The sequence below is a fragment of the Coregonus lavaretus genome (genome assembly GCF_964263955.1).
Source record: "Coregonus lavaretus genome assembly, chromosome: 12".
NCBI lineage: Eukaryota > Metazoa > Chordata > Actinopteri > Salmoniformes > Salmonidae > Coregonus > Coregonus lavaretus.
In genome coordinates this window covers 48,970,179-49,114,357 of record NC_139999.1, presented here as the reverse complement: position 1 = coordinate 49,114,357, position 144,179 = coordinate 48,970,179, and the positions used below count along the sequence as shown (strand labels likewise).

The 144,179-nt window shown below is 43.3% G+C and overlaps 3 protein-coding genes across 5 annotated transcripts; 2 read left to right on the top strand and 1 right to left on the bottom strand.

Moving 5' to 3' along the window:
* Window positions 1-23,384: 23,384 nt before the first annotated feature.
* On the top strand, window positions 23,385-83,867 carry LOC311138225 (disks large-associated protein 4-like; the record flags this gene model as incomplete). The annotated part of the gene is made up of 11 exons (XM_084172901.1): window positions 23,385-24,743; window positions 36,413-36,636; window positions 39,473-39,568; window positions 44,617-44,770; window positions 46,726-46,990; window positions 70,709-71,151; window positions 72,242-72,339; window positions 73,752-74,266; window positions 76,342-76,433; window positions 81,908-82,072; window positions 83,370-83,867. The coding sequence occupies 11 exons, from the start codon at window positions 23,385-23,387 to the stop codon at window positions 83,607-83,609; spliced, it is 3,651 nt and encodes a 1,216-aa protein (XP_084029027.1). The 3' UTR covers window positions 83,610-83,867.
* A 13,915-nt stretch (window positions 83,868-97,782) lies between these two features.
* Window positions 97,783-108,762, top strand: LOC311137991 (homeobox protein TGIF1-like). Of its 2 annotated transcripts, XM_084172637.1 has the most exons (4): window positions 97,783-98,038; window positions 100,413-100,459; window positions 102,938-103,191; window positions 106,606-108,762. In XM_084172637.1, exons 2-4 carry the CDS (start codon window positions 100,450-100,452, stop codon window positions 107,788-107,790), a joined length of 1,449 nt encoding a protein of 482 aa, XP_084028763.1. In that variant the 5' UTR covers window positions 97,783-98,038; window positions 100,413-100,449; the 3' UTR covers window positions 107,791-108,762. The 2 variants fall into 2 exon arrangements, with proteins under 2 accessions (XP_084028763.1, XP_084028762.1); XM_084172636.1 differs by lacking the exon at window positions 100,413-100,459.
* A 7,595-nt stretch (window positions 108,763-116,357) lies between these two features.
* On the bottom strand, window positions 116,358-140,245 carry LOC311138268 (myosin regulatory light polypeptide 9-like). Of its 2 annotated transcripts, XM_084172950.1 has the most exons (5): window positions 140,161-140,236; window positions 135,685-135,777; window positions 129,598-129,799; window positions 128,595-128,756; window positions 116,358-117,435 (listed from the first exon to the last, which is right to left on the bottom strand). In XM_084172950.1, exons 3-5 carry the CDS (start codon window positions 129,779-129,781, stop codon window positions 117,260-117,262), a joined length of 522 nt encoding a protein of 173 aa, XP_084029076.1. In that variant the 5' UTR covers window positions 129,782-129,799; window positions 135,685-135,777; window positions 140,161-140,236; the 3' UTR covers window positions 116,358-117,259. The 2 variants fall into 2 exon arrangements, with proteins under 2 accessions (XP_084029076.1, XP_084029077.1); XM_084172951.1 differs by lacking the exon at window positions 135,685-135,777 and having other exon boundaries at window positions 140,161-140,245.
* Window positions 140,246-144,179: the final 3,934 nt, after the last annotated feature.

Below are 144,179 nucleotides of genomic sequence, written 5' to 3'. Positions count from 1 at the left end.
TACATTAGAGTGTCTAGTTTGAGAAACCGATGCCTAACAGGTCCTCAACTGGCAGGTTCATTAAATAGTACCCGCAAAACCCCAGTCTCAACGTCAACAGTGAAGAGGAGACTCCGGGATGTTGACCTTCTAGGCAGAGTTGCAAAGAAAAAGCCATATCTCAGACTGGCCAATAAAAAGAAAATATTATGATGGGCAAAAGAACACAGACACCGGACAGAGGAAGATTGGAAAAAAGTGTTATGGACAGACGAATCGAAGTTTGAGGTGTTCGGATCACAAAGAAGAACATTTGTGAGACACAGACCAAATGAAAAGATGCTGTAGGAGTGCTTGATGCCATCTGCCAAGCATGGTGGAGGCAATGTGAGGGTCTGGGGGTGCTTTGGTGGTGGTAAAGTGGGAGATTTGTACAGGTTAAAAGGGATCTTGAAGAAGGAAGGCTATCACTCCATTTTTCAAAGCCATGCCATACCCTGTGTACGGCACTTGATTGGAGCCAATTTCCTCCTACAACAGGACAATGACCCAAATCACAGCTCCAAACTATGCAATAACTATTTAGGGAAGAAGCAGTCAGCTGGTATTCTGTCTATAATGGAGTGGCCAGCACAGTCACTGGATCTCAACCCTATTGAGCTGTTGTGGGAGCAGCTTGACCGTATGGTACGTAAGAAGTGCCCATCAAGCCAATCCAACTTGTGGGAGGTGCTTCAGGAAGCATGGGGTGAAATCTCTTCAGATGACCTCAACAAATTGACAACTAGAATGCCAAAGGTCTGCAAGGCTGTAATTGCTGCAAATGGAGGATTCTTTGACGAAAGCAAAGTTTGAAGGACACAATTACTATTTCAATTAAAAATAATTATTTCTAACCTTGTCAATGACTGTATGTTTTCATGGAAAACAAGGAAATGTCTAAGTGACCCCCAACATTTGAGCGGTAGTGTATGTTGTGTGTGTTTCCTTGTAGGTAAGCAGACACAATGTTGGAAGACTAGACTACAGCACTGAATTACGGATTATTCAAGTGTACACAATATTTTCAGATGTCTCAATCTGTCAAATGTTATTTTTATAGCACTTGTACATTTAGCCTTCTGAGTGGGGACCTTAATGATATTAGTTGGTATGGAAGCATGCGGCTGCCAATATTCATGTTCAAATGATAATTGGGTAATGACAAATCAATAACACAGGTTTTTGACAGATATATGCTTCCATAATTTGAGATGTGGGTATTATGTCTCCTGTGGGTAATTATTGCTCCTTATAGGCCAATGTGTAGGAGACAACTGAGACTAAAGGAGACACCAATGCCAACTGGATCCTTGAACAAAATGAATATTTCCCCACAAGGCTTATTAGATCCAACAGCTTTCATCTGAGAGACTCTTCGAGGCTTTTAACCCTGGAGTTTATCACCTCTAAAAACAAAGCAGTAAAACAACCATGTCCAGATGGCCATTGTGAACAAAGCAGTCCCACTACAGAGCAGATAAAACAATAATGATGCATTTTACACGTTATTGTATTAAAACACCACATTGCCAGGCAATCATTGTAAATAAGAATGTGTTCTTAATTGACTCGCCTGGATAACTGTAAAATAAAAAATGTAATGAATTGTAATGGATTCACCATTTTAAAACTGTGTATTATGATTGGCCCCCGGGTAGAAGTTGCCCTACAGTACAGATCTAGAATCAGTTTACCCACGGCAAATTCTAACCTTATCCAATAGAAAGAAAAAAAACACAAATGCAAAACCTGACCTTAGAGCAGTTTCTATGGGAAAATTCATCTTACTCCACATGAATGCAGGGAGTCAGTGTTTTTTGTATTGGATAATGGCACCCCCTAATGGTTAGAAGGGCACATTGTTTCTATGGTTGTGGATGGAAATGTGGTCAGGTCAGGGATTGGACACCATGCCAAACTCGCCCTTTCCATTGGACTATGAGCAGATGGTGCCTCCCCTGTGCACGAGGCAGGGAGAATCTCCTCCCATAAGCCGGTAGCAGGGCATGTCTTTGAAGCAGTTACCGGTAACTGCATAATGATGTTTCCTGCTCTACCCTCTTTTATCTATTCTCTCCTCCTCTTGAATCGCCTCTTCTTTCTCTCTCTTGTTAAAGAGATGTTATGGCTATAATGGTAGTGGGGTAATATCTATACCATTGTGCTGTGAACCAGGGTACTATAAGTTTGCAGAAATAGACTGGTGTAATAGGGCATTATTTCCAACCACAAGTTTCTTCATAATGAAAATGTTCTCGACACCTCACATTCACCTCGCTGCTTTATGAATCATTACAGTGTGAAGCAGCTAGACCCAACTCAATACTTTCACTAAATAGAGAAATAGCTGAATCAATTGTCTCCTACCTCCGCCTCTGCTTTAATCTTTTCAACCACATGGATAATATTATGTCATTTATTACAGTAACAGAAAATACTGCATACAACAAATAAAAGGAGAGTGCAAGAAATTGTTGTCTCAGCCCAGCCATTCTCAAAAGAGGGATAAGTACATCCTCATCCTCACACAGTGTGTATGTCACGATTCTCTAAAGCAGAACCCAGAAGCAGACCAGGACAAGGTGATTTGAGTTGAATGAAGGTGAGTATTTATTTAAAGACTTAAATGTGGAAGCAGGAGAATCCAGGTGACGGAGCTGGCAGTGGAGGTGAGTTGGTGGAAGTGAATGGGCAGATCCAATGATGTCTCTGAAGCCACAGACGACCAGGCAGCGGTGGAGTGAATGTTCCGGGAGAGTAACTGTAGACAGAGTAAACGAAGGTGAGTTCACAGCAAGCAAAAAGTAACAGAACAGCAAAACTAACTCTTAGTAATCTGAGGCTGATACGCAGGCACAACATACTGTTTATGGCTAACGATCTGGCAGGGAATGGATGTCAGGTCAGAGCTTATGAAGTGGAGAGGTGATGATCAGAACCAGGTGTGCAGATAGCTGATGAGATGCAGGTGCGGGTAATGGAGAGCTCTCCCGCCTTGCTTCGTCGCCCGGCAACCAGACAGGGTGCGTTCAAGAAACTCAGGAAAAAACAACTCCAGGACAAAAAACAGGCAACTCAGACAGAAACCGACTCAGGAAGCGGGATTCATGACAGTGTATCAATCAATCAATCACAATTTATTTGTATAGTGCTTTTAAACAAATAAATGTTTCACCAGGACTCGATCAGCCCATCCTCTACTGGCTTTCTGGGTTGTTCAGAGTATATCGTCATCACCATCTAGGCCAATGCAAGGCAGAGCAATAAGCAAGCCAAATTCCTTAAAAATACCTAACCCAAGTCTATTCCAAAAAGAGGGCTACTCAGAGTAGACTAACTAGGCTAATGATGCAGTGAGTGAAGTTATATTGGAAGTGACCTAAATATAATTCAAATGCGTCTTTCTAATCACGTACTGCATATTGACTCTGTTGACACTATTTGGGCCTAATCTGTGGTGTAGAGCTGCCTGGAGAAGTGGGTGTAGTCTAAAGAAAAACACATTCATCAGTAATACGGTCCTCAATCAGCTTTCAGAATTGCCCTAAAGGCACTAAAACATCAAATGTAAGAACATTTTGAAGATTGTTACACAAATAAGGTGCAAGAAAACTAAAAGCTGATTTACCTAACTCAGTAGAGACCAAAGGAATTTCCACAGTTGTCAATCCCTGAGACCGGGTGTGGTAACTCGTATGTCTAAAGTTTAGTAATGATGTTGGGTACAGTGGGACTTTTTGTAAAAGGGCTTTATAAATGAAAACAGCATTGTTTCAACCTATGTGACATCAAAGAGGGCCAACCAACTTTCTGGTAGAGAATGCAGTGATGAGTACTAAAACTGTCGCCCGTAATAAAGTGCAGTGCCCTATGATAAACTGCATCTAATGACTTTAATGAAGTGGCAGCTGCATTCATATAGATGTTGTCGCTATAGTCTAGGACCGATAGGAACGTCGACTGAATAATCTGCTTTCTACTATGTAGCGAGAGGCAGGACCTATTTCTATAAAAGAGCCCATTTTTACTCTCAGCTTCTTAACAAACTCATTAATATGCTTTTTAAAAGACAGCTTTTCATCTATACAGATGCCCAGATATTTGTAAGCAGGGACACAATCAATGTGGACACCATCCAAAGTACATATGCTTAAATCATCAGAGTCTAGAGAACAACATATATTTAGTTTTACCTGCATTCAATACTAATTTCAGGTCAATAAAGTTTTTTCTGTAATACAATGAAGGCAGACTGTAGTTCAGATAGAGCCTGGTCAACCGTGGGTGCAAAAGCATACACAACAGTATCATTGGCATACAGTGCAGGTTCCAATTTTTTACAGACAAGTCGATATTGTATTGTATATCCGCTCTCCTGTTCTATTGGTTTTCAAATCAACTTTCTTTCATTGTCTAGCAGCCAAAGGCATTATCATTTACATTTACATTTACGTCATTTAGCAGACGCTCTTATCCAGAGCGACTTACAAATTGGTGCATTCACCCTATAGCCAGTGGGATAACCACATCCTTGTCATGTTAGCAACCCATGATAGTTGTTGCATCTTTAGATCTCTCCTCTTTCTAAATTTCTATCAGATATTTCTATCTCTGTCCAGGAAACCGCTTGCATGTGCGGTGTGAATTTTAGAAAAGTGTTTTCCTGCTAATCCCATTTTGGAACATTTGCACTTAGACCAACTGCCATGTGCACATTGCTGCGCTTAAATTGTGAAGAAATAATAGTTTATCAACATTTTAAGCTAAACATTCTGATCTGTTCCATCAGCCCTAGTAATTGATACAGCGTATACCTCCACTATACTACTTTGATATGCATAGTGGGCAATGTTCCCTCTAAGCTGTGTGCGTGTGCAAGGCACGCAGCTCCCCCAGGACTGCCATGCAGAAGAAATATCAACCCGTGCAGAGAAGCACGAGATTGAACTTCACTCTAATTTCTAGAGTTTTCCCCCTTAGTTAACACTATCAACATTTCCCTTTACTGTGGGAATTGTGATCGAATCAACGCAATATTAGTCACTTTCAATGCAACATACCGAAACAAAATGAACTATGCAAGACTTAGTATTCAACACTAACTATGCAACAGATTTTGTTGTAGGCAGAACGCATTGGAGTAGGATTCAATTGCATTGACAGGCACGACTCAGCCCATACTCTACACAGACCGGTGCTGCATAACCAATCAGAGCTGCAGTAGGCCTATATGCAAATAGACCATTGCCATATATGGATCTGTGCTATTCACTTTGAACTGGACTGTGTTTGCAGCATGAGCGGTCGTGAGTAGATGAGCTTGTTTTGAGATCAAAGTGAGAGCTGCGTGTAGCCAAGTGTGCACATTTGTTTATATCCTTTACTAGTTAATGAGTTATTAGCCCAGTTATATATAATTTGTAGTCAGCAATGGGGGAGTGATTGCTTCCTACAAGAGCACAAAACGTGTACATTGCTAGACATCTTTCAAAAGCAAGTCACGTAAATAACTTTGTTTGTCTTAAAGGGGCAGTGTTGTATTCTGAGACAGGCTTGAATAAGCTAAGTAGCCAATAGGCAGAGGGTAGCATAATTTGTCTGATTCTCTGTAATAATGGTATAGGAATAATAATGCATTCTATTTGTAAAACAACACAACAACATTTGTGTTGCATCAAACAACACAACAACATTTTCAGTCACCTCCTTGTCTGAAGGACAAGTGAATAAACAGGTTAATGTCAAGCCCTGCATGTTTTTTTCAAAAGTATAATGGAATGTAGGCCTACATTGAAGACCACACACTGGCTGCTACTGTAGGCTAAGTGATAGAACAGCTATTTCCATGTTAAAATGTTATGGGATACATTTTCTCCATTGTTTTGATGGTAGGCCATTCTGGTAGACCTACATTATGATCAAATAGCCACAGTAGCCTACTTGACCATTGTCAGAAACTGTAACTTAAACCGGGTACAACCTCAGTGTTCACAATAAACACGTGCTAGAAGTTTCGCAGAATTTTCACAAAGTTAAAGTTTTCGCTCAGCAGAAGAAAATGGGTATATGGTGTATACAGTGAGGGGAAAAAGTATTTGATCCCCTGCTGATTTTGTATGTTTGTCCACTGACAAATAAATGATCAGTCTGTAATTTTAATGGTAGGTTTATTTGAACAGTTAGAGACAGAATAACAACAACAAAAATCCAGAAAAACGCATGTCAAAAATGTTATGAATTGATTTGTATTTTAATGGGGGAAATAAGTATTTGACCCCTCCGCAAAACATGACTTAGTACTTGGTGGCAAAACCCTTGTTGGCAATCACAGAGGTCAGACGTTTCTTGTAGTTGGCCACCAGGTTTGCACACATCTCAGGAGGGATTTTGTACCACTCCTTTTTGCAGCTCTTCTCCAAGTCATTTAGGTTTCAAGGCTGACGTTTGGCAACTCGAACCTTCAGCTCCCTCCACAGATTTTCTATGGGATTAAGGTCTGGAGACTGGCTAGGCCACTCCAGGACCTTAATGTGCTTCTTCTTGAGCCACTCCTTTGTTGACTTGGCCGTGTGTTTTGGGTCATTGTCATGCTGGAATACCCATCCACGACCCATTTTCAATGCCCTGGCTGAGGGAAGGAGGTTCTCACCCAATATTTGACGGTACATGGTCCCATCCATCGTCCCTTTGATGCGGTGAAGTTGTCCTGTCCCCTTAGCAGAAAAACACCCCCAAAGCATAATGTTTCCACCTCCATGTTTGATGGTGGGGATGGTGTTCTTGGGGTCATAGGTGCATTCCTCCTCCTCCAAACATGGTGAGATGAGTTGATGCCAAAGAGCTCCATTTTGGTCTCATCTGACCACAACACTTTCACCCAGTTCTCTGAAACATTCAGATGTTCATTGGCAAACTTCAGACGGCCCTTTATATGTGCTTTCTTGAGCAGGGGGACCTTGCGGGCGCTGCAGGATTTCAGTCCTTCACGGCGCAGTGTGTTACCAATTGTTTTATTGGTGACTATGGTCCCAGCTGCCTTGAGATCATTGACAAGATCCTCCCATGTAGTTCTGGGCTGATTCCTCACCGTTCCCATGATCATTGCAACTCCACGAGGTGAGATCTTGCATGGAGCCCCAGGCCAAGGGAGATTGACAGTTATTTTGTGTTTCTTCCATTTGCGAATAATCGCACCAACTGTTGTCACCTTCTCACCAAGCTGCTTGGCGATGATCTTGTAGCCCATTCCAGCCTTGTGTAGGTCTACAATCTTGTCCCTGACATCCTTGGAGAGCTCTTTGGTCTTGGCCATGGTGGAGAGTTTGGAATCTGATTGATTGATTGCTTCTGTGGACAGGTGTCTTTTATACAGGTAACAAGCTGAGATTAGGAGCACTCCCTTTAAGAGTGTGCTCCTAATCTCAGCTCGTTACCTGTGTAAAAGACACCTGGGAGCCAGAAATCTTTCTGATTCAGAGGCGGTCAATTACTTATTTCCCTCATTAAAAGGCAATTCAATTTATAACATTTTTGACATGCGTTTTTCTGGATATTTTTGTTGTTATTCTGTCTCTCACTGTTCAAATAAACCTACCATTAAAATTATAGACTGATAATTTCTTTGTCAGTGGGCAAACGTACAAAATCAGCAGGGGATCAAATACTTTTTTCCCTCACTGTACCTGCGTATACCCTCCACTACACCACTAGGCCTTATGCTTGTCACAGAGGGCAACACTGATTAGCATTCAGGAGGCTACGCTAGGCTACGCTAAGCCAAGCCGTGTGGCAGGATGCAAAATAAGACAGTCAGCTAAATGTGCTGTGAATTGATAGTGAGGAGTTGACCCTCTGGGCTATCTATTAGCAGAAAGATTGTATTTAAACAGTTCTCTGATAATGACGTTAAATGAGTGTGCGTCTGTCGCATGCTAATAGCGGTGGGATAGAAGTGGCAGTCGGTTGTGTGGGGAGAGATGCGCTACGCTAATCTCTGTAGCTCAGCTGGTAGAGCACGGCGCTTGTAACGCCAAGGTAGTGGGTTCGATCCCTGGGACCACCCATACACAAAAATGTATGCACGCATGACTGTAAGTCGCTTTGGATAAAAGCGTCTGCTAAATGGCATATTATTATTATTATAATCGTTAGCGTATACGAATGAGTTAGGCTACTCTCTGGGAGCTGGGTTATCGAGCGTGTGTGTGTGTGTGTGTGTGTGTGTGTGTGTGTATGCATTCTTTCCTGTTTGTGAATGCGTGCATGTGCGCCTGTGTGTATGTGTGCGTGCATTCTAGCTGCATCATCTTCAGAATCATTAATCTCATTTGCCTGCTAGTAAATCACACTCCATTTACATGGGGCTGTAAATTAATTGAGATATAATGTGTGATTTATTTGTCTGTTGCTATCATTTTCAGTCAGCGTGGTAGAACTGAGCTGTGTACAATGATCCTATTTTCTGCTTCCCTCTTTATGGGGGTCAAGATTGTTAGCATCAGATTATTTAATGGAGAGTAACAAAATGTATAACCAATATTATTTCCGCCCTACTTACATTGAATAAATGAAGCAATTTTGTCAGCCAAATTAGCTCTTTCTGCATGGAATGTTTTGCTCTTTTCCAGTAATCCCCTGAACGTTTATTAGTGGGTCAGAGCTATCAACTTGATACTTCATAACATTTTGATATAATATAATAATATAAGCCATTTAACAGACACTTTTATCCAAAGCAACTTAGTCATGCGTGCATAAATGTTATGCCCACTAAAATACCTTTGGCCTACACCTGCTGCATTCAGAAAGAGGGAAATGTAGCAAACGTTTATGTAAACAGAACATTGAGGAGCATTGTAATTCTTGCTGTTGATTGGGTGATTGTGTATAGTGCGCTCCGCTTCAGCAGGAGTTTTAAGCAAGCCAGGAATTAGTTGCCTCCAGTCCACACCCCTTCATACCCATCGAACCGGAGCAAACGTATCTCAGTTGTAAGAAAACATGTGTTTCAGTATACTGTCGCAAAACATAGCAAAACGTTTAACCAACAATTCTATAGTGACTCATCAGAGCACAGGAGGTTGGTGGCACCTTAATTGGGGAGGACGGGCTCGTGGTAATGGCTGGAGAGGAATGAATGGAATGTTATCAAATACATCTAACACATGGTTTCAATGTGTTTGATGCCATTGCAGTCGCGCTGTTCCAGCCATTATTATGAGCCGTCCTCCCCTCAGCAGCCTCCACTGCATCAGAACATTTTCTACCATTCTACCCCTATTTTCTTCTTTCACTGAGAAACACTATTAAAGCCCCTATGTAGTCTTTTTATTTGTATTTTTAAATCATCACTTTGTCTAAGTGTGTTTATTTTTTTGTATATAACTCCGAAATATATTTTTAAAGGCCCAGTGCAGTCCAAAACGTGATTTTCCTGCGTTTTATATATACACTGAGTATACCAAACATTAGGAACACTGTTGAGCGTGAAAACCCAACAGCGTTGCAGTTCTTGAAACAAACTGGTGCTCCTGGCACCTACTACCATACTCCATTCAAAGGCATTCAAATATTTATCCCATTCACCCTCTGAAAAGCACACATGAACAATCCATGTCTCAATTGTCTCAAGGCTTCAAAATCCTTCTTTAACCTGTCTCCACCCCTTCATCTACACTGATTGAATTGGATTTAATAAGTGACATCAAGAAGGGATCATAGCTTTCACCTGGATTCATGTCATGTTTTGTATTCTCAGTGTATTTCCACACTATGAGGTTGGAATAATACTGTGAAATTGTGAAAAGGATGATAATGCCCTTTTAGTGTAAGAGCTGTTTGTAAAGACTGCCTAAAATTCTGCCTGTTTTGGTGGGATGGAGTTTTGGCCTGTCTGGTGACATCACCAGGTGGTGAATTAGCTAATAGACCAATAATAACGAGAGTTCCAAACCTCTTTCAATCAATCAATCAATCAATTTTATTTTATATAGCCCTTCTTACATCAGCTAATATCTCGAAGTGCTGTACAGAAACCCAGCCTAAAACCCCAAACAGCTAGTAATGCAGGTGTAGAAGCACGGTGGCTAGGAAAAACTCCCTAGAAAGGCAAAACCTAGGAAGAAACCTAGAGAGGAACCAGGCTATGAGGGGTGGCCAGTCCTCTTCTGGCTGTGCCGGGTGGAGATTATAACAGAACCATGCCAAGATGTTCAAAAATGTTCATAAGTGACAAGCATGGTCAAATAATAATCAGGAATAAATCTCAGTTGGCTTTTCATAGCCGATCATTAGAGTTTAAAACAGCAGGTCTGGGACAGGTAGGGGTTCCATAACCGCAGGCAGAACAGTTTAAACTGGAATAGCAGCAAGGCCAGGCGGACTGGGGATAGCAAGGAGTCACCACGGCCGGTAGTCCCGACGTATGGTCCTAGGGCTCAGGTCTCTCAGTTGGCTTTTCATAGCATGTAAGTATCTTTGCCAATAACAGTTTGTTTTCAGTTTTCCCCTCCCCACAGAACACTCCCAAATTATTGCTTGAGAAATTGCTCTTGCTTTTTGACCATTTTGATTGAAAACAGTCACAGTAAGGTACTTAATTCACCCAGAAATGATTTGATATTTAGATGAAAACGGCTGCATTGAGCCTTTAATAATTTATTACCCTGAGCCTCCTTGGGCCACTGAAATGCTCAGTCCGACTGTGTGGGCGTGGCGATACAAATTGGAATATATTTACATATACAGCCCTGATTGGCTGATAGAATCGTCTAGAGCCCACCCCCTTACCCTTAAAAAAAGAATACACATGTTATTCAACCTGTCAGCTGGAGCTGGACCCTGAAAGCGACCAACTTCCACAGGTGTGTAGGCTGCTTCTGTTTTGTCATTAAAACAAAGGGCATACATCACGCATCTTAATTTGCTATATCATTGTTGTACTGTTTTCAATAGGTCACCAGAAGATGCAGTAGGTCACCAGAAGATGCAGGACTGGAACTGCCTGTTTGCATGGTGGCCCATCCTGGCCTATACCATGTCTGCCGTCTATTCATTGTAGAATGGCATGATTATCTACAAGGCAGACTATAGGTCTCTGCATCTCAGAGGCCAAACACATTAAGTTATACTTAGCACTACTTGCTGTGTTAGGCCTCTGAGATGCAGAGGCCCATGGTATATAATCTTAAGTATCATCACAGTCTATTTCATTATTTTGAGAAATAGACTTTGGAGATTATAAGTCATTAACATTTTTCAAATGAGTAAATACTAATAAATAATAATAATAATAATAATAATAATAATAATAATAAATAAATGAGTAATACATCAACTAGACGGCAATGAAAGGTTTTTGTCTTCTTCATAAATGCTCTTGTCAGTTATTTACATAACATAATCAATCAATCGTAAACAAGGTTATAATGAAAGCGAAAATCATGGCATGTAAGTATCTTTTCAAGTTGTTTTTTACAACTCAAGCTATGTAAGGTATAACTCACAGTAAAAGGTATTTCTATGATCCTTACAAAATAAGGAACACCTGTTTTAGTGATAGATTGCACTTTTCAAAAATTCCATGGAATTTTCTGTGATCAGACACTTTCATAACCGAATAGTAAATGAAACACATATCTGCACCAAAACAAATTACAGGAAGCATTGAGTCTTACATGATTTTACATGATATGTAAAAACATACACAAGTAATATAATATTAATAAAACAATAACTTTATTGAAAGAATAAGGTTAGGGGAATACATTGTCTCATTCAAAACTGATAACAAAGTGCAAGTTAGGGCCTACATCACTATCATAACCATAACATCATACACTACCCCTTCCCCTAGTATCCAGGTGCCACACAAGCGAAACACGTCATTCTCCTTTCGGTCTTTCCTGTAACAAAGCCAACAATTTCTAGAGTAGTCCTCAAGTACACTGAAGTTTTACTCTTTCTGTTCTGACAATCAGCCAAATGTTAGCTTGGCCTTATATCTGTTTGTACTATATAGCCAACTCCTATGGTAACATGGCATGACAACTATCATACATTAGGAGTTAGCAAGACAGCATAAACAGATCTGGGACCAGGCTAGAGCATTTCTATGACCTGCACCACCAGCTTGGCATGTATAGCAGCCACCTCCACCAGCATCAACCTAAGAGGGTTAGGGGGGAACCAGGTCAGCTGCTTCTCTGCCAGTCGATGTTCACCTGTCTGTCCTGTGTGTGTGTGTGTGTGTGTGTGTGTGTGTGTGTGTGTGTGTGTGTGTGTGTGTGTGTGTGTGTGTGTGTGTGTGTGTGTGTGTGTGTGTGTGTGTGTATGTGTGTGAAAAACAAGTCACAGTGGTTGCCTGCCCTTTACTCAGTATGCTTCCTACCAAACCAAGCACTGGCAATGCAGACACAACAAGATAACTAGCTTGATTTAACAAACATTTAACTTCATAATTAACAGCTAGCTGGATGTGAATGGTATTCAGCTAGCTAGCCACCTAGTTGAATATACAAACAATGACCTAAACAAATTGTGTAACGTTAAAGGGTAGGTAGCATAAACATAACCACATGTAACACATGGATTTGCATTAGTATAAGCATCAAAAGTCTCAATGGAAAGTTACACCTCACTTTTCAATTTTTTTTGTAATTCCAAAGAATGCCGAAGTCATGGCGGAAAATGTTTTTGTGGGGTGTGACATAATATGGAGGACCCGGCAAGCCAGCCTATTCCCTATAATGTAAACTCCAACAAAAACAACTTTCAATGTATAACTTCAAATTAAACCAAATTGTTTGCACTCGTGACTACTGGTTTCAATAAAATGTTCAGCCAACTTACAAGCAAGTACTTTATGAATTTATTGTTACAAATTAACTTGCAAGGTTACTAGCCAACTAGCCTGCTAACGTTACATTAGCACTGCATGAGTCAGCCAGCTGCTATCAACACCTTCAGTTGAAGTCGGAAGTTTACATACACCTTAGCCAAATACATTTATACTCAGTTTTTCACAATTCCTGACATTTAATCCTAGTAAAAATTCCCAGTTTTAGGTCAGTTAGGATCCCCACTTTATTTGAAGAATGTGAAATGTCAGAATAATAGTAGAGAGAATGATTTATTTCAGCTTTTATTTATTTCATCACATTCCCAGTGGGTCAGAAGTTTACATACACTCAATTAGTATTTGGTAGCATTGCCTTTAAATTGTTTAACTTGGGTCAGATGTTTCGGGTAGCCTTTTGGCCCATTCTTCCTGACAGAGCTGGTGTAACTGAGTCAGGTTTGTAGGCCTCCTTGCTCGCACATGCTTTTTCAGTTCTGCCCACACATTTTCTATAGGATTGAGGTCAGGGCTTTGTGATGGCCACAAAATCTGAGGTCTTGGCTGATTTCTTTTGATTTTCCCATGATGTCAAGCAAAGAGGCACTGAGTTTGAAGGTAGGCCTTGAAATACATCCACAGGTACACCTCCAATTGACTCAAATGATGTCAATTAGCCTATCAGAAGCTCCTAAAGCCATGACATCATTTTCTGGAATTTTCCAAGCTGTTTAAAGGCACAGTCAACTTAGTGTATGTAAACTTCTGACCCACTGGAATTGTGATACAGTGCATTATAAGTGAAATAATCTGTCTGTAAACAATTGTTGGAAAAATTACTTGTGTCATGCACAAAGTAGATGTCCTAACCGACTTGCCAAAACTATAGTTTGTTACCAAGAAATTTGTGGAGTGGTTGAAAAACGAGTTTTAATGACTCCAACCTAAGTGCATGTAAACTCTCGACTTCAACTGTAGCTTTCAGCTACATTAAAGTAAACCAATGTTTTGGAAATACATAATGCCATTTAACCAGTTATCAAATAATGTTAGCTGCGGAGCTAACGGGTTCGATTTAGATAACACAGCCAAAAAGTATGTTCCTTGTTTATATCACACTTCCTTGTGATTGGTGGATTGTAGCAACACCTCCAACACTTAGTTTGGAATGTAATTACATGCTAGCATGGCTAGTGGCTAATGTTAGCCAGTTTGAGCTAGCTACCGAGCTAGCATACAAACTCGGTAGCACACAGTATATTCTCCGTATGATGTTGAGAAATAGTGCATTGTGGGAAGTTTGGAAGATAATAACCCAAAAACAGTGCATTCGGAAAGTATTCAGACCCCTCGACCTTATCCAAATTTTATTACGTCACAGCCTTATTCTAAAATTGATTCAATTGTGTTTTTTCCTCATCAATCTACCCACAAAACCCCATAATAACTAAGCAAAAACAGTATTTAAATTTTTTTGTAAATGTATTTCATTTAAATAACTGAAATATCACATTTTATATAAGTATTCAGACCCTTTACTCAGTACTTTGTTGAAGCACCTTTGGCAGTGATTACAGCCTCAAGTCTTCTTGGGTATGACGCTACAAGCTTAGCACACCTGTATTTGGGGAGTTTCTCCCATTCTTCTCTAAAAATCCTCTCAAGTTCTGTCTGGTTGGATGGGGAGCGTCGCTGCACAGCTATTTTCAGGTCTCTCCAGAGATGTTCGATCGGGTTCAGGTCCGGGCTCTGGCTGGGCCTTCAAGGACATTCAGAGACTTGTCCCGAAGCCACTCCTGCGTTGTCTTGGCTGTTTGCTTAGTCATTGTCCTGTTGGAAGGTGAACCTTTGCCCCAGTCTGAGGTCCTTAGCGCTATGGAGCAGGTTTTCATCAAGGATCTCTCTGTACATTGCTCCGTTCATCTTTGCCTCGATCCTGACTAGTCTCCCAGTCCCTGCCACCACCATGCTTCACCGTAGGGATGGTGCCAGGTTTCATCCAGACGTGACGCTTGGCATTCAGGCCAAAGAGTTCAATCTTGGTTTCATCAGACCAGAGAATCTTGTTTCTCATGGTCTGAGAGTCTTTAGGTGCCTTTTGGCAAACTGTCATGTGCCTTTTACTGAGGAGTGGCTTCCGTCTGGCCACTCTACCATAAAGGCCTGATTGGAGGAGTGCTGCAGAGATGGTTGTCCTTCTGGAAGGTTCTCCCATCTCCACAGAGGAACTCTGGAGCTCTGTCAGAATGACAATCGGGTTCTTGGTCACCTCCCTGACCAAGGCCCTTCTCCCCCGATTTCTCAGTTAGGCCAGGCGGCCAGCTCTAGGAAGAGTCTTGGTAGTTCCAGACTTCTTCCCTTTAAGAACGATGGAGGCCCCTGTGTTCTTGGGGACCTTCAATGCTGCATAAATGTTTTGGTACCCTTCCCCAGATCTTTGCCTCGACACAATCCTCTCGGAGCTCTACGGACAATTCCTTCGACCTCATGGCTTGGTTTTTGCTCTGACATGCGTTGTCAACTGTGGGACGTTATATAGACAGGTGTGTGTCTTTCCAAATCAATACTTATGTAAATAAGGAATTTCTGTGTTTTATTGTTAATAAATTAGCAAACATTTCTAAAAACCTTTTTTTGCTTTGTCATTATGGGTATTGTGTGTAGATTTTTTAAAATCAATTTTAGAATAAGGCTGTAACGTAGCAAAATGTGGAAAAAGGGAAGGGCTTTGAATACTTTCTGAAAGCACTGTATGTTTGTAGTTATAGGCAGGGGTGCACATAACTTTTTCAGTGAGTTACTCAGGTGAGTACCAGCAGATGGTGTCTGGTACTCACCCCATATGTAGCGTGGTCTTAATAAGTGCAGTCTTCCTCACTGTCCTCCTCAGTGCCGCCACCACTGTCCTCTTCATTGTCGCCCCCACTGTCCTCTGCTTCAGCTTCCTGCATGGTAGATGATGAAGATGCTGCAGATGCACCTCCCTGTCCTTGGTTGAGCCTCCGATTAGCTGTCTCCATCCACAGGTCAACAGCAGGCTTTGGGTCAAATGTCTCTGTGGTCTGCTTTGACAGGTGAATGTGCATCAGGGCTGAGAGACGAGCATGTGACAGACGAGATCTGTACTTGGTTTTTATTATGTTGAGATGTGAAAATCCCCTCTCACAAGCTGCACTGCTTAAAGGCAGTGTAAGAGACAGCTTAACCACCCTGTTGATGTTGGAGTAAGTATCTGGGTTACTTGTATTTACTATTTGGACCAAGTCATACACAGAAGAGGCTCCCAGGCATTTTCCTGCCTGCTTTAAGCGCATCCATTCTGTCACAGTGGTATCTTTGTCAAGTTGCATGGTGGCCTCATATTTCTTGAGAATGCTGCAAACTGTTGTGTTTCCAAAACTGTGGAGGTCTTGCATTTCCTGAGGCCATGTTGAAGGATCAAATACTAAGAAATGATCACATGACTTGAGGGAGTCATATCTGATTTCAAACTCTTCAATTAACCCCCTGAGTAAGTGTGTCTTGTCTCTGTCAGCATCAGCTTTGGAAACAGTGTGTGCCCTGTGGCTTTCACCATCAAGCAGAAGTGTGAACTGTCCAATGGCCACCATGAGTTCATCCTTACATTCTCCAATGGTCAGCTTTTCCTTCTGAAACCTAATGGATGTGGTCTTCAAAATGTTGCAAATGTCAAGCATGTTTGACAGAAAGCACTGAAAACGCTCTGTGCAGATATGCTGCAAGTCACTGTTATCACTCGTAACCAGTTGCATTTTAATGGCTGGCAATAGTCTTGATATTTTTAACAGTGTTTCATGCCTCCATGCAGACCATCTGATATTATGAAACTTAACCAGTTTCACAAAGGAAATCCCATTTTCTTCACATAGCTTATTCAGTGCAGCAGTTTTTTTTGCTCCACCTTTTTGTGAATAAAACTGCAGCAGCTTGTCCACAGACCGATTAAATGTCTCACAGTAAGGAACGTTGCGATCAGCTGATTTCGCGCAACCGCAGCAAGTTGCCGGAGTTTTGGCACAAGGCCGTTGTAGAGACCTACGTTGACAGCAGCCCCGTCTGTGCACACAGCGACCAACTTTGTTGTCCAGTCATCCAAGCCTGTGTCCTGGAAAAGTCTCACAAGTCCGTCTGTTATGGCCTGCGCGGTTCGGTCAGCACCCAATTCAATCAGTCCAATAAAGTCAGAAGTAAACTCTCCGTTGCTGGACACAGACACAATGTAAACGATTTCCTGCTCAGTTTTTGTGATGTCCTCAGATCCATCAAAAAGCAGCCCCTTAAAATTCAGCAGACTGCAACTTCGCTCGTAACTCCCCGCTGATGGTGTGAGAGATGCTCTGCATCCTCCGACATTTACTCCCAGCCGCTTCAGTAAAGGAACATCCTCAGAATAGGAAGACATGGGACATGCGTGTTTAGCTTTATGGAAGGCGAGGAGAAAAATATTAAACAGAGCTTGCCGCTGTTCTTCATTCAGCTTGTCTCGCCATCTGGCAAGTGGGCGACTGGACATTTCTTCTCGGCTAGCTTGTTTTAGCAATGGCTTGCGCCACATTCGTGTGCTCCTTGCTCTTTTCATGTTTGTCAAATAAAGGATGGTTGAAATTCTTTGAGCCTTTATAAAATACACCTGTTTTGTCTGCTAGATGTGGATTTGAGCGGCAAATCATCATTTCAGTACGCTCATCGTTAGCTTCAAGCCACTGCACATCTTGGAGCCACTTTTCCGAAAAAAGTATTTTCTTCGGCTCTGGCTCCAGTTGGCGTTTCTTTGCTTTTTGGACATCCCTGACAGTAGTTGACAAGCAACATGTCATGTGTAAGGTTAGATGAGAAGATCGGTCAAGTACGCAAAGGCGCGTAGTAACACAAGTGGCATTACGCATTCCTGATTTTTATCGCGCTTGCGTACCTGCGTACCAGTTGTGTGCACCCCTGGTTATAGGTAACCAGATTGTGACTACAACAAAGTTATTAAGTCTTTGATCACACTGTGTTGTTACATTGGAGAGTAAACACTCATGCTTCCTACCCTTTAATCCAAGCTAGCTTGCCAACTTAGCTAGTAGCCAGTTTTTACCACTGAATGTGTTTCGATTAGCATTCAAACTACAGTGAATATTTTCTGTAGTGAACATGAAAAACTGACAATAGAGCTCACCAGCTTGTACAGTGGGGAAAAAAAGTATTTAGTCAGCCACCAATTGTGCAAGTTCTCCCACTTAAAAAGATGAGAGAGGCCTGTAATTTTCATCATAGGTACACGTCAACCATGACAGACAAAATGAGGAAAAAAAATCCAGAAAATCACATTGTAGGATTTTTAATGAATTTATTTGCAAATTATGGTGGAAAATAAGTATTTGGTCAATAACAAAAGTTTCTCAATACTTTGTTATATACCCTTTGTTGGCAATGACACAGGTCAAACGTTTTCTGTACGTCTTCACAAGGTTTTCACACACTGTTGCTGGTATTTTGGCCCATTCCTCCATGCAGATCTCCTCTAGAGCAGTGATGTTTTGGGGCTGTCGCTGGGCAACATGGACTTTCAACTCCCTCCAAAGATTTTCTATGGGGTTGAGATCTGGAGACTGGCTAGGCCACTCCAGGACCTTGAAATGCTTCTTACAAAGCCACTCCTTCCGGGCGGTGTGTTTGGGATCATTGTCATGCTGAAAGACCCAGCCACGTTTCATCTTCAATGCCCTTGCTGATGGAAGGAGGTTTTCACTCAAAATCTCACGATACATGGCCCCATTCATTCTTTCCTTTACACGGATCAGTCGTCCTGGTCCCTTTGCAGAAAAACAGCCCCAAAGCATGATGTTTCCACCCTCATGCTTCACAGTAGGTATGGTGTTCTTTGGATGCAACTCAGCATTCTTTGTCCTCCAAACACGACGAGTTGAGTTTTTACCAAAAAGTTATATTTTGGTTTCATCTGACCATATGACATTCTCCCAATCCTCTTCTGGATCATCCAAATGCACTCTAGCAAACTTCAGACGGGCCTGGACATGCACTGGCTTAAGCAGGGGGACACGTCTGGCACTGCAGGATTTGAGTCCCTGGCTGCGTAGTGTGTTACTGATGGTAGGCTTTGTTACTTTGGTCCCAGCTCTCTGCAGGTCATTCACTAGGTCCCCCCGTGTGGTTCTGGGATTTTTGCTCACCGTTCTTGTGATCATTTTGACCCCACGGGGTGAGATCTTGCGTGGAGCCCCAGATCGAGGGAGATTATCAGTGGTCTTGTATGTCTTCCATTTCCTAATAATTCCTCCCACAGTTGATTTCTTCAAACCAAGCTGCTTACCTATTGCAGATTCAGTCTTCCCAGCCTGGTGCAGGTCTACAATTTTGTTTCTGGTGTCCTTTGACAGCTCTTTGGTCTTGGCCATAGTGGAGTTTGGAGTGTGACTGTTTGAGGTTGTGGACAGGTGTCTTTTATACTGATAACAAGTTCAAACATGTGCCATTAATACAGGTAACGAGTGGAGGACAGAGGAGCCTCTTAAAGAAGAAGTTACAGGTATGTGAGAGCCAGAAATCTTGCTTGTTTGTAGGTGACCAAATACTTATTTTCCACCATAATTTGCAAATAAATTCATAAAAAATCCTACAATGTGATTTTCTGGATTTTCTTTTCTCAATTTGTCTGTCATAGTTGACGTGTACATATGATGAAAATTACAGGCCTCTCTCATCTTTTTAAGTGGGAGAACTTGCACAATTGGTGGCTGACTAAATACTTGTTTTCCCCACTGTAGTCCTAAAACCCGTAAATGAGTTACCTCTGGTTTGTACAGCCATCCCTATGGAAAACATTTATGGGGAAAGAATAGGGTTTTGGAATAAATGCTGAAAATAAGGTCTGAGGTTAACACAGGCTTAGGATATCTTATATGTTTTGTTCTATGAGATAATAGCAGTCAATTAACATGCCCTTTATTAATTATTACGCCTTTATGTGCTTTATGTGCTTTTTTTATGACAAATTCTTCAAAATTCACAAAAAGTGATGTTAGCTGATTAACATTATCTCATAGAACAAAACATGTAAGATCTCCTATGCCTGTGTTTACCGCAGACCTTATTTTCGGCATTTATCCAAAAACCCTATAAAAATGCCATTCATTTTCCCTGATAGGCTTTGTCCAACGAACCATGGTGGAGTTTGTGCCTAGAAAAAGACGCCATTACTATTTCTCTCTATAATGACAGATGATCATCTTAGCTAGCTAACGCATGAGCAATCAACGTAAACATAGCTAGCTAACTAGCATGCAGCTTCCAGTCAGCTAGCTAGCTAGCTAACCAATAATATGCAGAGGCTAGCTAGCTAGCTAACAATATAGCTAGCAAAACAAACAATCTTTATTCAGTTGAACAAAAAATGTATGCTCATGTAGCTAGCCACTGTAACATAATGTTAGTCTCTTAACGTTAGCTGTGTATGGATGAATGATTCATGACAGAAGACTGAAAGTGAAACATCATTCTCACTCGGCATGAACTTTTTTTCTGACTTTCTTGACTGAGCGCTGTGTCGTCGATGAATTCAGGGCAACACATTATTGAAAGTTGTAGCTTTACTTTGCATGTTGTCCGTAATGAAAATATGAGTAATCCAAAGATTTGTCATTATTCAAATATCCTAGGGTAGGACATGTTTTTGACAGAAGAAGCCTCTCTCTCGTTCTAGCATAGGGTACATATTCAAATACCAGATGAATATGCAAATAAAAGATTGACGATCATTGGTCCATTATAATTACATCGCCGTGTGACGCTATGCGATGGCCTAAACCTCCATCCCACCCGAACTGGCTGAAATTCCAGGCGTTTGTTCGAAACAGCTCTTACACAAAAAGGGCATTATCATAATTGTCACAATTTCAGAGTTTTATTTTATGGAAATATCATTTTTTTAAAGGAAAATCACGTTTTTTTTATGCATTTGGCCTTTAAACCAACTGGGTATCAATGCTAATCTTTAAGAACGTGATTATGTTGACTTTTCCAAGAAACAGGACTCTATTATCACAGGACTCTGTTGTTTGACATAGCATTGTGTAGTAAATAGAGACGCAATTGTTTGATTATTTATGCATAAAGACCTGACATGATACCGTCAATAAAACAGTTGCTACAGTTATTCAAATATTGTGGAGTAGATTGTTTAATTTAACAAATTGTATTACTAAGGTAGTTAAATTGAATACTCACTTTTACTGCAGTTAAATTATCTGTGAATTGGTGCCTCCTCTTGTGACTGTGGGAGCTGAAGCAATGTGCTGCACCCTACATCCTGAGTTTTGTTTCCCTTTAACCATACAAGTTTCGTTTTCCCTGTAACTAGTCAGTTCTAGCCAATCAGAAAGTGTTTTTGCAAGTACCACTTCCTCCCGATTCAGTCCATACCTGGCACAAACTCAGGACCTCTGCCTTGCTAGCATGACCGCCTTCAGCGCCACGCGAAAAGCTAGTTATTCGGGGACACTTCAGGCTGAGGAGTAAGTTTCACACATCCCCATGTGCTACATCGGCATCTACATTCCAAGGCACTATTATGTGATATATCAGCAGGGATTTTTATAGATTTATATGGATGTATGGCTTGTCTCCGGCCATATCTTTCTCCTCCTACCTCACCCTTAGCTTAAAACAAAGCAACTTCCTCAGCCTGCCATTCTAGTCAGTATTTCACAGACAATATGATCATGGCTTCAATGGAATCAGCCTTTATCCAACCAACCTTCCTTAAAACTCCATCCCTTCGCATGGCGAGCATTAACCACCTTGCCAGGCAGGGCACTGGCACAGACCGTCTTGGGCTGGGCAGGTGGGCGGGCAGGGCACCAACCAGCCAACCCCCATCTGCTACCAATCCTCTTAACCCTCATCACAATCCCACTGGGCGTGCCAGTCTTGGTGCCCCGTGCTAGGGATGCCTGCTGGAAAAGCTCTCATCTGTTGGAGACTGGCGAGAGAGAGACAGATGGGAAGCTGGGAGGAGGGAGGGGGCTACCCGGAGGTAAGGGCTCTCCTGGTGATAAGGCACTAGGTACCTCCCGACTGTGGAGGATAGTTGGTAGCAGGAGGTGTTTTTATTTTATTTATTATTTTTTATTATTTTTTGGGGGGGTAGATCAGCTTAATATTGTAGATAGATTGTAACTTCCATCAATGTAATTGTCTGCATCACTTCCAATCCCCCATGTTTTTATATATATATATTTATATATATATACATACATACATATACATATATATACATACACATACACATACACATATACAGTACATACACATATACATGTACACACATACACACACACATACACACCCACATACATACATACATACATACATACATACATACATACATACATACATACATACATACATACATACATACATACATACATACATACATACATACATACATACATACATACATACATACATACATACATACATACATACATACATATCCTTTAAAAATATATATATATTCCCCTTTATTACTTTCCAACCCCGCCACCCTTTCCCCACTTGGAGTAAACTAGTGAACAACAATTTCCAGCCCATACCCACTATCTACATTTTATGGACACAGACAATTTTACAATAATTACATTTTGTTTGTTCTTTCTCCTGAACTTCTTCTACTCTCAACCTCTCCGATCATTTTCATGATGTCCATCCGGTTTGCTTCTATATGCCATATCTTTCTAACTGTGCTCCTTCACAAAAGCTCCCAACCTACAACCCATACACTTATTATGGATACAGCGGAGGTGTTGCTATCAGAGTGGAGCAGAAGCGAGGTGGAGGTTTGATGTTAGACGTGTGAGAGGAAAGTAGGGGATGTCTTGATGGGTTTAGCTGGCTACTCATGCTATGCCGAGAGCAATAACAACGACATATCTCCATCCCATCCCCATGCATGCACCCACCAAAAAATGTTTATCTTGTCAAAAAATGTTGATTAGGAGACATGAATTGCCAATAGTCACAATTTTCCTTGTGTTATTTTCTGTGCTCTCGTCAGTTGAAAATATAACTCTACAATACCATGGATGTAGCTGTTTGTGACTGCCAGCAATTGTCAACAAAACAACCAACTGGTTGCAACATTTGAAGACTGATGTTCTCCGTGGGAGGCTGTGGGATGTTGGCTCATTGAGATCAAAATATTTCCTTCACAACCCTCACAGTGCTAGTCTGTCTGTGAGCATAAATGGGTGTGTTTGTTTGCCTGTGCATATGTTAGAAATTGTGTGTCTGTGTGTGTGCAAGCATGCGGGTGCAAACTCGGGTGCATGCGTATAGGAGAGTGTGTGTGCCATGCATTAGTGTGTGTGTGTGTCTCTGTCTGGGCAGAAGCTGACCCAACCCCCTCTCTCTCTCTCTCTCTCTCTGTTTTCCAGGAGTCATCCTCCAGCCCTCTCGTCTCTCCCTGGCTGGGGAGTCTTCTAGAAGGGGGCCCCTCCTGACCACCATGAAAGGGTTAGGAGCCAATCGCAACCGCCACCTGTCCGACTCCTGCGACCCCACCCAGGGCCCCCCGGAGCCCCTGTACCCCCACCAGGCCTCCACCCTGCCTCGGAGCCCCTACCTTCTCAGCCCCACCAGCATGGACCACTACGGCACCATGGACCCGCACCACTACAACCCCTCAGTGGACCCCCACTACAACCAGGGCTCCCTGCCCCCGGACTACTCTCTCCCCCTCAACAACCAGCTGTCCAACAGTAGTACCTTCCCCCGCATCCACTACAACGCCCACTACTACCCGTCCGACCTCTCCCCGCCGCAGGAGGACAGCATCGGGGGCATTAGGACGGGAACCCTGGGCACCTCCATGTCCATGGGCATGGGGATGGGCATGGGGATGCATGGCTCGAGTGGCATGGGGGGCCTGCAGAGCAGCCGTGGGTCCATGATCACCAGTGGTTCGGCCACCATCTCCGGCGGGGCCAAGATGAACCGACAGCTTGCGCCTAACCTGCTGGATCAGTTGGACAAGCAGCTGCCTGGGGGGCCCAGAGATGGCTTCAGCACACTGCAGTTCCACCGGAGCACATCGGCCGCCCTCTCCGCCGCCTCCAAGCAGCGCACCGACAGCCCCGGGCGCATCCGTAACCTGGTGTGCTCCGTCCAGAAGCTCTTCGCCAAGTCACAGTCCATGGACGGCCACAACCTCAAGGGCGTCAACGGGCGATCGGGAGCAGGAAGCGGCAGTGGTGGGACCTCATCCGGGACCGAGGACGGTGGGAAGCGGGAGCAGCGAGCAAAGAGCAAAGACCGGGGCGGGGCTAAGTCAGACAGGGGCGGGACGGGAAAGCGGCGGCCGCGCTCCAACATGTCGGGCTACTGGAGCTCGGACGACCTGGACAGTGCCGACCTCAGTAACTACCGCAACCCCATAGCCATGACACTGGGACGACCCACAGCCCACGCCACCCAGCACGCTACCCACGGTACTACCTATGACTCCCAGCAGGGGGCATTACAGCAGCAGCAGCAGGGGCAGCAGAGCCGCTACGTGGTCCACAGCGGATACAACACCATCAGCTCATCCAAGAGCAACAACGAGGTCATGAAGTACCAGCAGGCACTGCTGGGTCCTGGGGATGGAGGTGGGGGAGGAGGAGGAGGAGGAGGAGGTGGAGGTGGGATCAGCATGGGGGTGAACAGTAATGACTATATGAAGGGGGGTTCATGGTCGACGCTGACCCTGGGACACCCCAGACAGGTGCTGCAGAAGGGCCACTCAGCCACCCTGGACCGGTCCATGCTCAAGTCCAAGTCGTGCCAGCAGGAGCTGGCCTGCCACTACCTGCAAGTGGGCCGACGGGTGAGTAGTATTTAAAAAATGAAGTGCTGGACAGAAATAAATTGTGGGGAGATAGAATAAGGCATAGTGGACACTTAACCCTAAAAGCGGCAACATATTTAGACTCTAAAAGGAATACTTATTTTACCCCAAATTGGAAATTATGGCAAAAAGACACTTTCTTTCAAACAATTACACTTTTTCTTTTGTTAACCTTTTTGTTAACAAATTTGATGTTTCAAATATACATTTTTGTATGTGTTTCATGTTTTGAACAGATATTTTGATCAATTTCATCCATAGCCACTTGTTATTAACATTTGTCGTTACTCATTCAAAGTGTTTTGTTTCTGTGATACTCAGAGGCTGAGAAATTGGTGAAACAGCTAATCTGACCTACTGGTACGACCTAAAATGGCCGGCATTATAGGCGATATGGCCATCAGACTCTTAGCTCTTACTTTGGAACGCTATGGGCTATCAATTCAGTTCCAAATGCATCTAAAAGATGATACTCTCGACTTGGTATAGAGAGACATTGACAGGATGCTAAATATCTATTTGTGTTTTTTAGTTATTTTTTAGTTACAGTGGCTGCCACGCCCCCCAGGGGCCAAATCTGGGGTGGCTCCATAGTCATAATACCCATAAAACCTAGCGGTCAAACAGGGAAATGGTTTTAATCATTTTACCAACATTAATTTTTTCCATAGGGGATTTTAGAAACACTTAAAATAAGGGCTGTGTTTCGTGTAGGCTTACCCTGGCGCCATGTTTCGATAACTGTGTAAATGTCTCTCGGACAAGGTGACTTTTAGCAATATATTCTGCTCTATTTACGCTCAGATTCTAAAATGCTAATTAGCATCAAAGTAGACGTCATGCAAGATTACAAATCCCTGCAAGCTACTGCACGTCATCTCTTGCGGACACCTTTGCTAACAGGTATTGTGTCAGCAAAAAATTGCCCAAGACAGTTCACATAACTGTCAATTTAAAGACATTTAGCCAATTTATTCATGCCTACATTTAGCTAACATTAGATAGTTAATCCAGAGATTCTTCATTTGCCTCAATTCGGCAGTCTCGTCCAGATCATCATGCAGTGGCATGTATTCATGGATGCCAAGGGAGGCTTCCCCAAAAAATGTACTTTAATCTCTCTGTGTTTCATAATTTCCTTCAATTCGCAAGAGGCTGAATATATCTCACAGGAGAAAGCATCTGAGCGAGAAAAACAGCGCCCCTCTGTCTCTCTACGTGTAGGCCATCTATCTGATGCTGTCTGGTCCAAACGAGTATGACATTGTTGCTGCCCGTAGCATTGAAGGCAAGGGAAGCCAGCGAGCATCTTGTCTCCCTTGACAAAAAAAATATTAAAAACATTCCGCTTGAGCTAAACTGAGCGAGCTCAACTGTGAATGGTCCTAGCGCATAAAAAAAAATTGTATAGGAAGCCAGCTTGGATTTTGGCGTCACTCCTATCAAATCCCATTGAGAGGATATGTCATTGACAGAAAAACTTGAATTGTTGCATCTCGTTGTGTTGTTGTCCTCCGTTGGCTAGCTAGCCAGCTAGCTAAAATTGGCCCTTTTCTAAATTAACCATAAATGGAGATAGGGATTTGGACTTGTGGTTTTACTTAATTAACTTAACTCCGTACTAGACATTTATTATAACGGCGATTCTGATCCAACCATAGATTAATACATTGTTGTGCCCCTGGCCTGAGAGGATGGAAGTTCAATATGTAGCTAGATGTAGAAGGCTAATGTTAACTAGCTAACGTTGCCCATGAATGGAAGTTAGGTTAGCAAGCAAGCATTTTAGCCAGGTAGCCTAGGACAACAAAAAATGTAAGCGTGTACTGTATGACAGAGTCATAGACCGTTTCATCACATGAAAGAGAGGATGGCATTGGCGTTTCTCTACAAGTAGGGTGAGTCAACATGTTTTTCTACGCACACGCACAGAAATCAGAACCATGGACAGCCACATCACATTTAGCTTAACTTCATTGGACTAAATTGTTTTTGGAATCTTTTAGTTGTCACTGTATTAGACTGAGCAGAGGTCGTTTCATGATGTTGAAATGTTGAAGTTGAAATGGTGCTGGGATAGTGGAGGCAGCTCCTGTTTGTTTAGTGGTCCGAAAATGTCGGAAACATGAACTTGCTTGACCATGCTGTAGGTCATGAAACTGTCTGTTACTGTACATGCTCAATATGCTTTGTGGACTTCACTGAACAGAGGTTGCTATCCGGTTTTGTGCTAAAACAAAGGTGTGGTTGAATTTATTCTGGCTTTTTTTGGGGGGGGCGGGGGTTCCATACTATTGGAACCATTTCCCTCTTTGACCGCTAAGTTTTATGGGTGTGATGAGTGTGATAGGAGTCAGGCGCAAGAGAGTAATCACCGAATGCAGAGTTTATTCCGTCGTACACAAATAGCGCTGAATAGCGACAAACAAAACAGGCACAGGGGAAAATCTACCCTGGCAATACAAGGTAACGGTAGCTCCAACAATAACAGGAACAGGGGAAATATTTACCCCGGCAATAACAATGTACGAGTAGCTCCACCGAGCTACACTACTCTCGCGAATAAACAATCACCCACAAGGACAAGGGGGGCAGAGGGGATAATGAGGGGATAAGAACCAGGTGTGTATAATTAACAAGACAAGACAAATGGAATGATGATATATGGAGCGGCAGTAGCTAGTAAGCCGGTGACGACAAACGCCGAAGCCTGCCCGAACAAGGAGGGGAGGCGGCCTTGGCGGAAGTCATGACAGTACACCCACCCCCCCCCCCCACCCCCCTTGACGCGCAGCTCCAGCAGCGGCCAGGAGGACGCGGAGCAGGGCGAGCCGGATGGCGACGGTAGAAATCCCGCAACAGGGAGGGATCGAGGTTATCCCTCACCGGGACCCAGCACCGTTCCTCCGGACCGTACCGCTCCCACTCCATGAGGTACTGAAGGCCCCCCACCCGACGCCTCGAATCCAGGATGGAACGGACAGAGTATGCCGGGGCCCCCTTGATGTCTTGAGGAGGTGGAGGAACCTGCAGCACCTCACTCCTGGAGTGGACCAACCACCACCGGCCTGAGGAGAGACACATGAAACGAGGGGTTAATACGGTAATCAGGGGGAAGTAATAACCTAGAAGTGACCTTGTTGATTCTCCTCAGGACTTTGAACGGCCCCACAAACCGCGGGCTCAGCTTCCGGCAGGGCAGGTGGAGGGGCAGATTCTGGGTCGAGAGCCAGACCCAAACCCCCGGTACGAAGACCGGAGCCTCACTGCGGTGGCGGTCAGCGTTGGCCTTCTGACGACGCACGGCGCGCTGGAGGTGAACGTGGGCGGCGTCCCACGTCTCCTCCGCGCGCCGAAACCAGTCATCCACCACAGGAGCCTCGGTCTGGCTCTGGTGCCACGGTGCCAGAACCGGTTGGTAACCTAAAACAAACTGGAATGGTGTTTGGTTAGTAGAGGAGTGGCAGAGAGAGTTTTGGGCATATTCTGCCCATGGCAAGAACACCGACCACCCCCCCCCCCCCCCAGGCCGGTCCTGGCAGTAGGACCGCAGGAACCTATCCACATTTACCCGTTCCACTTGCTCATTTGACTCGGGGTGGAACCCAGAGGTCAGGCTGACCGAGACCCCCAGACGTTCCATGAACGCCTTCCAGACCTTGGACGTGAACTGGGGACCTCGGTCGGACACTATATCCTCTGGTACCCCGTAGTGCCAGAAGACGTGGGTAATCAGGGCCTCCGCAGTTTGCAGGGCCGTGGGGAGACCGGGCAGAGGAAGGAGGCGGCAGGACTTGGAAAAGCGGTCCACAACAACCAGGATGTGTCTTAGGTGAGACCATGGTCGTTGTGGAACTGGTAAAGGTTGTAACTTACCCGCTGGGAGGTACCTAGGTGCCTTACTCTGGGCGCACAACGAGCAGGAGGAGACGTACACCCTCACGTCCTTAGCCAAGGTAGGCCACCAGTACTTTCCAGTCAGGCAGCGCACTGTACGACCGATACCTGGGTGACCAGAGGATGGTGACGTGTATGACCAGTAGATCAGATGATCACGGATAAGAGCAGGCACGTACCACAGCCCAGCTGGACACTGAGGTGGAGATGGATCTGTGCGTAATGCCTGCTCTATATCCACATCCATCGCCCATACTACCGGCACCACAATGCAGGAGGCCGGGAGTATGGGGGTGTTGTCTCTGGGCCTCTCCTCTGTGTCATACAGCCGGGACAGTGAGTCTGCCTTCACGTTCTTCGTACCCAGAATGTATGACTGTGTAAAATCAAACCGGGTGAAGAATAGGGCCCACCTGGCCTGGTGAGGATTCAGCCTCCTCGCTGCCCGGATGTACTCCAGGTTATGGTGGTCTGTCCAGACGAGGAAAGGGTGTTTCGCCCCGTCGAGCCAATGCCTCCACACGGTCAAAGCTCGGACAACATGCCCGAGTGGCGCAGTGGTCTAAGGCACTGCATCGCAGTGCTAGCTGTGCCACTAGAGATCCTGGTTCAAATCCAGGCTCTGTCGTAGCCGGCTGCGACCGGGAGAGCCATGGGGCGGTGCACAATTGGCCCAGGGTAGAGGAGGGAATGGCCGGCAGGGATGTAGCTCAGTTGGTAGAGCATGGCATTTGCAATGCCAGGGTTGTGGGATCGATTACAGTATGAACACAAAAAAAATAATGTATGCACTCACTAACTGTAAGTCGCTCTGGATAAGAGCGTCTGCTAAATGACTAAAATGTCAATGTAACAGCCAACAGCTCCCGATCACCAACGTCGTAGTTCTGCTCCGCTGGGCTGAGCTTCTTTGAGAAGAAGGCACAGGGGCGGAGCTTGGGTGGCGTGCCCGAGCGTTGAGACAGGACAGCGCCTATCCCTACCTCGGACGCATCCACCTCCACTACGAACGGTAGTGATGGATCGGGGTGGGCCAATACCGGGGCTGAGGTGAACAGACCCCGCAGTTTGCTGAAGGCCAGGTCAGCCTCAGCAGACCAGCGGAGCTGGGACGGCCCACCCTTCAATAGGGATGTAATGGGAGCTGCGACCTTGCCAAAGCCCCGGATTAACCTTCGATAGTAGTTGTCGAAGCCAAGGAAGCACTGCACCTCCTTAACCGTGGTTGGAGTCGGCCAATTACGCACGGCTGAAATGCGATCTCCCTCCATCTCCACACCTGAGGTGGAAATGCGGTATCTGTGGAAGGAGACAGACTGCTGGAAAAACATACACTTCTCTGCCTTGGCATAAAGGTCCTTTTCCAACAGTCGGGCCAGCACTTTGCGAACCAAGGACACATGCTTGTCACGCGTAGCAGAATACACCAGGATGTCATCGATGTAGACCACCACACCGCGACCAAGCATTTCCCGAAACACCTCATTCACAAAGGACTGGAAGACGGATGGAGCATTCATCAAACCGTAGGGCATCATCAGATATTCATAATGCCCCGTGGTTGTGCTGAATGCTGTCTTCCACTCATCCCCCTCCCGAACACGCACCAGGTTGTATACACTCCTGAGATCTAATTTGGTGAAGAAGCGCGCCCCATGCCTTGACTCAATCACTGAAGGAATGAGGGGGAGAGGATAACTAAATCTTATAGTCTCCTTTTTCAGTGATCGATAATCAATGCACGGGCGCAGACTGCCGTCTTTCTTCTTCACAAAGAAGAAACTTGAGGAGGCGGGTGAAGTGGAGGGACGTATATACCCCTGGCCCAGGGACTCGTATGTTTCCATAGCCTCCGTTTCAGCCTGCGTCAGGGGGTACACATGACTCCTGGGAGGTACAGCGTCTATCCGAAGGTTTATCGCACAATCCCCCGCCCGATGAGATGGTAATTTTGTCGCCTGTGTCTTAGAAAACGTGTGCGCCAGATCATGGTATTTGGGGGGAATGCGCACAGTGGAGGTACCGTCTAGACTTTCCACCGTGGTTGCACCAACGGAAACACCTAGACACCTACCCTGACACTCGCGACCACCCCGTGAGAACCCTCTGCGGCCGTGAGAAGGTGGGGTTGTGGAGTGCTAGCCAAGGGATACCTAATACCACAGGGAAAGCAGGAGACTCCATAATCGAAAAACCAACCTGCTCACAATGAGTCTCCTGGGTGATCATGGTGACTGGTACAGTGACTTCCTTTACAAACCCGGACCCTAATGGTCGACTATCAAGTGCTCTGATGGGGAGTGGAATGGATAGGGGAACCAATGAAATGCCTTGACGGCGTGAGAATGCCCTGTCCATAAATTCCCAGCTGCGCCTGAATTGACTAGCGCCTTATACTGGGGAACTACCATGTGATCGGGAAAGTGGATAGGTAGGGTACAGTGCGCAGCAGAGGGCTCTGACCGAGTGTGGGTGTTCAATACCTGGGGTGATGCGAGAGTGCCCTTCCTGCCACCTCCAGGCCCAAAAGAGCATTGACTATGACGTGTGGTGTATTGTCCCTTCGCTGTCGTCCTCCGCTCTCTCGGACGGCGGCTCCACCCAGCTCCATCAGCTCGGGATCCGAGTCGTCCGGGGTGGAAACGGGCTGACCCCTACCAGGACGTCCTCTGGCTGCCAACAGGTTGTCCAAACGGATGGCCATGTCCACCAGTTTCGTGAAAGACAACATGATGTCCCGGCAGGCTTGCTCTTGTCAGATGTCCTCCTGCAGATGGCACCGGAAATGGTTGATCAGGGCCCGCTCGTTCCACCCGGACCCCGCTGCCAGAGTCCGAAACTCCAACGCGAAGTCCTGCGCGGTCCTCGTCCCCTGCTTCAGATGGACCAGCCGCTCGCCCGCCTCTCGACCCTCGGGCGGGTGATCGAAGACTGCCCAAAAGAGGCGAGCGAACGTCCCGTAGTCCTCCAACGTGGCTCCTCCTTCGTTCCAAACTGCGTTGGCCACTCCAAGGCTTTCCCCGAGAGGCAGGAAACGAGGACGGACACCTTCTCCCACTCCGATGGCGCCGGCCTGATGCTGGAGAAGTAAAGATCCAGTTGGAGGAAGAATCCTTGGCAGAGCGCCGCCGTCCCGTCGAACGCCCGTGGTCGGGATATCTGGATCCCTCCAGATGCTGGGGTGGAGGTGGCTGGATCCGGTTGGCCAGCTGGTCTCGACAGATCGGGTCCTCTCCTCTCCAGGCGTTGGACGACCTGAAGAACCCGATCCATCGCTTCTCCCAAGCTGGCCAGCATCGTGGAATGCTCCTGGACCCGTGCCATGACTCCAGGCATGCGCTCTTCTCCCGCTGACTCCATAGCGGGTGGGTGATTCTGTGATGAGTGTGATAGGAGTCAGGCACAGGATGGTAATCACCGAATGCAGAGTTCATTCCGTCGTACACAAATAGCGCTGGATAGCGACAAACGAAACAGGCACAGGGGAAAATCTACCCTGGCAATACAAGGTAACGGTAGCTCCAACAATAACAGGCACAGGGGAAATATCTACCCCGGCAATAACAATATCCGAGTAGCTCCACCGAGCTACACTACTCTCACGAATAAACAATCACCCACAAGGACAAGGGGGGGATAAGAACCAGGAGTGTGTAATTAACAAGACAAGACAAATGGAATGATGATATATGGAGCGGCAGTGGCTAGTAAGCCGGTGACGACGAACACCGAAGCCTGCCCGAACAAGGAGGGGAGGCAGCCTCGGCGGAAGTCGTGACAATGGGTATTATTACTCATACTGTGGTATTCTATATCTATATCTTTTCAGGGTACAAACGTGGTGCTTTTATCACAAAGTTTACTATTGAATCTACATTTTCAGTTTAGCCACGCAAAACAAGTACACAAAATAGAGATTATTATGTTAACACAGAAATCATGGTAAATTGTGGCGGGTTTTGTCTGAAATTGACATTTTTGACCACTTGGGGGTCAGAATTGATCCCTTGTTGGCGCTTTTGGGATAAAATACTCCAACACATTTACAGTGCCTTCGGAAAGTATTCAGACTCCTTCCGTTTTTCCACATTTTGTTACGTTACAGTCTTATTCTCTAATGGATGAAATAAAACATTTTCCTCAGCAATCTACACACAATACCCCATTATTTTTATTTTTTTTAAAGACAAACCAGAAATAAAGTATTTACAAAAGTATTCAGACCCTTTGCTATGAGACTCGAAATTGAGCTCAGGTGCATTCTGTTTCAAATGATCATCCTTGAGATGTTACTACAACTTGATTGGAGTCCACCTGTGGTAAATTCAATTGATTGGACATGATTTGGAAAGGCACACACCTGTCTATAAAAGGTCCCACAGTTGACAGTGCATGTCAGAGCAAAAACCAAGCCATGAGGTCGAAGGAATTGTCCGTAGAGCTCCTAGACAGGATTGTGTCGAGGCACAGATCTGGGGAAAGGTACCAAAACATTTCTGTAGCATTGAAGGTCCCCAAGAACACAGGGGCCGCCATCATTCTTAAATGGAAGAAGTTTGGAACCACCAAGACTCTTCCTAGAGCTGGCTGCCCGGCCAAACTGAGCAATCAGGGGAAAAGGTCCTTGGTCAGGGAGGTCACCAAGAAACCAATGGTCACTCTAACAGAGCTCTATAGTTCCTCTGTGGAGATGGGAGAACCTTACAGAAGGACAACCATCTCTGCAGCACTCCACCAATCAGGCCTTTATGGTAGAGTGGCCAGACGGAAGCCACTCCTCAGTAAAAGCCACATGACAGCCCGCTTGGAGTTTGCCAAAAGGCACCTAAAGGACTCTCAGACCATGATAAACAAGAGTCTCTGGTCTGATGAAACCAAGATTGAACTCTTTGACCTGAATGCCAAGCGTCATGTCTGGAGGAAACCAGGCACCATCAACGGTGAATCATGGTGGTGGCAGCATCATGCTGTGGGGATGTTTTTTAGCGGCAGGGACTGGAAGACTAGTCAGGATCGAGGCAAAGATGAACGGAGCAAAGTACAGAGAGATCCTTGATGATAACCTGCTCCAGAGCGCTCAGGACCTCAGACTGGGGTGAAGGTTCACCTTCCAATAGGACAACGACCCTAAGCACACAGCCAAGACAACACAGGAGTGGCTTCTGGACAAGTCTCTGAATGTCCTTGAGCAAGAGCCCAGACTTGAACCCGATCGAAGATCTCTGGAGAGACCTGAAAATTGCTGTGCAGCAACGCTCCCCATCCAATCTGAAAGAGCTTGAGAGGATCTGTAGAGAAGAATACAGGTGTGCCAAGCTTGTAGCGTCATACCCAAGAAGGCTCGAGGCTGTAATCGCTGCCAAAGGTGCTTCAACAAAGTACTGAGTAAAGGGTCTGAATACTTATGTAAATGTGATATTTCAGTTTTTTATGTTTAGTAAATTGGAAAACTTTTCTAAAAACCTGTTTTTGCTTTGTCGTTATGGGATATGATGAGGGAAAAAAAACGATTTAATCAATTTTAGAATAAGGCTGTAACGTAACAAAATGTGGAAAAAGTAAAGGGGTCTGAATACTTTCCTAATACACTGTATTTACTTTCCAGACAGTTTGTCAGGTCTGACAAAGATCTGTTTGGATCGAAAAATAAAACATGTAGTCTTGTCACTACAATAAACCTACTACAGTTGAAGTCGGAAGTTTACATACACTTAGGTTGAAGTCATTAAAACTCGTTTTTCAACCACTCCACAAATGTCTTGTTAACAAACTATAGCTTTGGCAAGTCGGTTAGGACATCTACTTTGTGCATGACACAAGTCATTTTTCCAACAATTGTTTACAGTTTACTTTAGAAGCTTCTGATAGGCTAATTGACATAATTTGAGTCAATTGGAGGTGTACCTGTGGATGTATTTCAAGGCCTACCTTCAAACAGTTCCTCTTTGCTTGACATCATGTGAAAATCAAAAGAAATCAGCCAAGACCTCAGAAAAAGAAAAGTATACCTCCTCAAGTCTCGTTAATCCTTGGGAGCAATTTCCAAACGCCTGAAGGTACCACGTTCATCTGTACAAACAATAGTACGCAAGTATAAACACCATGGGACCACGCAGCTGTCACACCACTCAGGAAGGAGACGCGTTCTGTCTTGTAGAGATTAACGTACTTTGGTGCGAAAAGTGCAAATCAATCCCAGAACAACAGCAACGATGCTGGAGGAAACAGGTACAAAAGTGTCTATATCCACAGTAAAACGAGTCCTATATCGACATAACCTGAAAGGCCGCTGAGCAAGGAAGAAGCCACTGCTCCAAAACCGCCATAAAAAAGCCAGACTACGGTTTGCAACTGCACATGGGAACGAATATTGTACTTTTTGGAGAAATGTCCTCTGGTCTGATGAAACAAAAATAGAACTGTTTGCCCATAATGACCATCGTTATGTTTGGAGGAAAAAGGGTGCCGAAGAACACCATCCCAACTGTGAAGCACGGGGATGGCAGCATCATGCTGTGGGGGTGCTTTGCTGCAGGAGGGACTGGTGCACTTCACAAAATAGATGGCATCATGTGGAAGGGAAATTATGTGCATATATTGAAGCAACATCTCAAGACATCAGTCAGGAAGTTAAAGCTTGGTCGCAAATGGCTCTTCCAAATGAACAATGCAAGCATACTTCCAAAGTTTTGGCAAAATGGCTGAAGGACAACAAAGTCAAGGTTGGAGTGGCCATCACAAAGCCCTGATCTCAATCCTATAGACAATTTGTGTGCAGAACTGAAAAAGTGTGTGCGAGCAAGGAGGCCTACAAACCTGACTCAGTTACACCAGCTCTGTCAGGAGGAATGTGCCAAAATTCACCCAACTAATTGTGGGAAGCTTGTGGAAGGCTACCCGACACATTTGTCCCAAGTCAAACAACGTAAAGGCAATGCTACCAAATACTAATTGAGTGTATGTACATTTCATCACTGGAAATGTGACGAAATAAATAAAAGCTGAAATAAATAATTCTCTCTACTATTCTGACATTTCACATTCTTAAAATAAAGTGCTGATCCTAACTGACCTAAAACAGGGAATTTTTACTAGGATTAAATGTCAGGAATTGTGAAAAACTGAGTTTAAATATATTTGGCGGTGTATGTAAACTTCCGACTTCAACTGTATATGTTTTGGACCGTTTGAGTGTTAGGTTGATTATTCCTCCACTATGTCTGTCAGCTCGTCTCGTTTTTCAGTTTCCTCAGTTTATTTCACTAAGGTATGGCCCTGTCTACCCGTTTGGTACAATTTCTGTGCATCTTTCATTTTATCAGCCTTTCTTTATGACTTTGTGTCTTGACATTTATCCATGTGACATTAACGTGCTTTTTTATAAATATCTACCTATAGAATTGTTTTGATACAAATAGTTTTTACTTGGTTTTCAAGTTTCAAAGTAAAGATATTGAGGGAGGAGTTGGTCAAATGTAACAGCCCTATAGCATTCTTAATGATTTAATTTATTTTGTATTTTAAATGTTTATTTACATGTGTAATCGATAACACCATATCTACTGTCAAGAAAAGTAGAATGTGGGACCCTCACATCAGTTTCTGTAGGTACTTTAGATTACTGAATGAATTCTGTAAAACAAATTATATTATGTGAATAATACAATATACTGTCACAATCATGTCAACATAAATTACATAATTGTAAATTGTCATATATAAGAATATATATGGGCTACTGCTGCTTGTAGGGGGACTGGAGTAACACGCTAGGTCGCAGCGGTGGGGGAGGCGGAGACAATGAGATCCCGTGCAGGCGCATGCGGAGTGGCAGCTACGTGAAGGCCATGGGTGACCTGGAGGACAGCGATGACTCGGACGGCAGCATCAAGCCCTCGCCCAAAATGGCCGCCCGCCGCCAGAGCTACCTCAGGGCCACCCAGCAGTCTCTGAGCGACCAGCTACCGTCACGCAAGTAAGCTCAGCACCAAAGTATCCCACATGGACTTGAATTCTGACAAACATGCATTCATGTGAACATACTAACATGTAGACTTTCAATTGGAAGGAAACCCATGCTAATATCAATTCTGGCATGACAAGTAAGCTCAGTGCTAAAGTTTGATCAACACTGCCTTGCCGAAATACAGACTTTATAACACATTCAAGTTGACGCAAAACCAAACTACACTGAACAAAAATATAAATGCAACATGTAAAGTGTTGGTCCCATGTATCATGAGCTGAAATAAGAGATCCCAAAAATGTTCCATACGCACAAAAAGCTTATTTCTCTAAAATGTTGTGCACAAATTTGTTTACATCCCTGTTAGTGATAATTTCTCATTTGCCAAGATAATCCATCCACCTGACAGGTGTGGCATATCAAGAAACTGATTAAACAGCATGATAATTACACAGGTGCACCTTGTGCTGGGGACAATAAAAGCCCACTTGTGCAACACAATGTCTCAAGTTTTGAGGGAGCACGCAATTGACATGCTGACTGGAGGAATGTCCACCAGAGCTGTTGCCAGATAATTGAATGTTCATTTCTCTACCATTAGCCGCCTCCAATGTCAGTTTTAGAGAATTTGGCAGTATGTCACAACCGCCAACCCAGGAACTCCACATCAGGCTTCTTCACCTGCGGGATCGTCTGAGACCAGCCACCAGGACAGCTGAGGAAACTGTGGGTTTGCACAACCAAATCATTTCTGCACAAACTGTCAGAAACCTTCTCAGGGAAGCTCATCTGTATGCTCGTTGTCCTCACCAAGGTCTTGACCTGACTGCAGTTCGGCATCGTAACCGACTTCAGTGGGCATATGCTCACTTTCGATGGCCATTGGCACGCTGGAGAAGTGTGCTCTTCACGGATGAATCCCGGTTTCAATTGTACCAGGCAGATGGCAGACAGCGTGTATGGCGTCGTGTGGGCTAGTGGTTTGCTGGTTTCAACGTTGTGAACAGAGTGCCCGATGGTGGTGGTCGGGTTATGGTATGGGCAGGCATAAGCTACGGACAATGAACACAATTGCGTTTTATCGATGGCAATTTAATGCACAGAGATACCGTGACGAGATCCTGAGGCCCATTGTCATGCCATTCATCCACCGCCATCACCTCATGGCCTGCATACTCACCAGACATGTCGCCCATTGAGCATGTTTTTGATGCTCTGGATCGTGTACGACAGCGTGTTCCAGTTCCTTCGCACAGCCATTTAAGAGGAGTGGGACAACATTCCACAGGCCACAATCAACAGCCTGATCAACTCTATGCGAAGGAGATGTGTTGCATTGCATGAGGCAAATGGTGGTCACACCAGATACTGACTGGTTTTCTGATCCACGCCCCTACCTTTTTTAAAAAGGTATCTGTGACCAACAGATGCATATCTGTATTCCCAGTCATGTGAAATCCATAGGTTATGGACCTAATTTATTTATTTCAATTGACTGATTTCCTTATATGAACTCTAACTCAGTAAAATCTTTTAAATAGCTGCACGTTGTGTTTATATTTTTATTCAGTGTTGTATCAACTCAGTTACATTATATAGGAGAACGATTAATAAGGCTATGTCACATAGCATACACACACACATCCACATCCTCTCACTCTCTCTTACACGCCCACCACAAGCAGACAGACGCGCACACACACACACACACACACACACACACACACACACACACACACTGAGCCCATGGCACGATTTCAAACAGAGCTGTGACATGCAGGAAGGAGACGGCCATGCTGCCAGCTTTTGGCATGCCAGTAAACAGGCCTTGCATACTATAGAGACGAACACACACAGTCAGGCATGCTGGGCTCACTCACGTGTGGGATTAAGCACCGTCTGACTCCTGCCTCAGACACATGCCAGAGCTCTGATTATGGTTTCCTCACCGTTGATTTACTAACATTTCCGCAGCTTAGGGGCTTGGCCTGAATGGATTGAGTCCTCTTACCGTAACATTTTCGGAACATCACACACACGATGCCGCCTTCAGCTACTGCACCGACAGACAGTGAGTCACCACAAACTAGGGTAAAGTCTCCTCCTCTCCCCCTGACTGACTGACTAGGGTTTCTAGCTCATTGTCTCTAGATTACATGCTTTCTGAAGCAGACAGACACACGCTGTGCTAGACACAGAGGGACACAGTGCATTGGGTATCCTATTCCTTTTCACATAATGACAAACAAATCGAACCCCATTTGGATTAACAGTCTCAGAGAATGGGATCAACAATGAGCAAGCTGCTGTGTTTACTGTTTGCTCTAATGTGTCCTTTGATTTGAAGGACCAAAATATGTTTGTACGGGTTATATGGAATTACATGTGTGCCAATAAAATCCTAAACCTTTGCATGATAGAATTTGGCACAAATGTATTTCCATAGGGACGTGGTGTTGCAGACTGGTCATTATTTGGAAATATTTTTTTAAAAGAGTAACAAGAACAGGAATACAGTAAACGTTTCATCCACAAGAGGGCAGCAAATCAACAAGCTATAAGCATACTGGCCAAGCAATCATCTGATACATTTGTTTCACAAACACAGAGCAAAAGGGAATATATCCTGTTACGTCATTATTGAAGCAGCTTTTTGTTGATAGTGACAACACACACAACATGATAAAGTAGTAGGGGTGTTGCTTTAAAAATGACATGGAATAAAAATACCTACATGATTTCAAACCTGCATGCTAAATGACTAACCCTGCTCCCCCCCACCTTGCCAAACCCAAACGCCAAACCCCTGTTCTCCCTCCGTGGTCTGCTCCACCCTGGTTGGCAGGAGCAGCAGAGCCCTGGATTACGCCATGCTGCAGGGGGAGCTGGAGGCACTGTGGTCTCCTCTGCACAGTGTGTCCTCTCTGCACCAACTGGGCAGGTCAGTGCTAGGCAGCCAGCCAATCACCATTAGGGGGCAGGCATACGCTTGCACTTGATTTGATGCTGCCCCAATCAATCAATCAATCCACCCCTCCCCCTGCCCCCCATGTCTTGCCCACCTCTTCGGTTACCCATGCCACGTGAGTGCCAACGCCATACCAATGTCATGCCACCCACCACACCCACCTTTTCCTCCAAGCTAATTCGCTTCCCCTCTGACCCCTCTGCCCTCACATGAAGTACCCCCACCCAAATAAAGGAGTGCCAATGCCCAGCTTGGCACCTTCAATGCCAGGGGTTATTATTGGCACCCTTGATAAAGATGAGCAAAAAAGACTGTATAAAATAAATAAATAAAATACTGAGCTATATTGTGTGCTCCAAAAAATGGGAAATTAAAAATGTTTATACTAATACATTTGCTCAGAGAAATATATATATAATTGTTTTCTAAAAAAGATAGGGTTCAAAATGTTTGGATCCCCTGTTTTCAATACTCCGGCACCCTCCTCTTGCTAGGATAACGACACTGAGCCTTTTTCTCAAATGTTTTATGAGATTGGAGAACACATTGGGAGGGATCTTAGACCACTCATCCATAGAGAATCTTTCCACATCCTTGATGTCCTTCATCTGCGCTTATGGACTTCCCGCTTCAATTCAAACCACAGGTTTTCAATAGGGTTCAAGTCCGGGGACTGAGATGGCCATTGCAAATTGTTGATTTTGTGGTCAAATAATTTATGAATTTCTTTGTTTGTTGTTATCCTCGCAAAAGGAGGGTGCCGGAGTATTGAAAACCGGAGTGAAAATAATTTTGACCCCTATCCTTTTTAGAGAAAAAAAAAAGTACTTTGTTCCACGAAATGAGTGCCTATTGCTGAGAAATATTTTAACAATAAACATTTTATTGTGAAGCTTGCATTCAATTGCCTCTCCCTGTTGCACACAACATGCTTCCATTACCCCTGTCACAAGGGGATTTATCAAATCCAATCAAATTGTATTTGTCACACTCGCCGAATACAACAGGTGTAGACCTTACCGTGAAATGCTTACTTACAAGCCCTTAACCAACAATGCAGTTCAAGAAATAGAGTTAAGAAAATATTTACTAAATAAACTGAAGTAAAAAATTTAATAATAAGTAACACAATAAAATAACAATAACTAGGCTATATACATGGGTAGGGAGTCAGTGTACGGGGGTACAGGTTAGTTGAGGTAATTTGTACATGAAGGTAAGGGTAAAGTGACTATGCATAGATAATAAACAGCGAGTAGCAGCAGTGTAAATGTAAATAGTCCGGGTGGCCATTTGATTAATTGTTCAGCAGTCTTATGGCTTGGGGGTAGAAGCTGTTAAGGAGCCTTTTGGACCTAGACTTGGCGCTCCGGTACCGCTTGCCGTGCGGTAGCAGAGAGAACAGTCTATGACTTGGGTGACTGGAGTATTTGACAATTTTCTGGGTCTTCCTCTGACACCGCCTAGTATATAGTTCCTGGATGGCAGGAAGCTTGGCCCAAGTGATGTACTGGGCCATATGCACTATCCTCTATAGCGCCTTATGGTCGGATGCCGAGCAGTTTCCGGGAAGATGGTGTTGATGTGAGCCATGACCAGCCTTTCAAAGCACTTCATGGCTTTCGACATGAGTGCAACCGGTCAGGATGCTCTCGATGGTGCAGCTGTAGAACTTTTTGAGGATCTGGGGACCCATGCCAAATCTTTTCAGTCTACTGAGGGGGAAAAGCCATTGTTGTGCCCTCTTCACGACTGTCTTGGTGTGTTTGAACCATGATAGTTTGTTGGTGATGTGGACACCAAAGAACTTTAAACTCTCTACCCGCTCCACTACAGCCCCATCGATGTGAATGGGGGCGTGTTCGGCCTTCCTTTTCCTGTAGTCCACGATCAGCTCCTTTGTCTTGCTTAAGTTGAGGGAGAGGTTGTTGTCCTGACACCACACTGCCAGGTCTCTGACCTCCTCCCTATAGGCTGTCTCATCGTTGTCGGTGATCAGGCCTACCACTATTGTGTCGTCAGCAAACTAAATGATGGTGTTGGAGTCGTGCTTGGCCACGCAGTCGTGGGTGAACAGGGAGTACAGGAGGGGACTAAGCATGCACCCCTAAGGGGCCCCCGTGTTGAGGATCAGCGTGGCAGATGTGTTGTTGCCTACCCTTACCACCTGGGGGCGGCTGTCAGGAAGTCCAGGATCCAGTTGCAGAGGGAGGTGTTTTGTCCTGGGGTCCTTAGCTTAGTGATGAGCTTTGTCTGCACTATGGAGTTGAACGCTGAGTTGTAGTCAATGAACAGCATTCACACATAGTTGTTCCTTTTGTCCTGGTGGGAAAGGGCAATGTGGAGTGTGATTGAGATTGCATCATCTGTGGATCTGTTGGGGCGATATGCAAGTGTTGATGTGAGCCATAACCAGCCTTTCAAAGCACTTCATGGCTTTCGACATGAGTACAACGGAGCGGTAGTCATTTACGCACGTTGCCTTCGCTTTCTTGGGCACAGGGACTATGGTGGTCTGGTTGAAACATGTAGGTATTACAGACTCGGTCAGGGAGAGGTTGAAAATGTCAGTGAAGACACTTGCCAGTTGGTCCGCACATGCTCTGAGCACACGTCCTGGTAATCCGTCTGGCCCCGCGGCTACAGAGAGCGTGATCACACAGTCGTCCGGCTGGGTTTCCCTTTGTAGTCTGTAATAGTTTGCAAGCCCTGCCACATCCGACGAGCATCAGAGCCTGTGTAGTAAGATTCAATCTTAGTCCTGTGTTGACGCTTTGCCTGTTTGATGGTTCGTCTGAGGCCATAGCAGGATTTCTTATAAGCATCCGGATTAGTGTCCCGCTCCTTGAAAGCGGCAGCTCTAGCCTTTAGCTCGGTGCGGATGTTGCCTGTAATCCATGGCTTCTGGTTGGGATATGTTCGTACGGTCACTGTGGGGACGACATCGGCGATGCACTTATTGATGAAGCCGGTGACTGAGGTGGTATACTCCTCAATGCCATTGGATGAATCCCAGAACATATTCCAGTCTGTGCTAGCAAAACAGTCCTGTAGCGTAGCATCCGCGTCATCTGACCACTTCCGTATTGAGCAAGTCACTGGTACTTCCTTCCTTAGTTTTTGCTTGTAAGCAGGAATCAGGAGGATATAATTATGGTAAGATTTGCCAAATGGAGGGCGAGGTAGAGCTTTGTATGCATCTCTGTGTGTGGCGTAAAGGTGGTCTAGAGTTTTTTTCCCTCTGGTTCACATGTGACATGCTGGTAGAAATGAGGTAAAACGGAATTTAAGTTTGCCTGCATTAAAGTCCCCGGCCAGCAGGAGCGCCGCTTCTGGATGAACATTTTCTTGTTTGTTTATGGCCTTATGCAGCTCGTTGAGTGCGGTCTTAGTGCCAGCATCAGTTTGTGGTGGTAAATAGACGGCTATAAAATATATAGACAGTGTGGTCTGCAGCTTATCATGAGGTACTCTACCTCAGGTGAACAATCCCTTGAGACTTCCAAAATATTAGACATCGCGCACCAGCTGCTATTGACAAATACACACACCCCTCATCTTACCAGACGTAGCTGTTCTGTCCTGCCGATGCACAGAAAACCCAGCCAACTGTATATTATCCGTGTTCAACTGTATATTATCCGTGTCGTCGTTCAGCCATGACTCGGTGAAACATCAGATATTACCGTTTTTAATCTCCAGTTGGTAGGATAGTCTCGGACGGAGATCATCCAGTTTATTCTCCAGTGATTGCACGTTGGCCAATAGAACGGATGGTAGAGGCGGGTTACCCACTCGCTGACAAATTCTCACAAGGCACCCCCAACTCCGCCCCCTGTATTTCCGTCTTTTCTTCATGCGAATGACAGGGATTTGGGCCTTGTCTCAGAGAAGCAGTATATCCTTCACGTCGGACACATTAAATAAAACATCTTCGTCCAGTTCGAGGTGAGTAATCGCTGTAAGAGATTGAGATGGTAGCAGCAACATTATGTACATAATATGTCACAAACAATGCGAAAAAACACACAAAATAGCACAGTTGGTTAGGAGCCCGTAAAACGGAAGCCATCCCCTCCGGCGCCATTATAATCCTGATTTATGGCTGGTTTAAGATGAAATCATCAACCCTGTTACTGTCAACCCTGTTACTTTATTTGGCAGTTAATAGGCACTTAATATAGTCCTTTTTTTATTTAACCTCTTGAGATGGGAAAACTTGTTTTTTATTCAATTAAACATGTGCTCTTTATTACAAGTTTTTTTTTGACCAAGTTACACTTCTGAAAAGCATCGAATTGGTGGAACGACCCACTTCTTAAACAAAATCTCTTTCTCTGAGCAATTGTATTAGTATAAAAGAATAGAATTATCCCAATTTTTTTGCATACAATTTTGGTCATGACTGTATGTACCCAAGGATCATCACAATCACATGACAAGTGCAATGTCATGTCACTATCACTGTGGACCAGCAAAGACAAATGAATACTAGGTTATCTTTTGGTAATCACATTCAGTATTGCTAATCTGAGCTGAATTTTGACTGTTTTCCCTACTACTCTTTGATTTTGCCACCATGATGCGTGGAATAAGGCTACATATGCTTGACCTCTGTATCATTGGCTTTGCATTGTTTGGGGGCCACAGTATATGGGTTCAATTATTGTAATGAGATGAGATGGGAGAAACATTATTCACAGGTGTCATGATGGGGGCAATGATGCTGACACGTAATGAAAATGATAATGAAGGGAATCAGGGATGAGAAGTGGCCTAACTTGAATGTATCTTCCTTTCATCTCCTGTCTGCCCCTCCCCTCTACTTCTCTCTTTTCTTACCTTCGTAATCCCTTTACCCACTCCTCTCGGCTTTTTTTCCTTTCTTTGCTCATTCTCTCCTCTCCTCCCCTTCTCTCTGATCTCATCCCCCTGTCTTCTCACATCAACTCTCCTTCCTCGCCTCTCCTCCCATCCTCTCCTCTCCTCTCTTCCCCTCCTCCTCCTCCTGTCCTCTTCAGCTGTCTTCCCTCTCTGAGAGAGCTGTCCACCAACCGTAGCCTGGATAACCTGGACTGTCTGGGGGGTCCGGTGGGGGGCTCCCCGTTCCCCCGCTGGGACGATGAGGACTTCAGCCAGGGTGGCACCCTGGGGAGGAGCAGCTGCTTGGGCCAGGTCAGAGGGGGGGGCGGGGCGGGGGGGGCGGGGGGGTCTTTGGGGTCATACAACTGGTGAGAGGACTTGAACTTACAGTATCTCAGCATTAGACCATTTCTTTTTTTCTTCTTCATCCGATCCCCTGTCGTACTTTAAATTATTTTTGTGACAGAATAGTGTGGATGTACAGAGAAAGGGAGTTAGATATAGGAAGGCGGAGATGGGAGAGTGGATGAGAGTTACCTCCACACCAGACTTCATTGGACACATTTTGATTTTGGAGTGAAGTATCACATTAACTCTCCAATTCTACACCTCAGTTGATTATGTTCTAATGAGGTAGAAGAGAGTATTTATACACCTCTCAAAAATCACCTTGATCATTCCACTCATTCCACTTGAATATCACACAAGTCATTTTCAAGAGGCCCCTCTTTCGCCTCGAAATGAGTTTACCTTGTCAAATGGGCAATTACTCAGATTACAGCCTTCAGTGACATGACTGTAATATAGTATAATATTCCTGTTGAATAGAAAAAACTCAATTTTCATTATGTCTCTCATATGACTGTTCTGAGCCAAAAAAGCTAATTCCTCCATTTACACAGAAAGATCCATTACCCTTCTACTGACAAGGTCATCATGGTTGTGAAGAATGACTCTGGATCCTCTTTGATCTTTTATAAAAGGACTATCAAACTAGGCTTTAAAATCCATTAGTATTAAGCATTTTGACCCCCTCTTGGGGAATTTACAATGTTTTATGAATTCAGAAAATGAGTGTGGATTTAGGCCTACATGTAAATTACTAATCTTCAGAGCTGCAAGGTACAGAAACCTGTGAGTTGACTGTTTATCAACCAAAAACAGCAGAATAACATTTAATTAATATGACACATTGTGCTGTTATTATAAAGGGGACTGCAAAGTACTAACATGACGATGACCCTAGGAGTTGGCAAGACAGCGCAAACTGATCGGGGTTCAGGCTATAGATCTCATGCGCTCACTCATCTCATGCGCTCACTCTTTCTCTCACTTTCTGTCACTCTCCAAATCTCTCTGAGCTGTCGTTACTGCCTGCTCTTTGATTTACTGAAGCATGTGACAGAGCCAACTGCGTAAGTGACAACTCAAACACCATATTCATCACATCCCTGTCACTCCAACACTGTGTTAGGCTCGCCTCGTAGAAAGATTGTTCATGTCCCTCTGTCAAATCTCAAGAGTCCTTAATTTGCACTGCTGCTCCTTTAATCTGGTTTCTCACCAATTTCATGTAAGTCAATCAAATGACTAAGTTTTTATGGGAAGTTAGACATCTTTGATTAATACTTACAAAGTGATACTGAAACTAATTGGCAGTTAAAAATTGCATGGTTGTTAGCTTTACTTAGCTTCTTAACTGCCTTAGACTTTGACAAGTTGCTATAAGGAGTTGATTCAGGAGAAAGTGTCACTGCTGCACTTTCCTGTCCCCTCACCCAGCCTTAATACTGTAATGTGTCATTTTGGGTGCATTTTATTGCATTCCCTCCAAATGTGTCACACAAAACTGGAATTTGCTCACTCCTCTAACAGACGCAGTCAGCTGTGCTCTCAATGGCAGACCTGGTTCATATAGTATTTGATTTCATTCAAAACACTGAGTGTTTGCGTGAGCCTGCTTGAAGTACTACATGGGTGGTGTTGGCACTTTTGTGACTAATTCCATTGGTTCCAATTTGCTAAGTAAGCTGAAAAGGGCACAGAAAAAGTATTTGAAAAATGCTAATACTATTCCAACCCAGATCTAGTCCATGGATCTCTAACAACCATGCCTCTCTGGTCCTGGGACACACCATGCCTTTCTTTCACAGTCCGGACAACTAGCTAGCAGCAGTAGCCATGCAACGCTGTCCCTCTCACTCCACCTCCGCCCCCCCAAGGTGCCAACCTATGCCACCCATGCCAACCTGCCTTTCTCCTTCCAGCTACGAGACCTGGAGATGTTGAGCCAACGCTACGAGGATAGCTGCTCCGAGTCGGCGTTCCGAGATTCCCACACACTCTCGCGCTCCCATTTCCAGGCAGTGGAGCCTCCAGATCTACCCATGCCCACGTGCTTCCGATCTCGTAGCCATAGTTACCTGCGAGCCATCCAGGCCGGATGCTCGCAGGATGACGACACTGCTTCCGTGGACTCTGATTCGCCGCCGCCGACCGCCACTACTGTTCGCACCTACAGCACCAGCACTGGTGAGTAGGCCTATCTTAGAGGCTGATCTTAGGTCAGTTTTGCACTTTTACCTGCGAATGGTTGAGGTTAGCATTAGGGAGAGGGTAAGCTTATCCTAGATCTGTGCCTATGGGTAACTTCACTGAATGGAGTGAAAGAGACTGCTTTGGATTTTGCAATGTACCCGTCCCCTTCGCTGATTAAATTAGTTCCTGAATGATGTTTTGTCTTATTGGTGTGTGGCTGTAATGCTGTGATAAGAGTATTGTGAAAAGTGATGTGTTCTTATGGGTCGATTGACAGAGATTGACATGGTTATTGTTTCATGTTTATGTACTGTATACAATTATTCCTGTTAGCTCTCTTTCTCTCTCTCTCTCTCTCTCTCTCTCTCTCTCTGTTTGAATGAGGTGCAACCAATAAAACTATAAAACAGTAAATTAATATTTTCTTCTTGCTAGTGACACTTATCTGGCAACGAGGTAGAGAAAAGAGGACATTTTGTGGTGGTGGATGGCTGACTGGCCTACTGCCAGACTACTCAACCACCCTGAACACCAACCTGGTCTCAGAGCATTTCGTATTATTCTGTACGTAAATCAGGGAGACTAATTTAGTATGATATGTTACGTTTCATATGGTATGTATTAATTTGTGGATGTCCTTCACCCATTTGGTATTATACAGTATGTTATAAATTACAATTCGTATTATATGTTACGAATTTGCAAAATGTATGATACACTATGAATTCTAGCTAGGTGGCTAGGTGGTTAACGTTAGTTATCTGGCTAAAGTTAGCTAGGCTAGGGGTTAGGGTTAGGGGTTAGGGGTTAAGGTTAGGGTTAGGTTTAGGAGTTAGGTTAAAGGGTTAAGGTTAAAGGGTTACGGTTAGAGTTAGGGGAAGGATTAGCTAAAACGGTTAAGGTTATGGGTAGGGTTAGGGGAAGGGTTAGCTAACATCCTAAGTAGTTGCAAAGTACTGTAGCTAAAAAATAGTAAGTAGTTGAAAAGTTGCTCAAATGCTAAAGTTGTCCATGATGAGTTTTGAACTCGCAACCTTTGGGTTGCTAAACTTTGCGTTATACATCCACCCATCCACCCAAGTAACCATGTGTCTTATGTAACCATACGTCCCCTGTAGCTCAGTTGGTAGAGCATGGCGCTTGCAACGCCAGGGTTGTGAGTTCGTTTCCCACGAGGGGCCAGTATGAAAATGTATGCACTCACTAACTGTAAGTCGCTCTGGATAAGAGCATCTGCTAAATGACTCAAATATAAAATGTAAAAATACAAAATGGAACAGATCATACTAATTATAGCGTCCATGATTTACATTTACTATGTTATGTCTAGTCTATGATACCAGGCTGTGAACACATCCTGTTGTTAGCCCATATCTGACAAGGTCCTGGTCACCCTTCCACACTTGGCTATGGTCCAGGCTTGGCTACCTGTGTAGTTGGTGTTGGTGGAGGCTGAAGCTTGTCTCTCTCTCTCTCAATTCAATTGAAAGGCTTTATTGGCATGGGAAACACATTGCCAAAGCTAGTGAAGTAGATAATAAACAAAAGTGAAATAAACTCTCTCTCGCTCTACTAGGCTTTGAACCACTCATAATACAGAGGATGAGTTTCCTTTCTATTTCGTATCCATTAAATGATTGCCTATTTCCACGTCCAAAGCCTCCACATCGCAGCACTCTTGACCGTCATCACCACGCCTCTTTCCACACCGTTTCCTGGGAACTGGGCAATATAAAATGAGGCATTACCAAAAGCTTGCTTCTATTCATCGTCCTTGACAGAAGCTTTGTTGGCTCGGGTTGTTTCTAAGTAACAGCTCCTGCAATCCTGTTTTTAGCAATTTCTAGGCTTCGTTTTCAGTTTTTATCTTCTGATACGAGGGTAAGTGTTTTTTGCCAATAATGTTTACCTTCGGCTGTGACTTTTATGGAAATATCAATTTATCCAAATCGGCTCTCATTTTGTGTCATGATCAGCTTTGCAAACTATAATGTTAGTGAGTATAATGCAAGGGATACTATATGGACGGATACATTACTGTAGATGTATTTGATTTTGACAGTAAATCTGACATGAGGACAGTTGAGTTTCGTAATATTTGGCAACAGTTTAGCCTATAGATGCGCAATATTCGGGAATCGAGATCAGAGCGCGCGCGGTGTAATGTCATGTCAACCGAGGTAAAATTACTTTTATACTGGATATTCATTGATCAATAGCTAGCTATTAAACTAAGAATGCCATGACTATGAATATGGTATATTCTGAATCAGGGGTGGATGGAGAACAATCCACACACACATATGTATGTTTGTGTGTGTGTGTGTGTGTGTGTGTGTGTGTGTGTGTGTGTGTGTACAGTGAGGGAAAAAAGTATTTGATCCCCTGCTGATTTTGTATGTTTGCCCACTGACAAAGAAATTATCAGTCTATACTTTTTATGGTAGGTTAATTTGAACAGAGAGAGACAGAATAACAATCAAAAAAATCCAGAAAAACGCATATCAAAAATGTTATGACTTCAACTGCATATATGTGTGTGTATATACAGTTGAAGTCGGAAGTTTACATACACTTAGGTTGGAGTCATTAAAACTAGTTTTTCAACCACTCCACAAATTCCTTGTTAACAAACTTTCGTTTTGGCAAGTCGGTAAGGACATCTACTTTGTGCATGACACAAGTAATTTTTCCAACAATTGTTTACAGACAGATTATTTCACTTATAATTCACTGTTTCACAATTCCAGTGGGTCAGAAGTTTACATACACTAAGTAGACTGTGCCTTTAAACAGCTTGGAAAATTCCAGAAAATGATGTCATGGCTTTAGAAGCTTCTGATAGGCTAATTGAAATAATTTGAGTCAATTGGAGGTGTACCTGTGGATGTATTTCAAGGCCTACCTTCAAACTTAGTGCCTCTTTGCTTGACATCATGGGAAAATCAAAAGAAATCAGTGAAGAACTCCGAAAAACAATGTGTAGACCTCCACAAGTCTGGTTCATCCTTGGGAGCAATTTCCAAACGCCTGAAGGTACCACGTTCATCTGTACAAACAATAGTACCCAAGTATAAACACCATGGGACCACACAGCTGTCATACCGCTCAGGAAGGAGACGCGTTCTGTCTCCTAGACATGAACGTACTTTGGTGTGAAAAGTGCAAATCAATCCCAGAACAACAGCAAAGGACCTTGTGAAGATGCTGGAGGAAACAGGTACAAACGTATCTATATCCACAGTAAAACAAGTCCTATATCGACATAACCTGAAAGGCCACTCAGCAAGGAAGAAGCCACTGCTCCAAAACCACCATTAAAAAGCCAGACTACGGTTTGCAACTGCACATGGGGACAAAGATCGTACTTTTTTGAGAAATTTCCTCTGGTTTGATTAAACAAAAATAGAACTGTTTGGCCATAATGACCATCGTTATGTTCAGAGGAAAAGGGGGGTCGCTTGCAAGCCGAGGAACACCATCCCAATCATGAAGCACGGGGGTGGCAGCATCATGCTGTGGGGGTGCTTTGCTGCAGGAGGGACTGGTGCACTTCACAAAATAGATGGCATCATGAGGAAGGAAAACTATGTGGATATATTGAAGCAACATCTCAAGACATCAGTCAGGAAGTTGAAGCTTGGTCGCAAATGGGTCTTCCAAATGAACAATGACCCCAAGCATACTTCCAAAGTTGTGGCAAAATGGCTTAAGGACAACAAAGTCAAGGTATTGGAGTGGCCATCACAAAGACCTGACCCCAATCCTATAGAAAATGTGTGGGCAGAACTGAAAAAGCGTGTGCGAGCAAGGAGGCCTACAAACCTGACTCAGTTACACCAGCTCTGTCAGGAGGAATGGGCCAAAATTTACCCAACTTATTGTGGGAAGCTTGTAGAAGTCTACCCGAAACGTTTGACCCAAGTTAAACAATTTAAAGGCAATGCTTCCAAATACTAATTGAGTGTATGTAAACTTCTGACCCACTGGGAATGTGATGAAATAAATAAAAGCTGAAAGAAGTAATTCTCTTTACTATTATTCTGACATTTCACATTCTTCAAATAAAGTGGTGATCCTAACTGACCTAAAACAGGGAATTTTTACTAGGATTAAATGTCAGGAATTGTGAAAAACTGAGTTTAAATGTATTTGGCTAAGGTGTATGTAAACCTCCGACTTCAACTGTGTGTGTGTGTGTGTGTGTATGTATATATATATATATATATATATATATATATATATATATACACACACACACACTACCGTTCAAATGTTTGGGGTCACTTAGAAATGTCCTTGTTTTCGAAAGAAAAGCAAAAACAATTGTCCATTTAAAATAACATCAAATTGATCAGAAATATACATTTTAGTCATTTAGCAGACGCTCTTATCCAGAGCGACTTACAGTTAGTGAATATATATATATATATATATATATATATATTTTTTTTATACTGGCCCCCCATGGGAATCGAACCCACAACCCTGGCGTTGCAAACGCCATGCTCTATCAACTGAGCTACATCCCTGCCGGCCATTCCCTCCCCTACCCTGGACAACGCTTGGCCAATTGTGCACCGCCCATGAGTATCCCGGTCGCGGCCGGCTGCGACAGAGCCTGGATTCGAACCAGGATCTCTAGTGGCACAGTTAGCACTGCGATGCGCCGCCTTAGACCACTGCGCCACTCAGGAAATGAGGTGTAGTTAATGTTGTAAATGGCTATTGTAGCTGGAAATGGCTGATTTTTCATGGAATATCTACATAAGCATACAGACGCCCATTATCAACAAACATCAGTCCTGTGTTCCAATGGCACGTTGTGTTTGCTAATCCAAGTTTATCATTTTAAAAGGCTAATTGATCATTATAAAACCCTTTTGCAATTATGTTAGCACAGCTGAAAACTGTTGTGCTGATTAAAGAAGTAATAAAACTGGCCTTCTTGAGACTAGTTGAGTATCTGGAGCATCAGCAATTGTGGGTTCGATTACAGGATCAAAATGGCCAGAAACAAATAACTTTCTTCTGAAACTCATCAGTCTATACTTGTTCTGAGAAATGAAGGCTATTCCATGCGAGAAATTGTTAATAAACAGAAGATCTCGTACAATGCTGTGTACTACTCCCTTCACAGAACAGCGCAAACTGGCTCTAACCAGAATAGAAAGAGGAGTGGGAGGCCCAGGTGCACAACTGAGCAAGAGGACAAATACATTATTGTCTAGTTTGAGAAACAGACGCCTCACAGGTCCTCAACTGGCAGCTTCATTAAATAGTACCCGCAAAACACCAGTCTCAACGTCAACAGTGAAGAGGCGACTCCGGGATGCTGACCTTCTAGGCAGAGTTGCAAAGAAAAAGCCATGTCTCAGACTGGCCAATAAAAATGTAATATTAAGATGGGCAAAAGAACACAGACACTGGACAGAGGAAGATTGGAAAAAAGTGTTATGGACATACAAATCGAAGTTTGAGGTGTTCAGATCACAAAGAAGAACATTTGTGAGACGCAGACCAAATGAAAAGATGCTGGAGGAATGCTTGATGCCATCTGTCAAGCATGGTGGAGGCAATGTGATGGTCTGGGGGTGCTTTGGTGGTGGTAAAGTGGGAGATTTGTACAGGGTAAAAGGGATCTTGAAGAAGGAAGGCTATCACTCCATTTTGCAACGCCATCCCATACCCTGAGGATGGCGCTTGATTGGAGCCAATTTCCTCCTACAACAGGACAATGACCCAAATCACAGCTCCAAACTATGCAAGAACTATTTAGGGAAGAAGCAGTCAGCTGGTATTCTGTCTATAATGCAGCACAGTCACTGGATCTCAACCCTATTGAGCTGTTGTGGGAGCAGCTTAACCGTATGGTACGTAAGAAGTGCCCATCAAGCCAATCCATCTTGTGGGAGGTGCTTCAGGAAGCATGGGGTGAAATCTCTTCAGATTACCTCAACAAATTGACAACTAGATTGCCAAAGGTCTGCAAGGCTGTAATTGCTGCAAATGGAGGATTCTTTAACGAAAGCTAAGTTTGAAGGACACAATTATTATTTCTATTAAAAATCATTATTTCTAACCTTGTCAATGACTACATTTCCTATACATTTTGCTATATTTCCTATTCAAACTCATTTCATTTACTGTATATTTTCATGGAAAATAAGGACATTTCTAAGTGACCCCAAACTTTTGAATGGTCGTGAATATATAATAAGACGGAGAACAAAAATATATACTGAACAAAAATATAGACAACAATTTCAATTATTTTACTGAGTTACAGTTCATATAAGGAAATCAGCCAATTGAAATAAATTCATTAGGCCCTAATCTATGGATTTCACATGACTGGGCAGGGGCGCAGCCATGGGTGGGCCTGGGAGGGCATAAGCCCACCAACTTGGGAGCCAATCAGAATTCGTTTTTCCCCACAAAAGGGCTTTATTACAGACAGAAATAATCTTCAGTTTCTTCAGCTGTCCGGGTGGCTGGTCTCAGACGATCCCGCAGGTGAAGAAGCCGGATGTGGAGGTCCTGGGCTGGCGTGGTTACACGTGGTCTGCGGTTGTGAGGCCAGTTGGACGTACTGCCAAATTCTCTAAAACAACATTGGAGGCGGCTTATGGTAGAGAAATGAACATTACATTCTCTGGCAACAGCGCTGTGGGACATTCCTGCAGTCAGCATTCCAATTGCACGCTCCCTCAGCACTTGAGACATCTGTGACATTGTGTTGTGACAAAACTGCAAATTTTAGAGTGGCCTTTTATTGTCCCCAGCACAAGGTGCACCCATGTAATTATCATGCTGTTTAATCAGCTTCTTGTCAGGTGGACGGATTATCTTGGCAAAGGAGAAATTATCACTAACAGGGATGTAAACAAATTTGAGCGTATGGAATATTTCTGGGATCTTTGATTTCAGCTCATGAAACATGTTGCGTTCATATTTTTGTTCAGTATACATCCCAGAAGACAAATAACAAAAACTGTTTGACAAACACTGGATTTTCGGCGTGTAAAGAATGTTTATTCATTATCAAATTATGAAAAATATTAAAAACATTCCACCCATGAGGCCACTAGGTAATTTGACTGCAGGAAAGGGCTACGGCCCTTAAATGGAGTACTCCATTAGGGTTACCGGTTAGCTAACATACTAAGTAGCCTACCCATCCTTCCTGACCAACCTCCTTCCTTTGTTTGCCTAAGTAACCTGTCTTATGTAACCATACCAAACATAAGATATACTAATTTCAGTGTCACATATTTACATTTACTATGTTATGTCTAGTCTGTGAGGCCAGGCAAAAAAATTAAAAAATCACCCTGAACCAGTGAAAGATAATCTGTTAACCTCATCAGCCCCAAAGACCCCAGCGTTTTTTTGACTACTGTCATTTATCTGCATGTCCAGCCCTTATATTTAGTCTCACAATGAAGTGTTTTACCATTTTCTTTTGACAAACAGTTGCATTCATAAGTTTTATTGACAAAGCAAAAACCTGAAAAAGAAAACGCATGTATATGAATGCTGTAAGTACACAAATTGTTTGCTAAGTGGTGGGGTGGGGGGAATTATTTAAGATACTCTTTGAAGAGCAGTGGGAGGCTGCTGAGAGGAGAACCGCTCATAATAATGGCCAGAACGGAGCAAATGGAATGGCATTAAACACCTGCAAACCATGTTTGATACCATTCCACTGGGGGGGGGGGGGAAGTAGTTGAGTGTCATCCACATAGCAATGATAGGAGAGACCATGTGTGGATATGACAGAGCTGAGTGACTTGGTGTATAGAGAGAAGAGGAGAGGGCCTAGAACCGAGCCCTGGGTGACACCAGTAGTGAGTGTATGTGGTGCAGACACACAGATCCTCACCACCTTGTAGGAGCGGCCTGCCAGGTAGGATGCAAGCCAAGAGTGTGCAGAGCCTGAGACGCACAGCCCTGAGAGGGTGGAGAGGAGGATATGATGGTTCATGGTGTCGAAGGCAGTGGATAGATCTAGGAGGATGAGAACAGAGGAGAGAGAGTCAGCTTTAGCAGTGTGGAGAGCCTCCGTGACACAGAGCAGTCTTGGTTGAGTGACCAGTCTTGAGGCCTGACTGGTTAGGGTCAAGAAGATCATTCTGCGAGAGATAACGAGAGAGTTGATCAAGTGTTTTGGAAAGAAAAGAAAGGAGAGATACAGGTCTATAGTTTTTAACATCAGATGAGTCGGGAGCGACTCGGGACGTTTTGAAGTCAGAGGGGATGCAGCCAATGGTCAGGGATGAGTTGATGAGGGAAGTGAGAAGGTCTCCAGAGATCGTCTGGAGGGGGGAAGAGGGGATGGGGTCGAGCGGGCAGGTTGTCAGGCGGCCAGACCTCACTAGTCGCAGGATTTCATCTGGAGAGAGGTCAAGGCGTAGGGTTGTTCTGTGTGAGTTGGACCAGTGGACTAATAGGCTGAGTGAATGAGGAGCGGATTGTCGTCAACCTTTTACAAAGTGGTTGACAAAGTCGTCCGCAGAGAGGGAGGAGAATTAAGGAGGGAGGAGAAGGTGGAAAATAGTTTCCTAGGGTTAGAGGCCGAAGCTTGAAATGTAGAGTGATAGAAAGTGGCTTTAGCAGTTGATACAGAGGAAGAGAAGGTAGAGAGGAGGGAGTGAAAGTATGATAGGTCCTCCGGAAGTTCATTTTTCCTCAGCCCTGTTCTGTAAGCTTGCAATGAGTCACTCAGCAAGAGGGGAGGGCCGAGCCGGCCGGGATGAAAGGGGACAGTGAGTCATAGGATGCGGAAAGGGAGGAGAGTAGGGTCGAAAAGGCAGAATCAGGAGACAGGAGGGAGAACGATTTAGCAGAAGGGAGAGACTATAGGATAGAAGAGGAGAGAGTAGTGGGAGAGAGAGAGCGACGATTGCGACAGCTCATGACCATCTGGGTAGGGGCTGAGTGGCTAGGGTTGGGGGAAAGGGAGACAGAAAAGGTTAACAAAGTGGTGATCAGTAACCTGGATGGGGTTTGCAGTGAGATTAGTAGGTGAACAGCCTCTAGTAAAGATGAGGTCAAGCGTATTGCCTGCCTTGTGAGTTGGAGGGGATTGGGAAAGGGTGAGGTATAAGGAGTGAGGTATAGAAAACACACATAGTTGCCAAAGCTACAAAATAGCAAAATTAGATTATCTCTAGGTAAGATACTCAAGTGAGAGAGTGGTGTGGAGCCTTCCTCTCTTTCCTTCCTCGAACAACAACAGAACGGTCTTTGTTTCAGAGACCGCTGCTGAGAAACCAGGGGAGACTGAAGTACTAACACTAATTGCCTAGCAGAGGTGAAGAGCACGCCTCCCTGTACTAATTGCTGATTGCTTAGGAGAGGAGAAACCACTCCCCCTCCAATACAGACACTGATAACCAAAACAAGTCACAAATTGCCCTGCCCCTTAATCCTGGTTGATGTGTCAACAATCATCTGCAAGTTATGAGCAGTCAGCAGTTCACACACCAAGTAGGCTACTGGGAAGACAGGCAGCACTTACAGTAGATGGCCCTAGCTAGCAAAAAGACAGTACTAGACAGCAGATAAATGATACTTACATTTTAGTCATTTAGCAGACACTCTTATCCAGAGCGACTTACAGTTAGTGAGTGCATACATTTTTCATACTGGCCCCCCATGGGAATCAAACCCACAACCCTGCCGTTGCAAGCGCCATGCTCTACCAACTGAGCTACACGGGACTACCACTCCTGGAGATATCAGGAGTCCTCTAACTATGGAATGAAGCTACTCCTAACTACTCCTGTGTGGCTTGTGAGCGTCATAGAACAATACATTAAATGTACGTGTTAGTGAGAATCTCAGCTTTTCATAGATTGGTCATAATAGTTTTTAGCGAAATCCATTTTAACTTTATAGACGTTTTTGTGAGAAGAATCGCCCCAAGACCTCTTCGGGATCTGCCCTTGTCTCACATACACCGCTCTAGCTCAGCCCCCGTTAATCACACAGACCAATGGCTGGTATCAGTGGATGCAGAAGTCCAATGGTACAACCAAAAGAAGTCCAAAATGTGCCGGTGTCACGTGGGACTGTAGGAGTTAAGCCACAAGGTAAGACTGAGTCAAACTGACAGTGGGAATTGTGTGCCATGTGACGTTTTTATTTTGTTTAGTATCATTGATGCCATAGAGGACTATAAGCACAAAAGCAAGAAACCATCTAAAGCGGTTTACAACTCACTTTCTTTCACATGTTGCGGCAGCTCCTCCACCCAACAATACTGTTCTCCCTCCATCCATCCTTAGTTACAGATCTGATGCCTGAGGGCCATAATGACTGCTATTCGGCCTTCTGCATCTGCGGTGGAAGGTGGCCGAGCTACAGCTGTGTTTGTCAGACCATGAGACATCCCGAAAATCGGTCTTCTCACGGAAAGGTCTGTAGTTTCCAAACAGTTAGGCCTACAAATATGACCACTCTATGGAAAGATGAGACTCTCACGAACACGATGATGTTCTCCATTTTGCTCTAATGGACTCATCTGAAGGTAACCCATACAAATGAATGGAAGTATTTGTGCCAAAATAAATAAGGGGTTAAATATGTATCCAAAAAAATACATATATTTCCTGAGCTTTCTTATATCTCCTAGACACTTCAAAACCTAATTCTTTATGATAAAAATTTTTGACTGTCTATTTTGCCATTTATTAATGTGTTTCTATGGGCTATAGTAGTAAAGCCCAAATTCAATATTTTATCAAATAATAAAAAATTAAAACGATTGATACCTAAAGGGGCCTTAAAATTCCAAATCAAATATATAAATGACCATCTAAACAATTCCATATGTTAGCTTAGTACCAATTTTTCCAACAATTGTTTACAGACAGATTATTTCACTTATAATTCATTCTATCACAATTCCAGTGGGTCAGAAGTTTACATACACTAAGTTGACTGTGCCTTTAAACAGCTTGGAAAATTCCAGAAAATGAGGTCATTGCTTTAGAAGCTTCTATTAGAAGCTTCTGATAGGCTAATTGACATCATTTGAGTCAATTGGAGGTGTACCTGTGGATGTATTTCGAGGCCTACCTTCAAACTCAGTGCCTCTTTGCTTGACATCATGGGAAAATCAAAAGAAATCATCCAAGACCTCAGAAAAACAATTGTAGACCTCCACAAGTCTGGTTCATCCTTGGGAGCAATTTCCAAACGCCTGAAGGTACCACGTTCATCTGTACAAACAATAGTACGCAAGTATAAACACCATGGGACCACGCAGCCATCATACCGCTCAGGAAGGAGACGCCTTCTGTCTACTAGAGATGAGCGTACTTTGGTGCGAAAAATGCAAATCAATCCCAGAACAACAGCAAAGGACCTTGTGAAGATACTGTAGGAAACAGGTACAAAAGTATCTATATCCACAGTAAAACGAGTCCTATATCGACATAACCTGAAAGGCCGCTCAGCAAGGAAGAAGCCACTGCTCCAAAACCGCCATAAAAAAGCCAGACTACGGTTTGCAACTGCACATGGGGACAAAGATGGTACTTTTTGGAGAAATGTCCTCTGGTCTGATGAAACAAAAATAGAACTGTTTGGCCATAACGACCATCGTTATGTTTGGAGGAAAAAGGAGAACGCTTGCAAGCCAAAGAACACCATCCCAACTGTGAAGCACGGGGGTGGCAGAATCATGCTGTGGCTGTGCTTTGCTGCAGGAGGGACTGGTGCACTTCACAAAATAGATGGCATCATGAGGAAGGAAAACTATGTGGATATATTGAAGCAACATCTCAAGACATCAGTCAGGAAGTTAAAGCTTGGTCGCAAATGGGTCTTCCAAATGGACAATGACCCCAAGCATACTTCCAAAGTTGTGGCAAAATGGCTTAAGGACAACAAAGTCAAGGTATTGGAGTGGCCATCACAAAGCCCTGACCTCAATCCTATAGAAAATTTGCGGGCAGAACTGAAAAAGCGTGCGCGAGCAAGGAGGCCTTCAAACCTGACTCAGTTACACCAGCTCTGTCAGGAGGAATGGGCCAAAATTCCAAGTTAAACTATTTAAAGGCAATGCTACCAAATACACTCAATTAGTATGTCAACTTCTGACCCACTGGAAATGTGATGAAATAAATAAAAGCTGAAATAAATAATTCTCTCTTGTATTATTCTGACATTTCACATTCTTAAAATGAAGTGATGATCCTAACTGACCTAAAACAGAGAATGTTTACTAGGATTAAATGTCAGGAATTGTGTGAAAACTGAGTTTAAATGTATTTGGCTAAGGTGTATGTAAACTTCTGACTTCAACTGTATGTACATAATGTTGAGTCTGACAAAGCTTGCTTTCAGAAGCCATCTGCAAAGCAGTTTAAAGCTTTGCAAACAGTCCATCTAAATACCGTTCCTGCTTAATGGCGCTTAATGAATGAAGCTCAGGCTGTACGGGTTGTTGGCTGCCACCACCAAACTGAAATCCTATTAAATAGGAGTAGGTGTTCTGACTTAACCAGAAGGACGACAACAAAAACAACACCAAAAACCCGGAGCTTTGTTCAAAATGTTTGGAATGTGAGTGGACAACGGTCCGGTCTTATCCTGCCATCTGTATTAATGGTCAAGCTATCAACTTGCGGGACTCTAGTTCACCATGAGTTACTTGGAAGTGTAAACTATAATGTATCATGGACAGATGCAAACTAAGCAGGATAGTTGTCATGACAAGTCATTCCATCCCACTGGGCACATACTGGTTGAATCAACGCTGTTTCAACGTAATTTGTCAATGTATTGTGACGTGGAATCAACGTGGAAAATATGTTGGATTTGAAAAAAGTCATCAACCAGTATTGTTTTCATCTAATTTCAACCAGTGTTGTAAACATTGTAATTAGGGTAAAACTTCAACTTAAATACATTGACTTAACCTGACTAACAGGTTGTAACATCAATATAATTTCAACATAATCATTAGAACTAGGCTAATACGTTGAAATTGTGTTGAAAAGTCCACATATATTTTGTTTTTAATTCAATATACTGTATCCTAAGCCCATTCAAACTGGCCCGCAAGGTGGTTGGAGTAAAATGATTATATTATTTTTGGGGGGAGGAGAAAACGATCTCAGTTGACATTGAAATGACTAAAACTAAATGATAATGATAATAGACTTACATTTATAGTCTCTTTACAATGTCCAGCTTGCTAACAATCATCATGAAAGCTAGACAGTCAGGGAAAATGAAATATAAGGAAATATGATAGCAAGGAAATAAAACCAATTTTAAGAGTGGCCCTCTGGACCTCTCTGCTTCAGATTGGTCATATGTGCATTTTATTCTTAACTATTCCCCTTCTACGCTCTCTCAGCAACAGTTTTTTCACAGTGGTTGCCAAGTGGACCAATGCCATACCAGCTGACCTGTGTAGGTAGTTTAATCTAATACCAGCAATGAGAGGCTGGCAAATTCAACTGTGCCCCCATTGCTCTTACACCTCTCCTTGACTGCCAACAATATCACCCCATACAGCCATCTGCCTGGACAGCAAGCCTCCAACACAAAAAGACACTCAAACAATTATGGTACTCCTCAATTCCAGAGTCACTTCGTTGAAACTTTCAGAATAACTTCACACTATTGTATACATGCCACACTGACAAAGAGGTTACGGACATAGGACGAAATTGGTTTGGAGGTCAGATGAGCATGGTCACTCAAATGATTGCTTGGTGAGCAAAGCCAGCAACAGGCTGGAAGAAAACTTCAAAACAAGGACTAGGGAAGCAGCAGGCGTATTTGAATGTTAAATAGTAAAAGGAGTTAAGTGCAAGGAAAATATGGTCGCTTCACATACAGTTGAAGTCGGAAGTTTACATACACCTTAGCCAAATACATTTAAACTCAGTTTTTTCACAATTCCTGACATTTAATCCTAGTAAACATTCCCTGTCTTAGGTCAGTTAGGATCACCACTTTATTTTAAGAATGTGAAATGTCAGAATAATAGTAGAGAATTATTTATTTCAGCTTTTTATTTCTTTCATCACATTCCCAGTGGGTCAGAAGTTGACATACTAATTGAGTGTATTTGGTAGCATTGCCTTTAAATTGTTTAACTTGGATCAAACGTTTCGGGTAGCCTTCCACAAGCTTCCCACAATAAGTTGGGTGAATTTTGGCCCATTCCTCCTGACAGAGCTGGTGTAACTGAGTCAGGTTTGAAGGCCTCCTTGCTTGCACATGCTTTTTCAGTTCTGCCCGCAAATTTTCTATAGGATTGAGGTCGGGGCTTTGTGATGGGCACTCCAATACCTTGACTTTGTTGTCCTTAAGCCATTTTGCCACAACTTTGGAAAGTATGCTTGGGGTCATTGTCCATTTGGAAGACCCATTTGCGACCAAGCTTTAACTTCCTGACTGATGTCTTGAGATGTTGCTTCAATATATCCACATCATTTTCCTTCCTCATGATGTCATCTATTTTGTGAAGTGCACCAGTCCCTTCTGCAGCAAAGCACCCCCACAGCATGATGCTGCCACCCCCGTACTTCACGGTTGGGATGGTGTTCTTCGGCTTGCAAGCGTTCCCCTTTTTCCTCCAAACATAACGATGGTCATTATGGCCAAACAGTTCTATTTTTGTTTCATCAAACCAGAGGACATTTCTCCAAAAAGTACGATCTTTGTCCCCATGTGCAGTTGCAAACCGTAGTCTGGCTTTTTTATGGCGGTTTTGGAGCAGTGGCTTCTTCCTTGCTGAGCGGCCTTTCAGGTTATGTCGATATGGATATAGATACTTTTGTACCTGTTTCCTCCAGCATCTTCACAAGGTCCTTTTCTGTTGTTCTGGGATTGATTTGCACAAAGTACGTTCACCTCTAGGAGACAGAAGGTGTCTCCTTCCTGAGCGGTATGACGGCTGCGTTGTCCCATGGTGTTTATACTTGCGTACTATTGTTTGTACAGATGAACATGGTACCTTCAGACATTTGGAAATTGCTCCCAAGGATGAACCAGATTTGTGGAGGACAAAAAAAAAAATCTGAGGTCTTGGCTGATTTTCTTTTGATTTTCCCATGATGTCAAGCAAAGGGGCACTGAGTTTGAAGGTAGGCCTTGAACTACCTCCACAGGTACACCTCCAATTGACTCAAATGATGTCAATTAGCCTATCAGAAGCTTCTAAAGCCATGACATAATTTTCTGGAATTTTCCAAGCTGTTTAAAGGCACAGTCAACATAGTGTATGTAAACTTCTGACCCACTGGAATTGTGATACAGTGAATTATAAGTGAAATAATCTGTCTGTAAACAATTTTGTTGGAAAAATTACTTGTGTCATGCACAAAGTATGTCCTAACCGACTTGCCAAAACTATAGTTTGTTAACAAGGAATGTGTGGAGTGGTTGAAAAACGAGTTTTAATGACTCCAACCTAAGTGTATGTAAACTTCTGACTTCAACTGTAAGTGGTGAAAAGATTAGTTGGCAGTCTTATGTTGTGTGTGTGTGTGTGAGTGATTTATGCGTAATAGCCAGAAATTGGGAGGGAAATGTACTCTGGAGACAGCTGCACTCTCTTCCCCTGTCGGTAGGAGATCACACATTTCACATTTTAATTGGGTGCATCTCAAAAGTCTCAAGTGGATTCCTCTCCTTGCCTCCTTTCCTTCATCTTGACTGATCTGAAGACACAGGGGAGGATGCCTTCCGGAGAATTGCTTTCACCTGTCAATTTTTTTTATGTCATGTGCAAATGGCTTAATGAAGACATCTAAAGGAAGCTACCACTGAGATGCACCCTTTTTTCCCTTCTCGAGATGTTTCCCTACACCTGTACCCATCTCTTTGTCACAGAGCTAGCCTGATGTAGGTTATATGCTAATCCAAAACCCACGACCTCAATAACCATGTAAACCAACATGAATAATCTCCTGTGTAATCTGAGAAGAGGAGGTCATTTATGATTTTCCATCTGTTAGGGTTTTTTGTAAGAATAGCAGATTTTGTAGGTTTTTCACCCAAGGATAAATTCTGTGCAGACTGTTTGGAATTGTGCACGAATAATATGCCACTTGGAGCCCTATAGGGCAGGGCAAGTATCCAAACTGCTTCTCTCACACACGCACGCACAAACATACAGACTGGAATCTGGAGTGGAGCCAGCATGTCACATAGCTGCCATTGCGACGACAAGCCCCTTCAGCCTTGTCAACGTTTCTGTTATTAGATGTGGCAGACAGGCAGTGGTCACTGGTCCCCCTTCAGCACTATCTTCCCCTGGCATGGATGTCTGTCAGAAGCTTGGGGATACAGTATATGTCAAGTATAGCATTAAACAGCAGGGCAACACTTTGCATAATTTACAAAAGTCTTATTCCTGGGTAGCTATGAGGGAATATTTTCTCATATAGGCCTAGTCTTACATAATTTATGTCATATAATCTTACTTAACTACCTTGCACCAACCTACAAGCAGTTATTGTACATAGTGCTTACCTGTTTTAAATACATTTTCTAAAACGTGTGCAAAAATGGTAAGCATTCCATAAGAGCATTTACTTCTATCCTATTACAGGGTAATTACATAGATTATAATGTATTACCCAGGTATTTACTCTGGTATAGGGTCTTTGCAATATTAAGTGTGACCGACAGACCCATACATATGACAAACACTACCTACCTAACAAAGGAATCAACAACTCACAGCGGTCGATATGGCAGTACATCTTGACGGCATGTGTTGCTTTCCTGTCTCTCTTTAGGAAACTCTTTCCTGGGGCCCAACCACGGTAGTTACTCATTATGGTATCAGTGGTATGTCAATGAGGAGATGGATGACGACATTCGAAATGTGTACTTATACTCGTCCTTACACAAGCTATTTGCCGTTGTTGTACAGTTCTAAAAGCTCTACTGTTGTGGGAAAAAATGTGATGGCACCATTTTGAACTAGATATGTGAGGTGAGGCAACTTGTAGTGGGGAGAGAAAGACGCAACTGCGTATAGTGTTGTTGATGCTAATAGTGATGGAATGGTGAAAGCCAAAGCATTCCGAAGCGCATTCGTCATTCAGGGTTCATGCCATCATGCTGGTAGGTTTCACATTGACAATGAACATACCTATTTCAAACATTCTGTGTGTTGTTGTTGCATTCCAAGTGAAGGCCCCCTCTTGCGCTTGACCTTGCTATAGGGATTCATGTACCATTTGTGCAAGACAATTTTTTTGCTCTGGATACTCTTTTAGCTGTGTTCCTTACATTTACAGTGAGAAGACTTGGAAAGTTTGCAGTTCTTTACACTAAGACTTGTGTAAAGAACTGTCTGTGGTTTTGGAGTGATACAAGGGCGTACAGTTTCTCAGTGCTGCAGCCTGTAGTTTCACCTAGAGACAAGCCTTAGTAGTTCCAGCTCAACCATTGCCTGTACTTTGATGGAGCAACGAAAGGCAGCTTGGTGCTTTACAGCAAGACGCGAGTGAGTTCATGTGAGTGTATCATTAGGTGTAGTGTCACGATACCAGAATTTGGACTTCGATACCAGGTTTACTATCAAGATGCTCGATACCATCACAGTAATTGATACCAAAACGATACCACGGCAAAAGAAAGAAGGCGTATTAGCCAAAGTCCAGAATGGCACTTGATCCATACAGATCTTTTGAGTTCAATATCATTACATTTGACATGTTTTATTTTTTTTATGTATGCATTAATGAATCAATTATACAATCATACAATACATTTGACTTTTGTAAAAAGAAAATCAAGCTACATAACCACATAATTGTAATAATTTAATTGAATGGTAAATCTATATTCTATTGACAACTGGGTAAATTAAGATGTAGCCAAGGCCTATTCACACAATACAGGTGAATGCATATTCAATAGGAGTGTGTGCATGCATTGTTACGGAGCTTGTTTTGGCTGATTTCATGGGGCAACAGATGAAAAATAATCGGCTTCCCTTCCATTTGAGACTTATTTTATTGTACTGATCAACAACATTTGCATAGAACGAGCAATCTCTTCTTTTATAAAAGTGTGCACTGTCTCTTTAAGACCCATGCCATCATTCACACACAGTCAGTTCAAGGATCTAGTGAAGATGATCTTGACTGGGAGAGACATAATGCAGAGGACACAAAGTGAATTCATAAAGTTTTTGCTGACAGTCAGCTTTGAAATCAGCAATATTTTGCGTTATGGTTTGCATATTATCACAAACAAGGTACTAGGGTAGTGAATTGATGTTAGCTTCAGCAGTAAGCTAACAAGGAAAGTTGGCCTACAAAGATGGAAGCTACATGTATCTTCTTGCATTGTAAATTATTCTAGCCTGTAATGGACATTTTGTTTTGCGAACAGTAATTAACAGTTTCAACTTTTCTACATGCTGTGTTGCATTATTCAAGTATGTTAACTTCTTTGCAGCAAGAGTGGGGACTGCAGTGGAGGCTGCTGAGGGGAGGACGGCTCATAATAATGGCTGGAACAGAGCGATTGGAATGGCATCAAACACATGGAAACCATGTGTTTGATGTTGTTGATACCTTTCCACCTATTCCGCTCCAGCCATTACCATGTGCCCGTCCTCCCCAATGAAGGTGCCACCAACCTCCTGTGGTGGGGAGCTAACATGATGCAGCCCAGACTCCCAGTGCAGGCTAAAAGTGGAGCAGGCATGGTGCTCTCGCGCTATCATCAGCTGCGCCGATAGAGAGACTTGATCCTCTCTCAATCAGTAGACGATGTGAGACACATTTGACAGAAGTACCGAAAGTAACAAAAATTCTAGTACCGAACCATTTTTTCATGTACTAGTATCGAAAAAGTACAGAAGTTTTGGTATACATGCAACATTAATTAGGTGAGGTCGCGACACACATTGAGACTAAAGCTGTCTGTGGATCAAGCCACACAACAGATCTTTTGTTTGGAGTGTTTCTGAGCTCCCTCGCATGTTTATGCTGCTGCTAGTGTTTTTAAAAAGCTGCTGCTAGGGTTTTTAAAAAGCTGGCCCCCATAGAGTACTTGAGATGTACAGTCATAGGGAGATATTATTAACATAACAATATTAGGGTTTGAAATACTGTCTCGAAGGAAAGACCAGCCTCATACGGCCTCCTGTAGCTCAGTTGGTAGAGCATGGCGCTTGCAACACCAGGGTTGTGGGTTCGCTTCCCACGGGGGGCCAGTATGAAAAATGTATGCACTCACTAACTGTAAGTTACTCTGGATAAGAGTGTCTGCTAAATGACTATAAATGTAAAATGTACCAAGTTTGAGCTGTTTTGAAAAGAGCTGTCATAGTCCTACATGTTTCCTTTAGGCCAAGGGTAAAACATTTTGGGGAATCGCCTCAGGAAATGTGCTAGAAGGAGGTCATGGCTATTAGCATTGTTGATTGATGACAGTTGGCTCCAGTTTTGCCTAGATGTCCAAAATGTGATGTGCCATGGCATTGGCCTATATGTGTCATGCTAGGTGCTTGTTGTTACAGGTACAGCTAGCCTTTAACTATAACTGCTTGTCATTGAGGAAATTCAACTCATGTAGGTGGATAATTAACATATCTGGGTAGATAGAATTACACCAGCTTAAATCCATCTCCACTTTCAAATATTATTCAAATATGGTCATTCGAGTCTCCACAAGTCATATAGAAATGACACACGACCATATCCATCTTAGGACACACCAAAGGAATTCTCTCTGGAAAGTCCTCATACAAAATCCACTGTCTTGTGGGGTGGTGACGTAAGCACACGCAGTGGTTAAATTCCTGTGGACATAATTTGTTTTTGGTACGCTTGGACCTTTGCCCACCCCAACCCCAAAATTGCTATCTAGCTAGCTCCCCCTGGCTATTACTAAGCCAATGTCCCTACTAATTCTACTCCAAAGGCCTGCTGCGTATCCCCTCCCACTCTGCCTTAAGCTCCATAAAGAGTGGAAAACAAGGAAGCAAAGTTGTGTCAAAGCTATTTTTTGAGCTACAGTAAACATTGGCGTTTTTGTGAAGGAAATGTCCTCTATCAAAGGCAGCTATGCTAATTTTCGAACACTCAAAATAGACCCACCACACAGTCGCCTGTAGCATGATGCTAGCGTAAAATTGTTTGACATTATTTGAGACCAATTTGAGTCAATGTGTGATCTTCATCAACGAATGCATTACATAGAGGGAGGCAATTTTATCTCCATGTTCTCACTTAGCCAGTCAAGCCTCTGCAACAGAGTGACCATTGTTCTATACTGATACACTATGAGACGAGGTTAGAGACAAGAGAGTGACTGCAGTACTGGACTGGCATTGTGTTCTGTGTATGTAGCTAGTCCAACCCAGTATCACAGATTATTGTAAAATAGACACTAATTGCTTATTGGAAATGTTTCCGTGTGCAGTACACGATTTTGTATACAGTGCATTTCAATCACAGATAAAGACAGTGGGTTACTTAAGACAGAAATGATAGGAGGGAAGTAGTTGGGGAGGATGGGTAGGTGTATAATGTGAATGTCTAGCAATCCAAAGGTTGTGTGTTTGAATCTCATCACGGATAACTTTAGCATTTTCACTAATTAGCTACTTTACTACTTACTACTTTTTAGCTACTTTGCAACTACTTAGCATGTTAGCTTATCTTAACCCTTTAACCAAACTCCTAAACCTAACCCTTTAACTACTTAGCTAGCATGTTAACTAACCCTAACCTTAACCCCTAGCCTAGCTAACTTTAGCCACCTAGCTAGCCTAGCTAACGTTAGCCACAACAAATTGGAATTCGTGTAATGTACACGAATACGTTATGAAGAAAGAAATCGTGTAATACACACGAAATGCGTTGTGATGAAAATTGTGTGATGACTTTTTTTGAGTGCCTGTCACGAATTTCGAATAAGTAATTTGTGTCTATTTCACAATAAGCTGTGGTACTCCCGAGTGGCGCAGTGGTCTAAGGCACTGCATCGCAGTGCTAGCTGTGCCACTAGAGATCCTGGTTTTTAGTCCAGGCTCTGTCGCAGCCGGCCGTGACTGGGAGACCCATGGGCAGCGCACAATTGGTCTAGCATCGTCCAAGGTAGGGGAGGGTTTGGCCAGCAGGGATGTGTGTTCGTTTCCCACGGGGGGCCAGTATGAAAAAAAACGGAAAAAAACATGTATGCATTCACTAACTGTAAGTCGCTCTGGATAAGAGCATCTGCTAAATGACTAAAATGTAAAATATAATAGTGTGTTGAGCTAGTCTGCATCAGTAAGTGGTTTAATGTAGCCTTCTTGTACTCCAACACATGTGGGATACAGTGGTGAGGATACAGTGGTCCTCTGTAGCTCAGCTGGTAGAGCACAGCGCTTGTAATGCCAAGGTAGTGGGTTCTATCCCCGGGACCACCCATACACAAAAATGTATGCACGCACGACTGTAAGTCGCTTTGGATAAAAGCGTCTGCTAAATGGCATATTATATATTATTATATGGCTGTGTCCCAATCCAAAGGCAGCATCCTTGTCGATTGGGACACACACAGCCTACATACATAAGGGCTCCAATTGTGGGTCACAGAGCTTAGTTATCATGACATAGCAAGTTGGAGTTTTTTTTAAACCATAAGTCACTATTAAATGTTGTTAGAAAAGCATTAGTGTGCCGTGAAGTAAGCCGTGGTTGGGAATGGAGTTCCTATAATGAAAATATTCAATAGGAACTCCGGCAGGTAGCCTAGCAGTTAAGAGTGTTGGGTCAGTAACTGAAAAGTCACTGGTTTGATTCCCCGAGCTGACTAGGTGAAAATCTATCGATATACCCTTGAGCAAGGCACTTTACCCTAATTGCTCTGGATAAGAGTGTCTGCTAAATGATATGTAAAACATTTTTTAGAATAATATTTGGAGATCCAACAGTATCTTTCTTAATATCTCCCTCATGTACTGTACTGTATGTCACCATTCTGTTGAAAAAGAGGGGAATGAGTAGAATTGGCCTTCGCAGTTAAATGCTGATGTAGCAGAACAGATCGCACACAACACCCTCCTTTTATTCAGCTGGGAATGTTTCTCGTCTCTCTCTCTCTTTCTCTCTCTCTCTCTTTACTTCATCCCACAGCCCTTTGCTTACACTTCAGCTACACGACACTCGTCGCGTTGGGTCGCCATCAGCATTGTGTCCATTTGACGTTCTACCTGCTACACCAGAAACCAAAATCAACTTTATTTCTCATTATTTCAATTACCCAGATAGAACCTCTACGATTCTTGAGCTTGGACACTGCCATTGGACTCAATGCAACGCAGGCAGTATAGCAGCTTTCATTGATTTCAAAGGAAGCACTCCCTCAATGGTTGATGGCTGATGGCATTGCCGAACGCCCGATGGCTATAGTGTAGCAGGGCGGTTACTCTGCCATAGATGGATGGATGGATGGATGGATGGATAGATAGATTTATTTGATCATTTAAAACACAATACAACCAGATATGTGGATAATGCATTTAAATTCATCGAGGATGACACAAAAAAGTTAAACATATTTTCATTGTGGTCCTCTTAAATAAATGCCCAAACATAACAGACGTAGCCTTCTAGGCATACTTGGGTTACAGATATAATAATAGTTAATACAAAAAAATACTTTTCAAATAATCTCAACGTGCATAAAAAGTAAAACAACAAACAAAACATTTAAATGATGGAGATTGAAAGTCTCGGTCGACTTGGGATGAAGTTGAGGCAGTTTTGGCTGAAAAGGTAGTGGAGGTTCAGTGGAGGGGGCATCGATGGGACAGCCAAGGAGAAACAAAGACAGTCTGAAAAAACAGGCCCGGAGCTATTCAACAGCACACCACACCTGCTTCTCTGAATGGTCAGTCACTCCATTGGAGCCGCTTCTCTGGTACTGGTCCTCCATTGCCAGGAATTTCTCTCTCTCTCTCTCTCTCTCTCTCTCTCTCTCTCTCTCTCTCTCTCTCTCTCTCTCTCTCTCTGTCTGTCTGTCTGTCTGTCTGTCTGTCTGTCTGTCTGTCTGTCTGTCTGTCTGTCTGTCTGTCTGTCTGTCTGTCTGTCTGTCTGTCTGTCTGTCTGTCTGTCTGATCACCTGAAGCGTGGGATTGGGATCAGGTTCATCAGGCTAGGCATTCTGGGCTGGAATTATTTGAATCAATTGTCTTATTCATTGAGCTATGGGAAAGCTCCATAGGCTACACTCAGCAGTCAGCCGGTGGTGATCTGTACTTCCTGTTCACATGCAATTGCATTACGCGGCTTAATGATTTGATTGACTTATTCGCAATTTGGAGTTTGAAGCATGCGATTTATGCTAACCACCTGTGGAACAGTATGTGCACAGTATGTACTGTATGTTCAGTGTGCCAGTAAATGTAATTATCCGCTTTTAAAATAATCCTGTTGGTGCGGGCGTTCCTCCTTCGCGCTAATCTAGTGTGCATTTGGTGTGTTTATTTCTGCTTGGAGATAAAGGTATCTTATCTTATATTAAAGTTGGTGACGTTTTCCTGACAATAGTTTTGTTGGTACGCAATGAACAGACTGTACAGCGGTCTTCAAAATTCACGCTGACGCCACTCCATGTGCTATGTAGGAATTGCTCTCTCTGAAGCCTCAAAGCTTTACGGTATATCATTGTTGAAAAATAAAGACTTGTTAAAACTCTAAACTCTCTCTCCCTCCTCTCCAGTCTCCACATGCATCACAACCTGTAAGAAGCCGGCGCCCCCGCCCGTGCCGCCCCGCACCACATCCAAACCCTACATCTCGGTGACGGTGCAGAGCAGCACTGAGTCGGCCCAGGACACCTACCTGGATCACCAGTCTGAGCGCGACCGCCGCAGTGAGACCATCACCAGCCTGTCTAGCCAGGCCCACAGCAATTCCTCCGACAGCCTCGACAGCACGCGCGCCAACAGCCTGGCTCGGGGTGTCCCTCGGCCCATCCCCGTCCCCGTCGCCACCCACCGGGAACCCCTTGCCACCACCGTCCACCACACCATCACCGGGACTGACACCAATGACTTCCAGCATGAACCCCTGAGTACGGGCGCCAACAGAGGGAGCCTGACAGCAGAGGAGCCACGAGCGGACATCGTGCCCCGGAGAAAGCTCTCCTCCATAGGGATACAGGTTGGAGCGCCGTTACAGTTTAGTCAGTGACGTTATGGTATAGTCAGTGACATTTTACATTTTTTTTTTTTACATTTTTAGTCATTTAGCAGACGCTCTTATCCAGAGCGACTTACAGTTAGTGAATACATATATATATTTTTTCATATATATTGGCCCCCCGTGGGAAACGAACCCACAACCCTGGCGTTGCAAACGCCATGCTCTATCAACTGAGCTACATCCCTGCCGGCCATTCCCTCCCCTACACTGGACGACGCTGGGCCAATTGTGCGCCGCCCATGAGTCTCCCGGTCGCGGCCGGCTGCGACAGAGCCTGGATTCGAACCAGGATCTCTAGTGGCACAGTTAGCACTGCGATGCAGTGCCTTAGACCACTGCGCCACTCAGGAGTGACGTTACGGTACTGTCAGTGACGTTACGGTACTGTCAGTGACGTTAAAGTACTGTCAGTGACATTATGGTTGTGTTACAGTGGAGTCATTAACGTTTCATTAGTCAGTAATATCACAGTTTAGTTTCTTACTGTTTGAGGTAAAAAGCTGGAGTAAGAGTGTCTGTGTTTGGTAGTATGGCTTAGGTCCAGCAATGGACTGATGTGCAACCATTGGGCTGCTGGAGGGTATTTAACCTAACCATTGTTCATTTTAAAGAATAACCAAACAGTGTACTGCACTAATTCAAAATGGATTTTTCTTATGCTTACAGCTCATATGGGGCTTGCTGAATTTGTATTTTGAAAGAGTGCCATCTGGAAAATGAAAAACTCAAATGAGTACTCCCCATCCTTGCCTGAGGCAAACATTATGCTTTCACTTCATTATTATTATTATTATTTATTTTATTACTGTCTAGAATGAGGCAGCTAGTTCTTTTTTTGCGCGATGCAAATGGTCAGATCTCACAATGCCTGCAGAAGTGTTTACTGTCTCTGGAACCACATAAAAATGACATATAGTAGTAATCTTCTGAGACGCGCAGATCGACTGCAACAAATATGACCTTGAACACCACACATTTTCCACCAGAATCAACCTTTTCCAGGTGACAAATGCTTTGTATTGAAGACTGTTTTTTGATTGGTTGTTAGGTTGACTGCATTCAGGAGGAAGCCCAGCGAGAGGAGACACCGACAACGCCATTGACCAGATTCCAGTCAATCGGAATCCAGGCGGACGACGGTTGGCAGTAAGTGCACTTCCTGTCCCGTTCGTGACTCCCGTTCATTTCTGCGCCACACAATACAATGTTGCCTAAATATATTAATCTCTGAGGGGCCATTTTGATGTAGACACTGAGAAAATATACATAATGTGAGAACTAACACACCTGTTATGTTGCCAAGAGCATACAATATTTACATAAGCTGTTTTACAATGACTCATTCGACATTTGAAAGTCATTCTGTAGTTGTGTAGCGTAGCCATTGTCATGTAGTTTACATCGTTTCGTGATATTTTAATGCCAGGAAGTCCTTGCATGCTACACTCGGCTTCCCTCTCTTTGACCCCCCTCCTAGTTTTCATGCTGAGTACCAGTTGGTTGTCAAAATTCTCTCACTATATGAATACATCTGAATGTGGCCTTTATCAGTTGATATCTTAGACAGAGCCTAAACACAGAGCTTTGTTTAACTTGACTCAAACATAAACTGTGAGTTTGGTATTTCTATACCGGTATGTCCACCTAAACATACTCCTTTTCAAAACACCACCTCCTAGTTCTATTTCTAATAAAAACATCAATGCTTTTTATTGGCACCCCATACCAACAATTAAAGTATGTCCTTTATCCCCCTCCCATATTATTATTATTAGTATTATTAGTATTAGTATTATTATTATCCTATTCTTAACCATGGATATTCGGACTGCCAAGTATCCATAGTATTTCCACAGATGACCTTGTTTGGTGTTTCCTGTTCTATCACTTGAATGGGAAGGTAGCATTGTAGCCAAGGTCAGACAAAGGTCAGGGTTTGCGCTACCATACCATTCCTCAGCCAAGCCCTTTTCCCGTACATGTGATGAGTCATAGAGATAGATAGAGATCGAACTTGCCACAAAAGACTGCGATGGCATGTGCAACGCAATGGAGGGCTTTCACCATTTTAATGTAGTCAACTGTGTGGTATGCTCTCTATCCATCTCTACGGTTTAGGCTATGTTCTGTGTCTCCTGTCTACTGCCTCCAAGCTGAGTTTACCACCGCATCATGTCGACAAGGCAACGCTACACCGTGATCGATATCCATCTTCTGTTTTTATACCTGTATTGATCAGTAGGGGATGTAGTGCCTGGCATTGAGAACATTCCTTGGTTTGTTTTGTAGCAGGAAAAGGCTAGGTCATATTTTGTCCTCTGGTCTTTGTTTTGGATGGTTGGCTCAGTTACAGAAGCAGTTGGGGTTGGTTTGACTTTGGTTAGCTTTCGATTGCAGGATGGTGTTAGGTTGCAGGCACATTCTGGTTCTCAAAGTTTACTTATACTTATCCATTGTCTTGACAGAATAATATTATTAGAGATGCATTGTCTGTTTTGCCATCGACATTGGAGCATTGACCACTTTCTTTTCTCTCACTGTTTTGTGTGTGTTTTCAGGCTCAGTCACTCCAGTAGCATGGCCTCCAAGCAGGAGACAGACTCTGACAGACAGGACCTTCCCATCAACTCGCACACCAACTCCCATGCCAAGCCAGCCGCCGAGAAGAAGAGCATGGTCAATAGTGCCTGCCAATCCATGGACTCGCCCCCGTGCGGCGGCCAGGTCAGCAAGGGCAACGGATCAAATCCCACCACTGACACCAGTACGTCGCCACCTCCGCTTCGGCAGATCCTCAACCGCTCCACCACACGGTCCGACTCCTCCGACTCCTTCTCCGAGAGCATGGACCCGGCCCTGGACCCCTCGTCCCTGCCCCCTCCGGACCCCTGGCTGGAGAGCGGGAACGGAAATGGCGGCAGCGGGAACCCTAACTCGGTGCCCCCTCCTGGCCCTGCCTGCCGGCGGGACGGCCACTGGTTCCTCAAGCTGCTGCAGGCGGAGACGGGCCGCATGGAGGGTTGGTGCCAGCAGATGGAGCAAGAGACCAAAGACAACCAGCTCTCAGAGGAGGGTAAGACAACTAATCGTTCTATTCTTGCAGTACATATAAAGAAATTGCCTGCCCTAGTAAGAACTATCATTGACAGCTTTCATTTGAAAACATTTGCTCCTGTGCAGGCATAATGATCATGAACCTATCAGAAAGTAGGTCATACCCTGACAATAGACTCTGCTCCAGGACAAACCTCTCCGTAACTCAACTCTACGCAAAGTATTTCTGAGAGAACATAATGTAGCCTATTCTTTTGGAACGAGCCCCCACTAACATCCACATCATGCGGATGGACTGATCTACAAAGTGGTCTGACCTGAACTGACCTGATCCAATGGTTCAAAGCTTGGAAGTAGGGTTCAACCACAGGATTCACACACAAACACACACACACACACACACACACACCCTGCAGTGGATGAGGCGGTAATACTTGGGGTTAACACACAGACAGACCTGTAATCCCAGAATTACACTAATCTACTCTGGACTGGATAACAGACCCAGATTATATTAGCGCCTCAACATCAGGCTGACATAGCACACACAAGAGAGTAGGCCAGACACACACACACTGCACAGTCCTGACACAACATCTCAGTCAAGCATACACGCTATATCAGAAGATCTTGACCAAACCAAGAACAAGCCAAGGTCACGCATGTGTGTATCTGCGCGTGCACAGTGTATGTGTGCTCGCCCGTGCATTTCTCTCACTGTTGGCTGGATTGAGTCGACATTGAATCTGATTACTGCAGGACCATAGAAATACCTTGTTCTGCTGGCCCTTAATCTCAATGCCATAACCTCATCATCCAGTGGTCAGATTTCACCAATGCAGATGTTTGTTCTACTTTTGAAGCAGCAGTAAAACCACGTCATAAAGACTGGATGAAGAAGACTCAAGTATCTATGGATGCTAAGAGGGTTGCCTTTAAAGAGGATAACACTGTCCATTACACTGTAATCCTCTCGTGTTGCCCCCCTATGGAGTCGTTTTGACATGGCCTTAACATCCATCTCTAGTCTAGACACCCCACATTAGCTTGGGTTCATTTTAGCAACGTTGTTGGCATGTTTTGCTGTTATAATGTAATGTTCCTGTTAAAACAGGCTAAGGTTGTTCTCCCTCACAAATCATCTTGTATCTCCCTGTGTGACAAATCCTTTTCACAGATTCCCTTGTGTGCAGTCTAGCATTCAATTTAGTTGTACAAATAGGGGGAAGTGTGTAGACAACCACATCTATCTCAAGATGGTAGTACCAAGTATTTACTCAGTACATGGCAGAACACTGTCTTGTTGTTTTTGAAACAGTGTGGAAATGGATGTACAGTAAGACCTGATACACATCAGTAGCAATGGGAATAGTTTATTACCATTAGCCCATTTTAGGGTTTCAATCCTTTTTTTTTTGTGTGTGTGATTTTACCCAATTTTTCTCCCCAATTTCGTGTTATCTAATTGGCAGTTAGTCTTTTCCCATCGCTGCAACTCCCGTACAGACTCGGAAGAGGCGAAGGTCGAGAGTCGTGCGTCCTCCGAAACACAACCCAACCGAGCCGCACTGCTTCTTGACACAATGCCCGCTTTAACCCGAAAGCCAGCCGCACCAATGTGTCGGAGGAAACACTGTACACCTGGCGACCGTGTCAGCGTGCACTGCGCCCGGCCCACCACAGGAGTCGCTAGTGCGCGATGGGACAAGAACATCCCTGCCGGCCAAACCCTCCCCTAACCTGGACGACGCTGGGCCAATTGTGCGCCGCCCATGGGTCTCCCTGTCGCGGCCGGCTGCGACAGAGCCTGGACTCTAACCAGGATCTCTAGTGGCACAGATAGCACTGCGATGCAGTGCCTTAGACCACTGCGCCACTCGGGAGGCCCTAGGGTTTCATTCCTGAGTGAAACAAGAGACATTCAAGGCGTCTTGTGTCTTGTCTGTCTTGTGTGTCTTGTGTGTCTTGTCTGTCTTGTCTGTCTTGTGTGTCTTGTCTGTCTTGTGTGTCTTGTCCTTCTGTTTGTCTTGTCTGTCTTGTTTGTCTTGTCTGTCTGTTTGACTCAATCTATGTGTGTGTTTTTGTTATCTGCAGTGTTGGGGAAGGTCCGCAGTGCAGTGGGCAGTGCTCAGCTCCTCATGACCAAGAAATTTGAGCAGTTCAGAGGACTGTGTGAACAAAACTTGGTAAGTATCACCTCTCCATATTCCAACTCACCAATACACACATCACATAAACAGACAAAACAATACTACCCCATGACAACATCAAATTACTAGACCAAACAATGTTTGTTATGCCACCACAACAACCACATAACCAGACAAAACAATACATCCACATTACCAGACAAAACAATACTACTCTACCAAAACATCACCAGACAAAACAATACATCCACATTACCAGAAAAAACAATACCACTTTACAAAAACATCACTGGACAAAACAATACATCCACATTACCAGACAAAACAATACTATTCCATACTCTACACACACATCAAATAACCAGACATTACAGAAAAACACACACAAAAAACACCACTTATATTATATTACCAGAAAAAGAGTTATTATATGATGATAATTATCCCATCCATTCCACATCTGATCCTACACACATCACATCACTAGGCAAACACATGCCACATAATAATATAATATGCCATTTAGCAGACGCTTTTATCCAAAGCAACTTACAGTCATGCGTGCATACATTTTTTTTGTGTGTGTATGGGTGGTCCCGAGGATCGAACCCACTACCTTGGTGTTACAAGCGCCGTGCTCTACCAGCTGAGCTACAGAGGAACACATGAAATGCAACTGAGAGATTAGCATTACCTACGTGACAAGCTGAATGCTAACAGGCAGTAAGGTCAAAGGAGAATTGATTGATCGGGCTTCTCCCCGACCTGAGTGGTTAAGCTCCCTTAAAGAGTGGACATGTCTCTCTGAATCACATCATTCCACTGATCTTAGTACAGTGGACTCAGACTATGACAGCCCCAATCAGTGGGATAAGACTGACCTCGGATCGACTACATTTTGTTGGTCCTCTGGTAGTCTATTCTCAGGGGAATTCAGTGTCATCATTGTCTGAATGTATTACGTTCTCTCAAATGAGAACTAGACATGCAGTTATTCAGACAGAGGACCGAGAATCTATGGATGTTAACGCAGTTTTTATGAATAATGATCATGTGGTCATAAAGTTCAGTGTGCGTATCATTGTAGAAAGGGGTACTGATTGTGTTCAATGAGTCGGTTATAATAGGACTCAGTTTTAATGTCACCATATTGTTGAACTCATGTTTTGCATTAATGGTTGTGTATTGAACCTTTGGGCTATGCTGTGCTTTTGCTGATATAATACATTTATCCTACAAATAAATACCTAATATTTTGTATTTATTGGAATTTTTCCCCCTATCATTACACAAAAAGTATATTTTTGAAAGAGAAATGTTATTCAGAAACCAGATAATTTTTCTCTCAATACATAAAATGTTCAGCTGGAAACAGCTTCAGCTAGTTGTACCATATGTTGTTGTGTTGATTAAATCCCACACAACGACAATGGTCTTTCTATCTGACGATCCTGAAAGCACAATTAGCATGATAAAAAAAACATGCAAGCACGTCGAGCAAAAAGGCTCTGGATTGGGGTTTAAAACCTGTCTAGTTGCACAGATGGCAGGAAACACAAGCATTTTTTAAAAACATTTCAGTCATTTAGCAGACGCTCTTATCCAAAGTGACTTACAGTAGTGAGTGCATACATTTTTCTGACCGGTCCCCCATGGGAATTGAACCCACAGCCCTGGTGTTGCAAGCGCCATGCTCAACCAACTGAGCTACACAGGACCCAACCATAACCAAGCAGACCCAAACATAACAAAGGATAGTCTGGTAGAGCATTAGTAGCAGAAGAAAACAAGTCGAAGTGTGACCGTCAAGCCATCCATCAGCTCTCACAGACTTAAGCTTGCAAGACAAAACAGAGTGCCATCCAAGTCACTATACAGTCGGTATACTGCTTGTGCAAAGTGGTCATTCTACCTTGCATTAAGGGACTTATAGTGCTTTATATTTAATTTGACTTCTTATACTTTATCAATCAGGGGGAAATATATTTTCAAGGAAGACCTGCCCCAAGACAGCAGCATAGGTTTGTTTTTACAGAGGCATATATCAAATGACAATACAGTAGCACACTTGAGTGCAAGGTAACTGAACTAAATGACTATCGCCCCATAGCACTCACCTCTGTCATCATGAAGTGCTTTGAGAGACTAGTCAAGGATCATATCACCTCTACCTTACCTGTCACCCTAGACCCACTTCAATTTGCTTACCGCCCCAATAGATCCACAGACGACGCAATCGCCATCACACTGCACACTGCCCTATCCCATCTGGACAAGAGGAATACCTATGTCAGAATGCTGTTCATTGACTATAGCTCAGCATTCAACACCATAGTACCCTCCAAGCTCATCATTAAGCTCGAGGCCCTGGGTCTGAATCCCGCCCTGTGGAACTGGGTCCTGGACTAACTGATGGGCTGCCCCCAGGTGGTGAAGGTAGGAAACAACATCTCCACTTCGCTGATCCTCAACACTGGGGCCCCACAAGGGTGCATGCTCAGCCCCCTCCTATACTCCCTGTTCACCCATGACTGCGTGGCCAAGCACGCCTCCAACTCAATCATCAAGTTTTCAGATGACATAACAATAGTAGGCTTGATTACCAACAATGACGAGACAGCCTACAGAGAGGAGGTGAGGGCGCTGGGTGTGGTGCCAGGACAATAACCTCTCACTCAATGTCAACCAAACAAAGGAGATGATCGTGGACTTCAGGAAACAGCAGAGGGTGCACACCCCTATACACATCGACGGGACCGCAGTGGAGAAAGTGGGAAGCTTCAAGTTCCTTGGCGTACACATCACTGACAAACTGAAATGGTCCACCCACACAGACAGTGTGGTGAAGAAGGCGCAACAATGCCTCTTCAACCTCAGGAGGCTGAAGAAATTTGGCTTGCCACCTAAAACCCTCACAAACTTTTACAGATGCACAATTAAGAGCATCCTGTCGGGCTGTATCACTGCCTGGTACGGCAACTGCACCGCTAGCAACCGCAGGGCTCTCCAGAGGGTGGTGCGGTCTGCCGAACGCATTACCGGGGGCAAACTACCTGCCCTCCAGGACACCTACATCACCCGATGTCACAGGAAGGCCAAAAAGATAATCAATGACATCAACCACCCGAGCCACTGCCTGTTCACCCCGCTATCATCCAGAAGGCGACGTCAGTACAGGTGCATCAAAGCTGGGACCGAGAGAATGAAAAACAGCTTCTATCTCAATGCCATCAGACTGTTAAATAGCCATCACTAGCACATTAGAGGCTGCTGCTGCCTATTGAAATCACTGGCCACTTTAAGAAATGGAACACTAGTCACTTTAATAATGTTTACATACAGTGGGGAAAAAAAGTATTTAGTCAGCCACCAATTGTGCAAGTTCTCCCACTTAAAAAGATGAGAGAGGCCTGTAATTTTCATCATAGGTACACGTCAACTATGACAGACAAAATGAGGAAGAAAAATCCATAAAATCACATTGTAGGATTTTTAATGAATTTATTGGCATATGATGGTGGAAAATAAGTATTTGGTCAATAACAAAAGTTTCTCAATACTTTGTTATATACCCTTTGTTGGCAATGACACAGGTCAAACGTTTTCTGTAAGTCTTCACAAGGTTTTCACACACTGTTGCTGGTATTTTGGCCCATTCCTCCATGCAGATCTCCTCTAGAGCAGTGATGTTTTGGGGCTGTCGCTGGGCAACACAGACTTTCAACTCCCTCCAAAGATTTTCTATGGGGTTGAGATCTGGAGACTGGCTAGGCCACTCCAGGACCTTGAAATGCTTCTTACGAAGCCACTCCTTCGTTGCCCGGGCGGTGTGTTTGGGATCATTGTCATGCTGAAAGACCCAGCCACGTTTCATCTTCAATGCCCTTGCTGATGGAAGGAGGGTTTCACTCAAAATCTCACGATACATGGCCCCATTCATTCTTTCCTTTACACGGATCAGTCGTCCTGGTCCCTTTGCAGAAAAACAGCCCCAAAGCATGATGTTTCCAACCCCATGCTTCACAGTAGGTATGGTGTTCTTTGGATGCAACTCAGCATTCTTTGTCCTCCAAACATGACGAGTTGAGTTTTTACCAAAAAGTTCTATTTTGGTTTCATCTGACCATATGACATTCTCCCAATCCTCTTCTGGATCATCCAAATGCACTTCAGACGGGCCTGGACATGTACTGACTTAAGCAGGGGGACACGTCTCGCACTGCAGGATTTGAGTCCCTGGCGGCGTAGTGTGTTACTGATGGTTGGCTTTGTTACTTTGGTCCCAGCTCTCTGCAGGTCATTCACTAGGTCCCCCTGTGTGGTTCTGGGATTTTTGCTCACCGTTCTTGTGATCATTTTGACCCCACGGGGTGAGATCTTGCGTGGAGCCCCAGATCGAGGGAGATTATCAGTGGTCTTGTATGTCTTCCATTTCCTAATAATTGCTCCCACAGTTGATTTCTTCAAACCAAGCTGCTTACCTATTGCAGATTCAGTCTTCCCAGCCTGGTGCAGGTCTACAATTTTGTTTTTGGTGTCCTTTGACAGCTCTTTGGTCTTGGCCATTGTGAAGTTTGGAGTGTGACTGTTTGAGGTTGTGGACAGGTGTATTTTATACTGATAACAAGTTCAAACAGGTGCCATTAATACAGGTAACGAGTGGAGGACAGAGGAGCCTCTGAAAGAAGAAGTTACAGGTCTGTGAGAGCCAGAAATCTTGCTTGTTTGTAGGTGACCAAATACTTATTTTCCACCATAATTTGCAAATAAATTCATTAAAAATCCTACAATGGGATTTTCTGGATTTTTTTTCCTCAATTTGTCTGTCATAGTTGACGTGTACCTATGATGAAAATTACAGGCCTCTCTCATCTTTTTAAGTGGGAGAACTTGCACAATTGGTGGCTGACTAAATACTTTTTTTCCCCACTGTATCTTGCATTACTCATCTCATATGTGTACTGTATATACTGTATTCTATAATATTCTACTGTATCTTAGTCCATGCCGCTCTATCATTGCTTTTCCATATATGTATATATACTTAAATTTCATCCCTTACTTAGATTTGTGTGTATTGGGTATGTTGTGAAATTGTTAGATATTACTTGTTAGATATTACTGCACTGTCGGAGCTAGAAACACAAGCATTTCGCTACACCCGCAATAACATCTGCTAAACACGTGTATGTGACAAATTTGATTTGATTTGGACAAACAACTACATATTCCAACAGAATGATTTACACAGAAAAACCTGATCGAATGTATCTATTCAGTGTGACAGTCTTCACTTACATTGTGTTGTAGGACAGCTCCCTCTAGTGTCAAAAGTGGACAAGGCAAGACTGAATGAATTTCACATTTCTCCTTTATCCCTCTCCTGTTTTCTCCCTCACCATTTCTCTCTTCCCCTCTAACATTCTCTCTCTTTTTCACTATTTATCTCTCTCCTCTTCCCCTCTCCCACCTACTCTCCCATTTCTCTTTTTTTTTCTCCCTCCCTCCAGAATGTGAACGCCAACCCGCGGCCCACAGCCCAGGACCTGGCGGGCTTCTGGGACCTGTTGCAGCTCTCCATCGAGGACATCAGCCTCAAATTTGACGAGCTCTACCACCTCAAGTCCAGCGACTGGCAGCCCCCTGCCGTGGCCCACTCGCCCCCCGAGCGGAAGGTACTTCCCACCCCTGCTGCCCAGTGCCCAGACTGGGGTAGGAAAGCCGCCGAAACTGGCCTCTCTCCTCCCTCCCCATCTCCCCTCTCTCTTCTCCCTCTCCCTGTGTGAGGGGAACACTTAAAGGGGCTTCCTAGCCCAATGTAAAGGGGCTAGAGAGAAGCCACCTCCCTTTACACATGCATGGGGTTCAATCTCAAAGAGGGCAGTTCTTTTTGGACTGTTTTTGCGCTTGTAAGCCCCTCCTTTGAGCATGCATGTCGCGGTAAAATAAATGCTCCAGTCTGAAGTCGAACTTGCATGGCAATGGCAAAGGTTGCATCACGTCATGGAATGTGGCCTGGCTTTCGCTCTATCTTGGATGTGTGTGTGTGAACGCGCGCGTGTAGGAAGCGATTAGTTAGTTTGATGGCTGCTGGATTGACTGGAGTAGAAATAGTATGTTTTGGTGAGAGTATTTGGGTGGATGTGTGCTTCAACTGCTTTGAGTTCATGCAGCGCCATTTCACTTCTTCTGCAGTGACATTGCATTCAATTTAGTGTGATTCATCCAATGGGATACACTTAATTTGAATTATACATCGTAACAGCATCAACATTTGTTATGTTATGTCAATATTGTGACACTTTTATGGCGTACAGTTCAAATAGAGTGATACCATTTTAATGTCCTTTATGGCGTACAGTTCAAATAGAGTGATACCATTTAATATTATTCAGACCAGTATTCATTCAGTGTCTACTCTGACAAAGTGTCACCCTCAATCTCCTATATTCAACATATTTTGTCTGTATTGTCCATATAATTGGCTCTATGTGTCAAGTTAGCCCCCTTGTACATTTAATTGTAGAAAGCTTCACCATAATCAAAACGTCCCTGTCAAAGATCTACGTTTATCAAATGAAACTCACAATGCTCTTTTTTGCGACCTCTGTATTACCCTCCGTTGCTTCGTTGCTTTCGAAAAGAAAACCTTGTATCTCCAAAACTGAAACTTTTCAGGACATGGAAAAACTGCCATATTTGACCATGTATGAACATACAATCACGAAAGCTATTAATTAGAAGCTATTTTGTATACTTTTTCTTGGTCCAAAAGGCCTAACATTTTAAAAGTTGAATTCATCCAAAAAGGGGGCAAAATGGAGTTACAAGGTTTTCTTCTAACAGCAACAACGCCTTGCATCCTCTCACTCTCTCATCCCCCCCCCCCCTTCTCTCTTCCATGTCTATCTTTCCAATGTATTTTCTGCCCCCTTGTGGTTGACTCCATCCATTGCGGACCACCACCACCAGGAGGACAAAAAGGAGCCCCCTCCTCCAGTGCCAAAGAAGCCCGGTAAGGGGAGGCCGGTGCTGGGCCGCGAGAAGAGCGCAGACTCGGCCTCGTCCACCTCTTCGGCGGAGAAGCAGCGGACGGAGGCCCGCAAGCGCCTACTGGCTGCCAAGAGGGCCGCCTCGGTCCGGCAGAACTCAGCCACGGAGAGCGCCGACAGCATCGAGATTTATGTCCCTGAGGCCCAGACCCGCCTCTGAGAGAGAGAGTGAGAGAGAGAGAAAGTGTGTGAGAGAGAAAGTGTGTGAGAGAGTGAGAGAGTGAGAGAGTGAGAGAGTGAGAGAGTGAGAGAGTGAAAATAATGGTCTCCTCACCATACACACAGGGTAGGCTGGTGTTGGTGGCAGCCAGTCTAGATGGAGTGAGTGAGAAAGAAAGAAAGAAAGAAAGAGAGAGAGAACTTTTGGCCTGTAGACTATATGGGGAATAATTGTCTCCTCTCACGAGGCTGCAATGGAAAAACCTAAACCACAGACTTTGTTACTATTGTTACAACTTTTTTGGGTTATTTTATTAGGATCCCCATTAGCTCTTGCGAAAGCAGCAGCTACTCTTCCTGGGGTCCACACAAAACATGAAACATGACATAATACAGAACATGAATAGACAATAACAGCATACATTTACAATGTCACACAGCCTACATATTAGTACAAACACACAAAACTCTTGATTATTACTCAAATTATGAAAATTGTTATTGATGATGGTATTATTATCTCCTAAAGAAACTATATCAAGACTGTTTTAGATGTACCTGTATCTTGGCTATAAGAGATCTAATATGCGGACAGAGTAAGCGTTTGTGCTTTCCAATGCCCCTCCCACCTCCCTCTCCCTTGCCTTGGCCAACCCGTAGTTTGCACAACGCCACCATGTGGTCAAACGTACACACACTTACTCAGAGGAGCACTCACACACACCCACACCCACACACACATCAGACCCACAGCTATCTATGTCTTCCTGGTGCTTTTTTGTTTGTTTTGTTTTTATTTGTTTTGTATGAGCCCTTGCCTGCAGTTCTAGATTCTTGAGGGGTTTTGTAGAGCAGGGCACTTAAAACTGAGTTAGGAAATAGGGGATTGGGGTATTTAATGTCAAATTATCACAACTTGTATAAGTGAGATCTATTGAAAACATAATGTATGTTTTTGAGTTAATTCTTGTCCAACCTTGAAAAAAATATATTTAAAAAAAATAAAAAATATTAGGTGCTTTATAACTGACTCAAACTACACTCAAACATCAATATTTACTGGAATATCATTTGAAGATCCTACTTTTCCATTGAGATGCTATTGCCATTTTGGTCTTAGGATGGATTCATCAGCCAATGTCCACACTTTGTACTCTCATGTCTCTCCATTGGTCTGTGTCTGTGAATTTACTAATCAGTCCTATTTATAAGGCACCACACAGGGGAAAAACAGACTGAAACCTGGTGGAACTACCTGAATAATCAATAATAATAATAATAATATGCCATTTAGCAGACGCTTTTATCCAAAGCGACTTACAGTCATGTGTGCATACATTTTTGTGTATGGGTGGTCCCGGGGATCGAACCCACTACCCTGGCGTTACAAGCGCCGTGCTCTACCAGCTGAGCTACAGAGGACCAATAGCCACAATAAGAAATGCTTGTTTAATTTTCCTTTGCAGAACGTTTCGCTACGTTGTCCCCTAATGAATACAACCATGGTGTAGGTATATCAGATCAATTGAATATAAATTTAGGTTTTGGGTAAAACTTGCACATAGAGGGGTCAGACAGGACCACCATTGAGAACCGTCCCACTGGGCAAAATGTGGTTGAGTTTGAATTGTTTCCCTGTTATTTCAGGATACTTTTACCAACGTTATCATGTTGCATCATTGTGGCTATTTCATTGAACATTTCAAAAGTCTGTGGGTTTTTAAAGTAGGTACTTCTAGCAACTCAAGCTTGTTGCAGCAGCAATATCATTCAAAGGTTAGAGGGGTTTCTTTCCCCAACTTCTGTCTCAACTTCCCTTTCTACAATTCACCTCTGGTGATTTGGCGTCACTGTTTTTTATATTGTAATTGAGTTTTCACAGATGCTGGTGCGTTTCCCATATGGGACCACTACTCAGTTTGCATGGGAAAGTTCTGGTCAATTCCACCTCAAATTCCAGTCACTTCAACCATAGTTTCATTTGCTATCCTATAGAGATTTTAAATGGAATTGAGCCCAATTCGGACTTATGGTTAAGCATCAAATAACTTTGACTAATGCCTGCTTAATTACAGTATTGTAGGTGACTATTCTCCATACTGCACACGCCCATGTAAATGATTTGTGATTCACTACACTGCATATTCAGTGCTACTGTATGGCTTTTACCACATCACGGTTCCTGACCAGACAGCCTCTTCAAAAGAGATGGAGAAAGGAAAGGATACTAGAGAAAGGAAAGGAGACTAGGAAAGAGATTAGGAGAGGAAACCACTTTAGACTAGTGAGATGTTTCAGTAGCACTATGTTGGAAGTTTTTCTCTTATCCCCTCTACTGGTAATAGTTTGCACTACATCTCAATTGTCCATGACAGTTTTGGAGGGAAGTATTTCATTCTTGAATGTAGAAGAAACACATTGTTTTACATTTTTTTAACCAAGCACCCTGTCATATCGCTGCCTGCCATTGTTGTAGTTTTCTTTATTTTCGTTAAATATCATCCCTAACTACCTACACTAAAATTGAGACAAAAATGATTAAATCTCTATTATATTACATCTATTTGTCATTTCTTTGACATTATTTATTTTTGAAAATGCTGTTGGTACTTTAACAAAAAATAAATGCATTACCCTTCTGCCTGTGTGGGAAATAAGTATAGCCATCAGGTGATTCACTCTCTCAAGATGCCTGTGAAAGTGGAAAATGTAATGATTCCAGTCCAGTAATAAAAAGTAGCCTAATCTCTCATCTAACAACACATATTAACTTTGTCAAATGAGATCAATAAGTTTGACATTCTATGGTATTTCATTCACCACTAGGGGACATTTATTAGAGGGGTAACTGTCAAAAGTTGGTGATTTTGAAATGATGAAACCCTGATGAAGACAGCTTGCTGTCGAAACATTTGTAAATAAATAATTGCATCGGAGCTACTAGAGTGTGCGGCATTTCCTTTTCTTTAAAAGATTTCACTTGCCAGACTCATGGTGCTCCAGTGGCTGTGGGAAGAGGCCAATTGTGCGTCCCAAATGGCACCCTATTCCCTACAAAGTGAACTAGCTTTGAAAGTACTTTTCAAAAGTAATGCACTGTTTAGGGAATAGGGTGCAATTTGGGACAAATTCTATAAAAAGGCAGAGTGAACAGCATTTTCAAAGTTGGTCATTACAAACATGCTTCCGACCATACATTTTCAACATTTTAGTCATTTAGCAGACACTCGTATCCAGAGCGACTTACAGTTAGTGCATTCATTTTCATACTGGCCCCCCGTGGGAATCGAACCCACAACCCTGGCGTTGCAAATGCCATGCTCTACCAACTGAGCTACACGGGACCTACAGACCTTCAACCAGTACTGTTTTTTATAGCTAATTAAGACTTTTAGTGGTAGCCAGATACTGATTAATTGTGTTTGTTTCTTTGACAAAACACTGAAGAATGCAGTCTTCTCCCCCTTCTCATTATCTCTCACATACAGTACTATGACCAAATGCTATTAAATGTTCTGTGTCCAATTCCACATGGTTTCCCCTTTGCTACACATGGCTAGGACATGCAACTTTACTACATGTCAAAGTCAACCCCAATTAGTTTTCTTCTATTTCTCATCCCCCAACATGGTGTCCTGCACCAAATACTACCTTTCCCTGCTAATTAATTACATCATTTAGCAGAAGCTCTTATCCAGAGCAACTTACAGTTAGTGAGTGCATAAATTGTTTCATACTGGCCCCCCGTGGGAATCGAACCCACAACCCTGGCGTTGCAAACACCATGCTCTACCAACTGAGCTACACAGGGCCTGTTAATGGTTATTCTGTTGTTCCAGATGGTTCAGTCTGTTGAAGATGGTGCTTGCAACACCAGGGTCCCCACATGGGCCATATACAATGTGTTCACTTGAATAAAAATGACCATATGCCTGGTTGCTTGTTAGCTAGTTACTCAATGTCTCGTTTCTCATTTTGGGGTATTTTTCCCCCTACCACCACAGTGACAGACTAGCCTGAGCCTCAGGCTTTGCATTGGAAAGGCCTGGCTGTATTGGCCATCATCCCCCCTCCTGGGAAGAGGTCTCTCTTGATTGCAGCCTATTGTTTGCTGTTGTGTGTTTGCCTGAATTGCTGATAGCCCCCTTTGCTCTGCTCAGTAAACGGTGGGGTGTCAATGGCTCTGCTCCCTCTCTGTGAATACGTCATCTGAAGGCTCCCCCATTTGACCATGGCTCTAATCATTGGCGCCTCCAGGCTTTGTGTGAGAGTTGCTTGTCATTGGTGGTTTGATTCTTTGCCAGGAAGGGGGTTGGTGTGTCTGACAAGTTGTGTTCTTGGTTTGCTGTTGTGGCCAATGTAGTTAGACGTGGGTATTTGTTTTTCATGCTTATTCTGGAGCATTCCAACTCTTTTCTCTGGTGATTTTGTAGTCCAGTGACTTGGACTTGAATTTGGACACAATCTGTTATAACATAAAAACATATTGGTAAGATGAGGGCAGTGGAAGGTAGGCCAAGAAAGAAAACAAGTAGGCAGCCAGTACGATACAGAACATTTTTGTGAACTATTTACAGGTCATATTTACAAAGAATACATACTGTATAAGGAGCAGATCAGCCTATAGTATATTTCACATCAGGACGCACAACTGCAACACGTTTTGACTACAAGAGTCTTCTTCAGGCAGTGTGAACATAGGGGTAACAAGTGTTATTTGTAACGCTATATGAGATCCTGCTAGATTGAGAAAAGCAATTTATATTGTAAGTCGGTAACAGGGTAATGGTTATATGAGGAAAATAATGACACTGACTGTATCAATACTGATAAGAATGGATGTCCCCCTATCACTACACTGTGGCACCGGCGGACCCCTTCTGGCCCTCCAAAACCACTTCCAGCCACCCGTTTTCCCAGGTGGTTTCCCATCCATGCACTAACCAGGAATAATCCTGTCCGTTTCAGAGGAAAGACAGCAGAGATCTGTCAACACTGCCAGCTCTATTTCGATTTGAGTCGGTTCCTGACTGGAATTTAAATAATTCAATATGCATATGGAAAGAGTGCGAGGCAGAGAGAGAGCGGGAGAGAGATGGGGTGCGTCAAGGACAAAAAGCTATTACAGGATGACAGAAAGACAGTCCAGTGCTGCTCTAATCTGCATGAATACGTAAATGACAGCAACTGTCTGTCCCTGAGAGACTATGGCAGAGGCCTGTCTCATACATTTAAACAACCCACTGCTCCAATACACAAATCAGAGGGACACACCTAGGCCAATTTCCTCAAGAGGTTTAACCAATGTCCTGACTCTCTGTAGTCACGAAAGATCCTATGACAAGTGTTGAGGTGTTTTAAAACATAATGTTTTAAGCTATTGTTTTGGAGATAGGCCTTACCCAGGTGTTTTGGATTGGTTGATATTCAAAATGTCACATTTTGCTTGAAATTACGAAGCTATTGGTGGGGAATAGGTGGGGAATTGATAAAGGGCAGTTGAAGTACTCTTAAACCAACAACAACAACAACTTTATCATGGTCCCTTTGGTGTAGATTACACAGTGTATACTGACTTGATGTGTTCCATGAAACTGCATTTGACCATGTTGTTTCTATGCATTAAAAGTATTCACTTGATATTCTTATGAGTTGTAGGCCTGCATTGGTAGCAAACCTCACAAGGAAGAGACGTTTTAGACTGTCTTATAATTAACAGCTCTTGTTTATTATAATGGTATTTTCAAGATTTACAACATTGGTAAAGTGTGGCCATGTTCCAATTCCTTACTGCATTTAGTGATACTGTTTGTCTTTCACACTTAACCTCCATATACTTCAGCAGTGTTTTTTTCTTCTATTTGTTTTCACCACACCAGTTTTGACCCGACTCACCTGTGCTGTTAGTGAGTGTGACATATTAGGGGGGGTCAACAATCTTTTTGGATGTGTTCACTATGGAAGTCTGACTACGGAACATTTCCTGTACTTCAAACTTCTAGAAGACATGACTGTCATGGTGGACACTTGCCATGCTCACTTGGACTTACAGCAAACTAATTTCTGTGAGACTGAAGTCACTTTGAACTGATTTACAGTACATGACTCTCAAGGCTAGGATACAACAAGACATTTCAGGGGGTGCCCAGATAGGGTACCCCAGGGTAGGAGTACCTGTCATCCCACTCCATGGTCCAAAGGCCTACGAAGTTAAAAGAAGCCCCCTTCTGAATTGTCTGTCCACTTTACCTTGTACCCTTCGCCTACAAGGGTTGGGAGAGGGAAAGAACAAGCACTCTTACCACAGGAGATATGAAGCAAAAAAGAGAGAGACTATAACAAACAATAATGAAATATTTTATGAAACAAGCACATATTTTATTGACTAGGATTTGTTCATGATTGATAATGCTATACAAGTTAGGCTGTGTATGTAAGGGTTTTCGGTTTAGTGTACAAGGTTGAGATAAAATGAAATTAGGTTTACTATGATTCCTGTGACTATATCTACTCTGGTAACATTAAAGCATATTATGAAATACTAAATTAATTGAGTAAATTGGTTCTATGTTAAGTTGAAAATGTTATGATAAAGTAATTCACTAGCCTGGTCCCAGATCTGTTTGTGATGTCTTGGCTTGCCAACTCCTATGGTCATTGTCACGCAGCACAAACATATCTGGGACCAGCTAGTAATTCCCCATGTGCTCATCAAAATCACATTCTGTTGTAAATAAGAACTAAATCTGAATGCAGAGAACCGCTTAATCTTTTACAATGCTGTAGATTTATTTATACAATTTCAAAGAGCTCATTTGTTCAAATATGTACTGTATAATGAAGAGAGAATATAATTCAATAAAATGCACACAATACTTTCTCAAAACGTTCACAGTGGTTATTTTGTTAATCCTTTTTGGGTTGATGGGTGTCAGAGATTATTTTGGTATAGTGAGTAAACCGATTACAGTCTATAATTTAGGCTATATTGTAGTCTTTGATCTAGACAACCTAGACTATAATCTATATCAGGGTTTCTTATGGGTCGGGACCCAAAGTGGGCCCTGGGCATGTGATAGGTGGGTCGCGAGTTATGAGAATACATTTATAATCACACACTATTTCTTCTTAATTTGGGTCGTTGGAGGATGATTTGGGTTTCAAGCTGATAAAGTTTAAGAACCCCCCATGGGTTTTCTGCACATTTTGTTGCGTTACAAAGTGGGATTGAAATACCTTTCATTGTGATTTTTTTTCCCATTGATCTACACAAAATACTCCATAATGTCAAAGTGAAAAGATATTTCATTTTTATTAATTTGTTTAAAAAATATATATATATATATATATATATATATATATATATATATATATATATATAGTCGTTGCATGATTATTCACCCCCTTTGTTTAGGCAAGCCTAAATTAGTTCAGGAGTAAAATTTCGCTTAACAAATAACATACTAAGTTACATGGACTGTGTAAAATAATAGGGGTTGACATGATTTTTTAACGACTACCCCTTTCTCTGTCCCCCATACATACAACATCTGTAAGGTCCCTTAGTCAAGTATTACATTTCAAGCGCAGATTCAACTACAAAGACCAGGGAGCTTTACGAAAGCCTCATAAAGAAGGGCAGTGATTGGTAGATGGGTAACAATAACAAATCAGCATGGTCAAGTTAATAATTATGATATGGATGGTGTATTAAACCACCCAGACACAACAAAGATACAGACATCCTTCTGAACTGAGCTGCAGGACAGGAAGGAAACTGCTCAGGGATGTCACCATGAGGCCATTGGTGATTTTAAAACAGCTACAGAGTTCAATGGCTGTGAAGGGAGATAATTGGGGATGGATCAACCACATTGTAGTAACTCCACAATAATAACCTAAATGACAGAGTGAAAAGAATAATACAAATATACAGAATAAAAATATTCCAAAACATGCTTCCTTCCTGTATGCAAAAAGGCACTAAAGTAATACTGAAAAAAAACACGGCTAAGGAATAAACTTTTTGGACTAAATGCAACGCTTCATGTTTGGGGCAAATCCAACACAACACATCACTAAATAACTGCCTCCTTATTTTCAAGCATGGTGGTGGCTGCATCATGGTATGGGTATGCTTGATATCGGCAAAGACTGGTTTTCAGGATAGAAATAAATGGGATGGAGCTAAGCACAGGCAAAATCCAAGTGTAAAACCTGCTTCAGTTTAAATCTGCTTGAAAATCTATGGCAAGCAGTGGCGATTTTAGCATGTAAATCTTGGTGGGATACATGCCAGCAAAGCCACTACACAACACAACACTGAACAATACATTCATTAGGGAGGAGGTGAGGGCTCTGGGAGTGTGGTGCCAGGAAAACAACCTCTCACTCAACATCAACAAAACAAAGGAGATGATCGTGGACTTCAGGAAACAGCAGAGGGTGCACCCCCCTATCCACATCGACGGGACCGCAGTGGAGAAGGTGGAAAGATTCAAGTTCCTTGGCGTACACATCACCGACAAACTGAAATGGTCCACCCACGCAGACAGTGTGGTGAAGAAGGTGCAACAGAGCCTCTTCAACCTCAGGAGGCTGAAGAAATTCGGTTTAACATCTAAAACCCTCACAAACGTTTACAGATGCACAATTGAGAGCGTCCTGTCGGGCTGTATCACCGCCTGGTACGGCAACTGCACCGCTAGCAACCGCAGGGCTCTCCAGAGGGTGGTGCGGTCTGCCGAATGCATTACCGGGAGAAAACTACCCGCCCTCCAAGACACATACAGCACCCGATGTCACAGGAAGGCCAAAAAGATCATCAAGGACATCAACCACCCGAGCCACTGCCTGTTGAGAATTAAAAACAGCTTCTATCTCAAGGCCATCAGACTGTTAAATAGCCATCACTAGCACATTAGAGGCTGCTGCTGCCTATTGAAATCACTGACCACTTTAAGAAATGGAACACTAGTCACTTTAATAATGTTTACATATCTTGCACTACTCATCTCATATGTATATACTGCATTCTATTCTATAATATTCTACTGTATCTTAGTCCATGCCGCTCTGTCATTGCTTGTCCATATATGTATATATTCTTAAATCCCATTCCTTACTAGTTTTGTGTGTATTGGGTATATGTTGTGAAATTGTTAGATATTACTTGTTAGATATTACTGCACTGTCGGAGCTAGAAGCACAAGCATTTCGCTACACCCGCTATAACATCTGCTAAACACGTGTATGTGACAAATAAGATTTGATTTGATTTGATCTAATTGGACTATAACGGTGACAAACGATGCCCACAAACTGTTAGGGCCTACATAAAGCTGTCCCAACAGCAGTCCCAACACCTTACCACTGTTACACCTGGCTATCAGCGGACCCTTGTCTGGCTGGCTATCAGCGGATCCTTGTCTGGCAGCGAAACAGATCATTCAGCCTCATTTACTGCTTTTAAAAAAACATAGCTGATATGGCTGACTTGCTTAAACAAATGTGGTTTCTACTGACAATTGAGATGTACAAACTGTGGCATAAGGGGACGACGAGCGGATAAGAGGCAATCCGTAATTTCGATTAAGACATTAATGAGCGAGCTAGGACGGACGTAGTCAATATAACTATTTGTTCAGCAGTTTTGAAATGTACAGCGACAGAATTCAGAACATGGGCTGTTCTTACAGTATTCTCCCTGAACACCAAGTCAGAACCGTAGGATAAATAAAGGGGGCATATAAGTAGTCAATGAAAGCTCTTACAATATTCAATGATGACATTTCTCTAAAACAGGCTATAGGCTACATGTACACCACCAAGTCAGAACAGTAGGCTAAATTATGAGGGGAAAAGGGACCAAATTATTAGGGTGATGCACATGGGCTACTAACATCTTACTACACAACATGCACTTAGTATTACTTTCTTAGCTACAGTATACATATCTCCCTGATATATTACATCATTTATGCAGCAGCATACAACACATTTTTGGACTCACCTTGTTGTGCTGTGCTCACTTGAACAGGAAGGTGGTGCGGCGGTCCTTCGTGTGCGAATTTTGTCATCAAACTTTATCATCAAAGTCTGGCATTCTCTGGATTTATGGTGCTTTCAAGACAACTGGGAACTCGGAAAAAAACAAGGTCGAATCATGACGTTAGTGATCTTCAGGCCAGAGCTCTAGAAAGAGGCCCGAGTTCCTGACTTGGAATTCCGAGTTGGATGACCGTTAAAAATGTTTTTTCCAAGTTCCAAGTTTCCAATTGTTTTGAAAGCGACAGAAGTCATTCTGGATTGACAGCATGACTAATGTTCAATGTTGATCCTTTTAAGCTTGGAAAAGAGACCCTTAAACCCAGACTTTAACCACACATCCACTCCAATGAATAGCAGGCTAGTGATTGCTTTGCAATGCTTGCAGTTAGCCACTGATTCCTTCCAAACCACTCATTGCTAAATTTGCGATTTCCAACTTGTTGTGGAATGTTTATGTCCAATGGCCGATGAGCACCGATATGTTTTATCTATAATTTCTCTTCATAATTCCTCTTGATATGACAAGATTTGAAAATGATTTGAAAGTACATTGTTGACTTGATTCATGATGATGACTGCTAACTTACTAGCTAAGATTTTGAAAGTATGATGTTGACATGATCAGTCCAATCAAAGCTACTGTAGATATAACGTGATTTGACGTGATTTTATCTGTGACCAATTACCTTGAGCCTTCTTGGATGGGCACTTCTATTGTAACTCTATGGCAGCACCCAAGGGGCTTGAATTTTCAAGCTCTCCCTGTAGATTTTGCGGTGACGTAGTGTCCCCATGAGTTACAAAAAAACACTGAGCCAATCATGGCGCAACTAGAGAACATTACCAACCCCTATGCTACGCATTTTCCGTAGGCTGCCCCACCACTACAGAAAGCACTGAGCTAGGCTGAAACACCTGCATTTTGGAGCTGCCTTATTCAAGAAAGCAAACAATAGATCATGTTTGTATGCGGCTTTTACATTGTTTGCAAACTGATATGTGACAAGTATTAATGCCAAAATAACAGGCAAAACAGGCAACAAATATATATATATATATATATATATATATATATATATATATATATATATATATATACAGTACCCGTCAAAAGTTTGGACACACCTACTCAATCAAGGGTTTTTCTTTATTTTTACTATTTTCTACACTGTAGAATAATAGTGAAGACGTCAAAACTATGAAATAACACATATGGAATCATGTAGTGACCAAAAATTTGTTAAACAAATCAAAATATATTTTATATATTTGAGATTCTTCAAATAGCCACCCTTTGCCTTGATGACTGCTTTGCACACTCTTGGCATTCTCTTAATCAACTTCACCTGGAATGCTTTTCCAACAGTCTTGAAAGAGTTCCCACATATGCTGAACACTTATTGGTTGCTTTTCCTTCACTTTGCCATCCGACTCATCCCAAACCATCTCAATTGGGTTGAGGTTGGGGGATTGTGGAGGCCAGGTCATCTGATGCAGCACTCCATCACTCTCCTTCTTGGTAAAATAGCCCATACACAGCCTGGAGGTGTGTTGGGTCATTGTCCAGTTGAAAAACAAATGATTGTCCCACTAAGCCCAAACCAGATTGGATAGCGTATCGCTGCAGAATGCTGTGGTAGCCATGCTGGTTAAGTGTGCCTTGAATTCTAAATAAATCACAGACGGTGTCACAAAGACACGGCAGTTGTAACCAAAAATCTCAAATTTGGACTCATCAGACCAAAGGACAAATTTCCACTGGTCTAATGTCCATTGTTTGTGTTTCTTGGCCCAAGCAGGTCTCTTCTTACTATTGGTGTCCTTTAGTAGTGGTTTCTTTGCAGCAATTCGACCATGAAGGCCTGATTCACACAGTCTCCTCTGAACAGTTGATGTTGAGATATGTCTGTGACTTGAACTCTGTGAAGCATTTATTTGGGCTGCAATTTCTGAGGCTGGAAACTCTAATGAACTTATCCTCTGCAGCAGAGGTAACTCTGGGTCTTCCATTCCTGTGGCGGTCCTCATGAGAGCCAGTTTCATCATAGCGCTTGATGGTTTTTGCGACAGCACTTGAAGAAACGTTCAAAGTTCTTGAAATGTTCCGTATTGACTGACCTTCATGTCTTAAAGTAATGATGGACTGTCGTTTCTCTTTGATTATTTGAGCTGTTCTTGCCATAATATGGACTTGGTATTTTACAAAATAGGGCTATCTTCTGTATACTCCCCCTACCTTGTCACAACACAACTGATTGGCTCAAATGCATTAAGAAGGAAAGAAATTCCACACATTAACTTTGAAGAAGGCACACCTGTTAATTAAAATGCATTCCAGGTGACTACCTCATAAATGTATGTCCCGTTTAGCTCAGTTGGTAGAGCATGGCGTTTGCAACGCCAGGGTTGTGGGTTAGATTCCCACGGGGGGCCAGTATGAAAATGTATGCACTCACTAACGGTAAGTCGCTCTGGATAAGAGCGTCTGCTAAATGACTAAAATGTAATGAAGCTGGTTGAGAGAATGCAAAGCTGTCATCAAGGCAAAGGGTGGCTGTTTGAAGAATCTCAAATATATTTTGATTTATTTCAAAAAAAATTGGTTACTACATGATTCCATATGTGTTATTTCATAGTTTCGATGTCTTCGCTATTATTCTACAATGTAAAAAATTGTAAGAAATAAAGAAAAACCCTTGAATGAGTAGGTGTGTCCAAACTTTTGACTGGTAGTGTATATATCTTTTAGCTAAACATGTGGGGCTCAAAACAGGTGGGGCTCTGCCCACCTGCCCTGAATGACGGGTCGCCACTGATGGCAAGACCTGAAAATTGGTGTTTAGCCATGATCCCCAACACCTTGACAGAGCTTGAAGAATTTTGAAAAGAATAATGGGCAAATACTGCACAATCCATGTGTGCAAAGCTCTAAGAGACTAACCCAAGACGACTCACAGCTGTAATCGCTGTCAAAGTATATGAATGTTTTATTTTTCATTAATGTTAATGTATTTAAAATGTTACTGCCACTTTGATATTATAGTTTATTTTGTGTAGATTGATGACAAAAACAGGACAATTTAATCCATTTTAATCCCACTTTGTAACACAATAAAATGTGAAGAAGTCCAAGGGGGTTGAATATTTATGATACCCACTGTAATCTATAACAACTGTAGTGAGTCATTTGGTTAGTCTCCCATGCCAGTATACTTGTTTTCCTATTGTATTGTCGCCTATTGTATTGTCACACTTTTTCGAAATAGGTGATAGGCTATGCCTATATTCATGTATTTTCTAGAGTTTAATGATAAGCTGTATTGATATTTAATTAATAGTTAACAAATGTTAATAATTGGATTGCAGTGCCAATTAGATTTTCTCCAAAACTTCCCTTTTCATCACTTCTGAAACACAACGGTAGGCCTACATAATGTTCTGTTTGATTTATTGGTCAATCAGAGGATTCTGCGAACAAAATGATGGAATACTTCCTGACATGTAGACAGTCATTTTGCAGTGGCAACAACAACCTTTCAGAAGCAGTCCCACAGCACTGTTTTACAAAGAGAAAATTCCTGCATGTGAAAGAGGATGTGTGTACAGGATCAAGGTGAGAAAGCTTCGACTTTCTCCAGCCGTTGTTGGGAAGATTTTGCTGTTCTTATGTCAATACTTTATCAGAATAATATTTAATTATTGCATCCATTAGTGGCTCACTGTTTTTGTCGACATTGTTTATCCCGTTTATGTAACAAGAAAACATGATCGTTTCGGTTACATAATAAATGCATATTCCAACGACACGAGGAAATCCCCTTGTTTTGCTGGCAACTATAACATGTTGGCAAACAGAGGGCTTGTGCGTTGATTAATCCTGCGCGAGGAATTTCAATAATGTCGATAACAAAATAACATTTTTTAATGAAATATTTTACTGTCTGAAATTTGAAGTAAATGCTAATCCTGTCAATCACTCAGGAGTGATGACACGGGCGTGTCTACTGGAAATGAAGAGCCGTAATTGGAGGGCACTGGTATAGGAGGCGGGATCATTACATTTTCGACTGTCAGATTGGAGCTGGCGTTGCTGTGTGCAGGTAAAGAGAACCAAGCAGCAGAAATTATAGAACATACATTATTTGTTCTACGTTACTAGACTATGAAACGCGATGGACAGACACTGTTCTGTTGAAGAACAGCACGTTTATGTCACAAGAACGAAGAATTGAAGCCCCGAGCACCAAAGTAAAAGCGTGCAAAACCTTGGAAAGAAAATCTCGTGTGAACGTTTGGCTGGGGCAAACATTTTACAAGGAACTTCGACAGCTGCGTGTTTTCAAGCAAGCCATCAACAAAGAATGAAACCCTTCAAACGAGGTAGGCATACATTTATGGGAATTTAGTCTTTATTTTTTTATTGGCAGGCATTCATTATCACCCTGACAGTTTGCCCGGCTGTTGGGTTTAAATGGAATGCTGCTTTTTGTAGCAAACAAATGCAGCGTGTGTTTGAATTTGGAGGAACAGCGAACCAGCTAAGTTATGTTTGGAAGCAAGCATGGTGTCCATCTGGCGGAGCTACAGAACAATCCTGCATGCGCGAGGGCGTGCGTTCAGCGGGTTCTTTGTACGTTTGCTACACGATGGGAAGATGGCTAGCCAACTTAGTTAACGTTTTCTTTCCTGATTTTTCGAGCTTTTACCAAATGTTCTCATGTTAAATCTTATTGATATATTTTTGGATTTGGCAAATTGATAGCATTCAGGTAGCTATTGGATTTAATTGCAACAGTAATCTTAACCCCACGAAATACTAGATTGAATGGAACAAGACAGAATTCCAAGAACTTGCTTTATTGTTTGTTAGCTAGCCTGCTAACTTTAGCCTAAAACTAGCTAGCTTAGTTCGCCTTGAAGATGTTAGTAAATTTAACCAAAACTCAACTTCTGCACGCCTTTGAAGTTTGTCAACGTATTTTGAATAGATAGCTAACTTCGTATAAAAAAAAGACTGCCTTTTTGTTTTGTAAACACTTTTTTTGGGGGGGGGGGGGTTTGACAGGAACAGCGTGTGACGTACTGTAGCTAGCAAGCAAAGTACAATTTAACTCCACGATGTAGCTACCATAAATATAAAGCAGTGTTCTAGTTATATCGCTACTCCGCATCAACGGAGACGAGTGGGCGGAGTGTACCTCTACTAGTGAGGCGCGAGTTGACTCGTAACCCGCGGGGCGGGTGGGTTTAGGGTCATGAAATATTTTGTTGATGGATGGGTTGAATAAAGAGAGAACAGTACCTTCAATTAATTAATGTACCATTCTTGTGCATTTTATATATATATGTATATGCTACATTGAGGTTTTTCTTTAGTTATTTTAGACTATCTGGAATTAGTGAGTAAGCTTTAGGGCCTGACTACTCGCGTCAAATAGCCTACAAGACAATCGCCAAATTATTTTCGGAACTGGCAGAAAAAGTTAATGTTGATCCAAGGCAAAAAGGACAATGTCGGAGTTTAATTCAATAAGAGAAAAGCTGCGAAATGCAGAGTTGAAAAAGGGCCAGAAAAGTAATGTTTGGGAAAGATTTGGTGAAGTGGTAAAAGAGGAGGATGGCAGTGTGATGATTGTGAGGCGCTATACAAATTTGACAGTAGCAAGAAGGGTACTTCAAATAGACTTGTGGCACATCAAGGGAACTGAACACTATACTGTTCAGATGGGTTAAATAGAAATCTGGACACTGACTTTAGGTCTATAACCTCTCATAGCCTTAATATGAACTCCTGCAGAATCCAGCAATTCTTGCAGTAAAACAATACACCAAATGTAGGCTACATTTTTACTCTGAAACATGAGTAGAGAAATATGATTTATTTCTTTCAGCATCTTGAGAGAATGCGAATGCGCAGTTGGAGGTGCTGTCTTTATCAGCATCATAAAAGCTGACAGTATTTCAACCACAAAATATACATCCAAGCTAAACTGAAATCTTATCAGAAACGTGCTGGGTCATTTTCACAGCTTTCTACCGGTCAAACTGATGTCATTTGGACATTTGGCACAAAATGTTTCCCGTAAAAAAATAATTTAAAAAAAGCGATTTGCATTTTCTCCCCGGTCTCTAAATGTCTTTGCACCACTTTACAGAAGTCATCTAGATTGAAGCATTCATTATATAATTTGACATTATTCTGGTAAGCATAGGTTTATTTAGTCTTCTAGGGAAACGTATGACCGAAGAGAAGCGGCATGAATCTAATTATAGACAAGCTGACTACCAAAATGTCGGAAATTAGAAGCAGAAACATATCTTAATCAGGCAAAAAATAATTTTACACTTTCTACATTAGCAGCTTAGGATCGGGTCTCAGATTTTCTCTTTATCGCATATAGTCGGGTGGTTGTGGATGGGTTATTAGCAATTGTTTGAGTGTGGACAAACAGCTGACCCGCGCTCCACTAGCTCCGACTAATGGTAGCTAACTCAGTTCCGTACATATGTGGGCAACCGCGGCATTCAAACAAGGCTGCAATGAAAACTAATGGGGCTGTAGCGACTGTGTTGGCATCAAAATCTGGGGTGTGAACTAAGTTTCGATTCAGCCTTGATTGACATGGTAATAGACTAATAGTATTGGAGAAAAGTTGAAATAACTGACTTCGCTATACGTTAAAGTGTGACATGTCACGATGTAACGTACAGCACGCATTATTCAGTCATTCTGTGCCGTACATCCTCTTTCCAGCAGGTGTAGCGCTTCTCTCGCAGATTAAAAACAAGACATGATCAATGGTGAGTGTGAAGTTAATTACTCGTGAGTTCATCAATAGCTAATTCAATCAATTGTTAATTTTTCGCATAATCATTACACTCAAAAACCGTGACACCCACAGTTTCATTGTGAAAAATTTAGCGCTGCCCTAAAAACCCTATTCAAATTCGACACAAACCTTAAAATAGGTATGTAATGAGACATTATATATAAACTCTTTATAATGTTTTATTTACATTTTAGAGGCGATACGTTGGACAGCTTTCGCTTCCCCACCCGCCATTTTAAAAAGACCCGGCGGAGCACCATTGCTTTCTTCGATCATGCAGAGACTAGCAGCAGGAAGGTCTCGTCATTAACTTTGCTGGAAGGGGAGAAATTGTGCTTTACAGTGGTATTCATATTACATTTGACCTGGAAGTATTACGTTTTTGGGGCACTAAAATAAGGTCAAATGTACAGAACAGAGCGTTGTACAAAAGTGCGTTAGCTACCGTTACACCGAGTCGCTGTATTTGATTTATGTTTTATTAAAAAGTATGAATTTCAGCAAACAAAGGCACGTCTTCTGAAAATACCTCGTCTTATTGGACAACTGATGCGTCCTCCTTCAGAGGAAGATGGGGAGGAAGAAGATGATGATGAAAAAATGTATGCACTCACTAACTGTAAGTCGCTCTGGATAAGAGCGTCTGCTAAATGACTAAAATGTAAATGTGTCAAACTCAGCAGGTAACTGTGAGTCATTTTGCTTGCCGAACAAGCCCAGGCAATATTGGTTGTCCAAATGCGCACTGTTCCCAGCTTCGTGCACTGACCACCACGATGTAGGCTGCCTGTGGTGGATATTATAAAATAAGGATCTGCTGGAGTCCAAGTCAAACCAAGATTATTTATTTTCTGAACTCAGAGAGAATAAGAGTTACACAGCGCACTGTAGACAGTCTGAATTCTGAAACATTTGGTGATGAGCACATATCTTTATAGTTTCCTGTTCTTCGGCGGGACTTTGTCTATACAAGGACGCAGGTGCAAGCTGGTTTGCTGCACAGGATGATACTCCCAAGAACATAAGATTATAATAGGACCGTTTCACAAGGTTAGTCACATACTCAGATATGTGGTCACATACAACAAAATGTCCCATTACAACACACGCATAGTACATACTGTACATCATAAGCATAATTTACACACACACACACACACAGTCAGGTCAGACAGATCCAGCTCTTGAGCTCCATCAGCAGGGGATTTTCATTTAGAATACGTTTATGCAACAAACGTTAGTGCATCGGACCGAATTGCATCTATTCGTTCTTTCAAACCGAATCGTTTCAAACTAAAACGTGTCGTATCGGAGCCCATGTATCTAGATGTGTATCGACTCGTCTTGAAAGCGAAAGATGCACATCCCTAGTCGATTGGGATCTATAGGAGTACAGCGCCATCTCCCATCCCTGGATTGAGGTACGTTTTCTGACCTGTATCTCACGCGGGCGCTGTCTTGATCTTGGCATAGCTCCATTCCGACTAGAGAGAAGTTATAAACATCTAGTCGGATTCTTATGGCTACCAAGTTTGGTAGCTAGCATATTTATAATAAATCATCAGTTTTGCCCTTTCATGCGCAATTGTTCTAACTTCATTGTAGCTAGCCGCAAACGCCCTGTAAGCCATTGAATTCACATTCATTTTGGGGATGCAAAAAAGTTAAAAGAATGTCCATTGCTCCAGGACTGAAATTCCCTGGCAAAAGGTGAAAATAGCCCCTCGCACAGTCTATAGATCCCTAGCTGCTGGAGATGGTGATATGCACACAATCTCCTTTTGTGAGGACCGGAGCTCACTCCAGGGGTCAGATTTCACCAAGAGAAAGACATTTACTGCATTCTATACCCTGGGAGAAACCATGCTCCATTTTGAGTTGGTCTTCCCCAGTGCCACAAATAATGATTTGGGGAATGAAGACAAATCTTGTTTTCAATGTGTGTGTATATATGTATGTGTGTGTGTGTGTGTATATATATATATATATATACACACGTGTATATTTTTCTTCTTCTTCCAATTAGCATATATTGTCACTTAATTTATTGATGGTGTGTCATTGTGCCATCATGCACGCTTGTACAGTTGTACTCAACTAACTACTACACCCACACTTGCCTATCAGTGTAACTTGATTTATGTATCAATCACATTGCTGACATAAATCATAGATCATATTGTAGGCTGAGTACTGATCAATACTTCACCAACCTGTTTCTTTATAGATCGGTGAATGCACGATAAGAGAACAAACAAGAAACACAGGCCTACACAACAAGTAGTTGGTTATGTCAGTCTCTGTTTTGGAGGGAAAGCAATACATTCTATAACAAGTTAGTGTATGTCCAACCCTGGCCTATTATGAGCGCAAACAGTGTCCCCCCATACAAACACTAGCACTGCCTACCAACTGACTCACCAACCCCCTCTGTACCCCCTGTCCTCAGCTCTGGAAGAGGAGCGGATGCGAGAGCAGGAGCTGTCAGCCATGTCTGACAGTGACCCCTTTGAGGACGACAGCTTCCCTCTCGACCTGTCTGGAGGTGGTGGGGGCTCGGGCAAGCGGCGTCGGCGTGGCAACCTGCCCAAGGAGGCGGTGCAGGTGCTGCGGAGCTGGCTGTACGAGCACCGCTTCAACGCCTACCCCTCAGAGCAGGAGAAACTCGGCCTGTCAGATCAGACCAGCCTCTCTGTGCTGCAGGTGAGTTGAACGGGAACAGTCTAGCCTTTTTAAAATAAACAATGTACAAAAAAAATTCCTTGTTCATTCTTGCTCCCAAATGCTTGAATTGAGCCTAATCATACAGCAGTCCACAGACAACATTTTGGCCTACAGTAGCCTTCGCCAGGTGGAAACTTTGAGCTGTGTAGTGGAGCACCAACACAGGGCTGGGTGATATGGCCTAAAAATCATATCTCAATTTTATTTTCAAACTTATTGGCGATTCAAGATCTCTCTAAATAAGCATTGTTGTTTAAAGGTCAAATACACTGCATTTCAAGCAGTCAGCAATAATCAAATGTTTTTTGTTGTTGCAATAATCACTGATCTGGCTTTCAGGTCAGTCTATGAAAATGCAGTTTTTGTAAAAAATGTAGTAGAACCATGCATAATGCACATTCCCTAATAATGACTAACTTCTTGTAGCAGGCATTAGGCTATAGAAAATTATCACAGGTCTCATCAACGGTCTCTCAAGCCCACGTGCTAGGGATTAGCCAGCTAATCTTTATATTTCAAGTTTAGCCAACTTGGATCTATTTGCTAGCTAACAAGGTTGAACAGTTGAATTGTTATGAACACACCCTTCTGTTTGAAAAGCGTGTTATCCTGTCCACTTTGTTCAGATGTTGAAATCAAGTGGGCTTGAAAAAGAAAAGGAAAGCCGCACACTCCAGGAGCTCAGATGCAATTAATATCCTAATAACCAACATTTCGACAGACAAGCTGTCAAGTGGGCTACCTTATTTCTCAGAATGAGAACGAGTTGCCAATTCCTTATTGTTTTATGCTTATTGCACATTTATAAAACAGACTAGGCAGTTAGTATAACAGTCTTTGGCTAAAATGCTGCTAGTGGTACGTGGTAACCCATTGCCACATGTGACAAACTGAGCATTCATTTTCCAGAATCAATGTTCATTGATACACTCGTTTTAGTTGTCTGCTCTGCGCTCAATTTGACTAGTTGAGACATAAAAAGGGTATCATTAGAAACGTTTGCTATTACAGTAAAATAAAGTCTCAATGTGTTTTGGTGTCAATATGACCTATTCTGTTGGACCGAACCTCAACTGCAATTAGTGAGTTGAAACTGCTTGTCAGAGAGGAAGATGTGGTTTCAACTTTGTTGGCGTGAGGCAGTGGGAGGGGCTTGGGGTGTGTGTGTAAACCATAGAGGAAGAGGTGACGCAAGATGTTTCACTTTCGCTAAAACCTGTCCAAAATAAAGCCAATGCGTTTCTATGGGCTTATTTTGTACCTAAGCCTGTCGCCTACCTTCCCGCCTTTGGGACAACGACTCCCATTGTTAGGGCGGAGACGTGCATCTCGTCATTATATACAGATCTCTGGTGTAACTGGGAAGGTGCACAGAGGAGCGACGGAGACGAGACCAAAAACAAGCAGACAAACGCTCCTAAAAACGAAAAAGAACAAAACCTCGATACAGGCATTTGGAATGTCGTGCAAAAATACAATTTAGAATGAATCAAATGAATTCTATATATATCGCCCAGCCCTACACCAACATAGCCTATACCCTAGCAAGGTTTGCTTTGAACTATTCTAACAAATTATTAGGTCCGGTTTCGGCATGTTCCCCTCGATTAGTTTAAATGTCCTCCAGTCGAATTGTTCCAGATATGCTGATTAGTGCCTGATGCAGTGTAAACAGATGATCATAGCAGACACTTGGGCCTAGATGGAGTCATGATTACGTACTCACTCTGTTGAAGATGGTTGTTTTTCTTATCAGATATTGTGTTCTCTATTGGCCTCCATGACCGTTTTATGTGTGCGGGGAGATGAACCCCGTAGCACCTATAGGCCTACTTCAGGCCGGTGCTAAATGGAGATCCATCCCATGATATTTACGTTGTACTTATCGTCGTACTTCAGCTCTAGGGTGTTTCTCAACAGCTTTAGCAAACGACAGTATTCAAATGTCACATGAGTGCGGTACTACTGTACGGATGAATTTGACACCGTCGCCGTAGTCTTCCCTTCTCACCTTGTATAGGACACCCATTTGTTGTTGTTTCCTCTCTCCTCAAATACTCACGCATTCACACCCCAGGAGTGGTGACATGAGGAATTCCTGGACTGAGCAGAGAGCAAGCAGAGCTGACAAACCTATAGTGCAGTGGAATGCCCCTGGTTGGCTGCGCTCTACTTGCTCTGTTGAGCAGCGTTTTCCAGCTGAGACTTCATTAATGCCAGCTGCCTTCATCTCACTGTGTGTGGGAGGTTTTTACCACAAGATGGAGGTCAACAAGGCCTGGAGGAGTGCAGGAGAATGAACATGTGGGCAGAAGTCTCATTCCAAAAAACTGCTCTCGGACCAGTTTGAGCTCTTCATTATATGCCTCAATTGAGTTATGAGTTGAGCTAATTATTATTGTCTTGTAGTTGACTTGGCACACTAAACTAGAGAGTACAAGTGACTTGAGATTTACACTCGGTGGCCAGTTTTATTAGGTACACCCATCTAGTACCGGGTCGGACCCCCCTCCAGAACAGCCTGAATTTTTTGTGGCATGGCTTCTACGTGGTGTCGGAAATGTTCGTTGCTCAATTGGTATCAATGGACCTAACGTGTGCCAGGAAAACGTTCCCCATACCAGTACACCACCACCACCAGCCTGTACCGTTGACACCAGGCAGGGTGGGTCCATGGACTCATGCTGCTTACGCCAAATCCTGACAATGCCATCAGCATGACGCAACAGGAACTGGGATTTGTCAGACCAGGCAATGTTTTTCCACTCCTCAATTGTCCAGTGTTGGTGATCATGTCCCCACTGGAGCCACTTCTTCATGTTTTTAGCTGATAGGAGTGGAACCTGGTGTGGTCGTCTGATGCAATAGCCCGTCCTTGACAAGGATCGACTAGAGTTGTGCGTTCTGAGATGCCGTTCTGCAGCGTTATTTGTCTGTTTGTTGCCCGCCTGTTAGCTTGCACGATTCTTGCCATTCTCCTTCAACCTCATCAATGAGCTGGTTTAGCCTACAGGACTGCTGCTGATTGGATATTTTTTGTTTGTCACACCATTCTCGGTAAACCCTAGACATTGTCGTGCGTGAAAAGCCCAGGAGGGTGGTCGTTTCTGAGATGCTGGCACCGACTATCATACCACGCTCAAAGTCACTCATTTTGCCATTCTAACGTTCAATCGAACAAACAGTAGATGCCTGTCTGCCTGCTTTCTATAGCAAGCCACAGCCACGTGACTGACGATCCATTTAGGAGCGATCCATTTTCGTGAACGAGGTACCTAATAAACTGTCCATATTCTTGTAGTTTGGTTCTTGAGGGAATCCATGTTAGGCTTTTGAGATGCACCCCAGTTTTTTTCGCAGGCGTTGTTAAAGTTACTGACTCCTCTTTTCCAGATATGCAACTGGTTCATCAACGCCCGCCGCCGCCTCCTCCCTGACCTGCTCCGCAAGGATGGCAAAGACCCTACCCAGTTCACCATCTCCAGGCGGGCAGGGAAGAGCGAGGGCCGCCCATCCACTGGAGGATGTGGTGGAGGTAATTACCCTGAAAGCCCCACCTCCTCAGTCCCCTCTCCAGCCCTGCCCCCTCTCAGGCCCTCTGTCATCCGGCCAGCCCCCACACTAGACCTCAGCCTCCTGGGAAATACTGCCACTACCATCCTTTTGGGAGCTGGCTACCCCGGCCAAGAGGGCTACTGCGTCCAGGCCCTGATGCAGTTGGACATGCAGGGTCTCCTGAGGAGGGTGGCTGAGGAGAACAGCTCCAAGGTTATCAGCGCCAGCCCCACTGGCGGGCTATTCAACACGCCGCCCCCCACACCTCCAGAGCTGTGCCCCAGCCAGGACTTCAGTGACCTGAGGTTGCTGGTGGATGCAGCTCTCCAGAGGGCTGCCGAGCACGAGAGTCAGAAGAGGCTGCTTCAGGAGTACCAGAGCAGGGCCGCTACAGAAGCCACAGGTGGCTGCAGCCACAGCAGCAGTGCTATGGGTCCGACCCCTCCACCGGCGCAGAGCCAAGCTACAATTGACTCGCCCAAAGAGCAGAGTCCTACGGACAAGGCTGTGGTGTCCCCAGTTTCAGTACTAATCCCTGTCACAGTCTCCTCTGCACCTAAACTCGCCGTGGCCTCTGTACCGGCTCCAACTGTGCCTCCCCGCCTAGCCCAAAAGCCAGTCCTAGTGCCAGTTTCAACCCCTGTTCCAACCAAACCCCCTGTCCCAGCCCCAAGCCCTGTTCAAACTTTTGCCCCTGCACCAACTTTGTCCTGTGTCCCAACCTTAGTCCCAGCTCCAAGCTCTACCCAAGTCCCAACCCTAACCCCAGTCCCAACCCCGGCCCCACCTTTAGCCCCAGCACCACCAGCCCTCACCCCATTCCTGGGCCTGGCCTCCCTCCAGCCCCTGTCCTCCTCCATCCCCAACAGCAGTGTCCAGAGGGCCCAGTCGGTGCCCAGTGTGTGGAGTGTGGTCCACAGTGACGTTACTGTCCGACAGCCTGTCCCAGTGGTTCAGACTCCCATGGCCACCATGTGGGGGTCACAGCACACCCTGCGCGCCGTCAGCGAAACGGTCAATTAGAGCCACGGCCACACCCTGGTCTGTGTATGTGTGGGAGCACCATATCCCTACTCAGACTGCCCCTAACTGTGTGTGTACACACGAGAACATATTCCCTTCATCAGCCCCTCTGACACTGTATGCTCCACAGTTTGGATATGGCAGAACTGATGCATACGGTTCATACATCAGACACTAGGATGGAAAGACAAGTGTTTTTAAAGACAGTGCTTTTTAAACATTTTTATCAGGACTTTTAAAACTTTTATCCAATGGAGGCTGTTGCTGGGCGGAACCTTTCAACGTTCCAGAGTACATAAGCACGACAACACAGAGTTCTATGATGTAGTTTAACTCCCTTTTCCACTATCTCAACTATTTCCAAAAGGGGACATTTCCTTCCCCTGTGATGTGTTTTCTTTTTTTTTTCTTTTTTACAGTTTTGAGGCCAGCACCAGTAGAGCTAGGCTCATCAGTAGCAGTACTAGACTTGGTTGAATGTATTAAGACTGCTTTTAACTCCGGCTGTCTAGCCTGTCAATCATTCCCACCAAGGTTAAACAAGGGCGGGCCTGGGGCTGAGACAGGTAGGTGTGTGTTTTTCAAGCCCGAGCATTGTGCTCCTCCAGTACAGTTTATGCACTTTAGATATTTTCACTTTTTTGTACGGCCTTCACCTCTCCTCACAGTGCCGGAAGACAGGCGGAAGGGAAATTGATTGTATTGCAGTGTGCCTGACTGCACTGCTCCAATGTCTGTCTCCGCTCTCCTTGCCTTAAACTACTGTAAACAAGTGGCCACCATGGATTCTACATTTTAAGACACACACTCTAAATCATCAGTTACAAAGAATATGAACTCAACTTTTATTTTTAATTTTTTTTACCTATTTCCAAAATAGTATCTTAGCAGGAAAGCAGTATTTTTCTGTGTATGTATGTGTATATACTCTACCGGTCAAAAGTTTTAGAACACCTACTCATTCAAGGGTTTTTCTTTATTTTTACTATTTTCTACATTGTAGAATAATAGTGAAGACATCAAAACTATGAAAAAACACATGGAATCATGTAGTAACCAAAAAAGTGTTAAACAAATCAAAAATGTTATATTTGAGATTCTTCAAATAGCCACCCTTTGCCGTAATGACAGCTTTGCACACTCTTGGCATTTTCAAGTAACACATCTCAACATCAACTGTTCAGAGGAGACTGTGTGAATCAGGCCTTCATGGTCGAATTGCTGCAAAGAAACCACTACTAAAGGAAACCAATAATAAGAAGAGACTTGCTTGGACCAAGAAACACGAGCAATGGACATTAGACCGGTGGAAATGTGTCCTTTGGTCTGGAGTCCAAATTGGAGATTGTTGGTTCCAACCGCTGTGTCTTTGTGAGACGCGGTGTGGGTGAACGGATTATCTCTGCATGTGTATTTTCCCACCGTAAAGCATGGAGGAGGAGGTGTTATGGTGTGGGGGTGCTTTGCTGGTGACACTGTCTGATTTATTTACTTCACCAGCATGGCTACCACAGCATTTTGCAGCATACGCCATCCCATCTGGTTTGGGCTTAGTGGGACTATCATTTGTTTTTCAACGGGAGAATGACCCAACACACCTCCAGGCTGTGTATGGGCTAATTTACCAAGAAGGAGAGTGATGGAGTGCTGCATCAGATGACCTGGCCTCTACAATCCCCCGACCTCAACCAAATTGAGATAGTTTGGGATAAGTCGGATGGCAGAGTGAAGGAAAATCAGCCAACAAGTGCTCAGCATATGTGGGAACTCCTTCAAGACTGTTGGGAAAGCATTCCAGGTGAAGCTTGTTGAGAGAATGACAAGAGTGTGCAAAGCTGTCATCAAGGCAAAGGGTGGCTATTTGAAGAATCTCAAATATATAAAATATATTTTGATTTTTTTAACACTTCTTTGGTTACTACATGATTCCATATGTGTTATTTCATACTGTTGATGTCTTCACTATTATTCTACAGTGTAGAAAATGGTAAAAATAAAGAAACCCTTGAATGAGTAGGTATACTAAAACCTTTAACTGGTAGTGTGTGGGGGTGTGTGTATATATATATATATATATATATATATATATATATATATATATATATATATAATGAAAAATATGTGTTTTTTTTTCTCTGTTACTTCTGCGCTATCTTTATGCATCGTACGATTTCCAGGGACGTAGTGTTTTTAATGTGGATGTGAAGGAGGTGGAATTCTTGTGTGTTTGAGAGCGATGGGGTGGAAGGTCACATTGGTCTCATTACAGAAATCAATTTTGTGGCGAAGCTAAAGGCTTAGTCGGGTGACGCTGTCTCCTCATTCTTAAGGGTAACGTAACACTTGCTATAAGTGCCCTATTATGCCATAGTCTTCTATGGATGAAGCCTGTCACAAATTTCAAGCTTTTGGGCCCTCCTGTTTGGAGAGGGATTGACCAAAGTAGCGTGTCATTGGCGGCTTAAGATTTGGTCCTTGTATTTCAAACCAAAATATGTCTTAATTGAAACACCTGTTGTTCGCTTGGATGACAATCTGGTCAGTATTGAATTCATTGATCAATGTTGACGTTATTGAGAAGCAAACTGTCTCTCCTTTCCTCTCTGTATTTTCACTCGGTGTTAGCGAAGTATATCCTCTCGTTACAGTATTTTAAACTTTTTATTATACAGTTGTAGTTTCCATGAAACAGTCTTATTTCATACTACATATTATGGCCAAATCGACGCTGCACAAAAGTGAATTGGGCCCTACTACGTAAACAGTGCTGCAGCAAAGTCAATTTCTTGTCTGTCATAGGTCAGTTCAAATGGGTCTAACTTAGACTTTTTAGCTGTTACCGGTGCCATACATTTAATAACCCTGGTGGTTCATATATAATTTTTTTTGCAGCTAGAATTCCGTGTTATTAACCTAGATTTGTGACTAGCACATATCCACATTCCTTCTTCCTCATGTCAGATGTCTCCCAGATATATAGGCTACCCCTCGTTTTCTGCTCTTTCATACGGCTGGATGTCAGCACCATTTTCTGAATTGTCTAGTATGTCAGTGGGGAAGGGTAGCTCTTATAGATACTCTACTACCGGAGATGTGCTAAAGAGTTGTACCTCTTTTCTCACACAGTTTGGGGGACTGAAGAGTTCAGTCAGACTTGAGTCATACTGAATACTAAGCAAAAAATGGTAACTATTTTTAATGGGTTTTGAATATAGATGCAGTACAATAAAGCGGGTACGTGGTTTATTCATTACTACACTTCTACATTACTACATGCCACTGTGAGTACATATTACTTATTACGATGCTGGATACTGAACATTATTTAGAAAAGGCTATTATATATCTATCAGGTTTTGGATGCAGAATGAAACATGAGGCGTAGATGCCAATGTGAAAATGCATGCAAATATATGTCGGGGGGGTGAATTTTGTCAAATGTGTAGCTTCTCAATACAACCAAATGCATCCTAAAAATGTTTTCCCATTTCAATGTAAGAATCATGGCTGATGTATGGACAGTTTAACTGGCTATCGTGCCTTAAACCTGGGATTGAGGGAACATACCCTTCTACATAGAAACGTTTGAATAGTCTGTGCAATATATGCCTTAAACTTTGTGTGTTTTGTACAAGCATTTCAGAGAATAAAACAATTTTCCATAAGCTGATCCATGCACTGTTTTTTTTAATCGAACTTGACCATGTGTAGAATTAACCATGTCCTTATGTTTTATTTTTGTCTCAACACAAAGATAACTTTCTTGGAACTAATTACATGGGCAAGATATTGTACCTTGGATTTCCACCCCAGTTTTATCACAATTATTGTCTTCTAAGGCAAGTCCAGAGGTGTACATAACCTTTGGATAGTTACCTTCTTGGATGGAATTACACTACTAGATGGTGTGGTCTGGAGTACTCCAGATAACTTTTTTGGTCTATTCATAGGGGTATCCCTGATGTACTTTTTTGGACAACCTGTAGGGTTCAAGGACAATTCCACCACTTCAACTTCATTATCTCCAGCACAAAGTATTCACACCCCTTGATTTTTTTCCAGCATTTTGTTACAGCCTGAATTTAAAATGGATTAAATTGAGATTTTGTGTCACTGATCTACACACACTGTAATTGTGTTTCTCAATTTTTACAAATTCATTACAAATGAGAAGCTGAAATGTCTTAAGGATTCAACCCCTTTGCTATAGCAAGCCTAAATACGTTCAGGAGTAGAAATGTGCTTAAGTCACATGTTGCATGGACTCTCTGCAATAATCGTGTTTAACATGATTTTTAAATGACTACATCGTTGTACCCCACACATACAAATATTTGTAAGTCCCTCTGTTGAGCAGTGAATTTCAAGCACAGATTCAACCACAAAGACCAGGGAGGTTTTCCCATGCCTCACAAAGAAGGGCAACTATTGGTAGATTGGTGAACGAAAAACATTGATAATCTCTTTGAGAATGGTGCAGTTATTAATTACACTTTGGATGGTGGCACCAATACACCACAGGAGGCTGCTGATGGCAGGACAGCTCATAATAATGGCCTGAACGGATCAAATGGAATGGCATGGAAACCATGTATTTGATACCTTTCCGCTCTAGCCAATACCGCTAGCCTGTCCTCCCCAATTAAGGTGTCACCAACCTCCTGTGCAATACACCAAGTCAGTACAAAGATACAGGCGCCCGTTCAAGCTCCATTGCCGGAGAGGAATGAAACTGCTGAGGGAGTTCTCCATGAGGCCATTGCTGATTTTAAAACAGTTGCAGAGTTTAACCGCTGTGATAGGAGATAACTGGGGATGGAGTGAAAAGAAGGAAGTCTGTACAGAATAAAAATATTCCAAACCATGCATCCTGATTGCAATAAGGCACTAAAGTAATGCTGCAAAAAATGTGGCATATCAATTAACTTTTTGTCCGGAATACAGTGTTATGTTTGGGGCAAAAACAATGCATATTTTCAAGCATGGTGGTGGTTACATCATGTTATGGGTATGCTTGTTATTGGCAAGGACTAGGGAGTTTTTTTTAGGATAAAAAGAAACGGAATAGAGCTAAACAGGCAAAATCCTAGAAAAACTTGGTTCAGTCTGCTTTCCAACAGACACTGGGAGACAAATTCACCTTTCAGCAGAAAAATGACCTAAAACACAAAGCAAGATATACATTGGAGTTGGTTACCAAGATGTTACAGTTGTGACTTAAATTCGCTTGAAAATCTATGGCAAGACTTGAAAATGGCTGTCTAGCAAATTATCTTCAACCAACTTGACAGAGCTTGAAGAATTTTTTAAAGAATAATGGGCAAATATTGTACAATCCAGGTGTGCAAAGCTTTTAGAGACTTACCCAGAAAGACTCACAGCTGTAATTGTTGCCAAAGGTGATTCTAACCTGTATTGACTCAGAGGGTTGAATACTTATCTAATCAAGATTTAAATAAATATATTTGTCATAAGTGTAAAAGAAAGTTAGAATATTTCTTCCACTGACAGAGTATTTTGTGTAGAATGTTAACAAAAATTTACTAATTAAATCCACTTTTATCCCACTTTGTAACACAACTGGCTTACCTGGTTAAATAAAGGTGAAATAAAAAATTTATAAAAAAGTCCAGGATTGTGTATGTGAAAATGGTCCATTTGTAGAAAAAAATGTAAAGTAAAAAAGTTCTACCCGATGACATCATCAAATTTTAAACAGTGATTTTCAAACACAGATTTGTGGTGACGTGGCGAGCAAGAAAATACCCTCTGGCTAGAAACTTGTTGCAGGTTTTGAAAACTACTGTTTTTCTTAATTTTCATCCTACCCTGTGATGTCGCAGAGAAGCAGTTTTTTATACTAACCAAAAATATAAACGTGACATGTAAAGTGTTGGTCCCATGTTTCATGAGCAGAAATAAAAGATCCCAGAAATGTTCCATACACACAAAAAGCTTATTTCTCTAAAATGTTGTGCACAAATTTCTTTACATCCCTCTTAGTGAGCATTTCTCCTTTGACAAGATAATCCATCCACCTGAAAGGTGTGGCATATCAAGAAACTGATTTGACAGCATGATCATTACACAGGTGCACCTTGTGCTGGAGACAATAAAAGGCCACTTTAAAATGTGCAGTTTTGTCACACAACACAATGCCACAGTTCTTCCATGACCTGCATACTCACCAGACATGTCACCCATTGAGCATGTTTGGGATGCTCTGGATCGACGTGTACGACAGCGTGTTCCAGTTCCCGCCAATATCTAGCAACTTCACACAGCCATTGAAGAGGAGTGGGACAACATTCCACAGGCCACAATCAAGAGCCTTATCAACTCTATGCGACGGAGATGTGTCGCGCTGTATGAGGAAAATGGTGGTAACACCAGATACTGAATGGTTTTCTAATCCACACCCCTACTTTTTTTTTAAGGTACAGTATCTCTGACCAACAGATGCATATCTGGATTCATGTCCTGAGTGGCTCAGTTGGTAGAGCATGGCGCTTACAATAACAGGGTTGTGGGTTTAATTCCCACTGGGGACCAGTATGAAAATGTATGCACTCACTACTTACTGGAAGTTGCTCTGGATAAGGGTGTCTGCAAATTATTATTTTTTAAATGTGAAATCCATAGATTAGGGCCTAATGAATTTATTTCAATTGATTGATTTCCTTATATGAACTGTAAATTGTTGCATGTTGCGTTTATGTTTTTGTTCAGTGTAGGACCTTATCTTTTTAACCACAGATCATAGAAACGCGCCATTTTCACATACATGCTGCTGGATATAATGAATATGAGTTTGAAAAGTGGCAGAATTGCCATTCAAGGTTGGCACCCTTTTTGTTTGATGAAACATTTGTGTAAAATTGAACACCCATTCATATCAAATCAAATGTTATTTGTCACATGCTTCGTAAACAACAGGTTTAGACTAACAGTGAAATGCTTATTTCCCAACAATGCAGAGAGAAAAATAGAAAAATAATAACATGAGGAATAAATACATTTTACATTTTAGCAGACGCTCTTATCCAGAGCTACTTACAGTTAGTGAGTGCATAAATTTTTCATACTGGCCCCCTGTGGGAATCGAACCCACAACCCTGGCGTTGCAAGCACCTTGCTCTACCAACTGAGCTACAGAAGGCCCTACACAATGAATAACAATAACTTAGCTATATACACGCGGTACCAGAACTGAGTCAATGTGCAGGTAATTGAGGTAGATATGAACATATAAGTAGGGGTAAAGTTACTAGGCAACAGGATAGATAAACAGTAGCAGCAGCGCATGTAATGAGTCAAAAGAGTTGGTGCAAAAAGGGTCAACGCAGATAGCCCGGGTAGCTATTTGGTTAACTATTTAGCAGTCTTATGGCTTGGGGGTAGAAGCTGTTCAGGGTCCTTTTGTTTCCAGACTTTGTGCATCGGTACCACTTGCCGTGCGGTAGCAGAGAGAACAGTCCACGACTTAGGTGGATGGAGTCTTTGACAATTTTTAGGGCCTTCCTCTGACATCGCCTGGGTGGAAGGGAGCTCGGCCCCTGTGTACTGGGCCGTACGTACTATACCCTCTGTAGCGCCTCGCGGTTGGATGCCAAGCAGTTGCCATACCAAGCGGTGATGCAGTCAGTCAAGATGCTCTCAATGGTGCAGCTGTATAACTTTGAGGATCTGAGGGCCCATACCAAATCTTTTCAGCCTCCTGAGAGGGAAGAGCCGTTGTCGTGCCTTCTTCACGACTGTGTTAGTGTGTATGGACCATGTTAATTCCTTCGTGATGTGGACACCGAGGAACTTGAAGCTCTCATATTGAATTGTGTTCAGATTTGAAAAGGTAGACAGACCTACAGGTGCTCATTGAGGCCTTCCTTCAAGTTATTTGGTTACCACTTCTCTACTAGTGTGGAGCTGTATATTTTAAAAAGTGAATAAATAACAAATACATGTGAAACTCATAATTGGATTTAGGCCTAAGCTTCAAGGGGAATATTTGTAGATAATTATGGTAGTAGGACGAGTGTCACGCCTACTTCCACTCTGGCGCTCGACGTCGCTGGTCTACTAACCACCGGTCCTGGCAATCATCATTAAGCACACCTGGAGCTCATCATCACCTTGATTACTCTCCCTTTATTTAGCCCTCAGTAGCATCAGTCAGTATTGGTTTTGTTCACGTTCTGTATGCTTCTCCTGTTTTGTTTAGCGTCATGATTCTTATTAAACTCACCTTCTGCACCTGCTTCCTGACTCCCAGCCTATACGTTACAACGAGAGTATTTGACAGCCCTTTTAGCTCTAGAGACGTTATTGACCTTAAAGGCTCAATGGCTCTTGAAACACTATCTAGCATCTACCCCCTACTCTATCTGGTGCTGAGTGCTTTTTACTAAAACCTTTCACAAGTGGGATCCTGTGTTTCATTAAAGTGGACTACTTAATTGTATCACTTGTCAAAATGGTGTTACAACTGCAATGTGAGGAAATCCACCTGTACTCTGGTATGGGAACATCTTTCCTTTTCTCCAATACAGAATATAAAAGGAATGCAGCAGGACATTGAAACAACTCTTCATCTTGGAATAAAGGACACGTTAAACAACTTTTTTTTAAACAAGGGTCCTTCGTTGGTTCTATACAGGCATGCTACATTTCCACGACAATTCAACCCAAACATGATTATACCCAGACAACCCAGCCCAGCCGTTTCCTTCTGCTCTTTATACTCCTCCTTGGAAGGGCAACGCATAAGACCTTGCTCGGCAAAACACAATTTCAAGGCTGACTTCCTCCATAACATTGCCCCTCGCTTTTTTAACAAGTCCGATCCTTTAGCAACATTCATGTTGAATGTTCCAGCTTTAATGAGTTTGTGATGCATCGATGCAGGCAGAGTTAGAATTGACCTGACCAGCTGAAAAGGGGATACGACTAGCAACATGTGGAATAATAAGCATTCAAGCAATGAGGGTAAAATACAACCTGTTTTGATTGTCAAAAACCTTACATGAATAGAACAAAATAGAGTCCTTTAAAATGTGGTTTTCCAACACAGCTCCTGGATAGAAGGTGCAGTTTCTTACAGAGGCAGTGCTGGTGCTGATGTGAGAGGCAAGGACAGGTAAACCTGGCCAGTATGTAGTGCTGGTTTTCTGAGGCACACACACACACACACACACACAAAGGTATTCAGTGCATCTCATCTGTCTAACATGGCTTCCTATCACTTTGTCACCATTCGTTCATCTGCACTGATTTATAAAAGACTACAAATTAAAGAAAGGACACATGGAGACGAAGCCACTTGCACTTGTCAAGATGCATTTAGCTGTGATACACTCCTCTTCAATGAATAATCACCATTGACGATAAAACTCACTAAAGAGGAGCCCATTCCAGCTAAAAAGCACTGTGTGTGTGTGTGTGTGTGTGTGGGCCGCGAAGCAGTCGCCTGTCTCTACATGTCATCCTTGTCCTTGGCGCCGTGTTTGAGGATGCGAGTGAACTCGGCGTAGTTGAAGTTGCCCTTCTTGTCGATGGGCGCCTCGCGAAATAGCTCGTCAACCTCCTCGTCGGTGAAGCGGTCACCCATGGTGGTCAGCAGCTCCCGCAGGTGGTCCTCGTGGATCACTCCTGCAAACAGGGGAGAGTTAGTGGGCCTGTGTCACTCTATGCTTAGTGGACTCCTAGTATTGCCGTTGTCATGCCAACAATGGAATAAGACAGCACAAACAGATCTGGGACTCAGCCTAGTGGATAATGGGTTGTAGCCTGTATATCTCTGGTCCTGTAGTCTGTATGTGCTCAGAAGGGTTGATCAGCTCTAGCTACAGATCTAGACCAGGCTACAGGCTATGACTTTGCACAACCTACATCAAGCTAATTTTCGACGGATGTGCATCTCTCCTTTCATGAACGATTCGATACATGGGCTCCGATACGATTCACTATATTTTTTTGCATGAACACAATTTTCCATTTTCGATTAATATCGCTGAGTGGCCCTCAGCTTAAGAAGTGTGTGTTGATGTCAATGGTGTGTGTAGGCACCTGAGCTGAGCCATAGGGCAGACTGTGCATTACCACCCCACTATCAGATTAGTGGTGGGCACAATTTATGCTTTTTGTCCCCCCACTTTTCTATCTGAAATCACTATCACACACTGATTAACTTGTCATTTTTACCAGTATTTTTTTTTTGAGCTAGTACTATGTTAATATTTATCTTTAGAAATTCACATGGCATTTAGCCAATTCATATAATGAGTTTGGGATTTTTACCCTGTCTCAAAAGCGAATGGTAGACCTTTTGGAATTTTACTTCGAGCTTCTCCTGCTCAGACCAGTGAATGTATGGAAGGCCATTCCCGACACCATTTTGTTTTGTGTATTTTTACTATCTACACATTTCAAGATGCTACACAAAAAAAAACACAAAAAAAACAACATGCAACAATTTCAAAGATTTTACTGAGTTACAGTTCATATAAGGAAATCAGTCAATTGAAATAAATTCATTAGGCCCTAATCCAGTGTTTCCCAAACTAGGTCCTGGGGCCCCCAAGGGGTGCACGTTTTGCTTTTTTTCCCTAGCACTACACAGCTGATTCAAATAATCAAAGCTTAATGATGAGCCCAAAATGGTTCTACCTGGAACCAAATGGGGTTCTTCAATGGGTTCTCCTATAGCGACAGCCGAATTCCCATTTTAGGTTCTAGATAGCAGCTTTTTTCTAAGAGTGTAGGGCAAAAAACTAAACATGCACCCCTTGGGGTCCCTAGGACCGAGTTTGGGAAACACTGCCCTAATCTATGGATTTCACATGACTGGGAATACAGATATGCATCTGTTGGTCACATATACCTTAAAAAAAGAGGGCCGTGGATCAGAAAAACACTCAGTGCCTCATGCAGCGCAACATCTTATTCGCATGGAGTTGATCAGGCTGTTGATTGTGGCCTGTGGAATGTTGTCCCACTCCTCTTCTGTGCGAAGTTCCTGGATATTGGCGGGGAACTGGAAAACGCTGTCGTACATGTTGATCCAGAGCATCCCAAACATGCTCAATGGGTGACATGTCTGGTGAGTATGCAGGCCATGGAAGAACTGGGACATTTTTGTGTGCAGATCCTTGCGACATGGGGGGATGGCGGCGGATGGATGGCACAACAATTGGCCTCAGGATCTCGTCACGGTAACTCTGTGCATTGAAATTGCCATCGATAAAATGCAATTGTGTTCGTTGTCCGTAGCTTATGCCTGCCCATACCATAACCTCAACGCCACCATGGGCACTCTTTTCAAAATGTTGAAATCAGCAAACCGCTCGTCATCTGCCCGGTACAGTTGAAACCGGGATTCATCCATGAAGAGCACACTTCTCCAGCGTGCCAGTGGCCATCAAAGGTGAGCATTTGCACACTGTGGCGGCAGGTAGCTTAGTGGTTAAGAGCGTTGTGCCAGTAACCGAAAGGTCGCTGGTTCTAATCCCCGAGCCGACTAGGTGAAAAATCTGTCGATGTGCCCTTGACCAAGGCACTTAACCCTAATTGCTCCTGTAAGTCGCTCTGGATAAGAGCGTCTATTAAATGACAAGGACGCAGATGAGCTTCCCGGAGACAGTTTCTGACAGTTTGTGCAGAAATTATTCTGTTGTGCAAACCCACAGTTTCTTCAGCTGTCCGGGTGGCTGGTCTCAGACGATCCAGCAGGTGAAGAAGCCGTATGTGGAGATCCTGGGCTGGCGTGGTTACACGTGGTCTGTGGTTGTGAGGCCAGTTGGACATACTGCCAAATTCTCTAAAACAACGTTGGAGGCAGCTTATGGTAGAGAAATTATCATTCAATTATCTGACAACAGCTCTGGTGGACATTCCTGCAGTCAGCATGCCAATTGCACGCTTCCTCAAAAGTTGAGACGTATGTGGCACATTTTAGAGTGGCGTTTTATTGACCACAGCACAAGGTGCACCTGCGTAATGATCATGCTGTTTAATCAGCTTCTTGATATGCCACGCCTATCAGGTGGATGGTTTATCTTGGCAAAGGAGAAATGCTCACTAACAGGGATGTAAACAAAATTTGAAAGAAATGCGTATGCTTTTTGTGCGTATGGAACATTTCTGGGATCTTTTATTTCAGCTCATGAAACATCAGACCAACACGAAATAAGTCGAGATTTCAAGATACGTAAGTAAACATTTCAAGATTTGCTTTTCCTGGGGCCCAGAGATTTCCTGATCTGGTAGGCTAACCCTGTGGTTCTCAAACCTCTCCTCGGGGACCCTCAGCCAGTTCATGTATTTGATCTATTCCAGAACTAGCACACCTGATTCAACTTGTCAACTAACCCTTGATTAGGTGAATCAGATTAACTATTTCAGGGCTAAAACAAAATTGTGAAATGTCTGGGAGTCCCCGAGGAGAGGTTTGAGAACCACTGGGCTAACCTAACCAGCTAAAACTCTGCACCCTAGTTGGATGGTATGACATAGTAATACATCTGCTATGATGGGACGAGATTATTTCTAATCAGATCATATGTTTTTTTTTAAATTGGACAATAGAACTAACAGGGCTGAGTTTGCTTTAGGCAGGGTTGCATCATGTAGGCCTTTGCATCTGTAATGAAAAAGTTACTCACACAGTATGTCATTACTATTGTCTAGGTAGCCTAGCCACCCGAAGTTTGAATATAAACCAAATTTGATCACATTCACATTTTCTCTTAACATATATAAATAGTCCTATTTTAGGCTATAAATACATAGCTTAGGCTATAAATACATGACGTTACCACTCGTGTCCCCTGGCCAGAGGGGATCAGAGCGCATAGGCTTCTCTAGGCTACCTGCAGCTGTAATCAGTAGGTGTAGTGGAATTTCTAATCAATAATGAGGAGAGACAAGGTCAATCACCAATCAGCCGTTGGGCTGAGAGCCCCGAAACAAAGAATACAAATATATTTTATAGCAAAGATACACCCTCTTAGTCTACATGACAAATACCAGATGTATGGATTTGGTCACAAGGTGAGACTTGATATATGAGAAAGGAGTATCCCCCAGCCAAATAGCATTTGCCGTGAAGACCGTTCTTATTGTACAGAAACCAGAGTTTGGCCCCTAAGACAAGCTTCCTCTCATCATTATCCATTCTCGAGCCATCTCTCCCTGGTACCTCATTATACACAAACACCAATTCAGTCTAAAAACTGCAGGCTTAGTCAGACCGGAGCCATCTTCCTCACATGAATGGAATGTGGCTTGTTAGGTTTATCACCTAAGGCATCGTACATCTACTGTCAGTGTTAACACAGACACATGAGAGTTCTAAGAACCCTATTCTATTGCAGAAAACAACCATTTGATGCAATAGCAGTATTATAACATAATCTAGTCATTTTTGCTCTCACATAGGCTACAGTTGATCAGACAGAAAGCACAGATTAATTGTACACGAGTTGCTAAATCATGAGGCAAATCAGTCTAAAGAACAGTATTTTGTCCCTATTTTCAAAACTTTGATGTCAATATTTTTAAATCAAACTGAATCAAAAGTGTTGGGGAATATGCCAGCTCGCCACACGTTTGCTGATCTCTGCAACATGGATAGATGAAAATCGCCACATAATGCTACAAATAAAGAAACATATCCTACCGATATGTATGTTCTACTATCTAGACATTTTTAGATACTAATGTTGACTTGCGTATCTCCACATTTTGAGATAGTATCAACAGTAAAATAATAATCATCATAATAGGGTGGCAGGAATAGGCTTCCATATGAATGTGACCATGCACAACTCCCAAGAATTACTCTGTTCATGTAAAAATGACCAAATACCCTGACTGTTTAAAGCAAAACTACCAAAACTATTTCTTATTGTCAATCTGAACAATCTAAATAAAATCGGAATTATTGAAAACCCCTATCAACTGTTGGGTCCACCCTCCCCCCTAACACTACACAGCTGATTCAAATAACCAACTCATCATCAAGCTTTGATTATTTGAATCAGCTGTGTAGTGCTAGGGCAAAACCCAAAACGTACACCAAGGGGGGGGGGGGGGGGGGGGGGGGGGGGGGGTCTTGTGTCATCTGCATGAACAGAGGAAAAAACCCTTGCCGAACTGTTTTGGATGGGAAGCATGCGGACGCCTTTAGGCTATTTGTCTTTTCCTATAAGAGAACGTGCAAGTTCTTTTCAACCTACATTTCGTTTCAGGGCAGGGTTTTATTTTAAATGTTACTACCCCGCAGCATGGCAATGTTTATTGATCAGAAACACCTGCTGCAAAGTTCTTCCTATTCACGAGTCGTCTGAGAGCCAAACAGCTTTTCTCTGTAGCCTACACTTGGGTTTCCACTAGATAAAAACAGCCACAAAGTCAAAATTGGCTATATCGTACGAAATCATGAAAACAAAAATGAGTTTTTTGGTATTCATTTAAGGTTAGGCTAAATTTAGCAGTATGGTCAAGGTTAGGGTTAAGGTGAAATCCAATTTTAATAAGAGAACATTTAGAAATAGACAGGGTTTATGACTTTGTGGCTGTGCTAACTAGTGACGACCTTACACTTGGCCGCCTTACCATGAAGAAAATTAAAATAGGGGGTGCACCCCCCGTTTTTTACCAGCAGATTATCATAACCCATTGAATAATTTGTCAAATTTCACTCATTTTTTACCAAGTTTGCATAAAAAAAACATGATAATTCGCCCCAAGATGAATAGTTTTGGCCACTACAGTTTAAGGCAAACTCACCCATTGCTTCAATACACGCTCCAAACCGTTCAATAGGGGACGTTAGAGGAAAATTGCAGAAGCGGATGTTCTGTTTGAATCGGATGACGTGGAGATGAGTGAGAATAATTGGATTACAGTGGCGAACACAAAAGGAAATAAGAGAAGTAAAGTGGTCCTCTGTAGCTCAGCTGGTAGAGCACGGCGCTTATAACGCCATGGTTCGATCCCCGGGACCACCCATACACAAAAAAATGTCTGCACGCATGACTGTAAGACGCTTTGGATAAAAGCGTCTGCTAAATGGCATATTATTATTATTATTGGAGACTAGTAAATCCATTCATTTTTGGGGGGTTGGAATAAGGGTTTTGGATCGATGTTGTTACCTGGGAGATCCGTTTGAAGTCTATTAAAATTGTGGATGCATTGGAGTCGATGAGAATAATGAGAAGTGGGCTTGTTTTATTTTGTTGTTTCTATGGAAACAGAAGGAGCGTGCTTTGCGCCTCATTTGGCAAGATGGCGCCGACAGACATGGCAGCTCTGCTTCTAGCTTCTAAGCAACTTTGCAGTATTTTGTTTTTTTGTGCGTTATTTCTTACATTATTAGCCCAGAACGTTTTTTGTGTTACTACATACAGCCGGAAATAACTTTTGGATATCAGAGCGGTGGTAACTCACCAGCATTACGACCTGGAATACGACTTTCTCGAATTGGATCCTTTGTGCGTACCCCCCAGAGAAGAGGTATTCGGAGTGGACTTCTAGTCAGACTCAGGAGGCGTGCACATTATCCACCGCTTCCGAGTATATTACTCGCTGATGTTCAGTCTCTGGACAATAAAGTAGATGAGCGCAGGGCGAGGATCTCCTTCCAGAGAGACATCAGGGACTGTAACATACTCTGTTTCACGGAATCATGGCTCTCTCTGGATATACTGTCCCCGTCCATACAGCCAGCTGGGTCCTCAGTATATCGCGCAGACAGGAATAAAGAACTCTTCGGGAAGAAGAAAGGCGGTGGTGTATGTTTCATGATTAACTACTCATGGTGTGATTGTTATAACGTACAGAAACTCAAGTCCTTTCTTTCACCCGACCTAGAATACCTCACAATCAAATGCCGACAGTATTACCTCCCAAGAGAATTCTCTTCGGTTATAGTCACAGCCGTGTATATTCCCACTCAAGCCGATACCACGACGGCCCTCAAGGAACTACACTGGACTTTGTGCAAACTGAAAACCACATATCCTGAGGCCGCATTTATTGTAGCTGGAGATTTTAACAAAGCAAATTTGAGGAAAAGGCTACCGAAGTTCTATCAACACATTGACTGTAGTACTCGCGTTGCTAAAATGCTGACCACTGTTACTCCCCCTTCCGGGATGCCTACACGGCCCTCCCCCAATCTCCCTTCGGCAAATCAGATCACGACTCCATTTTGCTCCTCCCTTACTATAGGCAGAAACTCAAACAGGAAGTACCCGTGCTAAGGTCTATTCAACGCTGGTCTGAACAATCGGAATCCATGTTTCGGGTAGCCTCTGAGAATAACATTGACATATACACGGACACGGTGACTGAGTTAATCAGGAAGTGTATAGGGGATGTTGTTCCCACTGTGACTGTTAAAACCTACCCAAACCGTGGATAGATGGCAGCATTCGCGCAAAACTGAAAGCGCGAACCACCGCATTTAACCATGGCAAGGTGACTGGGAATATGGTTGAATACAAACAGTGTAGTTATTCCCTCTGTAAGGCAATCAAACAGGCAAAACGTCAGTACAGAGACAAAGTGGAGTCGCAATTCAATGGCTCAGACACGAGACGTATGTGGCAGGGTCTACAGACAATCACGCATTACAAAGGGAAAACTAGCCACGTCTCGGACACCGACGTCTTGCTCCCGGACAAGCTAAACACCTTCTTCGCCCGCTTTGTGGATAACACAGTGCCACCGACGCGGCCCGCTCCCAAGGACTGTGGGCTCTTGTTCTCTGTGGCCAACGTGAGTAAAACATTTAAGCGTGTTAACCCTCGCAAGGCTGCCGGCCCAGATGGAATCCCTAGCTGCGTCCTCAGAGCATGTGCAGACCAGCTGGCTGGAGTGTTTACGGACATATTCAATCTCTCCCTATCCCAGTCTGCTGTCCCCACTTGCTTCAAGATGTCCACCATTGTTCCTGTACCCAAGAAAGCAAAGGTAACTGAACTAAATGACTATCGCCCCGTAGCATTCACTTCTGTCATCGTGAAGTGCTTTGAGAGGCTAGTTAAAGACCATATCACCTCTACCTTACTTGACACCCTAGACCCACTTCAATTTGCATACCGCCCCAATAGATCCACAGACGATGCGACCCCCATCGCACTGCACACTGCCCTATCCCATCTGGACAAGAGGAACACCTATGTAAGAATGCTGTTCATTGACGATAGCTCAGCGCCATAGTACCCTCCAAGCTCATCATTAAGCTCGGGGACCTGGGTCTGAACCCCGCCCTGTGCAACTGGGTCCTGAACTTCCTGACGGGCCCCCCCCCCAGGTGGTGAATGTAGGAAACAACACCTCCACTTTGCTGATCCTCAACCCAGGGGCCCCACAAGGGTGCATGCTCAGCCCCCTCCTGTACTCCCTGTTCACCCATGACTGCGTGGCCACGCACGCCTCCAACTCAATCATCAAGTTTGCAGACGACACAACAGCAGTAGGCCTGATTACCAACAATGACGAGACAGCCTACAGGGAGGAGGTGAGGGCCCTGGCGGAGTGGTGCCAGGAGCTGATCGTGGACTTCAGGAAACAGCAGAGGGAGCATGCCCCTATCCACATCAATGGGACCGCAGTGGATAAGTTGAAAAGCTTCAAGTTCCTCGGCGTACACATCACTGACAATCTGAAATGGTCCACCCACACAGACAGTGTGGTGAAGAAGGCGCAACAGCATCTCTTCAACCTCAGGAGGCTGAAGAAATTTGGCTTGGCCACTAAGACCCTCACAAACCTTTACTGATGCACAATTGAGAGCATCCTGTCGGGCTGTATCACTGCCTGGTACGGCAACTGCACCGCCCGCAACCGCAGGGCTCTCCAGAGGGTGGTGCGTCTGCCCAACGCATCACCAGGGGCACACTGCCTACCCTCCAGGACACCTACAGCACCCGATGTCACAGGAAGGCCAAAAAGATCATCAAGGGCATCAACCACCCGAGCCAAGGCCTGTTCAAGGTCAGTACAGGTGCATCAAAGCTGGGACTGAGAGACTGAAAAACAGCTTCTACCTCAAGGCCAACAGACTGTTAAATAGTCATCACTAGCCGGCTACATTTTACATTTTAGTCATTTAGCAGACTCTCTTATCCAGAGCGACTTACAGTTAGTGAATGCATAAATTTCTCATACTGGCCCTCCGTGGGAAACAAACCCACAACCCTGGCATTGCAAGCGCCATGCTCTACCAACTGAGCTACAGGACAGCCTGCTACCACCCGGTTACTCAACCCTGCACCTTGGAGGCTGCTGCCCTATATACATAGACATGGAATCACTCATCACTTTAATAATGGAACACTATTCACTTTAATAATGTTTACATACTGCTTTACTCATTTCATATGTATATACTGTATTCTATTCTACTGTATTTTAGTCAATGCCACTCCATTGCTCGTCCTAATATTTATATATTTCTTAATTCCATTCTTTTACTTTTAGATTTGTGTGTGTATTGTTGTGAATTGTTAAGATACTACTGCACTTTAGGAGCTAGGAACACAAGTATTTCGATACACCCGCAATAACATATAAAAAAAATAAAAAAATAAAAAAACATCTGCTAAATATGTGTATGTGACCAATAAAATTTGATTTGATTTGAAGAAGATGTCGGATTAGAATGTGTTGTGCGTGGATCTTCGAAGCAGGGCGCCTATCAATGTTGTTATCGCTGGGGTGGCGCTAGACTTAAATGCAAAGGATATACGTGAAGAATTGGATCAAGTGCACAACGACTGACCTGCATGGCAGATGGAAGCCCACTCCATCCATTCTATTGTTTTTTTATGAAGAGTCTCTCCCTACTCACGTGTATTTGGGTTATATGAGATTTCCTGTGAGAGACATCGTGCCCAAACCCATGCAGTGTGATGAATGTAAACTGTGTCCTGTTAGGGTGAAGGAGACGGAGGTGGCAAGAATAAGGGCTGTCCAGAATGTCTCCTATCCAGAGACATTGAGAAGAGTGGAAGAAAGGAGTGAAGTGGAATAAATAATGGTAGTAGGAGTAGAGACACAGGATGTTTCTTGTCAACAGAGGGATCCTGACATGTTGAACGTTAAGAAGGTGGACTTTGTAGCGTTTATTACTTTGGTTTTCAACTGCACAGCGCAAACGGAGAGGATATTGAAGAAAATAGGCATCATTGACAGTGTGGCTGAGCGTTTTTTGGGGACTCAGGAACTTTTCTGCAGAGGCATTACAAGGAATCCTGTCGATGAATGCTCTTTCCTCACAGGCACCTGAGCCTGTGTAGGGATGTGATTTGAATGTGACTGAAGGAGTGGGATGGTTGTTCTCACAAATGTTTGTATTTTGTATTATCCTCAGCCCCCTCCTTCCCACAATGAAATATATTATTTTTGTTTTGTTTCAATACCCCGTACAGTAGGTGGCGGCAATACACCAATAGGTATAGTCTGCCATAACACTTTAAAGAATAACCTTTCAATAGTTACGCCATCCATATTACCGGCAATTTTCTTTCTATTTCTATGGCGGATTCACGGCCGCAATTTAGATAATGCGGTGATACATACAGTGAAGGAAAAAAGTATTTGATCCCCTGCTGATTTTGTACTATGCCCACTGACAAAGACATGATCACTATAATTTTAATGGTAGGTTTATTTAATAACAACAACAAAATCCAGAAAAACGCATGTCAAAAATGTTATAAATTGATTTGCATTTTAATGAGGGAAATAAGTATTTGACCCCTCTGCAAAACATGACTTAGTACTTGGTGGCAAATCCCTTGTTGGCAATCACAGAGGTCAGACGTTTCTTGTAGTTGGCCACCAGGTTTGCACACATCTCAGGAGGGATTTTGTTCCACTCCTCTTTGCAGATCTTCTCCAAGTCATTAAGGTTTCGAGGCTGACGTTTGGCAACTCGAACCTTCAGCTCCCTCCACAGATTTTCTATGGGATTAAGGTCTGGAGACTGGCTAGGCCACTCCAGGACCTTAATGTGCTTCTTCTTGAGCCACTCCTTTGTTGCCTTGGCCGTGTGTTTTGGGTCATTGTCATGCTGGAATACCCATCCACGACCCATTTTCAATGCCCTGGCTGAGGGAAGGAGGTTCTCACCCAAGATTTGACGGTACATCGTCCCTTTGATGCGGTGAAGTTGTCCTGTCCCCTTAGCAGAAAAACACCCCCAAAGCAGGTGGGCCTTTAAATTAGCAATATGTAACTTTTTGGGCGGCCCGACCAAATTCACATAGAAATGTGAGTTATGGATCTGTCATCCTTCTTGAAAGCAAGTCTAAGAAGCAGTAGATCTGTTCTATGTGCCCTATTTTTATGCTTCCGGTTCTTAAGTTTTGTTTTTGCTTCTTTTACTTTCAGTTTTGTACACCAGCTTCAAACAGCTGAAACAACAATATTTTTGGTTATGGAAAATATATTTCACAGCGGTTTAGATGGAACAATGATTCTCTACACTAGACTAGCTTATTTTGTTACATAAACTGAAATTAGAGTTTTAGCAACCAGGAAAAGGTGGAGCATTTTTTGCATAGTTCAACTTTAAACATATGAACTGGGGACCGATGCATATATGTGAATCATTACATTCCTATAATTTTCCCATTCTATCTGTTTTTCCTTTTGTGTTTGATGTTGTTGTTATGGTGGAGAGTGGAGGTTGACATTGAAGAGTGTTTGTGTGTGTGCTTGCGTGTGTGTTTGTGTGTGTGTGTGTGTGTGCTTGCGTGTGTGTTTGTGTGTGTGCTTGCGTGTGTGTGTCTCACCAGAGCCCTCCTCGTCGAAGCAGGCAAAGGCGTTGCGGATGACGTCCTCGGGGTCGGTGCCGTTGAGGCGCTCTCCGAACATAGTGAGGAACATGGTGAAATTGATGGGCCCCGGCGCCTCGGCCATCATCCCCTCCAGGTACTCATCAGACGGGTTCTTACCTGGGGACCACAACAAAACACACACACCATGGTCAACGTTTAAGAGATTCTCCTGTATTTTTGTATACTTTTTAGCCAGTAGTTCTGAAAGTAGCCTCACTAGCCAAAAGTGGTCCCCGAAAATTGCACATTATTTCACACTGTGCACCACGTCATTGCTCTCTCTCTCACTGTGGGTGCATGATGTGCCTCTTGCTAGCTGTCAGTCATATGGCGAGGGGCTGAAGCTCATTGGTTGAACTCAAATTTCTAGGGGGCTGGCCTACTTGGGGGAAAATATAGGGAAAATGGCGCAGCACAGCATCCAGAAAAACTGTTGCTTTCAAACTAGGGATTTTGTGGCTAATTGAGGTAAGACAGTAATTCTACTCATAGGATATGCATGTATGAACTACAAATTGACACATCCAGCCCAAAGCGGGAGGTTTAAAAAATACTTAGTAGTCGCCAAGGTTCCGGAGCATGTCGTTAAGTGGTCAAATCTGAATTTTGTTCAACAGTAGCCATTGATTAACTAGGTCAGGCTTTGGTTTGATTTGGTAGATTATGGTTAAATGTTATTATTGATCTGTCTGCTTATTGTTATATCTCTATTTTACAGTATACTAGTATTTAGCTGGGAAATGCATTTCTGTTGCAATACAGATTCAATGAAACACATGTTCTATGACAGTGGAATTTCTTTGAATTGCACTCAAACTCTACATTCTTTGGGGTGTGGCCAATTCAATTAGATTTTCAACTCATGAGTTGAATGTTTAGGTCTTGTATATAGAATATAGTCAACCCTCTAACAACAGTTTCCTATTGGTTCCCATTTGGCCCCTGGCCCATGTCTTACCCAGTGAGGCCAGCATATCGTGCAGATCCTCCTTGTCGATGAAGCCGTCTCGGTTCTGGTCGATCATGTTGAAGGCCTCCTTGAACTCCTGGATCTGAGACTGGTCGAACATGGCGAACACGTTGGACGTGGCCCTCTGGGGGCGCTTCTTGGTGGTCTTCCCCTTTGCGCGTTTGCTCGACATGGTGGCGGTTGGATGGGCCTAAGGGTTGCAGAATAGGACATGGATAGTTAAAGTCAGATGAAAGATCGAGACTTGCATATTGTCGAATGTCCCAAAAAATACTTTGAGAAAAATGCTCTTTGTTAAAGCTTGGCACTCAACAAGAGTATATCAAGTGAAAAGGTAGACAGTGACGCTTTACATGACTAAATCAGTCAGTTTATTTCCAATATGCATTACGATATGCATTTTAAATAATCATACATGAGTTACAGTAGCGGTCGGTGCCGTTTAAGATGATGAGGACGATTATTTTTTAATGAGCATGGCCTTATTTCTATTACAGCATATTGGATGACTGTCATTCATATTCCATTCTCCCAGCTCAATGTAACATCGATAGGTTTAGGCTACTTACTACATGATACTCGAATTTTCCCTGTACCCATCATGAGGTTGCTACAACCTAGCCTATGAATGAAGGTTTACAACGTAGGTGCACAGGTCGAGAGAAATTTGAGTAATCAAGATGACAGACAGTGACACATTCAATACCGCTTTGCACAATCTTGCCTCCATCTAGCTGATCTAGGGTGTAATCATTAGTCCAACAGTTGCAAACAAGAGTTTCTATTGGACAAATTCAGGCATGTTTATCTCCGTTTTGTTCAGTTTGCTTCCGTTTAAGAAACGTTTTTTTCAACAGAATCGATGGAATGAATACATCCCTGATCACACGCAAACACAGTTCACTTTCATAGCAGCCAGATCGTTGTATAATTCCTTCTCGCATCTACGCGCTCTCCTCCTCACCTTTTCCCTTCGCTTGTGGACTTCAGTGCACAACACATCAGCTGTCTGTGACCAGGCGAAAAAACCTTTCCAAGCCAAACCTTCATATCATAACCGCTACAAACAGCCAACATCATTGTCACCATATTAGCCAACGTCAAGTCAACAACATAGCTACTAGAACTAACGCATTAGTAAACCCACTACAATCATAGAGTACAGTGTACAGTTAGAATGCAGTTTAGCAGTTACACCAGCGGGCCCCGATGGCAATAAATTAATAAAACCAAAAGCTTACCATGATTCGGAAGAGTGTTGGATAGCCATAGCCAGCTAGGTAACATAGTATCCCTCACTGTTTGAGCCGGGTGTTTGAGTAGGCTAAACTAGCTAGCTAGCTGCATTTGCTAGCTAAGTAAGTGAAAGTGAGAAATTAAGCTCTCGCTCTCTCGCGCTTCTCCTTCATTTTTGAAGAAATGTATTTGTTCAAAACTATTCAACTATTGTCTTTCTTTCTCTTTGAGTCAACTACTCACCACATTTTATGCACTGCAGTGCTAGCTAGCTGTAGCTTATGCTTTCAGTACTGGTCCTTTGATTGGGTGGACTCATATCAGTTCATGCTGCAAGAGCTCTGATAGGTTGAAGGATGTCCTCCGGAAGTTGTCATAGTTACTGTGTAAGTCTATGGAAGGGAGTGAGAACCACGAGCCTCCTAGGTTTTGCATTGAAATCAATGTACCCAGAGAAGGACGGAAACTAGCTGTCCTCCGGCTATACCATGGTGCTACCATACAGAGTGCTGTTGAGGCTACTGTAAATTAAAATATATTGCAAAACAGTGTGTTTTAATCAATTGTTTGGTGACGTGAATATATTTAGTATAGTTTTATCTAAAAATGATCACTTGTTTTATGTTTCACTATTTTAATTTTTATGAAATTCACTGAGGATGCTCCTCCCCTTCCTCCTCTGAGGAGCCTCCACTGATTAGTTAAAATGTTACATCAGTTGTATAGGTAAGGCTAGGGATTTAATTGGTTATTACTCATTCTCAGTTATTCCATTTTCAGTCTCTCTGCATTTGTGAGAAAGATGATGCCATCAACCTCCAAATTACACACTCTCTCTCTCTATGCACTGAAGACACAGGTGGTGCTACTGCTAAAGTGTCACCTGCAGTGAAAAGTGTGAAGACGACAAAAGATGGCCACCTGGTTTCCTTGAGAACGGGCCAAACTTAGACCTGTCACTCACACGCGGGCTCAGTGTGCATCATTGAGGAAGTGTGTACAGGAGGTGATAGTGCTGCTGGGCGGTGGCACATCAGAATACTGACTGTGAGAGAGCTAATACCATGCAGGAAGGAACAGGTAATTAGAGAAATATGTTGGATTTGAGTCAGTGACTGATGGAGTATCTTTTGTTTCTCTCTCTCTACTGGTATTTAGTACAGGAGATATACAGTGCATTCGGAAAATATTCAGACCCCTTCCCTTTTTCCACATTTTGTTACGTTACAGCCTTATTCTAAAATTGATTAAATAAAAAAATGTCCTCAATCTACACACAATACCCCATAATGACGAAGCGAAAACAGGTTTTTAGAAATTGTAGCAAATTTATAAAAAATAAATAAAAATACCTTATTTACATAAGTATTCAGACCCTTTGCTATGAGACTCGAAATTGAACTCAGGTGCATCCTGTTTCCATTGATCATCCCTGAGACGTTTCTACAACTTGATTGGAGTCCACCTGTGGTAAATTCAATTGATTGGACATGATTTGGAAAGGCACACACCTGTCTATACTGTTTTTGCACAGTTGACCGTGCAAAAACCAAGCCATGTGGTCGAAGGAATTGTCCGTAGAGCTCCAAGACAGGATTGTATCGAGGCACAGATCTGGGGAAGGGTACTGAAAATGTTCTGCAGCATTGAAGGTCCACAGTGGCCTCCATCATTCTTAAATGGAAAAAGTTTGGAACCACCAAGACTCTTCCTAGAGCTGGCCACCCGGCCAAACTGAGCAATCGGGGGAGAAGGGCCTTGGTCAGGGAGGTGACCAAGAACCCATTGGTCACTGACAGAGCTCCAGAGTTCCTATGTGGAGATGGTAGAACCTTCCAGAAGGACAACCATCTCTGCAGCACTCCACGAATCAGGCCTTTATGGTAGAGCAAGTAGACGGAAACCACTCCTCAGTAAAAGGCACATAACAGCCCTCTTGCATTTTGCCAAAAGGTACCTAAAGGACTCTCAGACCATGAGAAACAAGATTCTCTGGTCTGATGAAACCAAGATTGAACTCTCTGGCTTGAATGCCAAGCGTCACATCTGGAGGAAACTTGGCACCATCCTTACGGTGAAGCATAGTGGTGGCAGCATCATGCTGTGGGGATGTTTTTCAACGGCAGGGACTGGGAGACTAGTCAGGATTGAGGGAAAGATGAATGGAGCAAAGTACAAAGATCCTTGCTGAAAACCTGCTCCAGAGCACTCAGGAACTCAGACTGGGGCGAAGGTTCACCTTCCAACAGGACAACGATCCTAAGAACACAACCAAGACAACGCAGGAGTGGCTTCGGGACAAGACTCTGAATGTCCTTGACTGGCCCAGCCAGAGCCTGGTCGAACATCTCTGGATAAACCTGAAAATAGATGTGCAGCAACCTCCCCATCCAACCTGACAGAGCTTGAGAGGATATGCAGAGAAGAATGGGAAAAACTCCCCAAATACAGGTGTGCCAAGCTTGTAGCGTCATACCCAAGACGACTCAAGGCTGTAATTGCTGCCAAAGGTGCTTCAACAAAGTACTGAGTAAAGGGTTTGAATACTTCTGTAAATGTGATATGTTTTACTTTTTTAATATTCATTTTCTGCCAAATATTCTATAAACCTGTTTTTTGGTTTGTCATTATGGGGTATTGTGTGTAGATTGAATCTATTTTACAATAAGGCTGTAACGTAACAAAGTGGAAAAAGTCAAGGGGTCTGAATACTTTCTGAATGCACTGTAAATACTGTCATTTAGCAAGCCTTATTTGAGAATACATTGGAACAACGTGTGTGCGTGTGATAGCGGGTTGTAGAAAGGTAGAACACTAAATAATTGTGTTCAGGCAAAAAAATGGGAGAAACTAAAATGAGCGTTCTTATCGTGCAAATTCAGATAGTATAAACAAAAATCTACCGTTTCATCCCTACTGGTTGTTAACACTGTTACCTGTAACCAGAGGCTTCTGCAGAAACCAGTCATGTAATGTATCTACCAATCCACCTTCATATGTTGCAGGGAACTCAGCTCTGGACAAAGACTTGATGAGGTTGTTAACACTGGACAACTGGAACATATGAAGCTGGACAGGTACTAATATTGCATTACTTGTTTCTACAGAACCCTCTAGTTACAAGTAACTGTTTCCAGTTCATAAACCACCAGTGGTTGGAATATTTATCCAAAGTTTGTTTCAGAGGCAGTTCTCAGAGTTCCAAGGAAGGCTATGTTAGCTAAGCCTTGTCGTTTGCCTATCTTCACTGTCCTTTATTGCTCTCTCTCTCCCCCTCTCTCTCCCCTCCTCTCTGTCTCTCTCCAGTACAAAGGGCCAGTCATTTTCCTAATTGGATCAACCTGCAGACAGTGCTCTCAATTTGACTTTGTAATATGTAACCACACTTCAACCTTGTCCCGATCTCCAATGGAAAGCATCCTTACTGTTATCAGCTACCCTACTGTATATGACCCAGTAAAAGTAAACAGGCCTGTGTGTAAAACCTGCACCTAATGCCCTTACTAACAAAGATGACAATCACACAGCATTGCACTTCAAGCAGTTGCTTGTTCCTTTCAATTGCGTTTGTTTACTTTACTCTATTTCAGTCTCTCTGCTTGCTATCTGAGTTAAGAGATCTGAGGGAGTTTTTCACTGGCTAACAGTTTGCTTATTCTCCCTGTTGCTACGTGACATAGTTATTGAGGAAGCCCAAAACAAAACATTGTCCAGCTCCTTTTCAGAGGATGAAGGAATTTGAAGATTAGGATTTTGGCCCAGTGGGCAAATGTTTCTTCTCAGAAGTTATCACAGTCCTTCTCTTTTCGAGAGCTTTATAACACACCACTATGACAACGAGGCTGTTCAAAAATGAGATTGTTAGAAGTTACTTTTTCAGGGTTGAGTTAACTGACTTCCTGTAAACATTCATAGTTGGAATTTTGGAATGTTCCCATTATCTTTCACATTCTTGTGTGACTCCAGAGGGTGAGGGACAACTAGATCCCTATCTCCTTTTAGTGACGGCTAGCACAACCGTTCAATCGGATCAATTAGTCTAAACCCCCTCATCTCATTCCAACAAACTAAATCCCTTTAGTCTGAAGCCACCTTGGAAACCTGTGTTTGCCAACCTGTGTGTGTAACATTCAAGTGGATTTCTAAGCCCGAATGACCTCACTGCTTCTGAAACCTATTGAATTCCTCCGCATTCTCAACTGGCTGACTCACCGATGAGGTCTTGAAAACATTTCAAGATCCATTCAATCATTGGTTTGTGTGTTGTGCTATTCTCTGTTTATTAGTGTACCTCATCCTTTCCCACTCACTCACTCACTCACTGTTAGTCACCAGACAGTCAATCACTCAGTCTTGACCTGACCACTGGGGGAGTTTCAAAACAACAGTCCAACAAACCTAACCAACCTCTCGTTGTCTAAAAACAGCTAAACATGACAGGCTTTTGATTAGAAGTGAGACTCTAGAGTTTAGAGAGCTCGATATGAGTTTGTGGGTCACAGAGTGGTGAAATTCCACTGTCTAATCTGTGATGATGATGGGCGTAAATTAGTAAAGCCTTCATTCCACAACACAGTTGTGGGGACTACAGAGCACCACCGTGATGAGACGCTACTCCAGATGATCCTAGACCTGTGACCGGTCACTTTTGGCATGCAAGGAGAACTCAGAAACCCTATCCCGCCCCCACCTTTAACCCAGCTCTTACCATTGTTGACAGTTTCCCATACAACTCTGACTAATGCGTTAAAGTGCCACAAATCTAATCCCAACATAAACTCCCTCTAAGCTAAACAACATTAAATCTGAAGGCAAAATGGAAGAGAAAAATCATCTTACCTTGGCTTCAGGTGAATATTAGTTGTTTCTGGAGTCCTCTAAGCCCTTTGTCTGGGTCTCACTGCTTAGTTGGAAGGGAAGCAGGGAGCTCCACTGAAAAGTTTGTTTAAAGCATCAGTCTTCTAACCGGCCCCTCCCACTCCTCCCCTGGCCAATCGCCTGTCCCGGCTGTCTCAAACAGAGCCGGCCCAGCTCAGGCATTTACCCATACAAGGGAAAAGAATGTGCAGGCCTGCAGCTCCCCACTGCCATAGCAGAGTAGGTGATGTTTGGGAATGGGGCCGAAATGACAGGAACTCTGATAAGGCTGCCTTATTTAGCGAAAAAAATAAAGGGCCAGCGTGCAGAGGAGTTGTCTGTGGTTTCTGGTTTTGCATCTGGGAGGGATGGAAGAGAAGATAGGGGCCGGTTCTCTGGTGTTCTGAAGCAGAGCTCCTAGTTGTTTTTCAAGCTGCCTGGGGGACTCCTTAAAAAGGCAGTTTGCATGGCCAAGCTACTGTCTGGATCTCTAGGGAACACATTTTGTCATGCCAGTAGCATCAGTTTTTTTCTTCTCTGCCATATTGAGAAAAATGTTGTGCTGTTCCAATAAAATGTCCCTTTTAAATTCTCGTGTTACTGTTGTTGCAAATATCTACCAAGAAACAAAGTATCTGGTCACATTTGAGTTGCACAGATGTAGTCACATCTACTTTTTGGTGTTATTATCCAAATGTATCCATTGATGTATATACCTTATCTGTAGTTACAATGTACAGCCAAGTCAATTATTTATTTTACCTTTTTTAACAGGGAGTCACCATTGAGACCAGCATATACTCAAATGTCAAAATACAATATAATACAAATATACAAAATTACAAACACACTCAAGAAACACAATGACATTCCTCAGCAAAGATGTCCCCAACCAACAATTTGAACTACCGAGAGGCACCAGTATATCCAGTTGTAGGGAACTCTGTAGATTGTTCCATACATAGGGTACAAAGAAACAAATACAGTTGAAGTCGGAAGTTTACATACAGTGGGGGAAAAAAGTATTTAGTCAGCCACCAATTGTGCAAGTTCTCCCACTTAAAAAGATGAGAGAGGCCTGTAATTTTCATCATAGGTACACGTCAACTATGACAGACAAATTGAGATTTTTTTCTCTCCAGAAAATCACGTTGTAGGATTTTTAATGAATTTATTTGCAAATTATGGTGGAAAATAAGTATTTGGTCACCTACAAACAAGCAAGATTTCTGGCTCTCACAGACCTGTAACTTCCTCTTTAAGAGGCTCCTCTGTCCTCCACTCGTTACCTGTATTAATGGCACCTGTTTGAACTTGTTATCAGTATAAAAAACACCTGTCCACAACCTCAAACAGTCACACTCCAAACTCCACTATGGCCAAGACCAAAGAGCTGTCAAAGGATACCAGAAACAAAATTGTAGACCAGCACCAGGCTGGGAAGACTGAATCTGCAATAGGTAAGCAGCTTGGTTTGAAGAAATCAACTGTGGGAGCAATTATTAGGAAATGGAAGACATACAAGACCACTGATAATCTCCCTCGATCTGGGGCTCCACGCAAGATCTCACCCCGTGGGGTCAAAATGATCACAAGAACGGTGAGCAAAAATCCCAGAACCACACGGGGGGACCTAGTGAATGACCTGCAGAGAGCTGGGACCAAAGTAACAAAGCCTACCATCAGTAACACACTACGCCGCCAGGGGCTCAAATCCTGCAGTGCCAGAAGTGTCCCCCTGCTTAAGCCAGTACATGACCAGGCCCGTCTGAAGTTTGCTAGAGTGCATTTGGATGATCCAGAAGAGGATTGGGAGAATGTCATATGGTCAGATGAAACCAAAATATAACTTTTTGGTAAAAACTCAACTCGTCGTGTTTGGAGGACAAAGAATGCTGAGTTGCATCCAAAGAACACCATACCTACTGTGAAGCATGGGGGTGGAAACATCATGCTTTGGGGCTGTTTTTCTGCAAAGGGACCAGGACGACTGATCCGTGTAAAGGAAAGAATGAATGGGGCCATGTATCGTGAGATTTTGAGTGAAAACCTCCTTCCATCAGCAAGGGCATTGAAGATGAAACGTGGCTGGGTCTTTCAGCATGACAATGATCCCAAACACACCGCCCGGGCAATGAAGGAGTGGCTTCGTAAGAAGCATTTCAAGGTCCTGGATTGGCCTAGCAAGTCTCCAGATCTCAACCCCATAGAAGATCTTTGGAGGGAGTTGAAAGTCTGTGTTGCCCAGCGACAGCCCCAAAACATCACTGCTCTAGAGGAGATCTGCATGGAGGAATGGGCCAAAATACCAGCAACAGTGTGTGAAAACCTTGTGAAGACTTACAGAAAACGTTTGACCTGTGTCATTGCCAACAAAGGGTATATAACAAAGTATTGAGAAACTTTTGTTATTGACCAAATACTTATTTTCCACCATAATTTGCAAATACATTCATAAGAAATCCTACAATGTGATTTTCTGGATTTCTTCTTCTCAATTTGTCTGTCATAGTTGACGTGTACCTATGATGAAAATTAAAGGCCTCTCTCATCTTTTTAAGTGGGAGAACTTGCACAATTGGTGGCTGACTAAATACTTTTTTTCCCCAACTGTACACTTAGGTTAGAGTCATTAAAACTCTTTTTCAACCACTCCACAAATTTCTTGTTAACAAACTATAGTTTTGGCAAGTCGGTTAGGACATCTACTTTGTGCATGACACAAGTAATTTTTCCAACAATTGTTTACAGACAGATTATTTCACTTATAATTCACTGTATCACAATTCCAGTGGGTCAGAAGTTTACATACACTAAGTTGACTGTGCCTTTAAACATCTTGGAAAATTCCAGAAAATGATGTCATGGCTTTAGAAGCTTCTGATAGGCTAATTTACATCATTTGAGTCAATTGGAGGTGTACCTGTGGATGTATTTCAAGGCCTACCTTCAAACTCAGTGCCTCTTTGCTTGACATCATGGGAAAATCAAATGAAATCAGCCAAGACCGCAGAAAAGAAATGGTAGACCTCCACAAGTCTGGTTCATCCTTGGGAGCAATTTCCAAACGCCTGAAGGTACCACGTTCATCTGTACAAACAATAGTACGCAAGTGTAAATACCATGGGACCACGCAGCCGCCATACTGCTCAGGAAGGGGACGCGTTCGGTCTCCTAGAGATTAACGTACTTTGGTGCGAAAAGTGCAAATCAATCCCAGAACAACAGCAAAGTACCGTGTGAAGATGCTGGAGAAAACATGTACAGAATTATCTATATCCACAGTAAAATTAGTCCTATATCGACATAACCTGAAAGGCCGCTCAGCAAGGAAGAAGCCACTGCTCCAAAACCGCCATAAAAAAGCCAGATTACGGTTTGCAACTGCACATGGGGACAAAGATTGTACTTTTTGGAAAAATGTCCTTTGGTCTGATGAAACAAAAATAGAACTGTTTGGCCATAATGACCATTGTTATGTTTGGAGGAAAAAGGGGGTTGCTTGCAAGCCGAAGAACACCATCCCAACCGTGAAGCACGAAGGTGGCAGCATCATGCTGTGGGGGTGCTTTGCTGCAGGAGGGACTGGTGCACAAAATAGATGTCATCATGAGGAAGGAAAACTATGTGGATATATTGAAGAAACATCTCAAGACATCAGTCAGGAAGTTAAAGCTTGGTCGCAAATGGGTCTTCCAAATGGGCAATGAACCCAAGCATACTTCCAAAGTTGTGGCAAAATGGCTTAAGGACAACAAAGTCAAGGTATTGGATTGGCCATCACAAAGACCTCAATCCTATAGAAAATGTGTGGGCAGAACTGAAAAAGCATGTGCGAGCAAGGAGGCCTACAAACCTGACTCAGTTACACCAGCTCTGTCAGAAGAAAATGGGCAAAAATTCACCCAACTTATTGTGGGATGCTTGTGGAAGGCTACCCGAAACGTTTGACCCAAGTTAAACAATTTAAAGGCAATGCTACCAAATACTAATTGAGTGTATGTAAACTTCTGACCCACTGGGAATGTGATTAAAGAAATAAAAGCTCTCTCTCTACTATTATTCTGACATTTCACATTCTTAAAATAAGGTGGTGATCCTAACTGACCTAAAACAGGGAATTTTTACTAGGATTAAATGTCAGGAACTGTGAAAAACCTGGTTTAAATGTATTTGGCTAAGCGTCTGCTAAATGACGAAAATGTAATTAAATGTGTATGTAAACTTCCGACTTCAACTGTATGTTTATCACATTAAAGAGCGACTGTCACGCCCTGGCCTTGAGAGGCCGGTTGTCTTTAGTTGGTTTGGTCAGGGTGTGAGGATCTATGTTAGAATTTCTATGTTTAGGATCTAGATGTGTATTTCTAGGTTTGGCCGGGTGTGATTCCCAATCAGAGGCAGCTGTCGCTCGTTGTCTCTGATTGGGGATCATACTTAAGTAGCCTGTTTGCCTACCTTAGTTGTGGGATCTTGTTCCGTGTTTAGGCTTGTATGTGTATAGCTGTAGGACTTCACGTTACGTTGTTTCTTGTTTTGTTTATTGAGTTAAATAAACATGTACGCTTTTCACGCTGCACCTTGGTCTGACCCATCTCTCAACGATCGTGACAGCGACTGCCCCTAAAAACCAACTAATCCCTTTGAAAACAGCCTATGTGGCATCGATATGAGTCAGAAACATTTATTCTAGTGTCAAAATTGACTACAACATGTACAGTGAGGGGAAAAACGTATTTGATCCCCTGCTTATTTTGTACGTTTGCCCACTAACAAAGAAATGATCAATCTATAATTTTAATGGTAGGTTTATTTGAACAGTGAGAGACAGAATAACAACAACAAAATCCAGAAAAACGCATGTTAAAAATGTTATAAATTGATTTGCATTTTAATGAGGGAAATAAGTATTTGACCCCCACTCAATCAGAAAGATTTATGGCTCCCATGTGTCTTTTATACAGGTAACAAGCTGAGATTAGGAGCACACTCTTAAAAGGAGTGCTCCTAATCTCAGCTTGTAACCTGTATAAAAGACACCTGTCCACAGAAGCAATCAATCAATCAGATTCCAAACTCTCCACCATGGCCAAGACCAAAGAGCTCTCCAAGGATGTCAGGGACAAGATTGTAGACCTACACAAGGCTGGAATGGGCTACAAGACCATCGCCAAGCAGCTTGGTGAGAAGGTGACAACAGTTGGTGGGATTTTTCGCAAATGGAAGAAACACATAAGAACTGTCAATCTCCCTCGGCCTGGGGATCCATGCAAGATCTCACCTCGTGGAGTTGCAATGATCATGAGAACGGTGAGGAATCAGCCCAGAACTACACGGGAGGATCTTGTCAATGATCTCAAGGCAGCTGGGACCATAGTCACCAAGAAAACAATTGGTAACACACTACGCCGTGAAGGACTGAAATCCTGCAGCGCCCGCAAGGTCCCCCTGCTCAAGAAAGCACATATACAGGCCCGTCTGAAGTTTGCCAATGAACATCTGAATGATTCAGAGGAGAACTAGGTGAAAGTGTTGTGGTCAGATGAGACCAAAATCGAGCTCTTTGGCATCAACTCAACTCGCCGTGTTTGGAGGAGGAGGAATGTGCCTATGACCCCAAGAACACCATCCCCACCGTCAAACATGGAGGTGGAAACATTATGCTTTGGGGGTGTTTTTCTGCTAAGGGGACAGGACAACTTCACCGCATCAAAGGGACGATGGACGGTGCCATGTACCGTCAAATCTTGGGTGAGAACCTCCTTCCCTCAGCCAGGGCATTGAAAATGGGTCGTGGATGGGTATTCCAGCATGACAATGACCCAAAACACACGGCCAAGGCAACAAAGGAGTAGCTCAAGAAGAAGCACATTAAGGTCCTGGAGTGGCCTAGCCAGTCTCCAGACCTTAATCCCATAGAAAATCTGTGGAGGGAGCTGAAGGTTCGAGTTGCCAAATGTCAGCCTCGAAACCTTAATGACTTGGAGGAGATCTGCAAAGAGGAGTGGGACAAAATCCCTCCTGAGATGTGTGCAAACCTGGTGGCCAACTACAAGAAACGTCTGACCTCTGTGATTGCCAACAAGGGTTTTGCCACCAAGTACTAAGTCATGTTTTGCAAAGGGGTCAAATACTTATTTCCCTCATTAAAATGCAAATCAATTTATAACATTTTTGACATGTGTTTTTCTGGATTTTTTTGTTGTTATTCTGTCTCTCACTGTTCAAATAAACCTACCATTAAAATTACAGACTGATCATGTCTTTGTCAGTGGGCAAACGTACAAAATCAGCAGGGGATCAAATACTTTTTCCCTTACTGTACATACCCCAACCAGAAGCCATGGATTAAAGGCAACATCCGCACTGAGCTAAAGGGTAGAGCTTCCGCTTTCAAGGAGCGGGACTCTAACCCGGAAGCTTATAAGAAATCCCGCTATGCCCTCTGATGAACCATCAAACAGGCAAAGCGTCAATACAGGACTAAGATCGAATCGTACTACACCGGCTCCGACGCTCGTCGGATGTGGCAGGGCTTGCAAACTATTACAGACTACAAAGGGAAGCACAGCCGCGAGCTGCCCAGTGACACGAGCCTACCAGACAAGCTAAATTACTTCTATGCTCGCTTCGAGGCAAGTAACACTGAAACATGCATGAGAGGATCAGCTGTTCCGGACGACTGTGTGATCACGCGCTCCGTAGCCGATGTGAGTAAGACCTTTAAACAGGTCAACATTCACAAGGCCGTAGGGCCAGAGGGATTACCAGGACGTGTGCTCCGAGCATGCGCTGACCAACTGGCAAGTGTCTTCACTGACATTTTCAACCTCTCCCTGTCTGAGCCATAGTCCCTGTGCCCAAGAACACTTAGGTAACCTGCCTAAATGACTACCGCCCCGTAGCATTTACGTCTGTAGCCATGAAGTGCTTTGAAAGGCTGGTCATGGCTCACATCAACACCATTATCCCAGAAACCCTAGACCCACTCCAATTTGCATTCCGCCCCAACAGATCCACAGATGATGCAATCTCTATTGCGCTCCACACTGCCCTTTCACACCTGGACAAAAGGAACACCTATGTGAGAATGCTATTCATTGACTACAGCTCAGAGTTCAACACCATAGTGCCCTCAAAGCTCATCACTAAGCTAAGGACCCTGGGACTAAACACCTCCCTCTGCAACTGGATCCTGGACTTCCTGACGGGCTGCCCCCAGGTGGTAAGGGTAGGTAACAACACATCCCCCTCAGGGGTGAACAGGGAGAACAGTCCCCTCCTGTTCTCCCTGTTCACTCATGACTGCATGGCCAGGCACGACTCCAACATCATCATTACGTTTGCCGATGACACAACAGTGGTAGGCCTGATCACCGACAATGATGAGACAGCCTATAGGGAGGAGGTCAGAGACCTGGCCATGTGGTGCCAGGATAACAACCTCTCCCTCAATGTGATCAAGACAAAGGTGATGATTGTGGACTACAGGAAAAAGAGGACTGAGCACACCCCCGTTTTCATCGACGGGGCTGTAGTGGAGCAGGTTGAGACCTTCAAGTTACTTGGTGTCCACATCACCAACAAACTAACATGGTCCAAGCACACCAAGACAGTCGTGAAGAGGGCACGACAAAACCTATTCCCCCTAAGGAGACTGAAAAGATTTGGCATGGGTCCTCAGATCCTCAAAAGGTTCTACAGCTGCACCATCGAGAGCATCCTGACTGGTTGCATCACTGCCTGGTATGGCAACTGCTCGGCCTCCGACCGCAAGGCACTACAGAGGGTAGTGCGTACGGCCCAGTACATTACTGGGGTCAAGCTTCCTGCCATCCAGGACCTCTGTACCAGGCGGTGTCAGAGGAAGGCCCTAAAAATTGTTAAAGACTCCAGACACCCTAGTCATAGACTGTTCTCTCTGCTACCGCACGGCAAGCAGTACCGGAGCGCCAAGTCTAGGTCCAAGAGGCTTCTAAACAGCTTCTACCCCCAAGCCATAAGACTCCTGAACATGTAATCAAATGGCTACCCAGACTATTTGCATTGAACACCCCCCTCACTAAACACAAATACTGCGTTTGTAAATAATGTCTGTTGGATTGTGCCCCTGGCTGTCCCTAAATAAAAAATAAATTTAAAAAACTGTGCTCTCTGGTTTGCTTTATATAAGGAATTTGATGTATAGCATTTACCTTTACTTTTTACTTTTACTCAAGTATGATAATTGAGTAATTTTCCACCACTGAACACAAGGTCAGTACAGGCTTTAGCCTACACATAGAACTGAATTAGCTGACCATCTTGAGATGGTGAGTCAGTCAGGAAGTCCTCAACTTCAAAATTGTGTTCTCTCAATAGCAAAGCTAGCTTAGTTTACATCACTGTACTCACTGCTGCACTTGTTTGTTGTGATTGAATGGCAAAGACACACCCAAGAAGCACCCACATCCAACCACACCCCCAAGACGACTCTC

Coding starts and splice junctions, on each gene's coding strand:
- LOC311137991 (XM_084172636.1), top strand. Junction 103,192..106,605: donor CCAGCCTCTCTGTGCTGCAG/GTGAGTTGAACG, acceptor CCTCTTTTCCAG/ATATGCAACTGGTTCATCAA.
- LOC311138268 (XM_084172951.1), bottom strand. CDS start 129,781: ATGTCGAGCAAACGCGCAAAGGGGAAGACCACCAAGAAGCGCCCCCAG. Junction 128,757..129,597: donor CGATATGCTGGCCTCACTGG/GTAAGACATGGG, acceptor TGTGGTCCCCAG/GTAAGAACCCGTCTGATGAG. Junction 117,436..128,594: donor CTTCGACGAGGAGGGCTCTG/GTGAGACACACA, acceptor CCCTGTTTGCAG/GAGTGATCCACGAGGACCAC.